Genomic DNA, 144,179 nt, shown 5'->3' with positions numbered 1-144,179 from the left:
ACAAATCTTGGGAAATTTCACAATAAACTTGCCGCAAAAATACTTAAATCAAGGGTAAATCAGACGGCAGGTTAAGTGTAAACCACAGTACTAAAAAGATACATACAAGAATGTGCATGATTCCCCCTTGAAACAGGATTAGCCATCACTACCTATGGCTCCCTGCCTCTCTGAGAGACTCTGCATTCTGGCTCAATTTATCCTGTGCTTCCTCCACCAAGGACGTAACATTTTCAGTCCCATCTCTTCATTTGTGAGTTTGTGAGCACAATAACTCAAAAATGTATTAACAAATTTCTGGGACATTTTGTAAATTTTTTGATCTTTGAAATATATTTTGTTTAGAATTGTGCAGCCTTGATCGCGTGTGCAGTCTTTGAGTGCTTTTCTGGTTATTATCGCTGTTATTTCTGCATTTCCAGGACACTCCTGGAGATCAGTATGTGTGTGCGTCTGCAACACTTCTTACCAGGCCCACTGCTTGTCAAAGTGCAATTCTTTGAAACAACAGCCAATTCAAGTAAGCAGACTGAAAAATTGGAAAAAGTTTTATGGAAACCTTTGTGATTTCTTCTTTTTCACCTCTAGACTGTGACTCATCCTTTTCATGTAATTCAACTGAAATCTGAGGCTAAATAACAGGGTTATATGTTGAAGACTTAACATACTGTACAGAATGAGGTATTGATTGTGATGAATGCCTCTGTCAAAACTTGAGGTAAGCTTTTATTTTTGCAGTAAATATTAGCGTGCATTGTTACTCTTGTCATGTTTGGAGGCGACAGTGTGACACTTTATTTGCTCAGCCTGAAGTAAATCACTCTGGAATGATGCGGCATGCAAGAGTTTGCCGTGAGTCAAGTTTGATTACTTGCAGCGTGATGCTGATGTGATTTCTGCTGGGGTCTGTACCAAACAGGCACGTTCCCTTATGTCTTGAGAACACGATTTGGGGCACTTCTATCGCGCCACAGTCTTCATTTATAATGATATGTTGTGACACATTTTACCTTCATCAAAAAATTGCAGCTCTTGAGATTTGGATATTGCACTTGGCCATATTGCAATTTCTAGAGTTATCAGGTCTGGGCAAGAAACAGCAACACAGGCGGCTCAGATTCCATTTGTTAGCAAAATGCTAGTAGAACCCAGTGGTTGGTTTGGTACGTCATCAAGCAAGTATGTAAAGTGACAGTATATAATACCTATGTTTGACCTGTAGACACTGTGAACATGTAGTATTTACGAAGTGGAACAGCTTTTTTTTTTTCTTTTTTTTTTAGGAAATGATGCCGTATCACTCACTACAACTGCATATTAAGCGAAATCATCATGCTACATGCTGACTCAGCATGTTTGGACTGAAATGAGCTGCGCATGTGTGATTGACAGGCAGTAAGCAGTTCTGTCCAAGGACGTGTGTGATCAGATATTCCAAATAAGTAGAATAGGCATTTCCAGAGTCCTTGCTGAAACTTCCAGTTTGTGCATTTTTGGGTTTATTTCCCACTGAAATGACCTTTTCAATAAACAGCAGTCTTGTAAATTGTAAATGAAATATGAGTAAGAGAGGTAATGAAATCTGTCAATAGAAAGCAGCTTTATACGGTTGACAGAAACAGTCATTATAGCAATTAACAAAATGAAATCCTCTCCTTTCTGACTTATGCTTAATTGAGAGTCAAACTAATATATCATAAAATGTAATCTGGTGATTGTCGCAGTTTGTTGGTATTTTTATTCGTTCTAACTGGAGCACTGCAGATCTTGGCTGTGCACCGCACACTCATGGTCAAAGTTGGTGATAAAATTTTTATATGGCTTGGAGAGATGTGCCAACTTGTCCTCGCTGTTCAAGAACCAGTTTATCGTTTGAAGTACGGCGGCACCATCAGCAAATACCTCACTGAAATTCAAATGTGGTGAAATGCAGTTATCTTTTTATGGGGATTTAGAGGGAGCTGTTTGGAGTTGGGGCTTCCTATTCATTTATTCTGTCACCATTGAGCCGCTCAGCTGTATTACTGAATTGATGCACTGTGACAGTCTTAAGCTATTTTTATCTCCTTTCTCCATCGTATTGAGAAATTACAGCTGATATACTGTAGAAAAGTCATGGATTTCCAACCGACACCACCTGAACTTGATATAGCTCATAGCACCATCTAAGCCTGCGTATTGAGTTTTGTTCCTCTGTGACCTGTAGATCAAAGTAATGGACTATTGGAGGCTGTGCACGCCAAACTAAAGAGGCTTGAGCTACTGAGCAGTTTAATGGGTTTTGGCAGGTTCTTAATTATGGGACAGTTCCCCCTGAGTGATTTCTCTCTTATGGAAGAGCAAGGCAATTGTACATTTTCACCTGATCAATACAATGAGGATGTTTGATAAAAGGTACATGAACAAGCTCCAACAAATCAATTAAGACACATTTATTCAACTGGCAGCAATGCAATACATTAGCCTAATATGATACAAAGAAAGTTCGAATAACACACAGTTGCATAGAAAACTATTCACTCCAGAATTTAACTTTTTCTAATTTGATTTTCCCCCGACACGAGTGCTATTGTTCGTACCTTTCCAGTGCAATTCCTTTCTAATTCAATATGTATTATCTATGCGAACACAATATAAAATGATTTCAAGAGGGCTACCTGTGACAATTCTTTACTATTGAGTGGATTCTGTGTGTCCTCAGAAGCTGTTCTTGAAGGTCTGTCCTTGTTCCCTCTGCTGGTGTGGTGTTCTTGCACAAATGCTCTGATAATGGTCTGATGACTTTTTGTTCCAACAAGTTCAGTGGGTCAGAGGTGTCATCCATTTACTTTGGTCAGAGCCGGTATTGATCTGTCCTAAGTGCAGCTTCTTTTTCTCTCTTAGCAGGGATTTCTGTAGCAGCGAGAGAAAAATACTCTTCTCCCTGCTTACCTTGGCCACACTCGCCACACGTCTTACATCCAGAGAAGCTGTAAACATTGATATGGTACAGCAGAGCGGAGAAAAGTTGAGGCATTGCAAGCCAATATGTTTGCAGCATGGTACCACAGTGAAGCAATATTGACTGTACTCACTGGTGAATAGCTGAAAAGTACCGTGTTTACTCTTTATCTGTGTATCCTCTATTTCTTGTTTACCCAAACTTTTTATTTTGACTTATCAGATCTTAAAAAGTAGCAGCAGTAGTAGTTGCAGTACACTTTTTTACATTACAGTAACACTAGGGCTGTCAATAATATTCGACATTTGAATATATGAAAAAAAAAATTCCAGACATTAGATTCTAAAAAGTAATATTCAATTGTGGAGCTGCACTTCATGATGGACAGGAGTCACAAAACCAGAGCTTCTGTTGATTTTTTTTTTTACCAGGAAAATGTGTGTGAGGCCGACGTATGTAAATCTTTCTGGGCATAATGAGTGAGATGTGAAAATATTCTGCCTGTCCATACTGTTTCTCCCTCTGCCTCCCCGATGTCCGCCCTCTCTGTCGCTTCTCTCCTGATTCCGTCACGGGGCTTTCAGCCTCTTACCTGCTGCCATTTCGTTGTCATCTTCACCTACTCAGCCAGTACTTTTCCACTCTCACTCGCCCGGCCAGCCACGCCCACCTGCCCATTCACCTGATCCTCATTCCCAGTCACCCCAGTATTTAAGCTGCTCTCCCACACTCACTCACAGCCAGATTGTTTCTTTGCATCGTGCAGCAAACGTTGATTATCCGACTGATCTCTCGTTACTGGACCCGCCTGCCACCAGAGTTGATTGTGGTTATTAGAACAGTAGAAAGATGAACCAAGTTGGTTGTGGTGAGGTTTATTTTGCTTCTGTCACATTTGAATGACTTTCTGTAAATGGAGTCTGGTGGCTTTGGCGAGTGTGATATAACGACTCTTTTTGGTTAAACAAAACAGATTTTGCTCTAGAACAAAAAGGTCTGTCTCTGCAGGGACCCTGTCCATAATGTCAGACATTTAGAATAACAGTCTGTCAGTGGCAAAAGCAAACACTTTTAGTGGACGTACATCGACAGTGCTCAAACGCCCAGAGGGATTACACTGGAGCCTGTTTCGAGGCTGCTCGCTCCAACGCTCTAGCTAAATACTGCAAAAACTTAAAAAAAAAAAAAAAGAATAATCAAGTGTCATTTTGACCCTAAAGAACACCTTTGTGTGACTTTCTTGATGAGCAATGTAGAAGTCGAAATATGTGCTACATGCTAGCCATGACAACTTTGACAGATACATGGATATCAAAGGGATGTTCTTGTGAGTGAGGTTAAGGCCTGCCTTTTGATGATTTTAATTGGTTTAAGACATTCAAATGATCCACAATCCTTTATTAACTTGTAAGGTGAAAATAGATTGCTTTGTCAGATCCTTTTCATGTACAGGCATACCTTAAATGTATCAGTATGTTACCATGTTTCAAGATGACAGAATGTAGACGTGAGTCGCCAAAAGAAGAAGATTTTAGTATAAGTAAAGTTATTCAGAAGTAAGACAATCAGAGATATACTCTTCTTTCATCTGAGACCAGGCAGTTCACTGTATGAGACGTGATACTGAGGCCTTTGTTTCAAACACTGCGCATGCAGTCTATTTGAGTCCTAATGTACTGTGAAAAGCACATCCCTGGATTTCTAGTTATGTAACACACATGGTGGATGTGGCTCACAGAGCACATCTTGTGTCTTTTCAAAATGGCACTAATTGCAGCGAACAGGGTTATTTTACTTTTTTTATAGCAGTAAGTGATCAAATTTATAAAGATGTACTGTTTCTGTTCTTTGTGAGGATGTTTTTATTTCTGAGTCAAAATGTATGACATTAAGATTTTACAAGCTAGGGGCTCTAAATCTGAACAACCGGGTTATTGTTTCATTGGATCAGCAGCTACATCATCTGCTACCTCTGCTTATTATTTTTGAAACTACACTCGATTTCATCCATCATGCCTTTCTATGTGGGGTGAGCAAATTCATGTTCTTTTAACCAAGCTTTAAGCGTCATGTACACCATGTTGTGTTGAATTCCCACTCCTTTCTTACACTTACGGTGCACATTTTTTCCAAAGCAGACTGAATAATTTAGATTGTAAGTTGGATTGCCCTGAAATCAAAGAGTGATCTCGTCTGGCGTGCTGAAGTGCCTTCTGTTTGGCCATGTTTGAACTGCTTTCTGTCAACTCAGTGTAGTGTGCTTTAAAATTTATTTTGCAAGCGTTTCATCAGTCATGCATAATTTTTCTCTGATGCGCAAGAATGTTAGCCTGATTTCAATGTGAGCCCACTGAGTGAGTGACAAGGTTTTTCATTGCCTGCAGATACCTCAGGTTGATCGCCCTGTAACATTTAAATTGCAATACTGTTATTGCACCACGTCTCCCACTTTGTCTTATTGAATCATATTTTTGACTGTTAAATGAGAAGAGACGCGAATATAAGATACGTAAGGGGAAAAATATGTTTCTACATGTAGATGCAGCATTGCTTGAATCCAATATTTGCTTCCTGAATGTGTTTGATATGCAAAATTCAAGCATATTGTTATGTTAAGCGGGAATGTCAAGCAATTTCAGTAACACGGGAAGAAAATGTATGTTTGGCAGTCGCCGTGCTCGGCGGCGATCTAGTCGAGACAGTCGGCTCACTCTGTGACTTTGGGAAGTTCTACAAGACCTCATCCAGTCATGCTCTGGACTAAGCTGGATGTGAACGATTCGAGGCAGACAGAGATATCATCCATCAGCCTCTTCACCTGGGACTAATGGCTTGCCGCAGACAGGCATGTTTGACTGTGTGTTTGATGTGCGCATACCACATATCCACCTACTCCTTTTTATGTCAGAATATCAGCAGGCAGCACAGTGTCAGGGCTCACAAATGGATTTTCTAATCCACTTGTTTGCTGGAAGTTCTTTCAACCCCTGGTTTTGAAGCCCAAGCCAAAAATGTACTTAAACACACGCATTCCCTTAGACTCCTGTCTGTCTCACCCCCCAGCTGTCACTGTGCGTTTTGACTGACTAAAACATTTCCGTGGCAGAGAGAAAGAGATGCAGGCAGGAAAGGCGAAGGACATCAGGAAAGCTCAAATAATGAGATGTCAAGCAGGGCAGACCATAATTGTTAATTACATTTATTCCAGTGCTTTTGGAATGCAGCCATGATGCTTTCAGGAATATAAAGTGGTGTCCTCAACATGTTCCAGGTTCAGCCTTTTAAATGGGTCTGAGTGATCAGCCCTGAAATTCAATAAGTAGTGCCCCCTTTCAATCTACAGACAGCCCACACATGGTCATATAAGGAACAAATACAGATGTTTAAAAGCAAGAGGGAGGCAGTCTCCACTGCATTAAACTAAATGAAACCGTGCCTTTGTTAAAATGGCTGCTGACCTGCCAATACGCTATTAGTGTACTCTGACACGCACAAATGTTTTTCCATTAGATAAGAGTTTGAGCTGCATGGGTCACCAGGACAGGGCTTAATAGTTTGACATGGTGTACATCAAACTGTTTAATGCCAGCTGGAAATCACTCCCAGGCCATGTTTGCTTGTTCCACTGTCTAATTGACAGATTAAGTGACTTTACCTCCACTTGAACTTTTGCTGCCAGGTCCTGCATTCCGCGATGGTCACTTCCCATCACATCTGAAGTCAATTAAAAATGTTGCGAGCAAGACCAGTTAGTGAAGTTGGAAGTTTGCGAGTGGCCGATCCTGTTGCCGCACTGTGATTCTGTCATGTTTGTTCTCTCATCTCCCATCCAATAAAATAGAGTTTCTTGTGAGCGCTGGCTGAACACCCTGCCAGCCCGGTGCCATAATTGAATTCTAAAGAGAAACTGTCATTCATTCTGCTTTTCTGTCACTCCAAATGCATTGTCACAATAAAGATATAGACTCGGGGAGAACTACAAATAAGTCTCTATTTGGAATCAGCAACTCTTATTTTTACATGCACATCCTCTGATGTACATATACCTTCCCATTTGCCACCCCCAAACCATCTGCTGTCAGACATTGGTAATTAGTTTTATGGTGTTCTTGGCAGCCAGAGTATGGCTTCACGATAATTACCCTTTTATTGTTTTGCATTCTATTGTTAATGTTGTTGTTGTTTCGTGGCTTGTCCTAATTAAAAGTTTGGAGCTTCGCAGAATTAGCACAGGCTGCCCTTTTTGTCCTTCTAAATGGCTTATCCTGCAAAGCTAACATTAAAGGATATGATGGATGGCGTGAGGGACAAGAGCAGATATGGTGTGGGACGGTAAAGTGCCTCAGTAATGAAATAGACTAAATCCTGTGGACTACAATGTGTAAGACTTTCCGTTAACACGAGCTGGAATGACTGAGGTTTCCGGGTTGCCCTCGGAGGGCAAACTACTGTATCAGTACTATTTCTTTCCAAAAGTCTCCACCAAAGTATTTCAGGTGGTGGAACCAACCTGTGTCTCCCCGCCTCAGATTTCTTTGACAGTCTTCTATTTCCCTCTGCGCTGCCATCCCTTGGGTAAAGTGCAAGTCAATACTCTCCCTGCATCTCTCACCGAGCTGTTTGTTTTAATGGCTTTTAAGTTGACAGGCAGTCGGAGCAGGCTCTCTCGGCCCTCAAATGTGTTGTCTGAGAGGTCCCTGGTGCCGTGCTTTGGTCATCGTCGCAGCCAAATCCACTTACACACAACCCAATAAGCTCCCACATTCAACAGCACACATTAACCTGAAGTAAAAGCTCTCTAGATTAAATGGGAGACTTCACCCAGAGAGGAGGAAAACTGACTCCACCTGGCATCGACAGACACAAACCCATCTTGATCCTTTGGGAATATGATTCTTCATTAATCATATAGCTTATGAGTAGTATTAGGGACTGTCAATGTTTGAGTTTACAAAGTGCAAATCTTACTCTCGCTGCAGGTGACAAATCATACCTTGTACACTTAAAGCAGTGATGATGACGTGCAATAATGCATCTCACTTACACTGACTACATCAACAAGAAAGATTCTTCTTTTCACAGAACCGCAGGAGAAATACAGAGCTGGTAAATTCTTCTAAGTGACACTTAGAAGAATTTACCAGCTCTGTATTTCTCCTTGATTATTATATAAATCATAGACCAGTGAAATGTTGCTTCCATTATACTTTCAGCCTCTCTTTTATGCACAATTGCATGCCATCAGCAGTATGCTGTGAAGCAGTGAGGGGTATGTGTGATACAGCCTGAATGACTGATAACTAGATCTTTAAATTCCAGTGTAACTAGAACTTTGGGAAAGCAATCAAAACTTTTTTTTTTTAAATTCATTTTTATCTGGCTCAGTCTCCTGCTGTCTCCCACTCTCTGTTCTGCAAATTTTCAAAACAGTGCAGTGCGTCTGGAAGAAAACACACTATTTTCTCTGATGTCGAAACCACACAATGACTTATGTCCATATGGTGCGCAGGATAGACCTGTCAAAACTGGCCAAAAATGACGTCGATTCATCCTTCTAAAAAACATATGTGATCAAACTATTCAAGTATCTATTTTGCAAGTTATTTCCATAAGAGGACCAACACAATGAGACATACTACTTGTGTATTATTACAACATAAAGATGTCTTTTAAAAGATCTACACAGACACAAAATAATATCTTTTACCGTATTGTTGAATATACACTCATTTCAGCTTGAACTTCATTTTATTTTCAATCAATGAAAGTGACTTTATGTGCGGAGTTTCCAATTGGTGCCACATGTCCTGGAAGATTTCAATATCCTGGACAAATGGGAGAACTTCTGGTCACATTATCTGATTATGGATCCTATTTTCCGAAGTTGTTGTGCCCAAGTGCCTATTAGAGATAAAGTTTTTCCACCATTTAGCGAAGGCGCTGCGGCCAACGGCCAGGAAATGGGCTGCAATGCAATCTCTATGGGCGTTTGCTCACCGCCAATGTAAGTACACTACTGCCAAGATCAGTCTACACAAACCTGGGCCGATTTTGAGATGATTTTGTCATGGCCGACGCATTACCAGTCTCATGGCCGATTATAAACCGCAATCAGGCTTCTATACCCGTGTACTTTGACATGCTAAACAACCTGTCATGCAGCATTTGGGACACCCCAAGACACCATGAAAGAAAGTCTGGCATGTCAGATTTTTCTTGCCTCGACACATCTAGTGTGACATCTCCAACGACGTGTTCCTTAGTGATGACCAATCAGGTGCTCTCTAAACAGCGCAGTCAGGTAAACATGGCAAAGAAGAAGAGGAGGAGGAGGGATTCTGAGGTTGCTGTTGTCAGGTGGGACATTGAAACAGGGGAAAGTTTTGCCCACACTGTCCTTTGTGCCACCCAGGTGTGAATCCACAGCCATTTTTTTTCTTCGCTGTACAAGACTACCAGCATCACACACAACGCTTCTGTTGGCATGATTGACAGTTGTTTACAGTGCCCTCCCGATGACCTCTGAACTTGCACATGATCATGAAATAAGACGTGCTGGCAAGAGGTTATGGCACTGTGATGGTGACCATTGTCAAAGACAGAAATACTGGCACAAAAGTGTTTGTTTGCCTCTGACTCAGACTGCTGTTCTAAGTGTTGGACAACATTCCGGAAAGCATCCATACATAGAGAAACCTTTTAATAAAGAGTAAAATCCTTTTTGTTTGCCACTATTTTGCTCTCGCCAAAGCTGCCAGATTCTAATTTTATCATCGTAAAACACGCTTCATTCAAGCCCCGTAGAAGCTAAATGAAACTCTCCAAAGCCAACTTGGTCTTTCCACTGTTCCAGCAATCGCCACCAACTCTGGTTTGGTTGAAATAAACCCTTAATTCACCAAATCGCGAGAGGAGCTAGAGAGAGGGCGGACAGCAGATGAGCAGCGGGGGAAATATTTTCACATCTAACACTGGAAAGACATGACCAGAGAGATTTGAATATGTTGGGCTTAAAAAGATTTCCCCATCTGTCATACAGTGTGTTTAGTGCATCTGCCGCAGCAGTGCTACTTTTTTTCCCTACAAACAAATATTCATTTTACAATGTCTGGATGTTTTTTACAATTTGATTTAGATTTTGAATTTTCGTTGACAGATCAAGCGCAGGATATATTCAAGTTATTTTTTCCACTTCTGCAGATAACACTGGAAGCCATTAGTACATTTTTCTTTAGGAATTGGTTGAGATCCACACTTTTTAACCATGTCATGATGATTGAGGCGGTCAGCTGTCACTTGTGCTCGCAGCTGAATGTAAGAACTTGGTGATCCTGTAGTCAGTAAAATATTTATCTTCTTAAAAAAGTACCACCATTTAAATCACTAAAATATTAAAATGAGCAGCGCACAGTGAAAGGAGCAAGAAGTGTCTTTGCCAGTGTATGATGAGCAACCACATACAACCCTCTTTTCTCCTTATTATTTCCCTCCAATTATCATTATTAAATTATGACAAATGATGAAAACACACAGTCAATGATGATAAATGATTGCCGGACCATAATCTGAGAAATGAAATGCTTAACATCCTACCTGGCCATCAGTGAATTTGATTATACATCCCAGATCTTAAACTCAAATTTATTAGAAAGGCAATTATGTTAAGGTTAATTAGGTTTGGTTCTTCTCTCTCTGTTGAGCAGGAAAATATGAATTTATTTGGTCATTTCCGCTTAATTTTCCCACATTTCTCTCTTTCGTAATTACCCATGTTTAAGTTAGTTTTTACATTGTGCCTAATCCCTCACTGTGAATGTCACAGCGTTACATACAGTATTTACACTGGCTAATGACCTGTGCTGACAAGAGAGAGGGGGCAATGCTATCTCTTTATTTAACACACAGAGTAAGTGTAATGATTTACACTCAGAGGGGGCTCTGGTGAGGGCTGGACATCTCAGTCTGTGTCCTTTAATAGGGCCTGTCTCCAGTGATTAGGGATTGCTGACAGAGGAAATTGTAGTGCCTTGCACCAGACGGAGCGCTCAGTTTCCTTTTCCCGTTTATTACCACCTTCCCAATCTGAGCAGACTAGAAAGTACGAGCCTTCACACACATGTACAAATGAACACACACACATACTTCTGCTCATTATGTCAAATATCAGATGGTGAAACAAACATTGTCAAATCATGGGGGGAGAGCTTGGCTTTCTTTCCTCCCACGCCTTCCGAAACTTCTGGGTCTCAGGGCCACACACTCCAGCTCTCTCATCATTACACCGTGGTTCACAGCGCAGCATCAGTACTTTCTATCCTGAACCAGGCTGGAACCAAACTAATTAGTCTGTCATTTCTATTCTCTTGTCTTCGAGGCTGCTGGATTTTCTGTGATTAGTTTCTTCCATGTCATTTCTAAAATGGTTCATAGGCCGCAAACTCTTTTCCGTCTAAATTAATCAACAGTGTCCTTTCTTCTCTTGTTTAAGAAAAAAAAAAAACTGCCAGACTTTGAGCTAATTGTAAAGAGATGGCTCAGTCTCAAAGTCTTTTCCATCGACTAGACAAAGAAGCCTAATTCTCTTTCTCGGATCATGACCCTGATTGTGACAGTCAGCTCTCCTCTTCCCGTCTTCCCTATGCCTCTAGAGATCAAACCCTGGTCCACCCAGATCTTTTAACAGTGGAGGATGTAATTGACCTACACATGTGACCCGCACTTGTACACATACTGTGCAGCCATAATGTAGCATGCAATGCATACTGAATAGCTATGTCTTCTTCAGGGTGCTGAAGGCTAAGTTAATTTGTATGAAAGTCAAGGATAACTAATGGGCAACCTGGACAAATAATACAATAAAAGCCCTCTTATTCTGCAGTAATTCAAACACACAAGGCGTATTTGATTACACATTCCTGCCAAATGCATACCCATCCCCATATGCAAAAGAAGACCTAATAGCATACTAATGCACAGTGTTAGCCATTATGCATGAACCGTTTCAGCCTAAGCTGCCATGAAAGCCAATCAAACCATAGCCTTCCAAATTCCACAGTGTGCCTTATTTTTCAGAACAGTTTATTCTTATGAAATCAGCAATTAATTACATAGAGTTAATTGCAGACTGAACTGCAGATGACCTGTACTGCTCTGTTGCGGCGGTGTGTGTATACCCTGAGAGGAGAGTGTGATAAATGTATGAGGGAGGAAGGATATGCTCAGATGATTAGTATAGGCTCTGTTGTGGCACCTAAAGCTTGCATGTGATTTTTTTTTTTTTTTGCAGATAACACCTTACCATGATAAAGAAAAGCTACCAAAAATATATTTTTAAGGTTGCATCCATCAGTTTGGACAGAAGTTAACAACACAAAGCCTCACTCCTCAGAAGAATGTTACTATCCATCATACATGATCATTAACCTGTGACAGATGTCATCCCTCATCATAAATCACTTTGTCCTGTGACACAATACCACTTCTGCACCTTACAATGCAATCCAACTTTTTGTTGTTGTTGATGTTGTGTATTTTTTATTCTGTGGCTTCCTAGTAGTGTTCCTTATGTATTCACATCCTAACATTCAAAGTACCTGTGGCCTTGGACCTTAGTGCATTACACTGTGCGTAAATTAACCAATAGATTGACGTGTGTAACAGGTCAAACATGCACTCAGTGATTATCCGATTAACAGTTCACCATTGACATTCCTAGTTATAACCCCCTTTGCCCGCCTAATGTACCTCTTTGTGACTGAGCCAAGCTGCATATTATCAGTGTTTGGGAAGTGGATGTGTAGCCCCCCCACCTAATTACAGCAGGCAGGTTGTGAGGTTAGGACTCTATAAAAATGTAGCAGCAAACCTGCCAAGCACAAGTACCCAACAGCATCATGCGGTTAACACAGAAAAGAAAAGTTAATACAATGTAAACAGAGCACAAAGTGAGATAATAGGGTGATGATGACTTTGATCAAACCACAGTTACCTGGTTAAGTAATGCACAGGCGCAGGATGGAGGAGGGCAGCACTTGGTATCCATCCTCTTCACTGCTGTTTGAAAAGAGTATAGTGAAAATCGCCTTCTTCAGTTCTGTCGCTTCTTGTTATTCTTCCTTCTACCACTGTGCTGTGTGAGGTGGTCAGACTGGATGCAACATGATACTCAAAAATACTGTTTTACCATTAAGATTTTACAGTAGCTTGTTGATATTTTGTTCCTCAGAGGCACATTTACAGTGTTCAGCTATATTTATGCAGAACAGTACATTACTGTACAAAATCTGCTGTATTATTATAGCAATTTGTTAGTTTAATTGTGATTTGAGGATTCACTGTGTACTCTTGTCTAAATGTAAGAGGTATGTGGAGAGTGGTAAGGTTGGTGGGACAGCCGAGGCCAGGACATCGGAAAAATACCCTTATTTTCAAATCCCAATGTTGATAGGTATCTGCGTGTTAGGCTTTTTACTCAGACTGCTTTCAATACCATCCTTAAACTTAGACCCTGTCAATTTTGCCATTTTTATGATGCTTTGCTGTTTATTTTGCTGGCTAGCCTGTTGAATTTGGCGTTAGCATGTTCCAAGGCTAATGTGGCTAGTAGCATCGTTTCTAGACCCATAACTATTAATGGTGTTTTTCCTGCATAGTATGACTTGAAATGAAAGTTTTAAATAATAAAGACATAGCACCACCTTCTATCTCCAAGCGCCGATCTTCCAGGCTAACACTTCACTCTCCATGGCTATGCTGTCAGTGAACTGTGTGCAGGGGGGTTCGGGGAGGGAAGGGCAGGGCGCAGTGCACTAACCTACATCCCTGCCTTTTGCTAACGCCTGATTGTGCATTTCCATTTGAAAAACCCAGAAAACAACGCAGATGGAGTCAACCTTATACATATATGCATTTCTTCTTTATATGTTTCTGGTTGCCATGGTGCTGCCATGTCACTCCATCCAATCCCTGCAATCAAAGAAAAAATATCAGAGGAAAAACATCTTAGCTTCCTTGGCTGAGCCTCATGAACTCTCAATTGTTATTATGCAGAAGTGACAGAACTATATCACCATGGTCATTGAACTGGAAGCTGGGAAGCATCTAAAAACAGATGCTGAAAGCGGCCAAGGAGCTGCTGCTCGTCACATGGTGACAATGGTTGAACAACCAGCTCTGGCGCATGAGCCCATGTTAGCTGATATGGGCTGGCCCGTGTGTGCATGCTAGTTCTGGTCTCAATCGGCTGTGATTAGAACTAATGGCTGTAATGATGTACATTTTCTCCCCAGCAGGACAGTGCAATTAGGATCAGGTGAATTTCGTTGTCCCTAAACCCTCTTTGTCTTGCAGACTTTTGGCCAATCCGGTGCATGTGTGTGTGCATGTACAGAATGTTGGTGTGAGTGAGCGTTAAAGGAGGGTCTGTAATGCTGTGTGTATAAAATAACATGCTTCATCGTTGTGTGTATGTTCGACTTGCCTTTTTGCTAATGAAAGAATAATTTCAGAATTTCTGATAAACTTTAGATAATGAACTAAGCTAATTAAAAAAAAATTGCCACAACCGACACCAATATCACACTATCACCTGACACCTATCACTCTAGGAACCTCATAAAATACAATTTTTTCCCAGCAGGTTTGCAAAAAAATCCTTCCTTTGTGACACTGATTATCAGTGTTTGCTGACACTGTCACAGAGGGCTTGGTCTATTTTAATTTTGGAAGCTGTGGATTTTTATGCTGGGTGATATGTAGTTTGATCTGGGCAGTGTGTGTGAATGACAGGTTTGCTGCATTTATTTATAGCTCCAATAAATAAATCAAATAAACTCACACAGTGTCAAGTAATGAAATATTCTTACACCTACTTTCCTTATTAAACAGCAACAGCAAGATACAACTGTTCACCTTCTGAATTCAACTTTTTCCGAAGTAAGACTGGCTTAATTGTCAATTTCATGCATTGCACTTCATTCATGCTCAACAGAAACACAAAAAAACCCCACCAAAACCATCTTCAAAACCGTCCGACAATCACCAACTCTGGTTTGGTCAAAATAAACCCTTGGCTCGCTGAGTTAGATATGAAACTGTTCTGGCTCTACACGCTGTTTTCCTCACTGCCTCCCTCTGCGGTTGCTGGCCTCTTTGTGCTTCTGCGCTCGCTGAAAAAGGCAATGAGTGACATACTGAACCAGTCGCCGATAGCCAGTGTATTTTTCCAATCATCCAACCCTAATAATGATGGTGTACTGGACTGATATGCTTAGCATTTTGTTTCCTTTGGACTTGACCCTGCACCTCAACAGCAAGTATGAGAAACATGTACAAACATGTGCTGTAAGGGCTTCTGCAATTTTGTTCATCATAGATGATTGCATTATTCATCAAACAAGACTTGCCTTGGGTAAAATTCTCCTCCCTGCAGCATTCTGAGTTGTTTTTTGTTTGTGTAGCACTGAAAACCTCTATCACTTAAAATCACATCTGGCTTTCCAGACACTGTATATTGCCTTGGGCCAGTTACACTTGTGTGGCTGATTCAGATTGTGTTTAGCTGCAGTCAATTAGAGTGTTTTCGGGAAATCGTGGAAAACAAACTTCTCTATTTTAATGTTGACATGCTGCCTTTTAGAATTAAAAGTGTATGGATTTGTTCCTTGTATGTATCTGGTTCTGCCATGGTCTTATGGTATGGAGGAAGTGCATTTTACACTAGAAAAAGGTTTTGGGGTTTACTTTCAGCTGCATCTCTTTCCTGCTTTAGTCTTTGGTGCAAATTAAAGAGCACGCACACACAAACACACACACCCTCTCTCTCTCTGTCTCTTACACACACAAACATATTCTCACAGACACACGCATACACACATTGTGCTAGTCAAATCAAGCCACGTCTCCATGGAAACTAGAGTCGAATAAAGAGATTGCCTTAATCACTTGATAAGTATTACAAACTCTGCTCTCGTCTGGCCAAAGACATTCACTTTCCAACATGATTTTAAATTCAGTGTGTGAAATATGTGAAGCCATTTCATTCTATTACCCAGAGTTATACACGGTGACATCTGGGACAGCTCTCCAATATGTTTTACTTGGGGTTAATTAAAAATGTAATGGTCAAGTCTGTATTTGTAATAGAGCTGACAGGAGCTCATAATTCATTCAGACTGATTAGATATTAAACCACTGGTCTGTATAAGCAGTAGTCAGAAATGACTATATTGAACAATTATCCTCGAATCAGTGCTGATGATGTCCATTGGTCTGATTGGGACGTGGATGGAAATCTAAGGAAGCAAGAGGAGCTTGTTGAAGCTCTTATTCACGAGCAATCCTTGAGAACGGTGACACAGATTTTTTCTTTTTGATCAGCGCAGCGCATGAGTCATTACTTGAAAATCTTGATTAAAGATTTAGAAATGCTAATAAAAAAAAAATGTAGAATTTGAAATAATAACAACACAATGCTCTGATTTATTCATATTGTTTTGAATTGACAGTATTGGATGAAGTTCATAATGAAATCTGTAGCTTCCTGTGCGTGTCAGACTTTCAGCTTTTGTGTGTGCTGCACGAAGAGGTTAAAGCTTTATCTTAAAATTAAAGCAGTGCCCTTGCAGTATAATTTTTATTCTATAATGTTCTATTAGATATTAATCTTTTACACCAGAATGTAGACTTTTCATGAGAGAGAATCAAAGAACCTGTATGCTGATGCTTATGATTTATCACACAGTAATACGTAGGGTTGAACCTTTTGAGGAAGGATGAAACAGTGATTTTTCTGACCGACATTATATGATTGTAGTTATTTTCTATTCACACTCAAGACCTGTATTTGTGTCATAGTAATAAACATTGTACCAAGCTTTTCTTGTTCCCACATGAATAGAATACAGACATCAAATCAGAAAAATCATGCATTTGCTTTGACTGTCACAAGAAATTAATGTTGCAATTGGTACTGATGAGTTCTAGTTTACAGTCCATGCCTTGGACGTTGGGACAAAATGCACTCTCCATCCCATCCCTGTTCCACTACCAGCCAACAATGCTTTTGTTGTTCTTTTCAGTGTTTTTGCAATTTTATTTCATCAGTCACCAATCCACATGAAGTAGTGTCTGAAAGCTTTTTGGATTTGATAGAAAGATGAAAAATTTGTAGATAATGGTCAGGCTATTTGCTTACTTTGCTTCAAAACAGTCAACAAATTTAGTTTTTTATTAGTGGTGTACTGGATATAATTTATTGATATTTAAATATGATCAAGGAGTTTAATAGGGCTAAGTTGTCCATTTATGGTTGTAATGACAAATGAAAACAAAATGCTAAGGCTAACATTAGCTTCACAGACAAACAAGACAGAGTTCTCCACAGTCCTGGATCACAGTTGCACTCTTTCTGTGTATGTTTTCAATATAAAAAAGATCATTAATGATTAAAGGATTATTGAGTTTATCTTGTACTCTTAACATGTTGTTCACTGAACGGAGATCTCTGCATTTAACTGACAAATGTTCCATACGATGTGAAATGCTGGTGACATTTTTACAAGTGTGAAGTCTGTCTCTCATGAGAAGCTAACAAATGCGATTTACTGCTTTATATTGGTGCACAAAAAACAAGCCATGATTGATGTGCCAGTTTCTGGTTTTCTCTATCCATCACTAAAAGAACTACACCGGCTCTGCCTTTGTTTCCCAACCCCGTCCCCTGAGGCATTGCTCTGATGTGGATGAAGTGAAGAATTATCACTGTGGGAAAAGATGGGCACCTGCCTGCTCTACCTGCATTTCATTGCATTTTTGTTCCCCATTCTGTGGGTATTTAGCTTCATTAAAAGAGGAAAAAGTAGAGAAAAGCCAAACAAACCAAATTTTCACAGCCTTTTCAAAGTTGGATAATGAATTAGATGTGAACATTGCGCTCGTCTAACAGATGAAAATAAGCTCCCGTAGGCTGAGATGATTCTGCCATTTTTCGCACCTGTTCACCATTTTAGAATTCTGACCTTTGAAACTAACCTTTGAAGCCAAGCAACTTCAATAGAAAGACAGTTTAGTGCGAACATCTGATGCTGTGGCTGCGTTTGGATGCATGTGCATCAACTGTCAACAAAAGGCAGCAAGCACCTATAGAAAGGGAGCCAATCAATTTGCCAGTCACAGCACAGCATGGGCCCAGGCTTTCAGTCTGTGACCTGCTGTGTAGGAAAAGCCTAAACTAAGCAACTACAGAGGAGGCGTAAACTGAAAACTGAAAAATACCTGCCAGTTGGAAAGCATGAGGTATTGGATGAAACAGAAATTTGTTCACAAGCTAGCTAACATTTTTAACTAACCTGTTAGATGCAGTAATGTTACCAGGTTGATTACTTGATAGCTAGATAACCAGGCGCTGTTTGCCAATGTCACCTAGATCAGTGGTTTTCAAAGTGGGGGCCGGGGCCGCCAGGGGGCGCTAGGGGGGACCTCAGAAAATTGGAGGGAAGTTAAGAAAAAAAAGCAGTACATCTTAGTTAATAATATTCTTATGCTAAACAAATGTAATAATTATTGAATAGTGAACACACACACAATTGAGAGAGGTTTGATTTCTTTTGTTCTGTTCTTGTCTGTCAACAGTTTGTTGAAAAGTTCATTATCCATCCATCCATTTTCTATACCACGTATCCCTTTCGGGGTTGCGGGGGTGCTGGAGCCTATCCCAGCCATCAACGGCCGAGAGGCGGGGTACACCCTGGACCGGTCGCCAGTCGATCGCAGGGCACAAACACACAACCATTCACACTTACACTCACACCTAGGGGTGGCATGGAAAAGTTTGAGAACCCCTGACCTAGATAATGGACCACATACTCACTCAGACTGACAGCTAGTCAGTCATCTTTACATGCGATTTCCATCTTAGTCTGTGGGCCAGACCTGGAAGTTTCACATATCTTTACATCCGAGGTGGCAAAGGTTTAATGTTGTTCTTCAGATTTCAGTGAACAAATTGATAATGTATAGGATAGACCCGTCAAAAGAGTAGCTAAAGGCTTGATGGGAGAGATGTAGGATTGGGGAGAAAAGGGTACACCTTCTAAAATTTAAAAGGTCAAATCCATAAAAATACTCAGTTTGATCTAATAATAAAGTGTTAATTTATCTTGACTATTGTTTGCTATTGTCCTTCAAGCAGTTTTTTTTCCTGTTTTCTTCTGCTGCTGGATAAGAGCTAGCTCATGCATGCATTTCACACATTCTTCTCACCTTTGTCACCAGTTTGCATGCCTGATGTAAATGTTGCTAAACACATTTTCCTCTCTGTCACGGTGGTGGAGGCTGTCGGTGACAAGCACATCTCCAGTCAAATCGGATTTTGATAAATGCTATCATTTCCCTCTGTCCAATCCCTGGAATCAACGAGAGAAAATATCAAAGGAAAAAACATCTGAGCTTCTGTAGCTGAGCCTCATGAACTCTCAATTGTAATTCTGCAGAAGTGACAGAACTTTATGGTCATTGGTCATTGAACTGAAAGCTTGGAAGCACGTAAAAACAGACACTGAAAGTGGTCGAGGAGCTGCCGCTCATCCCAAGGTGACGATGGTTGAACGACCAGCTCTGTCATATTTTGCATGATTTTTCGATCAGTAAAAATACAGATAGGAGTGGACAAGTGTGCTGACAGGCTGTCAGTTTGAGAGAAATTAAAATGAAAACCGTCAATCAAGGTGAAACACATCTGTAGCACTTGAGCTGTAAGTGCTGATCTCTGAAGAACACAGACGAGGAAACACTCCTTCCAATTTGCTGTATCCTATGAATAACAAATTAATATTGGAAATAAATTATGCAAATAAAGGAATCCATCTGTCTTCATCTGGAGTGAGATGAGAGCATCAGAAAAAAAATGAAGATCTAATTTTCAGCTGAAAATGCGTCACAGGTGAAACTTTTGGCTTCTGGAAAGTCTTAATGTAGTGAATTAATGAGCTGGCATTATAATGCCTTTTTCAACTATCTGCTTAGGATGGATTTTATGCTACCATGCACAACGTTTGGCCTGCTCATATGTCTGCGTTGTTTTGTTTTTTCTTTAAGCAATTTATTCAATGCATCTGGTGTTAATAGAACATACATTTTGAACACAGTTTTATGATGGATGACTTTTAACATCTATTAAGTCAACATATTGTGAGCTGCTCAACTCAAAAAAAGCAGTTTTATATATGTTGATGAAAGAAGGTGAATTTAAGTTTTGGCATTGTATAGAGGGCCTTGCTAATCTCTCCTGACCGTCTTAGGCTAAAGTAGATTAAACATTAACAATCCCTGCAGGGAAATTGGGAGCATGTTGCATAATACGGCCTAAATACTTGCATTTGAAAAAGGTGAATATGGGAACTGCTGGTGATTTAATGACGTAAGGAAACACACACAATTACTTTTTATGTTGAGATAGAGAGAAACTTAATTTGCAATCTTGAGAAAATGGATAAAAACCTGCTTGAACAACAACAGGCATTCAGGTTGTAAAGTCAAAAATGATGCTTTTACCTGTTAAAACTAAACCAGTAGACACACGTCTTCTGATACAGAGCTTTACTTTGACTTGTCAGTCAATACATTGAATATTATGTAAGTTGTGCTGAATTATATTTTGATCTGATGGAAACCGTTTTTATCACACCATAATATATAATTAATATCATTATTTCTAAATGACAATGAAATGTTAAGATAACAAGATGCTGTTAAGTAGCTCTTTTCACTTCACCGTCCTATTGTCCTGCCTCCAAGAGAAAGTTGTGTTACAGCAGGCAGCAACAAAACATCAATAACACAAAAGACACGCAGCACCAAAGTACATGGACAGACACTGCTGGTCACTTCAAGAGCAGCGGCCTCAGCATTGAGAGGCGAGGCCGGGATAACCACATGAAAAATACATGAGACAACCACTGCTCCTCTTCTTTGAAATCATTTACCTTGTGTTGCTCCTCAGAAAAAATGAAAACATATCTCATATTACTAAAAATATAATCTGGTCCCAGGGGCTTTTCATGGTCTGAAAGGCGTTCTGAAGATTTTAGGAATGTTTTTGGCTATTTTTGTCCATCTAAGGATATAGGCAAATGCAGTCAACTGACTGATGTTTTTCTCCACGGATGCAGCAAAACAACTTTATGTGTAGGTCAGCAGGCATGAGCTTTTTAGAACACATAAAAGGTAGTCTTATATATATATTTTATACATGTTAACTTATTCATTATGTCAATCATCTACAAGTTTGATGCTGCTCTGTAATAGTTATAGTAACATACCATACTGTAGTCATTGCTGAATGTTTGAATCTAGAGCATCTAGAGTTCTTGTTGCCATCAAACTACAAACCCATCTGCAATACAGGAGTTATAGTAGCAGAGGACGCATAAGTAGGGCTGAAGGTGCTATTATGCATCCGTATGGCCGGGATTTGCCTGTATCAAATGTGTCATAAACAGAAATGTATAGGGATTACATTGTACTGTCTCTTGTTTCTCGTGAGTGTGCGGTTGGTAGAATAAAGCTTATGAAACACAATTAACAGAATATTTCAAAAGAAATGGAAATTATGCAAGCCTCAAGGCACACATTAGGACCTTAATACCTCCCTTGTTTTACCCGTGTATGTTTTCATATCTACCATGTCAAGACAGTTACACTAATGAAAAATTAAAACATTTTACTGTTATTTGTGCAGTATGCACTGACATCCTTGTAATGAAGTGTATAACTTATCCTGTGTGTAGGTAGGCTTTTTCATCATCAGTCCGACTCTAAAATGTGTTCCAAAGAGACAATATCCTGTTTTCCATCCTCATAACTTGCCTGATGACTGTGCTTTTCTGATGCCTTCTGGTTACTTGTGTCTGTTTGCAATTTTGAAATGCATTTGTCTTGAGGTCCCTTCCCCAAAAACGCTTTTTAAATTGCCTCAAGCAGAGACAGGTCTGACATTTCTTTTAGCAAGTAAGACGGAGCATAAAATGATATGTTTTTCCTTTGGCTCATATTTCAGTGCATTGTAGACTTCTCAATATGCCAACCTGTGCACAGTGTGTTTAGTTCATCGACAAAAGACAAGCTACCAATGTGAATTGATGGGAAAATATTTTATTAACCTCCTTGACAAATATAATGATACACTGGCTACTATTTACCTGCACTCCCTGGCAGCAGCGTCTGAATGGCTTTATTCTGTTGAAATTCTGTCAAATTCAGTTTCCTTAGTGGGCCACGATATCGCCTGGAGAACCAAGTTTTCCGTCGACTCAACAATTGGTTGTTTTGATTGGTATTAGGCCAACAGCGCTGTCAGACTCTGGGATATAAAAGAGAATCAGAAATCATAATCCCACTTTTACAAGATTTTAAGTTGTTGAAAGTCCTGGTGATTCTCTAAACTTCTCTCACATGCAGACACCTCAGTGGATGTGGACTATGCTGGGCCTCTGGAGCGCTCACCACGGGGCTTTAACAGCCTGCGCTTTGATGTGTGGTTAGATGGGTAGACATAGAGAGGGGGAGAGACAGAGAGAGACAGCGAGCAGGCATTCAAGCAAGTTCAAGGCCAAGTTAGTTTGAATTTACACTTTCAAGCTTGAGAACGGCCTTTCAAAGTTGCAAACAGCACTGAGGAAATGTCACTGGAGATCGCATCAGTGCCGAAGAAATCTAATCACACCAAAGGTCGCTCTCATAAACCTTAAATTATTGATGTTCAGCAACTGACACTGAACACAATGAAAACAAGTGCAGCCTCACATTTTTGTGAATGTAAAGCGTGCAGGGAGGCAACAAACTAAACCAAAGTTTGGACCGTGATTCATGGGAGTTCGCAGAAAAACTTCAAAAAGGTGGTGTTTTCTTTAAAAAAACTCATGAACAGGACTCAATATTTATCTTATATATCTCCATAAAAACACATGAATGGTAATGATGAATGAGCAATCAGCAGTGCAAGATTTTCTCTGATGCTTCGGCCATCTTTCCAGAATGGGGGAAAAAAATGAATGTATCCACCTTCTATAAAATGTAGCCTGTAACAGAGATATGGTGGGATAACAACTTTATTGCATCACTTTAAACACTGAAAGTATAATCACTCAATATGCACTGACCATGGAAACCTTAAAAGATTATGTGTGAGCCGCTTAGACAACAGTCGTGCCGTCCATACGTTGCAAAAAAGTGAGACGTATTTTCCTCTCACTCACATTTGTAGCAATATGTCACTTTTGGCTGTAGGACAGGGCTTGCCAAGCTCCCCAGATAGGAAATACGAGGAGGGTGATTTTATTTAACAGCTCATTTAGCATTCATGTATAGTACCTTTAGCCCAGATTCCTAATGGCCTGTATCCCCCAGGATTTGTCAGAAGATATATGAAAATGCAAATACATCAGCAGGAAGTGCACCCAGCTCTCTCTGCATGGAGACAGATTTGTTGGACGTGCAGTAAAAAATCTGGCTCGGGTGCCTTTAGCTGAACTTTTCAGTGACACTTAATTTGAAGGGGCGTGCATAAAGCTGCCATAGCACTGTCATAACATTGACGCAGCGACAAGAACATAAATTAGACTTAATGAATTTTTATCACTGTTGTGATGAAGTGTCATTTGGTTTATAATGTCGCTTTCAATGCAAAGTTTGTTAAAAATCTGTTATGACATTCTGACGTTAGTTTAGAAGACATGATCTATGATGGCAGGCTTTACTAATAATGTGTTATTACACTGTCAAATGTTATTATGATAGAGTCAGTAATAGTTTCCCAGACTTGAAGTAAGGACAGATTGTGAAGGACAGATTTTGTGTGATGATGCTGTCAAATGTTTTCACTCTTGTGTAATGAGTGAATTAGGCTGAAATGTACTTCAGAAATACCTTAAATGACAACGCCTCAAACCTGGACACTCTTAACCCTCAAAATTTTCTATTCATATGCGATTGAACACATTTTTTCCTAAAGTCTGGTTTTTATTTTTTATTTCAGTTCACTAAAAAGCTTTTTCACACCTTGTATAGTTTTTAGTTCAGTTTTAACTGTAATAATCTTGTCACCCACACAGATCATTCAGTGGTTTTGCTGGTCACAGACCAGATCAACACTGCAGCAGCTCCGAAATGGCTGGTTCCTTCCTAATGCTTTGCATGTGACAGGAAGAGGAATCATGGTTAATTTCAGTGTAATTTCAAGACTAATTTAGCCTAGCTCCTGGTGAGCAACTAGCCGGAATGGAGTTAGTAGCTAGCGGAGCAGAGCGGTTTGATGAAGGATGATAGCGAGACGTTGTGGTGGCGTTCGTAAACAGGAAATTTTTTCCCTCTGCAGCAGCGAACAGACAGCCTAACACTGTAAGGCTGCACCCTGAGCTATGTGGACACTTTTACACTCACTATTATAGCTCACTCCCTGTAGCATGTACTGTACACAAGCTATACACACAAGATCTACACACAGCACCAGATGAACTGCATCACACCTACACAGCTTACAAACATATATCTATTCATTTTTTTTTTTATATTCTAAATACAAGTCGAAAATCATGACCCACCTGTCCTGCATGCTGACCTATTGTACTGTAGTTACACCTGCATGTAGTAAATATGGGTAAATACGAGTCTATGAAAAGACGGCTTCTAAACGTTTGGCTAGAATGTTTCTTCAACCACAGTCTGATGTGTATTTCAGTCTGCACCCAACACTTTTCAGTTGCATTTACATTGACTTTTTGATGTCATAACTACAGTATTTGTAAATGGAGTATGAAATTAATACACACTGACTATGCACTAAGTACATTTCTGTTGCCTTGTCCAGCCTGCCTGTGTTTCAACTGGCTCAATGTCCACTAAGGTGTAAGACTATTTCCTCAGTACAATTGTGCAAATGATGAGTGAGTTTTAGCTTCATTTTCTTAGGATTAAAGAATCTGTTTGTCCATATTTCCATGCAGAGGCACAAAGTAACTTTGAACTTTTAATCACAGATTATGTTACTGGATTGTATTATCCTTTCAGGGGCAACAAATCCCCACACGCACATGCATAGACACTCATGGACACACACTCCCCATTCAGGAACAGTCAATGAATCAGTGAACCTGAACATCCTTGGCTCCTCATCTTTTTGCATCCATTTAATTACATCTCTTTCTCCCTAACCTCCCTTCCTGTCAGTGGATTGTGTATTTGAGGGAGCAAAAGTCCAAGGCTGCTCTGTGCTGCACACATACAACTGCAAACACATGCACATGGGGTAGAGAACACTCAGCCAATACCATTAGGTGTGAACTCCTCCCGGGCATTGGCCCCCTATCAGACAATCAGTTACCAATGGCTCCTAATAGGTTTACCACAGTGTATGACCTGGCACCATCCTACTCTAATTACCCACCCCAGCTCTCACCAGAAATAATATAAACCACAATGGTTTCCTCTGGACAGCTTGGACTGACAGGGAAAAAACAGAAAACTCCTTTGCCTTTATCGTGTGCTATCGGTAAGTGTGATGTGTGGAAGTCCACTGTCAGCTCCAATCTCTGTCAGCAGATGTCAACTGGATCACAAGCAGACTTCCAACAAGTGTTTTTCCATTTAATTGAAACCACACTGGCCAGGGAGGTGCGCTCCTAGTTTTCTATATATAAAGACAGTACTTTTGACAGTCCTAGTAATGTCATCGCCTTCATTCCTTCGCTTTCCAATAGTTATTTTCCCCGATAGGATTATTTCAATGTAAGCTAACTTTCAGCACTGAAACAAAGCTGCAAAAATTGCAGCGCAATCATGGTGAGAATAACAAACCGACACAGCCAAGTAACTATATGTGATGCAGCGCACACTTCAGAGTGGACTTACGGTAAGTTAGCACGGTAAGAGGGGAAATGCACATTGGAGCCCAGTGCTTGACTCAATTGCAGGGGTTCCCACGGTTCTCACTAGCTGTCTGATAAATGAGAGCACACTGTGGGAGGTATATTAATCACTAAAGCTCAGTGTTGCTGTAGCAACACCGGGACACAAAATCCTCCTTTGCTTTTATACTGAGCCCACCTGGCTAGTTTTTATAGGACTATGGGTCAGGCTTTAGTAACACAAGGCAGAGTGTTTTTTTATTGATACAGTGCTCAAAGGATGAGCGTCGGTGTGTGTGTGTGTGTGTGTGTGTGTGTGTGTGTGTGTGTGTGTGTGTGTGTGTGTGTGTGTGTGTGTGTGTGTGTGTGTGTGTGTGTGTGTGTGTGTGTGTGTGTGTGTGTGTGTGTGTGTGTGTGTGTGTGTGTGTGTGTGTGTGTGTGTGTGTGTGTTTGCACGTCTTCGTGTGTGTAAAGTTCAGGCTGTGCCTCGGGTTTGTGTGTTTCAACCCGTTTTCCTCTTGTGCACCTAACTGGCAAAATCCCTTGTAAGATAAACACCTTTCCTTCCTGACAGATACCACACATTTCGTATTGCCCTTTCAGTTCGTAAAGCAAGAGATACAAAAGAGAGATGAGCGCTGCGATAATGTTTAGCAGCTCATTTAACATTCAGGTAAAGGACAGTTTACTCTGAAGTTTAGCTGCTCCAGGGACAGAGCAGAACCACCCATCCCTGGCCGTTACTCCTCTATTTGAACACGACTCTGCTGTAAGTACAGTGATGTCTGCAAGGGAATTTAACGCCTCCCCACAGAAACTCATCTATGCCCTGATCGTCTTTCATGATTCCTTATATGGTTATGAGTGCTCAGATGCTGATCCCAGTGCAGTCAAAACTGACAACTTTCTGTTGCGGTATAAAATATTCACAGCTGTAAAGGCTAGTCTAAAAATAACCCGTCTTCTGTTTCTTCTTTTTCCCCCCTCCACTTCTTTTGTCAAGTGGGAGGACCTTTACTTTTCTTTTTCGATGCCTGAGCATGGCCTCTGAGTTGGGAGCTTGCTCAACTTGATCCGCTTTTTTCATTCCCACTGCTTGCCAATTTTCCTGACAACTGAAGCAGAATGCAGACAGAGAGAGAGAAAGGGGGGTTCGAGGTTGACGCAAAAGCATGACAGTCCGTCTCTGCCCTTTGTAATGGCTGTGCTCACCCTCTAAGCATCCCCCGTAGACCCTCCCTCCTCCAGTTCTCCCCGCCAGCCTTACCAGAACAGGGTTTATCATCTGTGATAAAGTACCCGTGGTCTGGGAGGAATCAGCCCTGGATGTTTATTACGTTAGGTCAGCGCGTACTAATGGAGAAACTCCTACGGACCATGTCATCGCCACAGGGCAACAGGGTAGCAGATACAAAACAGTATTATTTCTTCCTCCTTGCTCTCCGTCTGTTCCTCTGTTCTTTTTCACGCAGACAAAAACACGCACTCACACGGGAAAGGTCATACTCGATTCGAAAGCTTATTACAGCCGATGCAATTATTTGAGTGTATGTAAATTAGGAAATAAATAAGCAATTACGTGTTTGGACTCCTGCTCAAATGCACAGCTCTGTCAGATTCCATTTGTTTGACAGCAACAGATGATTAGTTGATTAAAGGGTTTAAAATAGTGGTCAGCATATGTGTTTGCTACCATACGCTTTTGCCATGACAATCGTGCGTGCGGGTTGATTTTTGGCGGACTCATTTTACACCGTTTGCTGTCACACTTCTTAGTGTAATGTTATTCATAAGATCTGATTGTAAGATTTCAAAGTTGAAAAAATGAATGTGATGATGTGAGAGTTGACACGCTTTTCCCAACGATGCCGAAGACTCAAAAGGAGATAAAGTGATCTGTCAAAAGGAGTCCTATATAAAATCAATCTTCCACTCTGCTGCAGACTCATACAACCCTGATTCCAAAAAAGTGGAAATAAAAACAGAATGCAGTCATTAGCAAACAAACTGTGTTTACAGACAACGTTTTAAGTGTTCCTGAGCCATCCATCCATCCGTACAAGATGCCCCTTTCATACCCAATCACGACCCTATCACCTGTTACCAATGAACCTGTTTACCTGTGGAATGTTCCAAACAGGTGTTTTTGGAGCATTCCACATCTTTCCCAGTCTTTTGTTGCTCCTGTCCAAACTTGTTTGTAACATATTGCCGCATCAAATTCAGAATGGATGAAGTTGATGAGGTGAAACATTAAATATATTGTCTTTGTACTGTTTTGGGTTGAGAACATGTCAAAAAGGATTCATCACATTCTGTTTTATTTATGTTTTACACAGCGTCCCAGCTTCTTTATAATCATGTTTACATTTAGGGCTGCTTTAAATGGGTTCTACTTCAGTACTCTGATGATGACTTTAGTCTGACTTGCGCTGTTCAGGTGTCTGAGAAAGCATCAGCTGCCAACTCACCTGAGGCCCACAATTAGCGTCGAGCAGCTGCTAAGCTTTCTGTGCCATAACAATTCACACTCTGTGGACACAGACTGTCAGCCTTGCAAGATCAGCCACACAATAAGCCTGTCTCCTCTCCTTCTGACTCAGTCTGTCACACTTTGTCCTGGATTTGGTAATGCATGCAAAGAGGCAATACACCTTCTACCTTTATGCTGTATGCTAAGTGCCAACCGTTCTTTCTGGAGCAAGCCACATATCAAAGCTGCTCACATTCATTTTCATCAACGCACGGCTGCATGGAAACAATACCTCGGTCTCAACCGCTTGTTGACCCCCTGCAGTAAGCATGCAGGCACTGCAGGCAACACAGGTTAGGGCAACATCAATGACCGTGGTGGCACCATTAATGAGAGACGCTAGCTGTGTGCAATATGAATCACAGGGAGTTCTGCAGCGTTCCCATGCTGTGCAAGGCACACTGTTTTAATGATTATTAGGAAAGTCAGAGAAGGCCTGGACAGATGGTTTCTCTTGAGGCATTCTCTGTTAGGAGCAACTGTCACAAGTGAAACCAGTTACCTAAAATGATCTATCCTACTCTATCAGCCACGAAATCTTCATCGTTACAAAAATGCACAGAAGGTAGATAAATGTTCCTCTTGCTGAATTCAGCTTTAGCGTTTATAATAAGTGGCATTCTTCTGAGAAATGTGAATCCATTTAGAAAGCAGACAGACTGAGCTCGTACATGTTCTGTCATTATTTTCAGCCCATTATGTCCTACCTAAAGCTTGCATCTGTAAAGCCATTAATGTAATTAAATGCATACATTGTTAAAGTATCCATTTGTATGGTGAAAAAGCATTTATCGTGGTTATCTTTCATACTCTTCAGTTAAGAAATGTTATTGACTTGTTGAAATACTCCCGTCCTGGTTGACAATGCCAGTAAAGTCTATTCAAAAGCCGGCACACTGAAAATGACACCATTCAAACCACGTTCATACTTTCCGGCATCAAAATAAGATGCATTAGCACAGTAATATCATGTTCGCCTGCTACTGTGTGTTTTATTAATTTATTTTGTGCAATGGCTGACGTAAGTAAACAGCAGGCGTCCATGTAACCATCCACAGCGAATGAGGCAGATCAAACATTATTTTAATGACCGTTTGTCACTGGAGAAGGTGACAAGTTTTGACTGTGGATTCAAGAATTAACTGAGCATCCTGCATGACTCAGATGTGCATATAGTGAGCAAACTACTGTGTACACAATGATATACTGTGTAAATAACAAGGAGCATAAGGGAAAACAAGTACCTATACAGGCATACACTCACACACTAGCACAGAATATTCAGTCACAGCATGTATGCATATGAATACCCCGACGCACACTCTGACTCACACACACAAACGCACACTGACACATAACAGCATAATAACTTCCTGTACCACGGTCTTACCTGCGATCTTTCAGCAGGATATGTAGCTACGGTAGCATTTTGCGCTTGTGCTGTATAATCAGACAGCAGGTGTTACTGTGTGAATCAATGTTCACATAAATAAAGGTGTGGAAGTGCCTTCAAAGCAGAGCAGATAAAGGAACACCAAATGTGTTATGTACTGTCTGCCAGTGAAAAATCCTTCCTGGAAGCCAGGCGCAGGTTCCTGCCTCAGTGCCTCTCTTCTTCTCCTTCTGTGAAAATGTTTTTCTTTCGAGGGAGTGAAGGTGCATATCTGCTCAGAAAGAGAAACATGTTTGCTACTGTACCAAAACAAACAGGATAAATCTCACCAGCAGAGGCAGTGGTGCAGAGACGAGCCTGACAACAGCCGCGGGGCCCAGCGACGACTGCACTCTGCCTAATCAAGCAGCCTTTTGAAAACCTTGTCACTTTATTCCCGGCACAAAAAGGAGGGTGAGAGGAGGGTTTCAGGTGGCATCTGTAACACCAGCGAGACTAAAGGAGAGACAGATTTTCCTTCTTTCGTTTTATTTTTTGCAGTAGCCGTTCTTCAGGTGCAAAAGGATGTTGCAGAAGAACAAAATAAAGCAGGTAATGGACTCGATGCATTGCTGTGAGCATCTTTGCTCCCACTAAATGATTCCAGGCGAACATGAGCTGTTTTATTTGAGTATGGGCATGCGGGCAGGTAATTAACACTTCGCTTGGTTATGATGGACTGCAATGTACCAAATATATAAAATCTGAGTGATGAGACATCAGCAGCAAACTCAGGTAGCCAAATATCCTCTAAGATCGTGAACGTTTCTTTCCTTTTTTTTTTCCACCAAACAATAGCTTGTAATTATCTTTTAGATAGAGCAGAACCATTTATGATCACAGTCAGACATCCCTTTCTCTGAAGTGTCCTCTCTTTAAACGTGAGAAAATGATGAGCCTTTTGAGCAGGCGCCAGAGATATTCATCTCCAGCTAAAGAAAATATTTCACTGTTGCCTCCATTAAAAATGCAACAATAACATCCCACCTCGTTTGGATGTTATTGTTGCATTTTTAATGGAGGCCGATCACCAAACTCCTCTGCGTGCTTGAGTTCTACTTGAGGAGTGTCCATAATCCATTCCTTAAAAAAAAAAAAAAAAAAAAAAAAAAAGCCTCTGTTCAAACTGTATCCTGTTTTTAAAAATTGTCACACAAATATGAAACCATAATGTTTTTACATTACATCCAATTTACAGGCACCTGTAGCTTATGCCAGAAGTGTGCAAACTTAAAAAGACCAGCATGTTCCTGTTTGATGTTATATAAGACATAGAAGGCAACATGTACCATCATTTTTACTATTGTCTACTGTTTAAATTAATCAAGTCCTTTTGTTAGCCCTTCATTCGTACAAAGCTTTCTTTCCATCATTGTTCTCTGTGTTTTGTGGGGGGGCAGTGGTAGCGAGGCAGGGAGAGCGAATGACCTTCTACTATTTTTTTCCTTTTTTTCTCGTCTATCCAGTTAAGGGCCTCGTAATTACTCCCCTTAACTGCCAGTGCATTTCAATGACTCTCTTTCAAATCAAAATAACCCAGGGTTCAAGGTTAAGAATTTATTATAAATAATTACGTTAAAACCATTTCCATGGAAAGTGTTCGTCTTGATTATGAAAAGGAGGACATGCGCTGAAAAAATTTGAACAACCTGTTAATGAGTGGAAACTCTGGCAAAATGTTCAGTGCCAAACTGTCTGAAACTAAACAATATAACATGCTTTACAGTGAATCTGTTTTACGTTACGATTGAGTGTATTTGTCTGGGGGTATTTCCCTGTTTGCCTTCATTTTCCTGCCCAACATATAAAATAACAGCCTAACAAACAAGCTTGGTCTTTCCTTACCGGGTTGTGCCAGTTTTTCTTTCTAACAATATGGAAAATATTGAGGGCGACGTACCTCAAACCACATGTTCCTTCATTTCTAAGCAATCGCTGAAAATTTGGAATCAAGATGTCATTCCCCTCTTTATGACATTAGTAACCCAAGTTTTGCAGCATAATGTAAACAATCAACTCCGTGAAATGTTATTAAAAGAGAGCGTGCAGCACAAGTTGTACTCAAACACAAAGGCTCTTTGCTAAGGTATTCGCTGCACTAAATATGAGCTATTTTCAACAACTGAATTCTCATGGAAATAAATTATGATTTTAATGCCGATTGTACTCTCGGTTGAGTCAAGTGATCTATGTGTCATTGATACTGCGTATTTCTATTCATTTTCCACTTCCTTTTCACATGCGTCCTTGTGCTAAAGGAAAAGAAAATGACTTTAAATAGCTATTAGCAGTCATCAGCAATCAGGTGGTAAGTAATCCAAAGGAAACACTTCTGTTAGAATAACAGGGACTTTGAGAGAATGTCTGACATGTGCAGATGAGTTCGCCAAAGCTGAGGACTTAATGGAGGCCATGTTTATAGGTCCCAGCCTCTAGTCCCTGTGGTATCAACGTCTTCATCAGTACAGGCAGGCTGAAGGAGAGACCGGCGAACCTTGTCTGCCTCGCCACCCAAATCCTTCAATCTCAGCAAGCTTTCGAAGGCAAATGAAACAATGCTCAAATTGAGCCTCTCCTCCCTCCAGCACAAGAAAGTTGACTTTGCTTCTTTCTCATCAGTCCAAAATGTAGAGCAACAAACTTGCCTGTAAAAATAAAAATACGGTTCGTGTGAGGAGATGAAAGAAAAACTGTGGAACATCTGGCAAGCAGACGCTGGCAGGTTAAGGTAAACAGAGTGTCCTTTTATGGTAGTACTCCTACCCTCCACAGAATCAGAGGTATGATGTGGAACACCTTCAAAGGAGCGAGGGGCCAGCACATCTTGTTTCAATTTATCCTCTCACTGGCAGACATGCTCTTTGGCCATTATATACTCCCACATTGAGGATACTAGGCATATGCTTGTACAATCACGCATTAATAGTGAGCCATGCTTGGATATGGTGCGCTTTCTCAGACACAAAAGCTTTTGTTAAAGTGTGCATTTCATACCGTGCAGACTCATACATACACGTATTCAGACATTCAGATATTCACAAACTTGCATAATTTTAGTGTGACCTTCTGTGAAACCAGGGCGGGAGTAGATTAATTAGTTCACGGCCAGCCCTGAAAACTAGCCTCGTGCCAGACCTGCATGTCAGCCTGTACAACATCTGGCAGCGGGCATCTGGTGCCATACATCAAAACTCTCCTCCACGTTCCACGCCCCACACTCTGAATGTTGGCCTGATCAAACTAACTTCTAAAACTAACATTTGCTGTACAGAGAGGGGAGGGGGGGGGGGGGGGGTAAGGGGACTTTGAGGTCCAGAGGCAGAACAGGTTCTTGTACCTGTTTTTCAAAGGTCATGGTCAGTCCAAGAATCGCAACCATAATTAGTTTTGGTTTGAGGGGAAATATAGAAAGAGAAGAAAAGAGTGCGTAGGAATGCTTATCCACCCATTTGTGTGTGTGTTTGTGTGTGTGTGTATGTAACCAATCCCACCTTACACTCCCAACCCTCATACCCCCAGCTGCTCCATGCATCCCCTCTTTGCCAGAGCCTTTGATGTGACGAGCTGAAATGTCACGGACCTACAAGCGGTCCAATCGCTTAGAAAGCTCTAATGAACAGGATAAAAACACAACCCCTAAATCAATGAGCAGGCAGCAGCAACCCTGTAGCTGTCACACTGATATCAGCGCAGGCCTGCCCTCCATGCTGAAGCTGCAGGAGAAAAACAGGCTTCCCCTGTGATAATAGGTAACACGCTTTAGGCCGTTAAACTGGGTCACTTAGTGGTGCATGTATCTGTGGAGCTCTCTGGATTTTTCCTCCTCTCCTCACTTCTCTTACATCCTTTGTCTCTTTTTTCCCTCTCTCACTCCTCATCCCTTGGATTTTTTTTTTGATGCTTACCCTCCAACAGAGCACCAACCCTTGTGTACTCCTCTTTAGCGCCGCCACCCGCTATCCCCCACCCCTGATAACAGTAACTACATTCCTTTCCAGTGATACCACCAAGTGTTTCTGCTGCTGGTTATGTAGCACATTCATAGGACCGCCATGTTTTGATGGCCATAAAACAGCACGGCAGGCCTCTTTTGAATGACGCTGCCTAGCTGTCTGTTCGTGTGAGGTATTTCATTATCGTGTTCTGTTGAGTTCAGCTCTCTTGTTCTGTAATGAGAGAAAGAGATTGTTACCTTTACTGCCTCTTCCTCTGTGTATGCTGCCATACTCAGTGGTGGAGTATAATTGAATGATTTTGTGAGGGATCAATGAGATTAGGGATTGTGTTTATTCCTCTGTCGCTCTGGATTAGCAGTCCTTTTATATCTGCCTGAGGAATAGCACATACAGTACACACTCTCAACACACACGCACACCATGCCGGATACAGATAAATGTGCTGACAGGATGGTAAGAATATAACAGTGAGGTGTCAAGGCTCTAAATGTGCTTAACGAACACTGAGGTGTTTTCTGAATTGCTGTAAATTATGTGTCATCTTCATGTTCATGGAATAAAAATATACACACCTGTAATTTCTTTGTGCAGGCAATCTTATCATGCTTGTGTGCATCTTTGTACACGTGTTAGCCTCCGTTTAGGTAGCGCAGCAGCCTCAGAGGAGATTGCTGGGGGGATTTTTCTCATGGACCATTTTCCAAAAGTGGGGGTAGGCTCAGACGTTTGTAATGTAGGGAAAGCCTGCAGGCCTGCCTATCTGCTGTTATGCGGGTAAAAGGAGAGTTTGCTATTATTAACCTTGCTATGAATCCCATCCTTCTACCAATCCACCAGTAATCCTAATAATCCAAGCTTGTGCTCCCATCCCTCTATAATAAGTGCCAGATGCTGATGGTACAGATAAACAGCAAACCTGTGTTTTTATCCAAGAAAAATAAAGCAGAGAGGCCCACTGGAATCCACATGCTGTGATGAAAGAATGTGAAAACAGTGGTACACATAAGCAGGGAAAATCTCTCATCCAGGAGAGAGCCTCATGCAAAACCACTCATCCAAACAGATCTGTCTTTAACTGGCACATAAAAGTGCAGAATTTGTGGCATTCACAAGTTTTCTTCTACTTGGAATTTTTTCTTCGCTGAATTAAATTTACAAGTGGTCTACATCCGCACGTACAGAGACTCTGCCCCCCCTCCGCCTCCATCCCAGGAAAAAATAGCACTTGTTTGAATAAAGACATTTAAAGGGAAAATTGGCGTCCAGTTTACATTGTAATCACTTGCCAGTTTACTTTTATGATTATATTGGCGTATTTTGTTGAAGGATGGGCACTTCAAGCAAAAATAGTATTTAATATTTGCTTGGAACTGTTCAACCATTCATCTTGTGTTGTTATTATTCTCTCTTTATTCCTTTCACAGTAAGGTGCTGCTCCACTGACAAGTCGTTGACAGCTGTACTATTAGTGTTTTTTAATTGTTTTTCGAGTCCCCTAATGTGACTTCTGACAACGGTAAATTTGTTTGGCTTTTGTCCTGTGATTTCTGACAGCAGGACTTGAAGGTGGTGTGAAGATTTTCTTTTTACTTTTAGGTAGCTTTGTATGAATAAAAGTTGCCCACAAATGCCGTGATTAGCCTGACAAAGGAGGATGTTAGGTGGTGTCATTGGCAAACTTTTTGCACTGGAATCATTCTGAAAAACTATCTAACTAACTAACTGTCCCAAAGGGAAAGTAAACTGTCCCAAAATCATTTTTGTTATCAAAGTACAATTACCTCAGCAGGCTACCTCAGTACAGAATTGAAGTAAAACTGTCTAGTTACTTTCATCTCTAACAGAAGTTTAGTAAAACATAAGCACAGATGTAAAGTGTCTGTGACATTAACTCAACAACAACATTAGCTCAAAGTACTTTTCCGCCGTTAGCTGTAAGCTTTATTAACTCTGTTAGCTATTCGCTCTATTAGCTGTTCACTCTGTTAGTCAAACACACCGCAGGATGCCGAGCTGTTAACAGCTAACTAGCTCTGCTCAGCACAGATTTGTTGTTCACAATGTAGCATCATCAGGGGAAAAGAAAAGGGTGTGTCCTCTGTGGATGGGGAGGATACTGCGTCTGTTCAGAGTTTAACGTGTCAGAGACGCAAGAAACCTAAAGGACGTTAGTCTGGAGGCCCGGTCATTGACAAGCAACAAAGTCTGTGTAGGAGGGGGATGGGATTGGGATGGATGGGTCAGCAACTTTAACATGGGCTGTTCGTTTCATGTTTCAACATTGTTTTTGCAAAGCCTGACCAAGTGGTTTTGGTGCCTTAAGCTCATCAAAACTTATCCACAGCTTTGTCACATAATAAAACTGATTTGTTGTAATCGTTTTGGAAAGCAGGGTCTCAGGGACTCTCTGGGTCTCACAGAGAGCTTTGTTCAGGCCGATCATCTTCTGTCTTTTTAGACTGCACTGATGGTTCAATCAGGCCTCGGAGGCAGGGCAGTGGTGCTGGATGTCCAGAGGTGGACAGATCGTGAGCAGAGGGATTTATCTGTTCATATAACCCACCAACAGTCAGTGAAACATCATGCTAAGTGCCATTTGATGCAGAACTTCCAGTAGAAGATGAAGAGAGTTAGTGCTTAAATACAAAGGCAAAGAAATGCTTTTCAATCTTTTGTCTCCTCTTAGTCAGAGGTGAGAATTCTAGATAATGAGATTTTTTTCACCTATAGATGTCGTCGACATCTATAGACATTGTCAGTAGATGTTTCTGAATCTTTTGTCACCTGAAAAGAACTGAGTGAACGTGTGATAGTTCAGAGAATTATTTATAATTATCCTGGTGACTTGTGTAGCATCACCTGGTTGTAGGTACCTTACAAAAGCATCCAACATGACATTTCACTCTTAATTTCCTGCCACTAGCGTTCATTGTGTTGCCCCAATCAAAAGTGAAAGAATTACCTTGCCTTTGTATTTAAGCGCTACCTCACTTTACCAATGAAAATGAATCACTGTCAGAGCCTCTGACAGTGATTCATTTTCATTGGTGGGGTGAGTCTGCCTGACCCAGTTGTAGGAATGCTTTGTTTCCCTTTTCCCTTTCAGCTGAAGAATATGCTGGCCTTGACTAATGCTCCCGCACAATACCTTGCCTTGAAGGCTTTTTACATGGTCTTTGCTTGAGCACCGTTCATTGCTGTATTGTTATCTGTGAGACATACCAACGCTAAGTTGCAGCAGTTTTTTTATCCTTTTATGAAGTCAAGGTTCAGCTGTGCTTAAGTAGAAATGTGAATGTTTTTAATCTGTAGAAAGCACAGCACACTATGGAGAGATTAGCATATAAGCTAAATGTATTTCACTGGTGATATTTCAAAATGAGCTGACTTTTATGGGCATGATGAAGAGGGTAATAATGATCGTCATGACAGCAGTGATGTAGATGAAGATTAAATGGAAACATCGTAATTGTCCCGTTGTTGTCTTTATCTGTCTTTTACAGAACAAAGTGCTAATCAGCAGTCCTCAGCTGACAACCCGTTAAAGTAGCAACTGCATCTTCGTTTATCACCAAGGAGGAATCGACCATGCTAATGTTTTCCCCCGTGGAAAGTGAAGCCGGCGAAGGTGACGTATCCACCCTCATCATACACAGCACTGCATTCCATCACCTCTGTCAGCCTGAACCGCAGACTCCTCATTCTATAATCTAGTGGTCCTTTACCTTATCTCTCCAACCAATCCGTTAGCTCCTGATCCTATCCACTCAACCAATTTAAATTCTGGAGCCTCATTTTAACCAGACAGAGTCCTCTGCCCTTTTATCATCCCAACCGGTCAAATTAATAGCCACTACCTTTACATGTAACATCAGAGGGATCGGCAAGGCAAGAGGGACAAGGACGTGCTTCCTGCTGCTTTTCTTTGATACCCTTATGCAAACTACCTAGACTGCTTGACTTTGTGGCAGCTGCATTGACAAAAATGTGAAAAATCTTTTGGTAGACTGAGGCTCCACATTATGTTCATTAAAACTTAAACTCCCTGATGCTGCTCACTCAAGCCAACAAGCTGAAATGTACCACATTAGAATTGATAAGCAGCTGTACACTTCAGTCAAATTTGCACCTTTCCATCAAAAAGAAAGCTCAAAAATAGGCTAGATTTTTTACACTTTATGTCATTGTATGATTATAGATTTGTTACATGTTTTGATCACCCTAAACTTTGAATCAAAAGTCCACCTCCAACAAAAAGAGGTGTTGTTCAAAGCTTTCTGGCGAAACTGTGACTGAAAACTTAATCAAACATGTGCTTTGTTGAGAGGATGACCGTGTGGCTGACCTGTTCTCATGGTATCTCAAAAGCCAACACTGCTCCTTATGTCTCACCCCTCCTTTCATGCCAAATAATGGCGGCCCCCATTAGGCAGAGATGTGTAATTGCATGAGTCAGGCGTGCTGAACAGCCTTGTTTTATCTGTTTGTCAGTCTGCATGCCACAGTGTTGACTACACGACAGGACAGTCCACCAGCTGCACTTCCAAAGTCCTGATTCACTTTACCCAGTGTGTGTGTGTGTGTGTGTGTGTGTGTGTGTGTGTGTGTGTGTGTGTGTGTGTGTGTGTGTGTGTGTGTGTGTGTGTGTGTGTGTGTGTGTGTGTGTGTGTGTGTGTGCGTGTGTGTGAGCGCGTGCATGCATGCGTGTGCGCATCTATGTAATTATGTGTGTGTGCTCATTTCATGCCCATGTCTTATTTATTGATTTCTTTCTCATTATTTGTCTATTTGTCTTCAGTCCATTACACCATTATTGCCATGGTTGCCCTTTAGAATAAATCATGCAGAAGGCTGTTCAGCAGTCAGCCCACATCACTGTCCGATGAGGAATATCCCCGATAAATATTGACTAAATTGTGATGGTTTATTAACACAATAAATATAATTGCTATCGGTAATTGACCAAATAGATACAACTAAATAGGTTCAGATAGCTCCACGAAGACCAGAGAAATAGTAAGAATATTTCTGTGAGCAGCGGTTTGTGTGACTTTTCAATGGGAAAACAAATGAGCTCATTTGTACTTGAAAGCCTCTTTCCAATATTACAAATTACTGGAGTAAAAATAGCACTTATTCATGCGTTTATCTGTCATGGAGATGCAATATACTTTCACAAACCTTTCCCTAACAGCACACAAGTAGATGAGACTGTGTTGTGCAAAGTTTTTTTTCCAAATGAAATGATTTAGCATTTCATTTTAATAAAATGTAATCAGACACCATATAGTGGAAACAATTAGCATGAATATCATTAGCCACTCACATGCAGTCGTGATATGAAATTTTGCATTGCAAATCATATTATGCACCATTACGTGCAGATGTTTGCTATTTGCTCAACATCATTACAGCATATTTGTCAGTTTGTCAGACCAAAAGTTCTCTCTTCACTTTATCTCTAATGACAGTTTGAATAGCAATCAATGTCAGCTTAAGACAAAAACTTTTCGCATTTGTCTTGAGAACATTTTGTCTGCCACACTAATCACGAGTGAATTAAAGAAGTAGCCTGCACTCGTGACTCAGGGCTCCATATACTGATCCAACATTCACCAAAGTGGGATCAAACATGGTCAACATTAATCTCTTTCAAAATCGCTTGTTGTCTTTGGTATATCACATTACGTAATTGTCTGTCTGCTGCCAGCAGGTTATAAAATGCCTTTTTTTTTTTTTCTTTTTTTTTTGTGGGAACCCAGACACTCATTGGGAGACAGGGGTCATACTGTCTGCTAACCTGCCATGTGCAGCCATTAATACACCACCAATCACTTTCTCCTGTGATGTTCTGTCCCTCTCTCTCCAACTATTATGCCACCATTCCACCAAAACCCTCCACCAGTCAACGCTCACAGTAAAGACAGGTCTGACAGAACTCCCATGCATTTGGGAAATGACGGGTCCTCAGCTGAAATAGAAAAAAAAAAAAAAAATTTCTCTGTTGTTTCTTCTAAATTATTAATGTAACAGCATTTCTCACTTTTTTCTTGTTTCTCTCCTTTTTTGGGAGGCATAATTAAAATCTCAGGAGCCCTCTGACTGTGCTGGGGATTAATTTCCCATGGCACATCTCCATCTGCAGCCTGGATCATCAGCCATCCCTCTCTGCATTAGCCCCCAGCTGTGCAACTGTCTGCCCAGCCCAGGCCTAGCACACTGTATAGGGGGGACACTTGGGGAAAGGAGCGGGAGAAGAGGTGTGTGTGTGTGTGTGTGCAATAAATCCTAATATTTCACATCAATTTTATTTTGCAGAGCTGATTTGAGCCTCATTTTCTCTCAAGTGGTCTTCTCCACTGAGATCTGATTGATACTAATAGCTTCTACAGCGGTTACATTTAGGGAGGTTAGGACTCTTTTTTTATTGGTGCAGACAGTCGTTAGTGCATTACCAAGTAAGACTGTACATTTGGCTCAATTTCATTTAATGTGACTCTTGAGGGTGGTTAGGCTGAGATCTGTCCATCTCCTTCTGGCCTGTGGATGTCTGATTCTAACGACATGAGGAAGTTCTTAAATCTTATAAAAACACACAAAATGTAGCTTGTTTATTAATTTGTGCAACTATTCATTCAGAAATACTTTAATGTTGCGTTAAAGTAGAGTCATGTTATTCTCACAAATCAATATAAAATAAGAGTTTTTACAGCGAGTTTGATGACAGTCACAGTAATACACAATGACAGCAAGCTCAGTGTAGGTGTCGTGTATGTGTAAGTCTAGACTGAGTTCTCAAGTGTAATCTGCAAACAAACAGCATGGATGACATGAGCAACGCATAATGACAGCAGTCAGTCACAGAGACCTCTGGGTTTATAACTGTCCCAGGCTTTGGATTGGAAACCGTCCCGCCAACTAAATAGCTAAGTATTTGGCCACCTCATATTCCAAGCGATTTAACAGGGCCCTGGGTTCCAGCATGCAAGATATGGTTGATCCAATTTAGGCCATGCTCAATCAACCTAATTCTACAGAGGACACAGAGGCTGGGTACTGCAATGTGTGCAAGAATGCACTGCTCAACAAAGCAGCTTTTAAAGGTCATGTTTTTCGCTGCCTCCATGCCTACAACATCCGTATAGAGGGCACCGTTTGCAAACAGTGTATGCAAATTCATCACAGACCTCCAACTCAACAGTGATTTATGCGATGAACCTGAGAGGCCTCAGCTTTTACTCAAAACGGGAGTGTGAAATGCAGCGTGGCATCTTCGAGTCTTGCTTGTTGTATCTGCAGTCTGAGAAGGCGGGCGGACTGTTTAAATTACACTGACATTACAAGTCTCTGAAATGTTTTTGAGAAAATGAGTACATCCTGGAAACTCTTGTTTCACTGTTCTCTTGTGTTTCCTTTGGGTTGTAGACACACAGTAATTACTTGCGAACACTGTAACCTGTCACAAATGCATGTGCGCACGTCAGCACGGTTTTTCTACTCCTTTTCAGTTTCCTCATCTTTCTCACGGGGAAGCACGCCGTCATGGTTTTTGCTTCTGCCATACAAGGAGACAATTATATTATCAGCATGGGATCTCCGCTTGACATCGCATGTCCTGATGATATAATGAAATAAAAGAGGTTTCACACACATGCTCCCACTGTGTCCTTGACGTGTGGAAATGTCTACTTTGCAATTTTTGTAATTTAGGTGAGAGGTATATTTTCAAAGGCACCATGGTGTTGAACGTTCTCCACAGGGGAAGGGCAACCCCCTCTTCCAATTCAAGGGGTGAGACTGTGAAGAGGAGAGAATATTCCAGTGGGGTATTCCACGTTGCGAAAGATTTTTTTGGAGTACCACTTAAAGCTCCATTGGGACATATTTTTTTATTGACGTTGAATCCATTGAATTGCTGTAATGTGAGAGGAAAACAAGTACTGGTGATCCGGCGGACAATTTTTAAAGAGGATTATTACTTATTACAACATGGGTCTTACTATCAGAGTTTTAGTCATCGTTCCTGTCGGCAATAGTAACAATGCAGCCAGTGAGTGAAATCCTGAGATCTGGAAATGTCGATAAAAACGTAAAAAAAGTTTGCAGACGAAGACAGAATACAGATTCATAAGTGTCCCCTCAGGTCAAACTTGTTTGGAAGAGAGACTGAAGGTGGACATCAGAATTATAAATGGATGTTATAAACATCCATCAGTTCACAGACCAGCTTCCTGGTTCAAATTCATTTCACGCCAATGTATGTTGTGTGCACACAGTTTTCCACAACCACAAAGGATTGATCCCCAGATTTTAGGCATGTTTACAGCACTTCTGTTGACTTAACTGTAGTGACGCACTGTGTTCCCATATTGCAGCAATTACTTGAGTACAATAATATTTTAAATGATAGAAAAGCCAGAATTGCAGTGGACCTGAATTTTCCTTTAGCAGCTGTTGACTGTCGCATATGGCCGCACATGTAGCTGTCTTTGAAGAACCTCTGCACGTTTTCACGTGCACGAGATCTAAAAACAAGTTGCAGTTTATCACGTACCGGAATGCTAATGCATTGGTAGTTGTATTTTTATCCCCTGTTTAATGTGTGATGAAGTTTGATGAGAATTGTTTATTTTCGAGCTGAAATGATTGGTCGGGGTCAACAGAAGATTAATTTGCAGCAATTCTCATAATTGGTTAATTGTTTAGTCATTTATCAGGCAAAGCTGCCAAACACTTTTTGCTGCTTATCTCGGTCTTATATCCTTTTAAACTGAAGCAACGAGCAATTTGAAGACATGGCCCTGGGTATGGCAAATAGTGTAGTGAACAGAGCAATTGAAAATATGATTGATAATGAAATGCTGTGCTGCAGCCCTTGTTTATTTACAGATCCATTGTTGCTTTTCAGCCTCATCTTTTTTCACACAAATATTTTTTGAAATACAGTGTTTAGGAAAAAGAATCCTTTTTGAGGTTGAGTGATACAACATGGAGGGAAAGGTCGACATGGAAACTATCGACTAATCGGCTGTGATAACGAGAATTTTACAGAGTGTTGGAAGTCATCAAGTCTAGCATGCAAACTTTTACAGCAGTCAGGAATGTTTGTTGTAAATGCTCAACACACTGCAATAAAATGTGCCAAGCAGTGCTTGATGCTGGGTTTTAAAACAGCCTTGTTATAATGAGATCTCCCACCAACAAACAGATGTGGTGAACCAGCATTCTGTGAAGTTAACATCTGTAGATAATTGGATGGTGTAGCTATTGTGGAAAACACGTTGTGGGCCCCTGCTTCTCGGTGAGAAGTCATTATCAATGTTTATGTTAATAGCTTATACAAGGCTGCATGTGTTCCTGGACTGAAGGGGTTTTTGGCTGACTGCTTGTGCTTTCAACTTCTTGGTCACGGGTGTTTTGCTACTCAGATTTTCATAAGTATGGAATATCTGAACAATCTGTTGTGCCTTTCTAAACTTAGCACGGCAGTTTAAAGAGACCGGGGACATCACTCACTCAGTGATTTGGCACGTGACCTATGCCAACAGTGTCTTATTAGGAAAAAAAAAAACATGGCTAAACCTTTGCCACCACTGAAAAACAAAATCGGATAAGAAAACACAATGTTATCTGATTTGAGCCACTTCCTCAATACCTACGCTGCTATTGTTACTGCGCGACATGTTTGTTACTCTACCCACACATATGATGTTACTTTTTAAGTAAAAGTATGTAAGTATTATCAGGAAAATGCATTTGAAGTATTAAAAGTAAAAGTACTCAATGGACAAAAACGTCCCCTCTGACTGTCATTGTTATATATCATTAGAATATTATTACTCATGCATGCATGTCATGATTATTTTCATCATGGATTCATCTGCTGATCAGTTTCTCAGTTAATTAACTGATTTGCTCTCTGAAAATAGCGAGAAATGCACCTTCACAATGCTTGTTTATTTTTTTAAGTGATTGAAATTATGAAATGGAAAAGCAGCAAATCTTCACATTTGTGGAGCTGGAACCATGAAATGTTTTTGCAAGCTATTATCAAAAAAGTTTCCAATTAATTTAACATCAAACGATCGTTTCAGCTGTGTATACTGCGTGGCTTTAACTAGTTTAACAAAACATCATATTTGATAAGCTTCTGCTTGCTCCTGCCCCCCATTCCAAAGAAAACACTGAGTGTGCTGCTCCTACTCCTATTTAGTATTCGCCGAAAACTTGAATGATTTGAAGCCTATTTCGAATGAAGATGGTCTTTGTGTGTGTGTGTGTGTGTGTGTGTGTGTGTGTGTGTGTGTGTGTGTGTGTGTGTGTGTGTGTGTGTGTGTGTGTGTGTGTGTGTGTCCCTGGCAAGGGTTGTTCTTGATTGCAATTTGATCACATTAGATATTCACATTCAGTCTCAAGGCAAATTCACTACATTATTTATACATTTCATAAAATAAGCATATCCAAGGACAAGACACGGGATGGTCAATGCATCCTGATCGGCAATTGAAAATGTTTGTGTTGACTGAGCCTTGAATAGAGGTAATTTAACATCTCAAGCAACGAAATGATGAACGTTGCAGCACTCCACCATTTGTTTTAGTGTCCCTCTCAACACAAACAGCTCACTCCTGCAGTCAGTCAGCTCCTCATAAATGAATTACAAGTATAAAGCATGCAGACAGGTTTGGCGGGTTCATTTGCCACTTGACTAAACGTTAAAATGGGTAAGATGTGATCTACTGTAAGTGATTCGAACTTGGTATGTTGACAGGTGGCTGATATGCCTCCAGCATCTCACAAACCCTATGACCACAAGCACTCCTGGGATTTTCATGCATTATGCTTCTAGCACTTACAGAGAAAGAGACATTAAAAAACATCCAGTCGGTAGCAGCCCTGCTTTGTTGTAAGAGAAGTCAGAGGAGAACAGTTCAAGCTAAATGCAGGCCGCAAGTAAATAGCGGACAGCAGCTTAATGCGAGTGAGTGATGTTCAGAGGAGCATTCCTCTGAACATAATCTTCATGCTCACCACAGTGGAAATTGTAGCCTGATAACGCATTTCACTTCATTCCCTCAGCCCTAATTTGTATACATGTTAGCCAGTTTCTTGTCAGTAAAGGAAGGGGGGGTTGTTTTGTTTTGCCTTTAGCTATCAGTGGCAAGTGACTGGATGTGTGAACATCATTTTCTATTCATTCTGACTAATGCTGTAGCGTTAGCGGTTAACCAAATATTTTTTTTCCAATGATTAAAAACAAAAATGCCAATTTAAGAGATGATATTTCTGTAAATCAATTTACAACAATCTGTTCCCTCAAACATATGTTCGTGGCCATTTTTGTCGCCATTTTTCTGTCACTATTCTATATGGATGTAGCTAGCTAGCTAGCTAGCTAGTATCCCCGTTCTTTATCCCACCTGCAAAGCTCTGATTGTTTGATTGCCCCTCCATTTGGGTGAAACAGCTGTCAGTGGGCACATCACCACACCCATTGTCCATATCAGAGATGTAGTTGGTGATTTGCAGGTGTTTAATCCAGGCTAGACCAACGTGGCTCTTTCCATAGATAATGTGTCAATGCTGCCACTTGGTGACATCATTAGAGAGCATAATGTATTTTTCCATAGTTCTGCAGATGACACACAGCTGTACATCTCTGCTGAACCAAATGATGCAGCAGCTGTAGACTTTTTTACAAACTGTATTTGGCAATAAATAAATAGATGAGCAATAATTTCTTGAAGTTAAATGAGGACAAAACCGAAATCCCACTAGTCAGCCCTAAAACAAAAAGAGGTATGCTGTTTGATAATCTGGGGAAATTAATAAATCTGAGGTAGGTAACAAGTCATGATGTTATCCTGGATTCAGATCTAAGATTCACAGTTCCACATCAACAAGGTGACGAAACATTTGTTTTTCCACCATAGAAACAAGGTAAAGTACGACCACTTATAAATCAGCAAGATGCAGAAAAACTGATTCATGCTTTTATTTTACGGCGGCTCAATTAATGTAACACACTATTTACTGGCCTCCTGACAAATTAACACTGAGACTTCAGCTCATTCAAAACTCTGCAGCTCGGCTATTAAACGAAACCAAGAGGAGAAAGCACATTAGTCCAGTTTTAGCTGCTCTACACTGCCTTACTGTGACATTCAGGATTGATTTTAATGTCCTCCTTCTTGTGTACAAAGCCCATAATGGACTTGGACCAAAATTGGGGACGCAGCCTTTGTCCATTACACCCCAAAGCTCTGAACACACTACCTACAGACATCAGGGAAGCAGCTCACCAATTATTTTCAAAAGAAAGCCAAAAACGTATCTTTACTTTAGCCTTTAACTAGCTATGACTTTCTGACACAGGTCTGATACTTTAGTGCTTTGCCTCTATATTTTATTATTTATTCTGTGGTTTTATGCATTGTCTTTATTTTTATTTTCATCCTTATTATATGTATTATATCATCGGTCCCAAACCATGTCACCAAAATCTGTCGTTGACAGGTTCAGGTGATAAGAATGTGTTTTTGACCTGGTTTCATCTAACTTTTTACTGCATTAACATCCCTTTTATTATGTTTTGAGTAAACGTGATATTCTGTTGCCTTGGCAGGTTCAAACAGACTCCAAGATAACAAATTGATCATGAATTAATAAGGTCACTACTAATCAGAAAGTCCGATGCTTAAGTGTGAACGTATTAGCGGGATCAGACAGCATGTGTTCAGCATTAGAAGAGTTAGTGAAGCAGAGGCACAGGAACCAATACCAGAAAGACAGCAAGTCAGAAGGTCAAAGGTTAAGTCAGAGAAAGATCAGTTATGTCTGGATTCTGGATATGTTTCAATAGATTCAATTCTTTTCTTTTGTTTACTCAACAGCAAACATTCTCATTGATATCTGTCTACATGGATATTCATGGATTTATATGTATGTATACATAGAGAGGAGAGTCTTATTTAATATAGTCTGTCTGGGTACTTGAAAGACCCCTACTAACTAGTTTGAAATTGATATTAGTGACATACCGCTGCCTTTTCATTAACAGTCTGGAATGAATTAAGTTTCCACCTGCCATGACACCCATGAAGCTTTTCCGATTTTCTAAACAGGCAAAATTGTTTATCCATCTCAACATAACTGATATTGATTGAAGTAGCTGAAAAAGTGTTTTATAGGGGCAATGGAGTGCTATGGCATGTATTTATCTCCGACTGTCTAATGCTGATAAGGGGGAAAAAATGCAGCGTCTAAAAAAAATGTTAATCTGGGTATTAGACAAGAGGGAAGATGCATGTCTCAGTGCAAGCTGGGAATTAGTTTCCAAGCGCTTTCATTAGAGCCCTGTGATTGAAATAACTTCTTTGGCAGAAAAAGTTTTCCAAGGCTTTCTCTTTGCTTTAATAGCAAATGACTGGGCAGTGTTTGTACTCTAACTGCATAGTGGCTGAAAATTGTTCAGACTGCAAATGGAGAGTGTGTCTTTTTTCCCATAAGCAGGGCCTTGGTAATTGCTAACATTGGAATATCTGAGAAAATATGCTGTTATCTATGAAAGCTTTTAAACTATTGTCTAAGGGCAGAATTTAATGGTCAAATGGAACTGGATGCACTAATCCACAGATTTTAATTTTTCAAAATAAGGCCATTACATCGCTTTCGTGCTCAACTATCACTGCTCATCATTTTACAGTAATTTGAAGAATCTTAATGAAGCTACACAAAGTGCTGCTCCTCACAGAAGCTGACGGACGTGAACGCTCACCAAGAACTTAATTGTATTCGACCCAAAACTTTTTAATTCCCTCTGTGCACAGTTTGTATCATCATCGCTTTGGACTGTTCCTGTGCGGAAAAAGGTGAATGTAATTGTGTTGATTTTCACTAAATTAACATTTTTCATCTTGTCGTAGCAGTGAAACACAGGTACAGATAAGAAAATGAATGGCGGCTGAATTCCATTTAGCTGCTTCAGTGTCCGGGTCCTGGTATTGGTCATGCTGGCTCACTGTCTTACTGGAACACTTCAATTGAGTGGAACCATCAGCGATTTCTAATGAACCAGTAACACCTGTGTTATAAAGTTAACAAGTCAAACACTCTGCTGTGAAAATGCTGATTTTTTAATATTCAACAAAAATCAAGCCATAGCTAAGACAGCCAAACTAAAATGAAGATGTCTTCCTTAAGGTGTTGTTTGGCACTGAGATTACAGCATGCATGGGAATACGTGACAGTAAAATATCTTTGTGTATATTCCTCATTTTCCCTCTGATCACCTGGAAGCGTGCTGCTTCATGGTGCTGCTGTTGCGTTGTGCTGCTTACTTGTCTGTCCATGCGCTGTCAGCGTCCTCTTTTCATGACACGACGTTATCAGTGGTGAATTTATTTTCTGCTGCGTGAGAAAATAGACGTGTGGTGTGAGAGCGTGTGAAAAGCATCGGTTGTGTCAGTCTCACAGTCAATGCTTGAGAGTTGGCAGCTCTGTTTTTTCCCTCTTTACGAAGTCATCAGCACTGTCGAGACAGCGTGCTGTTAGTCAGTGGAAGGAAATGCGTATCATCAAAGTTAAATGCAAAATGTTGCAGACTTACACAAAAATTCATTATTTTGCTGATGTGAGAGGCAATGTTTTTAGCCGTCCCTGTTTTAATCCCATTATCGATTCTAAGGTGGCTCTGTCAGTGTTTCACATCGAGCTGACCCCGTGCACGAGCAAATACCAGTCTACATGGTCAGGGGTTGACCCACTAACCCAGCAGTGAAGCTTTGACCCTTAACTCCCCCTCTGGACAGCACCTTGTGCCCCTCTTGAACATGTTAACAGCCTTCCCATGTCTCTGAGCTGGGCAGCAGTGATTTATTCTCTGTGCCCTCACAACAAGGAGCACTGCAGGGTTGAAAGATGATTGTCCTCCTGAACAAGGGAATAACCCGTGGTATGATGGTGTCAGGCACCTCAGCTGGAGCCAACAGCAAACTCTCACAGACACAAAGGAGGGAGTTGACCTTTAATCAAAGCAAAGCTATACACAGTAGTACAGCTCTCATATGAGCGCCGTCCAGTTTTGTTTATTTTTATTTTTTAGGTTTAGACAACAAAACGACTTTGGCAGCAAAACGACTTGGTTAGATTTAAGAAAATATCTTTTTTAAAAATTAAAATATGTACACTAGTAATGTAAGTTCAGTTACGCATGTAACATACTGTACGTCATATACATGATAAGTTAACCTACGTGACTTAAGCTGAGTATGTTGCGTAAGTTAGGCTGTGTATGTAATTTAAAACAAGTCAATGTCGTCATGGTTTCACACAGGGCACTGACAGCAGTCTCCTTGATGAAAGTCCTGTGTTTGACCCATCCATCCCCTCCATCCTCCTTGCTACTCGGACTTTGTTGCTCTTTAAACTGCATCATTATTCCTTTCCTGGTCACAGAAAAGCTGCCCTTTCCATGAAAACTAGTATCAATCTGTGTAACAGCCAACACAGGAAAAAAGAATATTTTGGGCATTATTAGGAATCAGTTTCATTCAGCAACCATAAAACCATCTTAACCAGAACAGGTTTATAAAGTAAAGGAGGAACAATGGTGCAATAAAAAAAAAAAGTCCAAGAACTCATGAAGGGCTGCAAGGTACAAAATGACAGTGCAGCAAAAGCAAAAAGAACGACTAGTTGAGGATGAAGAGCTATAATTTTTCGCTGACTTTAACTAGACGACGACACTTTTGTACCACCGGCAGTGCCATCATGTCTCACTGCAGTAAGCTTCAGTGTCTACTAAATCATGTCCACCCACACACACTACATCAACTCACCCACACCCACCACCCACTGACGAATCTGTCACGGCTGCTATCAATGGTGGTCCCTTTGCTCTGGTGGAGCAGCAGTGTGTGTGTGTGTGTGTGCGTGTATTTATGTGTGTGTGTGTGTGTTTGTGTGTGAAAGAGGCAATAAGCATGTGCGTGTGTTTATCTGTCTACAGTATGTATGCATAAGAGAGACAAAGCGAGGAATAAATCTGTGTTAGCATGACATGATGAATCCTCTTTGCTATTTTGATTGCTTGAATTTAATCTCATTTTCTAAATACAGGCTATTTGATCAAATGAAAGGAGTATAAGGAGGAGCTTAAAGAAGCATGTGTTTGCCACTAAAAACTATCATACTTCAATGTACAGTCTTCTCTTTTTTTCCCCCCGTTGTCTTCTTTTGAAGAATCTGAACAGCCCGTTGGGGTACCACAAACCGCTGCACACTTACTGAAGATGAAGGGAGATGAAGTCATTATCTATTGATGTCTCTTAAATGCTTCTGTCCCACTGATGTGTACTCAGCTCACACTGTCTCACCCCAACCCTCCACTTCCTCCACTTCTCTCTCTATCTCCTCCTTATTTGACTTAATGCTGATAAATTAGGCCGTTCTTACCCATAGCGTTTCTCATTCTGAGTGGCCCGGCTGGATTTACTGGTGCTTACTTCACAGCATCTGTCTCCTTTCATTGTGGAGTTGGTCACAAGGACAAAAAAGGTTCTGCTGGTGCAGTTTTAGTGAAGGTCATTCACCCTAGCACTAACTTGACAACAATAACTCAGCAAGAGAGGGTCATTCAAGTTCACAGACCCAAAGGTGGTACTTTCCCTCGCTCACACCCAAAGGTGCATTTTTCAGTCTATTTATATTTATATATATATAAACTGTGCGCTGTCTGCAGAAAACGCTGTTAAAAGGAAAAACACTGCAGCTGTTTCCTGTATTTATAGAGGAACAGTAGAGCTGCTAATTTTTACCTAGGAGACTTAAACTCTTTTAAAGCATTGCCATTGATGTAAATGAACACTATTATTCTCCCGATGGTTTTCCAGAACATTACCATAATTATCATAATTATATACTGTAAAAAACAAATTTGCTGAACAACTGGAGCAATATCTCCACCGCCTCACTGTTTAGTGTGCGCATGCACATTTTTCTTGAGACGCACTAACTCTTTTAGCAAACTTCTCCTTCTTATTCCCCGGAGAGCTTTTTCTGTGGCTCTACGCTTTTTTTAAAGAAGGAAAAAGGGGGCTGGGAGGGTGGAAAGGAGAGACAGGAAAAGAAAGAACTGTGTGCGAGAGAGAGAGAGAGAGATGTCGAGCTTTGCTGATATTGCCGGCTGCTGCGTGCGATGCGGGGATGCCATATCTGGGTCAGGCCTCCCAGCCTGGTTCAAGCATCATGTGAGATTCTACAGGGAGTACTCTTTAACATCATCACGGGCCAGAAGGAGATGGATTTTAAGAATTTCTGGTTCCGCAGGTGTGGCATCGTAGATAAAACACTCCATAAGACAGCTGAGCAGAGATTCATCATCAGCACAGTGGGTCTAAAACATTCACAGACCAGCTGGTACGCTCTCACAGCTCTGACGCCACGGAATTACACTTGAGATCTTACAATTTGTGCCTGCCTGTGTCTGTATTTTTTTTCTGACAGAAACCTGCAGTGAAAAGTAATGGTAAAAGGCAGAAGTGTACAACCTTTACCCACTCCATCGAGCCATGCCCTTCTGTTACACGCGGCCTCTGGGGTGCAGGCCTGTTGATGTACATGGTTTAATCAAACTGGCAGGGCAGCCTGCACTGACAGGGGGTGTTATTTGAGCACATTGCTCTCTGTGGCTGGCCGTCCCACTCTCTGCTTTCCTTAACATGGGAGTCAGTGATCAGCGCTACAGAGAGTGACCATGTTTCTTGTTTTCCGGTGCATTAATCTCAGCTAGCACGCAACTCCTACTCTTGGCACACTCCAAGAAGACTGATGCTCTTGGATTGACTGACGATCTGCTCATTACTAGATTATTTAAAGTGTGGCTTCTTCACTGTGTCATACTTGTAGTTGTTGGTAATTTTGTGTGATTATATTTAATATTTATTTATATTTACGTGATTTCTGCTACTGGTGGAAGCTCTGGCCTCTTGTGCGTTCGATGGAAACATTCAGTGGTGTTTGTGGGTGGGCATCCTTGTTGCTACTTGGTTCAACTGCTTGCATAGTGGGGAGTGGAACCGTGGGAACCTCTCATGTGTTATACCCCCCTGGTGAAGCTCATCACTGGCAGGTGAACGGAGGAGGCTGGCAACGCCGTGTGTCACGGAGGTGGCACATGTCTGCCTGCAGCTCTGCCCAGCAGCAGTGGCAACTACTGCAGCACATACAGGATTGGATGCGCCAAAGTGTGAGAAAACTGGGATTGAAAAAAAATCTCAAATAGAAAGAATTTTTAAACAATTATTTTCTTCACCAGCCATTTCAGTCAATGCTGTAGCCTTTCGTGCCTTGCCCACTAATTTCAGAACTCTATGCTTGATCATGCCAAACATGAAATAAAGAAGAAGAAAAATATCGGAGAATATGAAACAATATCGTTCATCGCCTTTTGAAGCAAGGAATGTGTGTGGGAATCATTTTCTTTTAAACTGTGTAGCCTTGATATTTATCAGAATTTTTCAAACTGCTGCTATTCACTATTGTAAACTGGCCAGAAAGGCTGGAACTTGGCTCAGTGTCGCCATGCTGGTTTGTTTGTGGATGTGGATGTAGACAGTTTCCCCTCCTCCTAAACAATAAATGCTGCTGTCCCTCAGTTAATGCTACAAATGTATGTTTTTAATAGGGCTCTGTTTCGAGATCCACAATAACAAATCATTTAAAAATGACACATGGTAATAGAAAATGTAATAAACACTAATGCTGTTGATGAAAATAATTCTGCTTTGGGAAGCGGGTTGATCATACACTGGATGTCAGGCCAGAGGAGTTTGTGTTGTTGTCATGCTGCAAAAACTTCTAGTAGTTGCATAAAGATAAGCTTCCACAGTGTTCAGTGCCTCAAAAAAAACAATGTAGATTCAAACATTAATATTAACATTTCTTTTAATCTCTTCTCAGAAAACAATACAGAAACATTATCTGTTTGATTTTTCTGTATGTGCATGCACAGTGACCAAATTGATATATTTTCATATATTCTACCCGTGTTGGCTGCTCCGCAGAGGTGCCCTCTTTTTTGGGCTCACACTGGTCGCAGTTTTAAAGCTCTGCAGATGAGCTTATGCAGATATTTCTATTTTAAGCAAACCCTTTACTGTTGAGCAGATTGGCGGTCTCTGATGAACAATTTTCTTTGGTCAGAATGTCAGATCTGTTTATGAGCTTTAAGCTAGTTTTTAACTTGTTTCTTCCTGTTTAGTTCATGAGTCACAAGGCCTAATCAGTCAAACCCCATACAGAGTCCAGCACAATCACTCCAATCAGTGTCATGGCCGATGGGCTGAGTACAAAGAAGAAAGTCAGATCACCACCACCCACTATGGTCACCCTGCCTTGATAGCCTCTGGATAATGGTAAATGGGCATGAGCGTGGTCATCCACATGGTGAGTCAATCTAATAAGCTTTGTAAGTGAGTAGGCAGCAGTCAGGTCATCTCAGCAGGATCTCTCTTCTTTGACTCTACAATCCAGCACAATTTATCTGTGTGTGTCTGTGAGGACCCTGGCAGCACAGCATCACCTGTTTTGTTAGTGTTAACTGTGCAAGATTAGAAATGGCGAACATCAAAGGCAGGTGAGCAATACAGAGCCACACGCATGGAGGATAAACCTGAGAAAGAGAGGAGAACATATACTTTAGTGTTGTTTCGTTCATTTGGTCAGCTAAATAAAATTCTTTGAATAAAACAGGCTGCATCCATCATTAGCAGATTTTGTCTGGTATTTTCAAAGATGAAACACTGCGATTGCTAACTCAAACTCATCACCAAATAATGAATGCCTCCTTATGCTTTCTCTCCTGCTCTTTTCCTTCTTTTTTTCTCTCCCTACTTGCCCACATGTACAAAAATGCACACATGCGTGCATGCTTGCTCATCCCTGTTCTCCAGGACTAATTACTTCAAATGAAAAAAGCCCTCCTTTGGGGCACCAATTTCACCCAGTGTCTGATGAGCAGAAATTACATGTCTAATGGAATGGAATAGTTGTGCAAATTGAAGAAATGAAACACATTTTTTTTTTTTTTTATCTTGATGCAACCTTAAATTAGATTTTAATTTGGACCACACTCGCACATAATGGAGTGCAGTAAGCCTTCGCTGGCACCTCTCCTAATTGCCTGTGGCTTTCTTATTCTGCAGGTCACCTGCTGTATCCATTATCAATTCCACTGACCACCATTTTAAGTAAGATTCCTTGTGAGGCAGGAATGTGGTGTCAAGACAGCTACAGTTAATATGACGGCTGAACCGCGTTTTGTGTCCAAACGTTATGAAGAAATGGAACCATAAAAGAATCAGTCCTCATGTCCTGTTGCTCTGGAAGAACGACATGCTGACCAGGCACTTACCTTGCAACCTTCCCTGTTTCTAGAAAAGAAAAACTGCCAACCACACACAATCCCCCAGCATGGTAGAGATATGGTCCTGCTTCTGGTTGACAAACCTGCCTATTTGGTAGCATCGCCCTTCACACCATAAGTATCACCCTGCCTTCTTTTGAAATGACCTGCCACCAGAGCCATATTGCCCTGCCTTTGGCTAAACCAACAGCCAAATGATTCTCACTCTGTCCTCTGTGGCAATTCGGCAAACTGATTGACCACAGGCAGGGTGAGATCTCCACCATGCAGGTAGTGTAGCAGCATACCAATACTAGAGAGATATTGTGATGCCATGCAGTGAGTGTGCAGGGCCTGCACACCACAGTAGTGCACTGAAGTAGACTGAACATAAATGACTCGATACTCCTCCTTGGCAGAGGTCCACGCTCTACTGAGCCCATTTTGTAGTTTTCTATTTAGTCAAATTACATTTAAAAATGCCGATTAATGAGAGCAGGCTCTCTCAACACATACCTGCGCACACACACACACACACACACACACACACACACACACACACACCCCACACGATACACAAACAGATGCCAGCCGAATCAGCAACCTCCCAGTTGAGGGAGTCTTCCCTTCCAGCTATGTTTGAAAACCAAAGAAAATATGATAAAGACTCAAAAGATGCAAAAAGATTGAACAAAGCAGTAGCTGAGTTTATCTGTCTTGATCGGGTGCCAATACATACATTTGAGAAAAGTGGATTCTGGATTCATGTGCAGCTGTGAGCCAGAAAATATGAAATGCCTGTGAGAAATTATTTCATGTATAATGAAATCCCAAAGCCATTGAAACCAGGAATGTTATTCAGGCACAGCTCACACGCCAGCCTTTCTACGTTTGTACCGCTGATGCCTGGACCAGCAGGGCAGTTGATGCTTACATGGCGGTCACAGTCCAGTATATAACTGAATCCTGGGAAACACAGCCCTGGTGTTTAGGGTGTTCAGCTTTATATTCCCGATCGTACAGCAAACAGTCTCCATGAAGCCCAGGAGGAGATGGTGTTCGAGAAATGGGGACTGGATCATTTAACCAGGAAAAGCTACACTTGGGATACAATGTTATAGCCATATCCAAGGCTATAGGCCTGGACCATGTCTCAACATGCTTTTCCAGGCTCTTGACAACTTTGTCCTCCTTTTCCAGGTGATGAGGAGCTTGAAGGAGAAACAGAAGACCTTGAAGCTACCTGAGCAAAAGCAAAACAAACTGTCTGTACTGTTTAGGCAGAAATTGGAAGAAGTGACACCAGATGCCTAAAGACTCAGACATAGCAACACTGGAAACTGTTACAGAGGCCCTGGGTCCACTGAGAAGCTTCACAGATGCACTAAGTGAAGAGAAGGACTCCACATTGTTTTCCATGATGCCCCTAAAATGGAAATTATTTTCCTGTCTGACTGTGGAGGATGGAGAAAACACTGTTTCTGAAGGACATACTTTTGCAGAAAGCTGATGAAGCTCCATAACAGCCAAAGAAGCAGGTCCAAGCAGCAGCAACGAGAAGATCAAAAAGAGGCAAAGAAAAGGAAAAACTTGAAAAGCCAACTGTCCAACAAAAAGCTTAAAAGATGAGTCAGGAGGGGGTCTTTCCACATCCCCTGCTGACCAACATACATGTGAATTCTTGCTGAACAAACAAATGAAAGTAATACGTGCTTCTGAAGACCCCCTCACTGGGAGAGGAACCTTGCGGCCGCCCTGCCATCTCTTAAACATTTTTTCCAGAGGGTACCTGTGCATTCCAGCCTCAAGCTGCGCACATCAGGCATTGTCTACGGTCTTATATGTATTAAGGTGCCCATGCATGATCAGGCGTAAAACCACTCTGCGCTGGCTGCGCCGGTGTTTAACTATGGTGAGAGCTTGTCTTTATGTGGCACACAGCTCGAAATTACCACTTAGCACTGCACTGAAAGTTAAAGTGATTTCAACTTTGACCTTGATTGTGACCTCTGTATCGACGTACAGAGTGGTGAGAGTAATGTCTCATTTATTCTTTGCTGTTCAGGCTGTATACCTTTCATGAATGAATCTTCCCCTGTGCTCAACTCATGACTCCACGCTGTTCATGCTACGTTACCTGCAGTCCACAGGAGCCACATGTTACCTGCAGTAACTCATGAGTCAGCAGTTGAGCAGAAAACAGTGCCCGTACTGTGTCGAAATAACTCATAGTCACATAGGATCTCGTGCTTTTATTGTGAGTAACTATCTGCAGCACCACCCGTGCAGCACACAAACACAAGGCTGCTTTCCCTTTTGGGGGAGGATTGTGTTCAGCTGAGGAATGTTATCTTTGCCTCCTCCATCTGAGCCCATCTGAACATACACAGAAGTCTGAGTTTCAACCAAGAGTGAAAGAAAAAGACAAGATTCAGCTGCTGGAGTTAAAAATAAACAGAAACTGTACTTTCGGGAAGAGAGTTGATGAGAGCTGTAGAGGCAGCTTCAAGAGGCCGACCTAATGGTCCAGAGGTCACTACTTTCTGTGTGTGTGCACATGTGTGTGTGTGATTGAGTGAGAGAGAAACAGGAAGAAAGAGACAGGCAGAGTTGATTTGGAAACTCTCAGAGAACTGTGTTGTTTTGGACAAATGTTTACGATATAAAACACGACCAGAGTGAGAGGGAGAATGAAATAGAAAATATATATTTGGCCCAAAAATCTGCTGGTTTCATTGAAATACGCACTCTCCACCATTTAATACATTAGATTAATCACATTCACACAATGTTGTATGTGTTTCTCAAAAACAGTGAAAGCAGGGATATTAAACATTCATTCATTCATCTCATCTGCTTATCACTATTCATGATGATGGAGGGCCAGTCCCAGCATACCAACTAAGATTCAATGATAAATGAAAAATGTCTTTATCTCGTCTTATTAGGATTCTGTTGCAGCCCACTATGTGCTGATGTAAAACTGAAAAAAAAGCTTTCATATAATACATGAGGGTATTCTGGCAGCTGTCAAGATATTCCTCTGATAATGTAAGCCAGAGAGACAAGGCAGATGTGTTGAAAGAATTGCAGCAAGAATAGTAACTTTTTACCAGCCCCTGCTCTTTGACTACAGCCAAGGCTTTCACAGCAGCTGAGTCACTGTCCCAACGTCCCTGTGCTCTCCTCTTCCAGCTTAAGAAAGCTGAACTTATCCAGTACCCTGCGTGTGTGGGTGCGAGCACAGTATGTCATGAATAACTTAAAGTGCAGTCCTCAATGATGAAGACAGTCTTGTGCTTTTCATTGTGCATGCTGCTCAGTACGCTGGATTTTAAAGGAAACCGTAATTGTGAGGTTAATGTGTTGCCTTCCGGCAGCTTTAAGGCAGGTCAGAGGTGGTCACGTCCTTAGTGGGCAGCCATTGTAGGACCCCTTTTTATTATAGTGGGTAGAAAAAATGGGATAAAATGTCTTGGACGTGGATGTAAAAATTCTTAAATTTAAGATTAAATTCATTATTTCAACATCATTTTTATGTAATCGCAACAATGTTTCTACTACTTTTGGACAGCGCTGTAAACATAAAGTGACTAGACAAGGTTGCATTTTGTCAGATCTTTGCATCAATTGTAACTTTGTCACTGAAAAGATAACATTAAACACTTGGTGTTAGACCCATAAGTGGCTTTTTAAGTAAAGTAGAGGAAAGGCTAATGTTTCGTATTATGTACAGTACTATTCATCTCTGTTTGTTATTCATATTTCACAGTAAATTACATAACTGTCTGCATACAATATTACCTCTTCATCCCACAACAAATGACTGTGTGAGATAATATTCAAAGCTTAACCCTCAAAATAATTCACCATCACAGAAGGATTTCTCCTGTAATAAGGGATTATACCACAGCTTCCTCCACAGGATTTTTAAAGCCATAAGCTGAAATGGCACAAAGTTCTTCTGAAAAGAAGAATTACTCTGGTGTAATATAAGCATTGGTAGATAGATATTTTACTAGTCCACTACCAGCAATCATCTCATTGTGATTGTAGCTTAGACAGGCAAAGAGAGGCATTAATATATCACTTTGTTTCAGTTTTACATAAGCGTTCCCAACAGAGTTGGGATGTTAAAATTGAGTTTTTCTTTGGTTGCTGAAGATTATTCTATGTGGGTTTAAACATGAAAGTTTTATTTCATGATTTACTAACATCACCTGTTAGGCTAATTAACATGTAGCCCCTCTGCCTGCATCTGCAATTTTCCCAGCACATTGAGGAACTGCTGGCTTTTTCAGAGATACAGCGTTTGCTGAATGAATGCTGCTCTAAACTAGGTGGTCAAGGGACAAAAGAAGAAATGCATTACATTTACAGATATAGCGTGGAGTGTGTTGCATGGAGAATTACCTGCAACAAATGAAAGCGCAGGCAGGAGAGGGAGAGATAAAGTGAGTGGGTAAAAATAGAGGAATGTGCCCGCCGTTTGCAGATTTGTTGTGTGAAATAGCTGGCCATTATCTGGACAGCCAGGAAGGTGTAGCACAGTGTGAGGAATGCTAAGGTGTGTGTCGTGGTGCGTAATTAACAGATAAAACTCTTGGTTCATTAAATGCATATGCAGTGTCATGCATTCACTATGCTAGTATTGATCGTCCAGACATCTCTACGCACATCCCTGCTCACCGGACTTCTGACACACTACATCCATCACAGCACCTACCTCCACCATATTTATAGAATTTTAATTAGCTCTGAGCTCAAGCCAACATCATTAGCTTTTCTCTCTTTTTTTTCTCTCAGCAAACAGCCATGCATGGTAATAATGGTGTTCTCAGACAGAAGCAGTGGGTACTTATATCAAGGACACGGCATGAGGGAGAGAGAGAGAGAGCGCAGGACAAAAGGTTGACAGTTTAAAATCACAATGAAAAATGGAAGCAACGGAAGAAAAAACAGCATAACATGTGGAATGCAGGCAGTAATGTCACCTTGGAATAATTTCAGTGTGAATAAATGAGTTGCTCGAACCATTCTTCTGTGATGACAGTATCTGAAAAGAGTCAATACCATTGAATCCCAAGCAGTTGGTTGTGAAGTAACTTTAAGCCCTCAAACACGACCAGGCCTGTCTAAAAACATCATGTTGGAAATAATATTGATTAATAATTTTCCAGAATACTTTTTATGAATAGCCTGGAGCACTGGCTGACGGTTGTATATGCCTCCACCATCCAGCCAAGTTGTGTTTACGTCCATATCCGTCCAGACTCATGTGTCGTGAGGACTTTGAAGGAATTTAATAAAAGGTATTAAGTGTCCTTTTTGGCTAAATGGACATAATCACTATGTTGACGTGTTCAATTCTGGTGAGAAAGTGCTGTCTTTGAGACTATTTTCACAGAGGACTGATAGAGAATTTCGCCACATGGTGCAGCGACACTCACGTTGCTGCAAAAGACAGAAGAACAGCAGCACAGACGATCTGTACAATCACCACAGTTTCAAGCTGGGCAACCAAGATTAGTGTCCCCAATTCAGTGTCCAACCAGATGCCCCGTGTTGCAGCTTCAGAAATGACGCCAATTCAAAAACACTCTGAAAAGTCCAATACAAATACTACATAAATGCACGACAAATGAACACATGTACTGCAGAAACGTGCTGCAGAAAGCCCAAACAAATAAATTAGCACCAAACACATTGCAAACAAATGCAGCAGAAAAATTCCACATGCAGTGAACACAACAGAAGTCCTCCTCATCTCAAGGGGGAGCTCTAAGTGAACAGCTTGATTTTTGACCCAAGAGTCACCAGGCAAGGAGAATTTTTGTTTTGAAGCGGGAAGAAAGACTAAGCCAAATGTAAACAAGAGCACGTACCTTTTCATGTCATGTCACATCTTTACTTCAAAAAAAACCAAACACTCTCTCATGTGGTCTCTCATTATCTATGGTGGAAAATCAAGCTCCCCCTAGAGGCCTGGAGAACCTCTATTGCATTGACTAGATGTGCAGCATTTTTCTGATGCATTTGTCTGTGTGTTTTAGACTTTGTTTCTGTATTTGCAGCCTGTTTGCTTTTAATGTATCTGTTTAGGATTTCTGCAGCACATTTTTTTTTTCATTTGCAGTATGTTTCTGTTGCTGTATTTGTTTTGAATTGTCAGATGTGTTTTTGAATTTGCAAAATAATAGAGCCTGACTGTGACGTCCATCGGTCAAAGACTCACCTGCACAGACAACAAACAATCACAAACGTGGACACCTGCACGTATTAATAACTGCTATGTTCCATGTAAACATCACATCCCCAAAACAGATGAAAAACTGGATTTGAGTCATGAAAACACCCTCATTGCATAAGTATGTTTTGCCAGATTTGCTCTCAGCTGGGCAAAGAGGCCCTTTTTTAAAAGCCTCCCGTACATTCATCCTGATCTTGTGACTCACAAACCTCTGGTCTGTTTGGGGATAGCATTCACACATGCCTCCACTCACGGACAAACACACGGGCACACTATCACACAACACTCACTTAAGGGTGACCTAATTAAGCCTGAGGGTAGGTGTAATTACATGCAACCTTCATCTGCCCTATTCTCTATTGTTATGGCTACTTGCTGCCTATGGACTGAGTCAGTGTGTGCCTATGCTGCTGTCGCCCAGGGACTTTCCAATGCATTAGCTGTCTGAATCCACAGAGACACAAATATCACGTGTAAAGCTCTAAAGGGATACATGTAGGCTTTCATGCTGCCTTAATATTCCATTTACTATTTCATGGAATTGTATATGAGATCACATTAGAGTCTCTTTGCTTGGTTTGATAATGGCATGTTCTAAAATAAATATTCAGATGAATAATTAAGGTTATGCTGTGTTTTTAGATGACCGACATTTTCAAGTGTGATTATGTAGAAAATGAGATGTGCTCTTCTAATTAAATACTCTGGATTATTGTATTCGGGTATCTATGAATCATCTGTTAATTATCAGTATGATTTTTAAAACACGCTTGTGTGCTATCGGAGGGCTGAAAACAACAAGCAAGGCCTCACCTATTTTCTGCCAAGAATAATGTCGGCCATTAGTCTCCAAACTATTAATGGAAAAAGGTTTTGCAACGGGTATGTATGTTGTAATGTTAATGGCATGTAATGTTTTCCTCCATATAACCCCCATTAGAGGCAGTTTCCAATCTAATGTTGACAATAAACAAGCTTTTCTGGTAACTTTTCAAAATGGTTTTGTAGATATTTTGAGTTTATAAATTTTTCTGCTAGATTCTATGTACATAATGTACAATGTGAGCCACGTTTAGTTTCAGTTACATTGCAGTTAACGTGTACACAGCCATAGTTTTTGCACTTTAAATTAGCCTCAAAGTGATTTTGTTTTATGGATGTCGGCAAGTACGTAAGTAAAGCTTTATACAGCACTTTTTCAAATACGCAGTTGCAAAAGTTATTCTCACACACGAAAAGATAAAAATGAGTGAGTAAATAAAGTAAAAATACAGCACAATATAAAACACAGCACAGACACAGAGAGACGCCAGACAACAAAAACAACAAAAAACAAAGCCCAGAATGGAGATCTATAAAAAGGCTTGCCTATAAAAATCTGTTTTTAGATGCTGCTTGAAACAGATTCAGCAAATCTGATAGGTGGGGGGAGATGATTCCAGAGGGTTGGGGCTAAAACAGCAACGGCGCCATCGCCTTTTGTTCTGCAGTTGGAGTCGGGGATGGAAAAAGTTCTGTCGCTGTTATGCTGATGATACACAGATCTATTTTTCTGCTAAACCTCATAACCTGAATCAACTGTGATCATGATTGCTTAGCTGCCATGGAATGGATGGGTGTCTCTTAATTTCCTCCACCTAAATTCTGACAAAAAGAAACTATTTCAATTGGCCTTGATAACTTTTCCTCTGAACTCTAATATCAAATCTACCGCTAAGAATCTTGGTATCGTCTTTGATCAGTATGTGACTTTTGACCAACATGTGTTTTCTTCAGATAAGAAATATTGCAAAAACCAGAAGCATGTTGTCTCCTACAGATCTTGAACTATTGATTCACACTTTGATTTTCTCCCGCCTTGTTTATTATAATTCCCTCTACACGTGTCTCAGCCGACCTGCTCTAAACCGTTTACAGTTAGTTCAGAATACAGACTGTTAACTAGAACTAGCTGACTACCCTCCATTCCCGTAAAAATCAGAATAAACTGCAAGATCCTATTGATTACTTCAAGGCTCTGCATGACCTTGCCCCCAGTCACATTTCTGATCTCCTCATCCCGTATTCTACTTCTTGACCACTCCAATTCTCTAATCTCTGCCCTTTATCCGTCCTCTGCTCCAACTGCAAAACAAAAGGCGATGGTGCATTAGCTGTTTTAGCCCCAACCCTCTGGAATCATCTCCCACCATCTATCAGATTTGCTGCATCTTTGGGTTTGTTGTCTGGTCTGTCTCTCATTTTTACCTTACTTATTTATTCATTTTTATCTTTTCATGTGTGAGGAGTGCTTTAAAAAGTGGCATGTAAATAAAGCTTTACTTACCTTTCATGAAAGAAGGTATAAATCGGGGCCATGTCATTTATGTCAGTTATGGAGGTCACTGATAAGAAATGTTATCACAGGAGTTGTCATCTGTGGCAGCAATTTGCTGTAGGTGCTGTTAGTAATTAATCAGAGGCACCTGGTAATACATTCATTTGATCTTAAAGGGATTCATTGTGCTGGACACTGACCCCTGAAAGGTCAAGTTCCCCTGGTGTTGGTCATGCTTTGAGACATTTTTGCAGGATGTATGGAGGGGCTCCTCCAGTCAATACCAGTTAATCACTATGCACATATTAAATCAGTCAGAGCCAAGACTGAATTTAAATTTGTTTCAGATAGAAATAAGGAATAGTTTAAACGAGGCAATTCATTGTGTGACAGGAAATGCATCACATTTGATGAGATGACATGGTATGTTAATGTTAAGTTAAATATTTTAATGGCATTTCAGTTTTGCCACAGTTGCAGAAAGAATCCCAGCGCTAGACAGCTGGAAGTGCTGGAAGACTTCCTCAAATTCTGTAAAAACACTGCATGCGGATGGTCCTGAATGGTGACATATGTCACACAAATGCGTGGAATTTAAAAAAGCACATGCAACAATTCATTCCACATCCTTGGAATTGCTGATGATGGGGCTTTGATTTGACCCCTTGGTGGAGAGGATGAAAGGTTAGACGAAAGGAATGACTGCCAAATGTACTTGCATTGATTTATCCTCCTCAGTGATTCCTTTGCCTGCCACTCACAAGAGATGGAGTGATTCCTGGGATGTTGGGGTGGCAATCGATGAGAGCAGAAGAAGAAGAAGAGGCGTTTTGGTGGGTAAAAGAACATGGGAAACATAGGAGCTTCATCCTCATTTAGGCTGACTTTCACACACGGAAAGCGGGGGAACAGGCGATCGTGCGCGTGAAGCAAATAGGTCAAGGTTGCCTGCTTGCTGAATGAGGTGTGTGTTGTGAGCAGATGTTAAAAATGAAACACTACAGGAACATTGTGACAGTGCATAAACACTGAGGCCATGTTCAGACTGACAGACTAACTAACACTGCGACAAACCCACAGCCTTCTCATTCATTTCAATAGGGGATGGATGACCAGGTTATATAGGACCAAACAAGAGTTTACTAGTGCTGTCATGCGGACCTTTATTTCTAAAATTCAACTTGGATCCTTTTTTATTAGTTGCTTTCTCTGTCATTGTTACTGATTGCTAAAATTTGTGAGGTGGGAGAGCATGACCCTTTTTTGGCTTCTGAAGGGGGACATGCAAGAAAAACCACTGGTCATCCCATGTTTTTTAAAGGATTAGTTGGTCATTTGGGGTAATATGCATATTCCCTTTCTGGTGGAGACTTAGATGAGAAGATCGATACATTCTCAGTGTAGAAATGACCACGTGCAGTTTCACGTGCATTAATGTCGTAGACTACTTCTTGGCTCTGAGCATGCATCCCCTGAAGACTCCTAAAAACTGAAAGCTTTCCAAAACCCTCCAATGACAACTCTGACAAGGAGATGAAAAAGGTGAAGAGATTTAAATGTTTCCCTGCTGTATTGACATTTCAGTGTGAATGGAGAGCTTCATAAAAACAGCCTGAAAACAAGAGTGGAGACACAACTTTTTCACATCTGAACAGTGTTTTCAGACTCAGTTAACATAGTTTAAATCCTCGTGTGGGAGTTATACTTGATCTCCATTTTAAAATTGTATGAGATGTTTACCAAATGCTAACCAATGGATTTTGTAGGCGGATGCTACACTTCAATATGGAACACAAGATAAATCTATTATAGTACAGTGTGCTACTGTGATTCATTTTTTGTATTGATTATCTGATTTGCAAACTCAGTTAAATCAGGTCTACAGTGATATCTATCACTCGGCTGCCAATTGTCTGGGACTGCAAGCCAAGTGAACTCAACAGAGCACAGCAGATTTGTGTGATGCTACTTGTTTCGAGCCAGCTGCATGAGATACGGAGTCAACCTCTGTGTTTTCCACAGTACACATCATCATTTGCTGGCCTATTTGTGCTCTGTTCGCCATCCACCACCAGTGTTGTTGTGCACCGAGCCTCCTGGAAGGACCATGTTGATCCAAGCCTGACAGCAAATCAATAAAATGTATTCCCTTAGCATCAGTGTTGGTGGATATAAAAAAAATGTCTTTTGAGCTCAGTCTTAGAACATGAAAGGGATTGACATGTAAGGGGTGTCGGTGTGGTTTAACTTCCCCAGACTTTGGTATAAATAAACAACAAAGTGGTCACAGGGTTTAGTAGGAGATTTGCTGCTGTGCAGTATTGGATTCTTGGCTTCCTCTCTGGATATATTTATTCAAAGATAATGAAGTTCAGTTCTTAAATGCCCTCTTATACATTCAGTCTGTACATTTTTTACAAATTTTGTAGCACTTGCTGATACAGATCCATGGTGACTTATATACAGCTGGGCTTTACCGTGTGACTTGCAGAATATATGGAGGAAAATAGCAGATATATAAATATATAGCAGAAATTAGCGTTTCCCCAAAAATGGTGGTGTTTACATATAGCCCAATAATCCTCGTTTATCGTTTTGAATTTGAATGTTTACTTAAAAACTTTCCAAATATCCTCATCAATATGCAAATTTTTCGTTATGGCCATTGAGCTCAGGGGACTGAGGGGGCCGAGACTTTGGTTGCACGCTTTGCATCTCCAGTTTCAACCTTTAGCTCATCTTGTTTTGACACCTACAGTGTCAAAACATTCCCTGAAGTCAAATGTGCAGCGGGCCAATTAAATTCCTCGCTAAGACTGTGTGGTTATCAGGGCATAACCCCTGCGTGAGACTGCGTTTTGTAGTCTGCTGAAGTCTCTCTCTGCCAAGAGACTGGCAGTGAGGCAAAAGCAGCAGCCCACACAGAAGGTGGTCTGATCAGCCTTATAGATCTTCACTACAGGGGTTTTGCACCGAGAGCCAGAATGAGCCTCCGTCTTTGTGCCGACTTAATGCCTGACATCACTCCCCAAAATCAGCTCACAAACACCCACGTGAAAATTGTCTCACCTCTTTGTGTGTGTGTCAGGCACTGTCTCTCTTCTTTAGGCTCTTAATCTACCTGTTTACCCCCTCCCCGCCACCAGCCTGTCTAACCCCGTCGTCTTTTTCTTTCTACTCAGGCAACTTGCTCTCTGCTGATCCTTGCATGTTCAGCTGTTAAATCCTGGCAGTTCGACTGTTAAATTGTAGCAGCTGGTGAAACATGACAGTAAGATTTTGCAGGGGGCTCACTTTGATTATGATAACTACAGAGGAAAACACTTTGTCAGGTCCCATTTTTTTCTCTCTCTGTCAGATAAATGTAACGGGGCCACCACTGTGCTAATATGTGGCGCTTCTGACGAGCAACGTCACACTGAGGCTCTTAGTCAGACAGAAACTCTTGTAACAAATGTTCTTTATTCTCTGAAGGCTCTCTGGCAACACAACACCCTTTTGAGACTGCAGGTATTCTCTGTAATCTTTCTGCTTGCATCTGTTTTTTTTTTTTTTTTGCTTTATACTGTAAGAGTGTGTTCGTTAAACAGATTATGCAGCGCTCTGCTTTGCCATACAGTTGTTGCAGAAGTGATTTCAGCCTCACGCCAGCTAGACCAAGACAAGCTGTGAATTTCTCTCAGAACATTGTTAAAAGCCTAACCACCTAACCCAGAGTTTGATCTGTAGTGTGAGCCTCAACTGGATGATCACTAATGAACGGGAGCCGTACTTTGTGATTTCTGTGCGTACTTCGTCTGCTGCTGCACCCTGACCTCGAGTTTATTGCACTTCAGTACTTCTGTTCAGTCGAGACAAACAAATCTTGACCACATTCCTAAACAGCCTGTTGATGCAGTTCAGAGGTGGGACTATGGAGATGAATGGCCCCGGCAGTGGTCAACCTCAGCCATTTATTCCATACAGTAATGAGTCTGAGGCTTTTGCTTCGCCTGGCTGTTACTGCGGTGGACGCTAGATGGTGAAAAACAAGCTTGACGAGTGCAGCAGCGTGCTCCAATATTACATTCTCATTAGAATGAAAATGAAAGTTAAGCTTTCATCGTGCCATGTTGCTGCCTTCATATATGTTTTGCCATTAGCTGTTTGAAGGGATAAAGGAGTCAGTGCAGTAATATTAACTGCAATTTCAACAATTTAGTAAGTTTATCCTCTCATTTGTGTGCACGTTGTGTGCTCCTAAATTCAGTAATCACGTTACAGTTACTTATCAAGCAGTTATTGTCCATGAAATTCAACAGCTACGCCATCTGATGTGCCCATGGAGCGTCAGCCTGGGCGGTCTTATGCTGACTCCTCCACTTTCCTTTAGTGACAAACATGTATTGATATGTTGTTTTGAGGGAATTAATATTTGTACTAGCCAGTATTAGGAAGGACAATCTCCTTTATAGTGTTTTATATATTGATATAGCTTCATTCTGAGGGAGTTCTAGTCTACTGCCAGCGGCAGCTCACTTCTCCTCTGCATGCACTTGAGCCTTGTTCTCTCCGCGCTCTGGGCTGGTTTTACGCAACTTTGCGAAATCACTTTATCAAAGAGCTGCTTAACTGGCAATTACATGACAGTGCATCTCAGGTGATGCTGTGGAATAACGCAAATGTAATATAATGGGTAGTGTAACGAATGACTTTCCACAGAATGTAAGTGAGTATAGTAATGCATTGCTTTTTTTTTTTTAACAGAAAAGTAATGAGTAATGTGTAATACGTTGGTTTTTCTGAGTAATGACACCAGCACTGCTCATGTCCTTGTGCCCACTGACTGATAAAAAAGCCTCATCATTTAAATCCAGGAGGAATAATGGCATATTTATACAGACACTGTTTGCTAGGGTCAGTCCACTCATGAACCTTTTGGAGATATCACTGATCTATGAGATGATGTTAAGATGTCAGTACATAAAAACTAAAAACCACAAAATCCTGATTTTAGAAAGCAGTTAATCAGATGAGAAATCACAAAAATCCAAACTGTATCTGCATCCCACAAAGCAATTATCAGGAAAACAGGACATAAATGACAAATTGATATTTAGATCACAGGCGGGTTTTCTACAGTTAATAATTATTGATTTAATTGAATGGGTTAATTTAGTGTTTACACACATTTTCTTTCTTTTGTTTATCACTTGAATCCTTTCCACTAATTAAGACCCAGATGTCTCACTGAGGCTTTCCGCTGCTAAACAGATTTATCTAATTAATCTGTAAGCTGCACATTTCAATCGGGTGTGAAAGATGTGGACAGCAACTCGAGGAAGAAAAAATACCTCAAACGAACAAAAGTAATTTAAGCTCCTGTGTACGTAGTGTAGGTGCAATACATTCTGCCAGATGGTGAGGAGTAGGTGTTATGATGACAGTACAACCACAGATATCATATGAATTTGTAAAATCTGTCACACTTTTTCTCCTAATTACATTCTATCTGTAATCCCATGTAATGTTCCTGGAAAATAACTTTGAAATTAAATTCTGCTCCTTGTTACCTAGTGTTTGGTTAGTGTAAATAAAACAGCAACAGAAGCACAACATATTCCTTTGAACTGGGATTTTATTTTGGTGAAAGTGTAAGTAAAAAGTCCCTTTTAAAAGGAAACTACCATTACTATTGGCAGTTCCACCCTCCACATCAGAACACCATCCTAAAGAGGTGGTGGCCACTTCCTGTCTCATTTTAGTCATGAGCACGGAGGTCCAGTGAGAACCTTGATCCTGTTGGATCAGTGACACCAAATATCAGTTAAGGTGACTTGAGAGCATGTGATAACTGCACAGCCTGGCATGTGCCACATCAAAGAACGACGAGGCTCCCGCCACAGATTGTCACATCGCTTTAACGAGGCTGTCGTGACTTCACAGCTTAATTGAAGTGATTTCAGGTGTTTGGTTACACATGTGACGGACAGGGAAAGTGTCTTGACTGAAATCAGCCGCCTTCCATTAAAATCCGCCCCCCCCCCCCACCACCACCCAGGCCCAGGCACCTCCACAGCCTGTGTTCAACTCAGATAAGAGGTAAGTGTGACACCTAGTGTCACTGGCGGTAATGACATCTTGTATTTTTAGAATCCTTTCATGAGGAAAACGCAGATGAATCATACATGATTAGTAACATGAGAATCATTTTAAACAATGCATAATTGCTGTTGCTTTCATGAATACATCACAGTAATTTGAACGGGGCCTGTTGCATGCAGATACACTCGCATTCACTGATTAAATTATTCACAAACCAGCCTCACTTCCATATATACATGACCTGGTTTGTGCTTTCCCAAGACACTCTGAAGAAATTACTTTGTCATGTGCATTCATAGCAACTAAAATATCTCACACATGCAGTTTGAAAACTATAAATCCCGGGGCCAGAGTCAACAGGGGGTTAAGAAGTTTCTGCGCTCCACGTTCTTGGCAGCTGAAGACAACACTCCATATTGAACTCAGATGGAGCCAAGTGTCCTCAGACTCTCCGGTGGAGGGTGAAAACGCCCTATCTGGAGAGATTGTTTTCACAGTATGCCGAAAACTAATTACAAGCAATAAATTAATTTCACGCCACTGCAGTAGAATTAATTGCATCTTTACAGAAGTGACTGGAAGTGATGGCTCAAGCAGCTCTGATAAGGGTGGACACACAAAGTGGTCTATTGAATTATGTGGCTTATCAGTGCCATTACTTTGCATAAGGATGCACTTGATTATCCTTAAAGAAGTTATCTAAAACTCTCGTATGTTGTCGTTTTAATTGCTGCTAAGGTATTTTTGTCATTCAGCTCCCATGGCGAGCACACGCCATATGTTAGGACAGCTGAGTGTGCTGTTTTGCGCAGTGCGCCTTCACAGGAATGCTTCTTTTGCACGATGCAACTTGGTTTTTGAATGAAAATGTCGGATGACAGAGCGAGGCCAAACAAAGCATATTATCATATGAGATCTGCTTCCGTCAAAGCCTTTTCCTCCCCGGCCCTCAGTTTGGATTTCCATGATACATTTCACACCCGTTGGATTGTAAGCGTCTATAAATGAACTGTGAGTCAAGAGATTTTTGCTGCTCAAGCGTTTTTCACTCCTAGGTCTCAATGCTGTGTCATCACTGTGACCAGTTTGTTAGTCAGAGCTCCCTGACAGCACAACAGAGAGCTTGAACCCTCATAACCACAACATGCTAAATATCTGGCCCGTGGTAATGCGGTGCATGAAATTATTCAGAAAAACTGTTTTCCCAAAGAATTGGAATCATGAAATGTGCATCTTTTCACTGCACATTTCTAGAATACCCATAATTAATAAAAGATTTTATTTCTGCAGAGAATAGTAATTAAAAAAGAAAAAAGGACTTTGTTGGTAAAATAGGGGTAATGGAGGGGCTGTGTGCTTGGAGTGCCTTCTTTAGATATTTGGGTTAACTGCTTATTTTCATTATTTTGAGTTAAGTGACTTTTCAAGATTGTCCTAATTGGCCCCAGTGGGATTTCGAGCAAAAACCTTTGATGTTCACATCTCGTTCACATCCTCCCGTAATTGTGATAGCGTTATTGTAATCTGTGCAGATAATGTTGTTGTATTTTTAACAAGATTGCGCCGTTTGATCGTAGCGAGAGACCAATTTCATTCCAAGATTTAATTTCCCCCTTTTTTCCCTGCTCTCTGCTGTCATCTTTGATACTCATCAGCACAATCACATGACAGATGGTCCTTTCTAGATCCTGTAATTATATTTCCAGCTTCCACATTTGTAATTCATCACACTGACGCATGATCCGCATGTCATCTAAACAAAAAATGGGGAATTGTTTATGGGCACCAGTGCTTTTTTTATATTATCTATAAATTAATAATCCATAGTGGGCCTGAGGGTAATGAGATCACCAACTCATGGCGGATTTCAATTTGGGTTTCAATATATTTGTTATACTGGTTTATTTATTTATGGAGGTCTGTGCATAATGTAGCTAAGCTTGTTATCTACAGAATCTCTCCATTGTAAATATCTTAGCAATAATTAATGTAAAGTGACGCTGATTGGACCCTGCAGTGGAATTCACTGGGAAATCTGTTCCAGTGATGACGGCTACTGAAGTGCTTTACTGTTCAGAAAATAAACAGGTTCAAAAATTGTGCTGTCGCTAAACTTTGGGGCAACTGTTGGCATGGAGAAAATTGGATAATTACAGGAAAGGCACAGTGGTACTTTGTGGTAATGTGCACCAACTTGATCTGAAAAACGCTGCAGGTAAACATTAGCTACACCAGGAGATGTAACACTGTGTCCTTCCTATTGTGCAAGCTCAAAGTGCCACACCCAGTAAATCATTCACCACAGCACACACTGAGCACAGTGAGCAACTGTTCTCTGCACCAATGTTCTGTTTTATCGCTCTGCCAAAGTCAAAAGAGTATGAGAAGTTTTTTAATGTGTATAAAAATCACACTGTAGTATGAGATCTGAGCTGTAAGCAAAGCTTTTGTTGATGTGGTGTGATGAGTTACACTCAGCTTCACAACGCGTAGAATCTGTTCAACAACACATTTATTTCAGAAATCTTATTTCCATTAAATTAAGCTCAGACTTGTATAAAACTACATCTGCTTACTTTAGCACATGTTCATCAAGACAAACATCTTTGAACAACCAGGCAAATTTACAACTCGAACAACTTTAATATACACACGTGAGAAGTCAGATTCCCTTTCATGAGCAAGCACAGGGTCATTTCGCTGATCTGCTAAGCTCTTCTTTTGTCTGGTCACTGTCGTTGTATTCAGACGGTTGCAGGCGGTGGTGGTAACAACTCACTCCTCCCTTTCACACCCTTGTGCTGACTTTGACAGGATTACTTTAAGAATGTTGTATCAACCTCTGTCACACAGAGGGCTGAAACTACACCCAGTCAACGGTCAAGAGCTGCGCTGTGCTTTGTTTGCACAGATGAGTTGAAAAACTTGTGGAAGACGCTCAACATTATTGTTAAAAAGCGATAAATAATTATCAACATGTAATTTGAAATTAAGTATTTACACCTGAAATACTGAAAAAGGCAGTATTAGTATTCTTATTTAGAGATTTTGTTTTATTTTTCTTTAAAAATATATAAAAACTAAACAAACATTTTAAATTGAGCCACACAAAACTGTCATTTCCTGTGAATAGTAGAAAATTACCAACAATGATCAAAGCACCCGAAGTTGTTACTAATTGATAGAAAGCCCCACAGCCCTTTACTGCACATTTCAATACAACTACCATTATGAACCTGCAAAACCAACCCTCCCCCCCGCCACCCTCCAAAAGGATGAATGGGTCTCGCTGATGGGTGGATAAATGGAAAACCAAGACTCTGAATGCAAACAACATGCAATACACAACATAAAGTATGTACAACTAAATGCATTTGCATAGTTTTCAGTGCAAAAGACTTTTTACCAAAATGCAGCAAAGAAAAAAAAAACTAACAACAAAAAGCAAAAGCAGAGCTGTGTGCACACACTGTGGCCACCTGCTTGTATTTTCTCTCATTCATGTTCAGGGGCATGCCAAGCGTTCAGATCCCAGGCCTCTATACATCCTGGACAGTGAAAAGTAAACAGCATTCTTTTACAGTTTCATTGTTCATGTCTTTCTGCAGACGTGTGCCAGATTTTTGAACTTTGGTCCCAGTGTGTTTAGGAAGCTGAGGTCATTGTTGTCGCCATAGTCACTGCAGCATCCGATGGAGCCTGCGACAGAGCCCGCCCCCTCAAACCCGTAGGCGTGGATGATGTCGTCGGCGTAGCGCCCGTCCTCCTCTGTTCCCATGAAGGCCAGCTTCTGCGAGACAAAATGGAAGGGAGAGGAAGCGGGTTATTACTCAGGGCGGAGTACGTCTGAGCTGCAGGAGGCGAGATACTACCGATAGCACGAGGCTGCTCAGGATATGACTGGCAGTCTGATATTACACAGCGAACAAACAACTCAACAAAGTTAGAGACATAATATTTCCCACCAAGAAGCTGAGAAATATTAAAGTTTACAGAGGATACCATCACGGCTTAGAGGACGAGATTATATTGCACATGAGAGTTACCCAAGTTTTTACAGATAACAAAGAAGTTATTAAACCTCCGAGAATGAAAGGTGTACACATCTGGACATCTTTCACTCTGCCACACTTTCCCTCCACTTGGACACATTTTGGTTCTTCTATATACATTCAAAAATCTTCTCATACTTTTAACTTTAAAACAACATTACCTGCTGTAGATAGCGGCCATTTGTTTGCCAGTTGTGAAGAAGAGCGGAGTCCTGGGCAAGGTACCTGTTGTCAAAGTCCATGCCGCTACCAACAAGTTGACCATTGAACTGTTGAGCGCCATACTGGCTTTCATACTGGCCAGAATAGTACTCTTGCATATCGCTGGTGACAACGCCGGACTTGTATATCCCATTCTCATGTGCGCTTTGGACTCCAATCGTGCTGCCGCTCTTGTTCCCCGTCCACCCTGGATTCATCATGGAACCCTTCACTGAGCCCTTCACTGCTTGTTCAGTCCCAGAAATGGGAAGAGTGATGAGACTTGAATCCTGTCGAGGAAGACGACAAAACAAAAAAATCAGACATTAATTAAATAAATGAAGCAAAACTGGAGGTAAAAAAAAAAAAAAAGATGAAAACAAAGTTTCTCTACAAGGGTTATTATAAGCCCAGCAATGCTTTCATCATTATGTCCTTACCACTTCTTCCCCGGGGGCCTCAGTGTTTGATTTGAGCAGGATTCCACCACTATCTCCCGCATCAATTTCCACCTTCTCTCTCTTTGTCACACAGAAAAAGGCGAGCAGTAGGCCTGCAATAACACAGCAAGCATGTTAGAAATGAGCGGCAAGAAGTGCATTTTATAACAAACAGCGCTTCATGTGCGGTAGGCGTCACAAGATGAGCATAATGACATGACACTTTATAATACGACCACGTATCATTGCTCAGTACCAGATAAACAATGCATAATTCAGTGACAGAACCTCTAACTTTCTACCACTCCTCTCGCGCTTTCACACATGCATGAGCACAAAATTCCTGTTTCATTATCTACACAGTGTAGCCTACACAATTCTGCTGGCAAGAGTATAGCAGTGGGGGACTCACAGAGCAGTAGGAGGAGGGCCAGAGGCAACAGCATAGCCAGTAAAGCCAGTGCCCCCAATGACACAGAGCTCTGCTTGGCCAAGCAGGCTCCGTTCCTGCACTGGCAGATCCTCACTTTCACCGTCTGTTTTCTACCAAAGCCCTGCAGATCTGTAACTTCGATGGGAACATTGTGTATCCCCGTAGGAAGCACTTTGATCTGCTTCAACGTAGCTGCTGTGTCTGAGGAGGAAACACATGTGGAAAGAGTATGAAGAGATGTGCAGTTCACAGCAAAACAGCTAGAAACGTGTGAATTTGTGAATTTCTCAGGACAGAGATTTCATTTTGACGCTTTTAACAAATGCTTCATACAAAAATCAAAAGGCACAGTATGCAAAAATCTTGCCCCTGCAGCAAAATCTGTGTCAAAAATCAACTCCAATATCAGCTTCTAACTGATTCTATGAGCACATATGTCACAGCAAAAGTAACGTGCAGCATAGAAGATATGTTTGCAGCTCTTTAGAAACAGTGTCAGCATTGCATAGTTTTTCCACCAGGGAGCACAAGTTTATGTTTCATCCCAAAGTGCTACAGCATTTAACTGATCAAATGATCCAGTAATGTCGCATATATAACTGACAGGCATCATTCTGCAAGTGCTTTTACTTTTGAAAGTCAAACCTCACTTTGCCTGCAACACTTCTGCTCTTTTCACTGACGTCAGAGTTTGAATGCAGGATTTTGATCTACGATTTTGACAGTGTGGTTTTGCTATTATTACTTGAATAAATGATCTGGATTCTTCTTCCACCACAGTTGGTTTCAGCCTCAGAAAATCATTATCAGTCGAGCTGTAAACAATCTTATGTCTGCCTCTGGCTCGCTCGCTGGCCAGGAATGTTTCTCTTGGATTTTGCAACAGGGGTTTGTTTTTATAGCTTTCACACACACAAACACACAAAAAAGCATTGAATTGTGCTGTGTGAGTAGTTTGAACATTTCAAACAGAGCTTTTACAGTCTCAGTAATGTTTTGCTGTCGTTAAATGCGTCTTCAGTCAACTATAGTCACCAATCCAGGCTACATGGTGTGAGTAACTGATATAGAAAAAAAGTATTTATCCAAACATATTCCCCATCAACATTCTAGCAGTTTTTGCATTTAAAAAAAATACAACCACCTACCATTATATCTTGTCACAGACCATTTGCCATCGTGATCACGTGGCAAACTAAAGCTGAAGGGGGCAGAAAAGGGAGCCTCGTCGTTGTCTTCAGCCACGACCAGCACAGAGCCGAGCTCTCCCTCCTTCTCACACAGCACCAGCTCGCTGGTGGGGACCGTTGGCACGTTGTCGTTCACATCCTCCACCATAATGAGGACTGTTCCCGTGCCTGTCTTGGAGCCTGAAATACATTTGTATTTCATTAGTACTGGTGTAAGGCAAATGAGGGCATGTCAGCAGTGAGGAAAAACAAGGCAGACATAGTTGCGTTCTGACATCAGTTAACTGGAAAATGCTGACATGTATCTGGGATAAGAGGTTTCAAGTGATGTGTCTGTGCCTGGATCGCAGTTGTTTTGGAGCAATCGGCTTTCTAGAGGGAACTACAGGTGTGGTTTAGGTGTGATGACAGCGAGGGAAGCAACTGTTGGTCCAAGAACAACAACAGCGGCTCATGAAGAGGTTAGCGTCGATGCTGCAACAGCATCAGTTACACCAGAACTCTCTCGGCTGGCTGCGCCAAGAGTCTTACTGCGTCATGAGGATCGCTGATCTGATTGGCTGAAGTTAGCTGGTGACAGACAGATCGTTATCGTTATGCCAAGTAGGGCAGCACCGAATACCATTTGAAGTTTCTATTGAGGTTTTCAAGGAAGCTTTTTAAGGAAGCTTAAGTAAAAATCCTTGAACAAAATCCTCAATTTGAATAAAGTGACTGGATCATCTCATTAAATTAGTCGTTTTTACTTTTTAATTACACTTGTGTCATCAACATAAACGCATGTAGGCATTAGGCTAATGCAATAAAGGCATAAAATAATGATGAAATAATAATCACGGGCTTAGATTCATTGCAGCTAGACCGCCCCGTAAACAGAAGTGGGCGCGTGCGTCCCTTTGTGTGCAGCAACCAGAGAAAATGCTTTCGAAAGGCCGAACAGTCACAAATATGAAAGGAGGCAGAATATTCCGTGAGATAAAAGCACGCTGTGAATGTTTTTCCAATAAATTTTGAACTTTACAACACTCTAGAATTACTGGAAAATGGATCACACCAGTTGGAGACACGCAGCCACCGCTGGAATCCAACTGGACAAAAAGCAGAATACTAATAATATTAGTGTTGTCTAATGTTTAACTGTGCAGAAGTACCAGGTTTTTTTCAAAGTTCCTGCACTTTTCCAAACAGTTTCCAAGGACAACCTCCCAGATGCTTGTGCATAACAAATCATCAGAGGCGCCACATTACCGGATAACTATGAGTCATTGCACACGACATGTCACATCACATCATGTCAACAGGTGAGACAGAGCCAGAACATAGCTGGCTGTTTTGTTCGGGCAGATACTGGTGAGGGTGGAGCAGGGGAATTTAATAACCTAACAATACCACAGAGACGTGACCGTGACAAACGTGCTGTGTGTGGTGATTTGATACGAAGACTAGAAGCCTCTAAAACCAGTTTTCTTGGTGACAGCGTGATGGACATTTGCCAAATGGGACAGAGACAGTGAGTTTTTAAAACAGGTAACAGATATTGAGCATTAGCGCAGCAGCACAGTGTCAAAGCCTGTGATTGCTTTATCACTCAAGTGGTTGAGTAAGGTTCAGCAGAACTGAAGCACAGGAGATGTACTTGACCAAATGTTATTACCTGAGCAATATGAAGAAGAAGTCATGGAAAGGGGAACGTACAGCATTTACAAACAACTTACTCGCATCAACAGCCTTCACGGTGATGTTGTAAATTCCATCCTGGACAAACTCTGACTCTCTGTCAATTGTGTTGGCAACCTTCAGCTCTCCGGTATTCCTGTCGACATTAATCCAGGAGGCTGGGTCTGTGACCTTGTAATAACTGAGAGACAGAGGAGGAAAAGTACTTGTGTGTTAGCAGCACATTCTTTCATTCAGCAGTGAAAGTCTGCCCTCCAGTGTTTAAGAGAAGCAACAGTGACTTGAATTGGGGTCTTAGGGACCGGCTTCGGTTGTGTCTGCCATACTGCACCACATGAGAGTTTGTTTCTTGAAGACAAATATCAAAGGAAGATGGCTCACTTGATGCCTTCGCTGCTGTCGGTCTCTGGATCTACTGCTGTGTAAGCTCCTATCAGGGTGCCATTTGGTACGTTCTCTTTGACAGTGAAGCGGACGGTCTGAGCTGTGAACTGTGGACCCTCGTCGACATTGGTGACAGCGACATCCACAGGGATGGACACATACTGGGCCTGCGTGCCTTTCAGGTCAGCTTCATTACGCGCCACAATCTCAAGCTTTACGTTCTTGGTCTTCTCATAATCTATGGGCTGGAGAAACAAACCTGTTGTCAGCGCTGTCGGCCTTGATTTTTCATAATATGTAAGTCTGTCGTGTTAAAAAGGTGTACTACTAATAATTTCATCATAATCCAATGAAATATTACCTTTGTGACATACAGAAGCCCCTCGTTTGTTTTGGGGTCCGTTTCGATTCTGAAATTCCCGTTTTCGTTCCCCTTGGCGATGACGAATTTGGAAACCCAGTTCGGCGTGTTTACCAAATCCTTATCCTCGACAGGGATTCGAAGGAGAAGTTTGTCCTTTTCATTCTCGGTGACGGAGACTTTGTACTTAAATAAACAAAAGAGAGAAAACTTTAACCAGGTCGAACTCACACACTGCTTTTACAGCCTGAGCAGTGATCACAAAGGCTTCGCATAAAAACACAGATGTGTCGGTGCGGGTCACCTACAGCTGTTTTTGTGAAAGTCGGGGGGTTGTCGTTGATGTCAGTCAGAGAAATGGTTGCTGTTCCGGTGTTGAAAAGACCATTATTTGCACCATCTATATCCTTGATTTGTACGACGATCATGTACTTGTCTTTTACCTAAAGGAAATAAATGAGAGAAGAAAAAGGTAAGTGTTAAGCTCATTTTCATTGGGACTTCAGAGTAAATTATTAATGCAATGGTGCCGGTGCCCACCTCTCTGTCCAGCGAGCTACTTGCGCCTACTGTGGTGAGGACACCCGTTTCTGGGTTGATGGCAAACAGGTCTGATCCAGTCAGGAGACTGTACTTGATCTTGACGTGGAGGGTTCCTTCCTCGTCTCTGTCTGTAGCGTTCACCTTCCCCACCACTGTACCTATGGCATGAACGAGATCACAGACTTTATCATCGCCCACACAGGAGGCCAAACACCGCAGGATTTCTGGCGTATATTTCACCGTCCTCACCTGGATTGGACTGCTCGGGCACAGAGAACTGCAGCGACCCCGTGAACGTCGGCGCGTTGTCGTTCACGTCGTCTATGATGACTTTGAACGGCAGAGGTTGGTCCGTCGGCTGATTTGTATTAACGTCGAATACACTTGTCGTTAACTGTGAGGGGGGAAAAAAAGGCAGTTTTAGGTTAACACACTCAAAAATACAGGAGGAGGGCAAAGCATATCATGTGGTTTCATCTATCTTCAATGTCAGACTAGTACTCTAAAGGTTATTCAAATAGTAACCACTAGGGTTACTGAACTTTTCTACTGCTTTATGGCATCTTATTGATCAAACAATATACCGCTTCTGCGAGAAACAATCGTCAGATTAATCGATGCAGCCCTATTTCACCCTCACCTGAAATACTGGGAACTCCTCACGATCAACAGGCCCATGCACAGTCAACATCCCAGTGTCCCGGTTGAGAGAGAACAATCCCACCGGATACTGATCATAGCCTGGTCCACTCAGGGTGTAGTACACTTTGTACAAGGCTTCTGAGTCTGATACAATCTACAAAAGAAACCGAATACTTCAAACATTTACACGTAATAATAATACTACATAAAACAGGGAGACAATTAATGTAAAATTCAATGGAGATAAACCCATTTGATGAAAATAAGGATCAGAATAAAGAGAACGCATCACATATATACGAGTAAACACAGTTCAGCACAGATTCATTCATTCATTCATAAACCATCTTTCAAAGTAAACTTACAATATTTTAAAATGGTTATAGAAAATTCTCTAAATGCAGGTGTAAACACACCAAAGGGTTTAATCACTGCTTAAAAATAGCCAAAAGTCATATCATGAATGGGTGTGTCTGAGCGTGAGAATAAGATAATCTGGAAAGAGACATGAAAAGAAAGGCAGGAGGAAAATGAGCACGCAAAGACCTTAAACACACCGCAATGCTAAAGTTTCGAGCCTGAGATTACCGTTTCGATGTCTTTTGGATAAGGTCCTGAATCATTCTCTAGTATGTGGAAGTCTGGGGGGCTCCAGCGTCTCTTGGTGCGCTTCAGGACTTCTTGGCCTGTGTGCTGTGACATGCAGGCGGGTCAGGAGTGTTTCACACAGAGGTGCATTTACATTCCCATTTATTTCCGGACAAAACCAGGCACCAGCTTACCTGTCTTCCCTGCGTTGCACGGTGGACGAGGTGGACTTCCATCTCACCTTCCACGCCGCTTTCTCCCACAGCCCGCACAGAAAATGTCCGCCCGTCCGCCCCCACCTGCACCGGCGTCAGAGGCGCCACTTCTCCGGTCCTCCTGACCTCGAAGAGCGGGTCCGACACGACCAAGCGAACTGATTTACAGCCGATAACTTCAGCGGAGAGGCACAGGTGAAGTGAGGTTACAAAAAAATTAAACAAGCAAACAAACAAAAAATGGAAATCATGGAGAGGAGTGGGAAAAGAAAAAGAGGACAGGAATAAAGAGGGAAATACCTTTAATGACCTGGCGTCCAGCCGGAATAGTTTGCGGCACATTCACGGACAAAGTGTTCGCTTGGAAACAGGAATCCACCCGGGACAGGACCTGAAGCAGAGGGTCGAGTTTCACACGAGCGTCTCACACAACACACAGGTAACACTCATGAAAAGTGAACCTTTAATTACATTATAACAACGCTCCTCTTCAGTATCGACAAACGTTAGCGGGAGAAATCTTTAACAAGACTTTTTCAGGGGACTGGAATAAAAGCGGAGGCACTCACCGACAACAGGTAGATGCTGATTATTAAAACATTCGCCATTTTTCACACACTTTGTGACCAGACGTCGTTCTGGTCGGCTGGAGGAAGTTGATCACCACCGACGGTGAATCGACCACAGGCTGATTGAGGAGCGTGAAAAAGCGCTGAAGCTCGTCTACTCCCACACTTGCGCCTTCTACGGAGACAGGTCGACTTTATTCTGCTATCTGCCGCTGTCGACGCTGAATCAATAGGCTGACACACCTTGACAGCCCGCCCCACCCAGCCTGTGGGAGCCTGCCTGGTCGGATTCAGCAGGAGAGGCACCTCGGGGCTTTACGTCCTGTTGCTGACTCCCTTAAACTTTGCAAACACATATGCACTTTTCCTCCAGCAGGGGGAACCATTGCTTGAATATTCTTGCAGCCAAATCAACTGTGGGCCGTTGCAAAGCATCAAAACAAAGCTACACACCATATAATTTAGTAGAGTTGTTGCGCCACATGAGATGCAAATGCCCCTAAATGCACTGCAATGTCTTCCATGTGTGTTATATTGGTTTGCATTCATGGCGAGCAGGTGTGTGAGCGACGGGGGAAAAGTTAAAGTGTGTATGTGTTAGAAAGATTTTGGCAATATCCTTTTGATAATGACTGTTTGTCCACTTGTTTTTTTAAGAGTATCTGGTCTGAGAAACCTCTCCCAGGTCTTCACAGGAAACTGACCCCTGCATGCCCCTCCTCTGTCCTCTTGCAGCTCCACTCAAGCATTCTGGTAAGAGGAACAGAATTGGGCTCCTCAGTCAACACCGCAGGAATGTGTGCTGAGTGGAGCCTGGTGTGGGGGAGGCTCTGTTCCCACAGGGAAGCGCTGACTATCTCTATAAACTGCTGATAAAAAGTGAGGGCTGGCAGGGCCAGCAGCAACAGGCCAGCGTCCTTTAAAACATGTCCCGCTCAGATCTGCAGTAATGGGGGCAGACCATGTTTAAAAGTGCACTTGGGAAGTGAGACTATGTGGGGCTGCGACAGGAAAGGTGAGAGAAATGTCAGGAAGGCTGTGTGAGTCATGGGCGTGGACATAATGAAAGGGCTCGAGGCTTACAGTCTTACGAGTAAATGTAAAACAGACTGAGTGAAATACCCTGCTGTCACTCCCAAGCTAAAATGAAAGTGAATTATCTCTGGCTTCATTGTGTGCACAGACCACACAATAAAAGTATGAACAGATAAGTCCGTTATGTCTGTGCTTGCTCCATTGGTGACACGCTGTCTGACCTCTGTCTCTCACACTGGCCACTCACTGCGAGGCTTCTGCAAAATGAGCCACAACGACGTGCTTTAGGTTCTGTAAATAAAGCCTGACTTAATGACTTTTTCTGAGGCTGGAAGAAAAGAAAGCCTACGGTGACTCAGGATGACTCTTGAGCCGTAACTTTACAGGAATTATACACAAAATGCCTTTACGTCTTTATACGACTTCATCCAATTAATCTCGAACTGCATTGTGGTGCTGTCACAGGGTGTGCTGTCTGGTATTGTTACCGTCTTCCCAGGTGTTACACCAGGTGAATCAATACACTGTTGCGAAAATCTGATTTGGAACAAGTGGCCTGCGTGATGACACCAAACACTGTGTGATGCCAGGGCGCAGCGTGAATGCCAGAAGGCTCATAACAGTTGTTTACAGGTGGCACATTTCCTAGGTGCAGCAGACAGCGAGCTGGCATCGCTCTGTTTGGAACAGCTGCACGTGTTTCCCTGAGGTAAGAAAGTTTTCTGAGCGCGCATGATGTGACTCCTCCACCCTCCTCTCCACTCCCGTTGGGTGGGTGCCAGCTGACGCCAGGGTGGAGCAGCCACACCATGTGCGATGCTTCGTATTTGGGTGAGACAAAATGCCGAGTGGTGTTTTTTTTTCCTACGTAGAATGACGTCACTGATAACTACGTGATTATTAGTGTCTTACTACTTGCAGTAGTGATCATATCGAAATGAATGACATCAAATATTACGAAATATACAGTTGTCAGTAAAGCTACCTGTTCATTAGAAACAGGCACACCTATCTGAGACAGTTTACCACAACAGCGGAAATAAATCCTACCTTAATATGTGTATTTGAAACAGTTTGAGCCGGTGTTGACAGCTTCGTGGTCATTTTTGCTATTGGATTGTGCTGTGATATACTGAGAGGTGTTTCTATGTGTTTACCCTCAGAGATGGAAATGCACTGGATGAGATAAAGCCTCCAGAACGACCAGAAAGTTGAACCAGCACCTCTCAGCAAGGGTCCTGACAAAAACTTAGAAACCTCATGAAGCTAGGATTTATTACAGAGCTGTCATATTGGACTGCTTTAGTTTCAGGGAGATGGATTTAACAAACTTGCAAGTAGAAACAAAGCCAGAAATACCTACAAATACACAATTTATTTTAATACATTAGTTTTTAATTCAGCTCTCAAATCTACCTTAACTTATACCATTGCAACTAATACCTGAGAAATTATTCTTCCTAATCTACTGCACCAAATCCAAATTTATAGGTCTGTCTAAACAGCCATTACGGCGACAGTAAGGTGCTTTGTGAGCCAATGTTGACACTGAAATGCTGCATCCCCCAAAAGCTGTTCAGTAATTCAAACCGGACGGACACATGACACCCGGCTCATGTGACAGGCTTTGTGACAGACTCACTCTGCTGCATTTTCAGCATGGACAACACACACATTAAAGCGGCCATTCACCTGTTAAATCGGTGTTGAATTTCCAAATGACTGAGAGAGTTGGTAGCTTCGAGCTCACACGGCTCGAGTGTGTGTTTCTGTCCTCCCTTTTTCTGATATGCAACTCTTGAATGTGTCTTATGGTACCACAGAAACCGCCCAGTCACCTTTGTGCTGTTGTTACACACTGAGTGAGAATAAATAATAAACAGCTGACGCCGACACTTTCATCGTGGAAAAAAAGTGCGTTCCATTTCTTCTTCGTGTCATTTCACTTCGAGTGAAATATCAGCTCAAAGCATCATGACTCAGTTGTAGAAACTGATGTTCTTATCAAGATAAAAGCAGCCCTCTCCCACACACCTTTGGACATGGGAAGCTACAGTTTCATGTAACTTGGCAACAAACTCTCACTGTGCCAATATTTACCTTTTCCTTTTTTTTTTTTTCTGCCAATGCCTGCACAGGCGCACACACACACACACACACACACACACACACACACACGGTTGTACTTCTATCCTTATGAGAACACTCACTCAATTAAAGCATCTCTAGCCCCTTTAAACCCTCTAACCTAAACCTAATTCTAACACTAAAAACCAAGTCCAAGTCAAGGCTATGAGGAGCCAACATGTCCTCCCTTTCCAAAAAATGTCCTCGCCTCGGTTTAAAAAACTTGTTCTGGTCCTCAAACTGTGGCACTCAGCGGGATGACAGCCTGCAGCTGAATGCTGGAGTGGTGAACTCAGAAACAGAGGTGCACTCTTTGGGAATGTCACAGGCACAGGTGAAGTTTTGCAGATGAGTGAGAAAGTGTCTCTAAAAGGACTCTAAGACATTAAAAAAACTGAATGTCAAAATCATAAATAGATAATAGGCTGGACTTAATCCCATGGTGAAAAGTCAAGATGGGTTTTTTTTTGTTTGTTTGTTTTTTATTGTTATGCATACTTACTTTTATTTAATTTTATTGTTGTTGCATTCTTTTACACATTGTCTCTCCAGATTGCTATTAAAAGCTTGTCTGTCTGCGTTTGGACACCTTTAGTTTCCAGTTTTGGGGTCATTTCCTCTCAGTCCAGTCTGCCTTTTCTTCTCTCGCAGTCAGAAACAATAGGCTGCGCACAAATATTACAGCTATGCACAAAGTGGCCACCCCACCTCCTTTCTCCGCCTGTTATCAGCAGGAGCTGGTGCGCAATCAAACTGAGAGAGGACCCGCCTATCGCTGGAGGAGTCAGTACCCTGACGGAGGGTCAAAGTCTGCAGGAAACAGACGAGAGACCGCACTCAGACTCGAGCTGACACCATTTCACTTCGGCAGGAGGATTTTAAACTTTGTTTCTCAAGCCGATGGCTCCGCTGCTGAAATGTTGTGTTTTTATTCTACTGACCTTCCTCCTAACGGTGAGTAAAAGCGCTCAATATGTTCATAATGTCGGATTCATTACCGTGCGGGGAGTAACTGTTCCTCATCAGGTGTGGCTCTCTTGTTATGGCGCATCATTTGCATTCGTGTGTGCGGACAAAGTTAAACCACTGGGTATTTGCAGTAAATGATCAGAAGGAGTAAAAGAAGTGTTTGCATGGAGACTGGTCGCGGAGCAGCGCTTTTCTTTAATTATTTCCTCTCCAGCAGAGCAGCTTTCCAGAACCACTCCCCCCCCCCCCCCCCAAAAAAACTTCAGAGGCTCGCTCAAATCCAGCTATGGAGGAGCTTTGACACCACTGAGGTGTAGATTGTAATATGGATGATGATATTAAAGTGCTCCAGTTGTGCATTTCTAAATGCAAAGTAAAAGAGAGGATGGATCAACTGTGCTTTTCTTTGTGTATTTGCTGTGAGGACACATTTATGACATGTATGGCCTTCAGATGAATGGTGTAAACGAGTTCCATTGTGGCAGGAGAAACTATGTGCCATATGATTTTGTGATTATTCCACAGGTTTAATGATTCAGTTTTTCCTCCCTCTCTGTGTACCTGCAGCTTGTTCCTGTGAGGGCAGGAGGAAATGGCCCTCAGTTACAGAGACACAAGAGAGAATGGATCACGGCTCCCAGAAAGCTAAAGGAGAACCACGATTACACCGGCTTGCAGAGTATTGCCAGAGTGTGTACTTGTTTTTGTTCTATTTCTGTCTGAACAATTTGATTAAAGCTGAACAGCCTGATCAGTATTTAGTGAAGGTATAGCAGCACACCTTAAAAATAATTACATCCTCGTCAAGCAAATTGAATGTATTTTCCGACTCACAGGTTTTATCCTCAGGCCAACTTTGTGTTTTTTTTGTTGTTTTTTTCAAAGCCTAGCTTAGACTATGTGTGAGATCAGCTCCACAGACACGGGCAAACTTCCAAATTCATAATGAGTCAGTTTAAGAAGCAGTACGTGTCGCTGAATACGTCTTTGTTCCGACACTGAGACACTCACGTCTTATCTAGTTTTGTCTCATCTGTTTTGTTTGAGCCCTTGGGCTCTGAGCCATGCTGTAATTGCTGTCAGCCAGGTTGCCAACAAATGAGTTAGGTTGCTAACAAACAATTATTAAGATCTGTGCGTGGTTGTTCTCATCAGCGTCAGCAAAAGCAGTTCGGATGTGACACTTTCGGCTTTGTGTACATTTGCGTTCAGGAAATGATTATTTTCTATGAAAAACTTCCCACGTGTAAGACGTGATTAAACCTCTCCTTGTATTTGTGATATGTTTCCTGATCAGGTGGATTCATTTTGTCTTTGTGGATCTGTTTTCCAGATTCGCTCTGATAAGGAGAACTTTACAAGGATAACTTACTCTCTGTCGGGGCCTGGTGCTGACGAGCCCCCTTTAAACATATTTCGTGTCGACCCTCAAACCGGCTTCGTGAAAATCTACTCCATTCTGGACAGAGAGAAGATCCCTGTGTATAACGTAAGATACCTTGCACACTCTCTGTTTGTAAAATCTAAAACGTTCAGCCGTGCCCTCAAGTTGTACAGTGAGGAAATGTCAAAATAGTTGTAATGTCTCTTTTTGTAGTTGAAAGGTGTGGCAAGATACGCCGACGGAACTTACGCTGAAAGGGATATTGACCTCAGAATTGTTGTTCTGGATGAGAATGACTGCCCACCGGTCATTAAAATACAGCAAGTTGGATATGTCAATGAATCAAGTGCAGCAGGTATTTTAAGACATCTGCAGTATATCTGCGACATGGCAAAGTATTTTTACCTGGACTCAATGAAGGGATGTATTATTTCATTCATGTTGGTGATTTCTAGGTACTGTTGTGATGAAAGTGATAGCCACTGATGCTGACGAAGAGAACACGCCCCACTCCGCCATCTCCTACTCCATTGTGGAGGGCAGTAACGTCGGTGGGATGTTCTTCATCAACTCTCAGACTGGAGAGATCCTTGTTCGACAGAGCACTCTAGATAGAGAGGTGAGTCTCTTGACTGGCCTGAAATTCTTTACTTGCTTATATGAATTAGAACAGCCTTCAACACAGTAGTCTGATCATTATCGCGCAGTAGATCTCACTGTCACATCACGTGCATCTTCCATTAGCTGTTACTTTTGTAAGTAGGTCATATCTCATGTATAACCTTTATTTGTATCGGTAAGTCAAGTCAGTGTCATGATACTGTGCGAGTTGTTGAATCACAGTCACCAAGAAAGAAGTTTTTTGTACATTTTTAACAAATATTAAGATGGAATCATACTCATGTTAGTCAACAATGTTTACTGGAAACCAACAATCAAAAACTACTTATCAGCTGCCGCAGCAGGGCTGGTTTCCACCTTGTGACCTTGTCACCTAGTGAATCTATGAGTGTCTCATCACAGAAAAATGTCGTCCTGGAGACACCTATTGGGACAGAAAGTAGTACAGATGTGGTTTTGGGTTCTTTGCCAGGTTTATATGTGTGTCTGTAGACAAAGGTTGCCACTGCGTCTGTGCAAGACGTCATCATGAAACCTCACAGGGGTGAAGGTCAAAATGAAGGTCAAGTTCGAAGACCCATTTGTACTGAGTACTCGGCTGGTGGGATTCCATCATGATGGTCTCTAGTAATCACTGTACTGTGTCTCTGATCTATTTGTTAGAAAAAAGATACATATAAGCTGACTATAAGAGCCTCAGACATGAATGGACAGCTGGGAGGAAACACAGGAACCGGAGAAATCGAGATCAAAATTCAGGACATAAATGACAACATTCCCACCCTGGAAAAAGAGTCGGTAGGTTTTCACACAATCAGAAATCCTTTATTAATCCCAGAGGGGAAATTGTTTAAATCACCACAACCAAAACTTCCATTCTCATTTTTACTGGCCTGTGTAATAATGCTGTACAGTCGCTCTGACGCAACTATTGGGGTGTGTTTAACTTGCAGTATGAGGGGAGTGTGGAGGAGAACACCATCAATGTGGAAGTAATGAGGATCAAAGCCCTTGACATGGATCTGATTCACACTGACAACTGGCTGGCTGTTTTTGAGATAGTTTCAGGGAATGAGGCAGGCTATTTCAGTATCACTACTGACTCGAAGACCAATGAGGGGATCATCATGATTAACAAGGTAAGTGAGTCTCATCTCATATTGATGGGCTGAAATTCTGTGAAATGAATGAGTTTGATTCAATGAGCACTGCGATGACTAATGTGAACTCCACTTGCTCTGAATCTGCAGGCGTTGGACTATGAGGAACTAAAGACGCTCAACTTAGAAGTGGCTGTTTCCAACAAAGCGAAGTACAGTTTTGGCAGTGAGCTCATGTCAGTGCCCCAAAAATCCTACCCCGTTAAAATCAATGTGGTCAATCAGAAGGAAGGCCCCCGTTTCCAACCAGGTGTCAAAGTGGTGACGCTCTCTGAGGACCAGTCTTCATTTTCCCTCAGCAAAATCATCACTACCTACGCTGCAATTGACAGTGACACGCTACAGACAGCCACCGGCGTAAGGTACAGCGACAAAGTGAAAGAAACTGCAGATGTATAAATACCTCTCCTTATGTGACTGAATTGATGGATTTTGCATGAATAGCTTATTTTTGTCCTCACATTTGTTCATTTTCATATTCATAGGTATGCCAAAATCCTTGATACTGACAACTGGTTGACCATTGACTCAAAGACAGCAGATATCAGGCTGAATAAACAGCCTGACAGAGAATCCAAGTTCTTGGTCAATGGAACTTATTATGCCAAAATTATATGCATCAGCAATGGTGAGTTCTGTTAATATGACAGTTATCGTTCTTCTCCAGTGGACTAATAAGGTGGACAACAGTTAACGTTAATCTGTCTTTCGACTGGTTTCCAGACGTTCCCTCAAAAACTGCCACAGGGACCATAGCCATTCAGGTGGAGGACTTTAATGATCACTGTCCTGTACTGACCACTACCGCTCACACCATGTGCCTGGAGGACAACGTCATCTACGTCACAGCTGTAGACGCAGATGCGTTCCCCAATTCAGCACCGTTTGAGTTCAGTGTGATTGAGGGGAGCAGCAAGGGGAAATGGACAGTGGAGCCATTCAATGGTAAGAATGCCTTTGTTTTTCACTCCAAGATATGAAATTTCTGGAAAGCTGTTTATAATAGGTATTCAATTTAAGTGTTCAGGGCACTGCTGTTGTGCATGTTTAATCACCGGTATGAATTACTGAGAGACTTTAATTAAATGGATCCACCATTCATTTTATTAGTCTCATCTGTTCTTTTTCTGCCATGACCAAGTAAACATCTGTCATGAAAAATGTCCATCTTGGTTTTATTGCTTCTGCTTAAAGAAAGGATGCATTACTGTATATATTACAAGGTGCAAAAACTCCTTTACGGCCTGCGCAGCATGCTTTAAAATGTAGGTCTCCTCTTTCTTCAGCAACCACAGCCATACTGCGCGACCACGCCAACTTGTGGCCGGGCCATTACAAAGTGGCAGTGGAAGTCAGAGACCAGCAGGGAAAGTCATGTGATGATATTCAGATGATGGATGTAGTTGTGTGCACTTGCAATAAGGACACTAAAAGCTGTGTGTCACGCAGTACAAAGACCACAGGCTTTGGAGCGTCAGGTATCCTGCTGCTACTCCTGGGACTGCTGCTTCTGCTGCGTGAGTAGAGTATTACGTTTTTGTTTTTTTTTTCTTCCTAGATCCTGGTTATTTTGATTAGAACTGTTAACTTCACGCAACAAAGTTACTTCACATGGTAGAACATGTTGTAGCGTGCTTGGAGAAAGTGAGTAAAGAAAACGGGTCGGTCGCGGACAGTTTCTGAAAGTGACAGCTCATGACTCTTACATGTATTGCACAATTCTTTGGCATTTTTTCCCCATAAGTGAAAGGTGTACTGTGCAGGATATGTCGGTTGCTGTTTGAAGTCAAACATTAAAAGTTAGCCCCTCCTCCCCAGCTCGACATGACTGAGAGAGCTTTGGAGGCCAACTGAGCTACAGTGAGGAAGAGAGGGAACAAAGTCATACAAATAGATATGAATTAGGTTCTAAAGCACAAATAAATATGCCCACCTCTCTGCACAACCCTGCAAGGAGGTGCGGCATTGCCGGATTTTGTGTAAATTCAGCCCTGTGTGTGTGTGTGTGTGTGTGTGTGTGTGTGTGCATGCGTGCGTGCGTGCGTGCGTGTGTGCGTGTGTGTACACCTCAGCCCCACCCTTGGTCAAACAGACACACAGACCTGCAGCTCTTGACACAGACAGAGCAGGGAGGAGAAGAGAAGCGGAGACAGCCATGTAATCTGTTCTGTTTTTATAGAGTCTTAAGCTTGCGCTGCTATTGGATGGGGGGCTACATGCCACTACCCTAAGGCTGACGCCCAGAAACGCCCCAGGCATCGCAAAATGCGAAGAAAAGTTAGAAAAATGCAGGCAGAGGGCAGGCCCCTACATGTACAGACACCACCACACAATTCAAATGGGTCAGAAGCGATGATTGATGTATGAGTCTGTACATTGTTTCCTGTATGGTATATGTTTAAATCCCCTGGATGAATGTAAGTAATTCATTGATTGATGATTTGACTTAATTTGTGTGTACTTTTATCAGAATTTCTGTTGACACAGTGTCAAACTTGTGTTTCAGTGGTGCCCCTTTTGCTGCTGTTCTGCTTGTGTGGAGATGCAGCCGCTATTGGAAATTTCAAACCCTTGCCGTTTGATGCCAAACAACAGCTGATCTCATATCACACTGAGGGACAGGGAGAAGACAAGGTACTTTGATTAGTGTAGCCTTGTTATGAATGGAACTTGTAGAATATTTAGATAGTTTTAGTTTTTAAAATGTTAATCAAATTTGTCAAAAACACTGCATCTCGTGACGGGTTCTCGTATTTTTCTCACAGCAAGTTCCTCTTCTACACGTCCCAGTAGAAGTTGATGGCAACACAGTCAATGCCAAGGACACAAACAACTTTGGAGGAAAGGGGTACCTTGACGCACTGGCTGATGTAGGAGGACCAGCAGGTGGCGGGGCAGCCCTAGGTGGTGCTGTAAACACTTCAGTCTGGACATCTGCGAACGGACATATGTCCAACCAGTATCACCATACCAGTGGGCAAGTGGAGATGGACTACATGGGTGCTGGGATGATGGCAGGACAAGAACATCTCTTCTCCCAATACAGGACTGACATCTTTGATGGGATAGCGCTGTCTGACCAGTTCCTGGAGGAGTATTATTCGAGTGTGAGTACATAAAATGTCATACCAGTCTCATCCAAGTCTAATGGTTTTTAACCCAAATTTGGAACTTTAAGCCAGTTTTCGTTACATCTCACTGATGAGTCAGTATTTTAGAAGTAGCTTACACTGCTGGAAATAAAATCAAGCTTAAAAAAGACTGACCTCAGAATATATATACCAGAATGTAACTTTAGCCAGTTTTCATTATCCAGTATGTTAGAACAAGTAAAAGCTGTATCATACTATCACAATTGAAATGTTAAGTGTGGCTGACTTTGGACTCAATATATTCTGGTTCTGTTTTTTTGCAGAAATCCAGCCATGCTGCTCAGCAATCCCAGCAGAAGGATGCTCTTCTGGTCTACGACTATGAGGGTCAGGAATCTCTGGCAGGTTCTGTAGGTTGCTGCAGCCTTCTTGAGAATGATGATGACCTTGCGTTCCTCAATGACCTTGGACCAAAATTCAAAACCCTGGCTGAGATCTGTCAAGGGTCAGCCTTGGTGACTGAGTCTGTGGGCGCAGGGGTTTCTGTCTCTCCACCTAGACCAGTGTCTCCTGTCATGCCCTCCACCCACACACATGTCCATACTCACAGGGAAACAATCAGGGACAGGGACCATATAAACATCAACACCTCCAATGTAGCGTCTTCCACCATTGTCAAGGAGGAGCGAATTCCCAAGGTACAAGACAAGATTGCGATTCCCAATCAGACGCTGCTCATACAGCAACCTGCAATGTACTATGCTGCTACGCCCATGTACGTAGTTGAGTCCAAGCCCCAAATGGTGCTTGTGGCAGGGGGCACCCAGCAGGCAGTGGGTCAATTAGGCCAAACTGGGCTCAGTCAAGGGCTGGTGCAGGTTGGTGGCCTCCAAGGTTCTCCTGGTGTGGTCCTTGTAGACAGGCAAGTAGGAATGGGAGGGGTGTCAGGGCAGATAGTACAAGGCCTTCCACGTGGAACCATCTCCAGGTCTAGACAATTGTTGGTGGAGAATGGGTCTTCAGGTGGAGAGAAAGTTGCACACTTAACACAGGGCTTTGTTCAGGCAGGACATGCGTCTACAGAGCAGGGTTTGGAGTTCAGAGGTCCGGGTGTGCAGGTGAAAACTTTTTCACATGGTTCTACAGGGTCAAATGAGAACTCTGGCTTGACAGCCACACCCAAGTTGCAAGGAAGCCAGAGAGTGGTTGTGCAGCATAAGAAGGTCTCAGTGACAGAGAGGAATGTTGAATCTAGTACAAGAGCGTGAGGCAACCATTTTATTCAGCAAATGTACTAATGTCACACTTGTTTTTATATGTACCAAAATATGTTTTGGTATGCTAAAATGTACATGTAGTAAATGAATATATGCTGTATATGTTGATATAAGATAGATTGTGATAAATTGTGGTAAAACTGGTAAAAGGATAGTTTTAGCCTGCTTGACCAAAAGTGCAATACTGTATGTCCTTGTCTGATGATAACACTACTGCTTATAGTAGCTAAAACGTGTATCGTGGCTATAAAAGGCACTGGATTTCCATACATTAGTTGAAAGTGTATACTTTACAGTATTAGTGTAAAGTATAGAATTGGGACAAAGCAACTTCCTCATTACATTCCAGCAGAGGGAAGGCTTAGCAAAAAATGAAGTGTGATTTCCAGCTTCCTCCAGTCCCAAGATCAACCTGTTAGGCGCCAAATGACAGCCCTAAAAGCACTGTGTTTATTTCAGGTACACAGCTAGTATGGCTCAGGGCGGTAACAGCCAAAGTAAGCAGAACAGAACTAAACAAAGAGAAACTGGAAAAAGCAGAATAAAAAGAAAAAGGTTAACGCCCCTATAATCCCCAAAGCAGCTATAAATGTCAGCTTGATTATTTACAGTTAGTTGATGCGGGTCCATATCAGATCAAGGACAAGGAAGGAAACCACCGCACTGGTTGCAGCTGGCCTTATATTAGTGGCGGCTGCAATTAGAAACCAATCAGGAGCAATGACTCACTTGCACAATGAAACTTACTGTCTGATCATAGCTTCCCAAATGCAACTCAAACAAATCCACACACACCAATAAGAACAGGAGGAGAGAGAAACACAGAACGTGTAATTCACCAGTGCAAGAACAACAACAAAAAAAAGATTATAGGTTGGAACATGAGGTGGCTAGTGGGAACACTGGGTCTTTAGGTCAGTGATGGAACTTAAGCGCTTTTAAAATCTCACAAGATTATTATAATGCACCTGGCAAGTAGTCATGTCATTGGTATAGATCAATACTCCCATTAAATCTATAGTCATACGATTATATATCAGTATTTATGTTAGAACAACACAAATTAACAGATTTGTTAATGAAATTATGTGAGTTCATAGAACCTTCAGTCACTCACCAAACGTCCTGTTCGAACGTACATTTATAGGATGAATATATTTATACCACAAGCCGTTAGTAGAGAGGTAGAGCAAGATTTTTATAGCGACTGTAATGTTTTAATCAATATAGACTTTGAACATTAGATTCTTTAGAGTATTTTTGAGTGGAGTGTGATTTTTAAGATGATTGGGTTGCATTTTGTAATATTTTAGCCGTGCCATAAACTGTTCTGCTGACCGTTAGATTTTTTTAATTTAGTTATACTGTAACTAATCTGGTGTTGTTAAATGGGTGGACACAGCATAGAACACAGATAAACACTGTTTGTACTGTAAACCTTCAGAAAGCACCCTCTGCAGAGCAGCCAACACCAGAGTGTTTGAATAATTTAGTGCACCATCAAGGGATTAGATCCTTTTATCAGCAGACAACAAAGTGATTACAGACCATAAACCGCAGTAGAGAATATTAAGGAAATTCTCTGTTTTACTGTTGCACTCATTTTATTATTTCTGCAGAACATGTGTGGGTCTCTAAATTGTGCATTAACAAGATACCGAGTGTTAACTCCAAGAGATCTAATTGCCAAAGTTGTATAAATTGTGTACAATAGCATGATGGTTCTATTTTTACAAATGTATATTGTGCCATAATTAACAGGCTTTTATTCTGTTGTTTTTTTTATTGTGTGTTTGTGTGTGTGTGGCTGGAAAGGTAACGTAATTTTGAGGCGTGGATAGGGAAAGAGAGGGACGGAGAAATCAAGGATGAGGTTGCCAAGCACTGGAGACATTTAGTGGAATGACACTGTTTGATATTGCTGTTCTTGACATTGACAGGTATTTTCATCTCCAGGTTCTAATATGCTGTATTGCTCGCCGCTGTATGCTGTGCTACAGCATGTGTCGCTTTAGGACAGTGCAGCAATACAACAGCAGCATTGTCCATGATAATGAGGATGTTATATTTTTTTCATTCTTTCATGTTTTCCATTTTGCACCTCCTCTCATAATAAAATCAAATAGAAAATGAAACTGTTATATTGACCTTATTGTCCACCACTCTAGTATTAATAGATAATATAGGAACATGCTCATGCACTACATTACAATACAGGTAATGTTAAATATTGCAAATCAGAAATCACATACCCGCATATGACCCACATGGTCAATACTTGAGTGCAATGCACATAACTGCAGATTTTAACTGTTAACACGTGTTAAATTGGCATTGCTGTGGACACCTGTAATAGGTGCATTGGTAGGGTAGAGGCCCAAGTGTCAAGATGGCACTCCACCCAGTGTCTCATTTCAAAGAGACAATCTTTGCTGATAAAATGATTCGGTCGTGTAGTTCGAAGAAACGGTATTTGTAAATAAAGTGGAAACAAAAACATCCTTCCACTGGAGCAGAAAGTACTTCCTCGAAGGCTCTGATAAATGAATGTGGTGTTTTACCATACTATTAAAAGAGTAGTCCAGCATTGCTCTCCTGTAACATTGCTGGAATGAGTGTTATAGCCTGGAGTGGCTACAGATAAAGATCGGACCTCTCCCATGTTCTGCACCTCCAGATTTTTTTCATTTTTTAACCTGCAATCTTCAGCCCCAGCTAAGTTGAGCTGGGCCAAGTTGACTCAAGGGATATTAGCTGAGGCATGCAGCTTCCAGGGGAGCCACAAACGGCTTTTTTAGAACTTCTGTCACATACATAGCATTGTGCAAGACCTGTGAACAGATTTTGATATGTAAAATCAGTTGAGTTTAACTGAAAATCTGAGAAATGCTAATTGTCAAATGCACATATGGAAAACATTCAGGCACACAGAATGTGGCACTTGCCTGGTTAAAAACAAACAATCCGTTCCTGACCTATGAAAATACAGCATATTTCTTTAGAGGTTAAAACATGGTTCATTCAGTGAGGAAGTGGCAAGAGGAGTGGCATGGCTATGGAGGGAAATGGATGCAACAGGGTTTTTTTTTTTTTTTTTTTCTAGCTGAAGGTAAAATTCAGTCATGCTTTATGTAAACAAAGACCAGAGTGTAGAAAACAAAGTTTCCCTGAGAGATTAGGTTACAAGTCATTTACTGTGCAGGTAATGCAAAAAAAAAAAAAAAAAAAAAAAGCCAGAGAGTAGTTTTCAATGAGTTTGTAGCTTTAGCTCTTAGGCATACATATTTTGCATTTAAGAATGAAATCAATAGCACGGGCTCAGCAGTGTTGTGAAGTTACTTGAATGAAGATACACATAAGCCAAAGAACATGTTCTACCACTATGTCGTATGTCAGACAGCCAGTCATGCAGTCAACAGATGGGTATGGTGTGAGTTTGACAGTGTGCAGGTGGAGCAGGTGGAGCAGGTGGATGTCTTTTGTATGTCAAAAAAGAAAGAAAAAAAGCTAGAACTTGTATGTCTTCTGCACTTTTTACTGCAGTGTTCTCATGCATCTTCTAATTTCCACAGTAAGAAAAATGCCACAGCTCTAATAATAAACATGTGAGTACAGAAGAGTGAATCTGTCATAGAAGCTGCCAAAGAAGGTAGTTCATTGTCTCACTTTCACTAAGGTATGTGCCCGTCTCAGTTTCAGCAAGACTGAGTTCCCCATTGTGTTGGGTAAAGTTAGCAATGAGTCTGGAAGCGTCAAGCACTGACTGGTTCTCACGGCACTTGTAAGAGTGAGAGGAGATCCAAAAGAGGGAGTCGTAGACAGTTTCTCCTTGTCATGTCTTCTTTATCTTACTCAGACTTACTGTTTTGGTGGTGCATACTTGAGTCTGACCAAAGCAAAGCTGTCCTCCAGATAATATGTCACCCTACAAACATATATATATATTTTCCATTTCCAGACAGAGTTGTCAGTAAGTGCAGCATTTAAAATAGTTTGTTAATGAACCCCTCATCAATTCTGACCTGGAATTCAAAAGACTTTTTTGAGACTTTGAGGCGGTCTGACAGCTTGGATAAAACCTGTAACTCTCAGTTCAGCCTCGCAAAGATCATGTCCTTTTTTTTTTTTTTTTTCTTTTTCTTTTTTTTTTGCATCTCCTGTTCTTGTCTTCTGACATTATTTTTTGAGTGAGAGAAGAGGATAACTGTTAATATGATTGACATCTGATTTACTTGTAAAGACACTGAAAAGCCTTTTGTGATGAGCATTTTTCCCTCTCAGGGCAAAAATTCCTGCTCCACTACTCTCTCTGGGTTACATTTCATTCTAGGATTTGCTTGTCTGGCCATCAGTCATGTCATAGCAGATGTTTTCTATCATTCATCAAATGGAAAATTCTTGCTTTGACAGCCTTGACTGGGGTGTGTCCAGAAGTGAAACATATTTCAACTCTATAACCCTTAGAGAGTAGCTGAACAGCCAGTTTCTGCTTGAGCTATCTGGCAATGTGTGCTCAAGGCTCTTGCAGCAAATCACAGGCATCATATCAACATGTTTCATCATGTCACTGCCATGGCGTGCACTGCATTCTTCAGTTGTCACTGGTTAATGTGCGTTTAGAAATCCCTCCGTTACTTTACTGTTGCATTTTCTGTGCAGATTTATTTACTTTATTCATTGCCGGACTCCTCCCTGGTTGTTTGGACGTGTGTCACTCTGCAGAATGACAGAGCAGATAGAGATTTCACAATGGCTGCCATACTTCTACAAAACTTAAACCAAACAAGAATCTTGTAAGTCGAGTTTTAAGTCTTGCTTGGCTTCATATATTGGAAAACGCATCTAATGAGAGGTTGCTATAGTTGCCATCTTAGAGGGACTCTACATTTTCAATACTGTCATTAAACCCCGTGAAAAGACAGTTGTCTGCCCTTCAGTACATCCTGACTTGCCTGAACTGTCTGGGGCACTAAGTCCTAAGCTCATTCTTTCCTACTTAAGGCATAAATCTTTCAAAACTGGTCACAAATATGTTCCTCAATCTTTAGAAAAGGTTAAATAAGTTCCTAAAGAAGCTGAATCAGTATCACACTTTGGACACACATACAGTAGTACGGGTATCATCAGATTTTTAAGGTTTGGGTTTTTATGGAATTTGTTGAGAATTTAAAAAATGTAGACCTATACCTTAACCAAAGCATGACTCATGCTTACTATATAAAATTCTGGGGTAAATATATCATACATTACAGCTAAAACACGGACCTATATTGTGATAAATGCAAAGCAATTTCACCTCACTCACCTTTACACCTGTGTAATTATCAAATAAAAACATGACAGGAAGTATTGACAGGACTGTATCTTTAATTGGAGACTTGGGACAGTGAATGAACTTTGAAGTAAATGTTACAAAACTGTATTTAGGACAAGACTACTTATTTTGATACTGGCAAAGCGTGACTTGGAAAACCGATTACTATGGCACTTGCGTATTTTTAACACCGCTCACTTACTCTTTGTCAGAACAAGCCATGTCTATATGCAATCTAATTTTGGCTAAACAGCTATTTTCATGTGCACACTGCAATATTTAGTTGAACATCTGCATCTGTAGCGTACTTCTTATGATCTCATTGTATTTGTCCAACAACAATTAAGATTTTGAGGGACTGGCTCACTCAGAGTGTCATGTAAGTGGTTTGCAATCAGTGGCGAACATCATGGCGGACTTCATCCTCATCCTCTATTTCATCTTCCTCGTATTCACCCATCTCATCGGCAGTGGCATCCTGGTACTGCTGATACTCAGACACCAGGTCATTCATGTTGCTCTCGGCCTCAGTGAACTCCATCTCATCCATTCCCTCTCCAGTGTACCAGTGGAGGAAGGCCTTGCGGCGGAACATGGCAGTGAACTGCTCAGAGATCCTCCTGAACAGCTCCTGGATGGCCGTGCTGTTACCGATGAAGGTGGCGGACATCTTGAGGCCACGGGGAGGGATGTCGCAAACGGCCGTCTTGACATTGTTGGGAATCCACTCAACGAAGTAGCTGCTGTTCTTGTTCTGCACACTCAACATCTGCTCATCCACTTCCTTCATTGACATACGGCCGCGGAAGATGGCTGCCACAGTGAGGTAGCGTCCGTGACGTGGGTCACAGGCTGCCATCATGTTCTTGGCGTCGAACATTTGCTGTGTGAGCTCCGGCACAGAGAGGGCACGGTACTGCTGGCTGCCCCTGCTTGTGAGGGGCGCAAAGCCCGGCATGAAGAAATGCAAGCGGGGGAAGGGCACCATGTTGACAGCCAGCTTACGCAGGTCAGCGTTGAGTTGGCCAGGGAAGCGGAGGCAGGTGGTCACCCCACTCATGGTAGCTGACACCAGGTGGTTGAGGTCTCCGTAGGTAGGTGTGGTCAGCTTCAGAGTGCGGAAGCAAATATCATACAGGGCCTCATTGTCAATGCTGAAGGTCTCGTCTGTGTTTTCCACTAGCTGGTGAACGGAGAGAGTGGCGTTGTAGGGCTCCACCACAGTGTCAGACACCTTCGGGGAAGGCATGACGCTGAAGGTGTTCATGATACGGTCAGGGTACTCCTCGCGGATCTTGCTGATGAGCAGCGTACCCATTCCGGAACCTGTGCCTCCACCCAGTGAGTGGGTGAGCTGAAAGCCCTGGAGACAGTCGCAGTTCTCAGACTCCTTCCTCACTACGTCCAGCACCGAGTCCACCAGCTCAGCTCCCTCGGTGTAGTGACCCTTGGCCCAGTTATTTCCCGCTCCACTTTGACCTGCGTGATGCATGTAATGTTAATAGACAAATCATGTTGGACAAATATTGGTATAGCTTTCTGCTAAGGTGTACTTTGTAACAGGTTTATAAGCTGTAACTATTGTCTGTATTGATGGATTCATATGAAACTTTGTACAGACATTCATTGTCACAGAGGATGGATCCTAATGGAATTTGATGATCCCCTGAACTTTCATCTAGTGCCATCCTAAGGTTGACATTTTTGGCATTTAGAGACATGTCTCCACAACTATTGGATGGATTGCTATAAAATTTGCTACAGACATTTATGATCCACAGAGGATGGATCCTAATTAATTTGGTGGTCTGCTGATTTTGTCTCTAGTGCCACATGAGATTGACATTCATGTCCCCTTCAAAATCAATCGCAATAACTTTAGTGATCCCCTGATTTCATCTAGCACCAACATTAGGTCACATTCTCAATTTGCCTAATGCTTTGGTTTATGACTGACTGACTGACTGACTGACTGACTGACTGAAGTGCCAATTAGGAAATGTTCCAGTGCTAATAAGTGAAAGTAAATGGTAATAAACATTACATTTATTAAACATCAACATGTTAACATTGTCATTGTTAGCATGTTACCATGCTGACATTAGCATAAAGCTCAACGCACCACTGTTCCTAAGTACAGCCTCAGTGCTGCTAGCATGACTGCAAACTCTGTTTTTACAAACTAGCAATCGTAATGTTGTTCTGAATGTCTTACTATGGATCTATAAAGCATTAATAAATCAGGTATTAAGCATACGTAGTATAACATATTAATTACAACTTAGGCACCGGATTATTTATTATAAGTGATAAAAATCTGAAAATCAATCATGTGGAATCATGTAAATGTGCATTTGTTCTTTAGCTTATTTAAGGTCTAGACATGGTAAATTATATTTCTGGTGAGCTTCAGAATATAGGCATATTATCATAAAGCTTATAGACAGTGCTTTTGTTTGTGTATTTTCTGGTCAGGAGAAATGAAAAGTCATCCTGCGATGGAGCTTATAGGCTCCTGTATCCTCACTTGTGCTCAGCACTGCAGCATCCTCTCCAAGCAGACTTCATTTTCGCTGAGTCACCACAAGAGCTGTCTCAGTCTGACACAGCTGCACATGGACAATGCATCACACTCCTGGCTCATCGCTGAGTGGCTGCAGAAGCTTTGTGCTTATAATATACAATACTGTACAGTGCTTTCAGGTGAAACTAAGCACAGCTTTACAGGATATGACAGCAGCTGCTGACATTTATGCTTATTCTATGTGCAGTTGGGTCTGGAGGAGTGGTGACGCTGTTATTTATTGTCTGCTCACCAAAAACAAAGTTGTCAGGCCTGAATAGCTGTCCAAATGGGCCGGAGCGAACTGAATCCATGGTTCCTGGCTCCAGGTCAACCAGAATGGCACGGGGGACAAATTTGCTGCCTTTGGACAAAAAAAAGAGCAGAGGATAGAGGGATAGAGAGAGGTAATGGGTGGAGGGGTGGAGTAAGATATCGACAGTCTCAGTGTGCATGATGTCAGAACATTTATAGTGAGCCATGGAAGACTCTTTTTTCCCTATTCAGTGTAGTGATCTAAAAGTCATTAACACAGCAGTGTTGTTTGCTAATGCCATCTTTTAGGTAAACATATTTTGTCTAAAGGATATTACAGCCTGCTCACGAGGCTGTATTTCAAAGACCGCATTGTGCTTTCGGTTGCTCGCTTCTTGCACTTTTTGTTGCTCCACCCTCTTCATCTGTAACCCCTCTTGCAAGCAAACTGCCTCAGCGTGCTGCACTGCTTGTTCTAGACCGGTGGGGCTTTCAAAGTGCTGATCTCTGCAGAGTCCATTCAAACAAAATCTTCCCCTACCCGAACCTGTTTTTTCCTCTCATGGTCTTGCCTGTATAATTCTTAATGTTACTTGTCAACATCTGCCAGTCTGTTCCATAAAATCCATTTATGGGATGCTCAGTCAATACACAGTCAGTAGTGACCCAGTATAGGTGACACTGACACCAGCATGCAACATGGAAACAAAGAATCAATAATGCCTGCTGCTAAAAAACAGGGTAAGGGTAGACAGTAACAGTGCTGTTCAGGCCTGCAGTGCTCCCTGTGCATTTATCCAAAGCAGATGAGTGGGAACTGTTTGATCTCAATCCTGGCTACACGTGGATTGAGATCTGCACTGACTTGCCCGTCTATGACAGCATCAGTCCAGAGGCTGATTACTTAACCTCATTGTTTGACTGTTCAATGCACAGCAGCTGTGTGGAATGACATGCAATGCATTTGGAATGACCTTCAACATGCCACACCAATAAAATCAGATGCTGAGATGAGACCATGGCACAGTGAGCTCAGGGTGAGCTATACAGAGACTGCGGATACCTGTTCTCCCTACAGAGACAGAGAGAGGGAGAGAGACAGGGGGAGACAGAGAGAGAGAGAGAGATTTTAGCAGATTCACTGTCCTATTTTTTTCCTGCACTCATGGTGGGACCTACTTTCCCTTTGCAGCTAAATTTGTGACATGAGCGTTCAAATGAGGTCTGTATAGCATAAGGTCAAGCAAGGTTAATGAGCAATGGAGACAAAGGACTGTTTAGTGGTAACATATTCAGATGCAAACATGTGGTTTATTTAAAACAAAGTTGTTGTTGTTTTTTTTCTTTTTTTGTTTTACCTGATGCCTCATTGTAGTAGACATTTATCCTCTCCAGCTGCAGGTCACTGTCACCTTGGTAACTACCAGTTGGATCGATGCCATGCTCATCACTTATCACCTCCCAGAACTAAGATGGGACAAACAACATCGTATGAACTTCAGTTGTTTGGGGTCATCGAGCAACAAAACATAGCGTGAAAACGAGTAAAAGCGTGTGCGTCAGGCCTTATTTTAGTATTTGCGCATCTGCTCGGTGAGAAAATGACACGCAGCAAAGGGCCACATCACTGCAGCTGACTGGGAGCAAAGCCCAGACCGACTGAACCGCACCCTGCACATGTGTAAACAATTCATAATCCATATCAAACTTTTTGTAAAGAGACATTCATCTATGAGACGCGGAAAAGATTATTTAAATGACTCGAATCTGTGTTGTTCAACATAAATATCCCTGGCAAATAAACACGTGTGACGTCCCGCATTAAAATTAAATTCACTCCATCATCATCCCCCCCTCCCTAAATGAAATGATTATATTTGTACCTTCGCCCCAATCTGATTTCCACACTGTCCAGCCTGGATGTGAACGATTTCCCTCATGGTGCGCTGCGGATGCGGGCAGAGAGCGTCCTGTCTCGACTTCACCGGCGTCCAGTCGTCAGTCTCTTGCCGCTGTGTTTCTCAAAATCAGCACTTGCCTCATTTCTAGGACGAGTGTTGAGCCGGCGAGATAAACGTGCTGCTGGTCAGATGACGTTACACGCAACGCAGCATCCCTGTATCCCAGACAGCCAATAGGAGCGGCCCGGTTTGATGCAGTGGACCAGCCGATCATGCCGCATCATCCCCCTGACATCACCCTGTCCCATGCAGGGAAAAGGTTGCCTTTTTTCGCTGGACTGAGGCTTCTCTATGAAGCTCAGGCAACTGTTTTCCCTGCCAGAAAATGTCAAAGTGTGTCAGTGTCATCCTAAAGGCAGCAGTTCTATATGTGCTGATTCAATCAGGACTGAGCTGTGTGAGTATCATGTTCAGGAGCAACATAAGCTGCCTGTGCAAGAGTTGAGTAAAACTCCAGCTTGAAAAATAGAATCTGATACTTTGATAAGGCATTTTAACCCTGGCTATTAACTAAAAATGTCTTAGTTTGAATAGTGCAGATGCTCCTATGATTTGAGAAAATGCTTCAAGCAGGGCTGGACTAACTCGCTCAGGGACCCTGAGAGTAAAAATGATCATTGGGCCAAATCCCACAAACCAACTGTTAGCCTATTTCTATACTGCTTCTCTCTCCCAGATTTGCCACATTTCAGTCGTGATAATTTGTTAAAGGACCTGTATATCTTAAAACAGGGCCTCTCCATAAAAAAAAGGTCTCCGGGATTGGCTAAAAAGCTGCTTTAGCAAAGACCATTGGTTTTCAATTTTTAGCTATGTTAGCTTTGATCCAGACTGAAATATCTCAAAAACTACTGGATGGATTTCCACAACTTTTTATGGACATTCATGGTCCCCAGAAAACGAGTCCTTATGACTTTGGTAGTGACATTCGTGTTCCCCTTAGGATGAATTGCAATACCTTTTATAGTCCCACCATCAGGTCAAGAATTGAATTAGACCGCAAAACCAACGAAATTCACCTCATGTTTAGAATTAATTAGCAAATGTTAGCATGCTAACACCTTAAACTAGATGGTGAACATGGTTCATGTTTAACCTGCTAAACATCTGCATAGCGTTGTCATTACGAGCATGTTAGCATGCAGAGTTTAGCATTTAGCTCAAAACATGTCTGTGCCCAAGTAGCTAAGTAATTAATTATATCACCACAAAGTAATTCCCACACAGACAACAACTCTCATGAATTCTGAAAGCCTACTGGATTACTAAAACAAATGTGGAGTAAAAAACAGCCATGTACTCCCTTTTTATTTTTGTTGTTACTCTTACTCTCAGATACAAGGCCTCAAACTAGCAGTGGGAATATTTGACTTCTATTTCCTGAGATCCAACTTTTAATAAAATCCATGAAATGAAATGAAGGACTCACAGATATCCACGGTTGATCAATAAATAGTGGTTTATTTTAACAACAGGTATGGCTTATATACAAGTGCATTATGTTTGTTAAAATAAAAACAAAATGAAACCAAACAATCAGAAATTGTAAATGGTACAATCCATGGTTTTTACATTCATTCAAATCTCTCCTTAAAGAGATTCTGAGTTGCAGAGAAGCAAAACCTGAAATGTGTACACTGGGGACTTGTCTCTGAGACTTTTATCTACCAAGTTCAGAACTATTCATCAGTCCATCTTATGATCTATGATCCTTCATCTTATGGAAGCTGAGTGTCTCCACACATTTACTATATACAAAGGCATGTTTTGTTTTTTTTCTTTTTGCACTTTTCACAGATCACCTTTTTCTAGTCTACCCTATCGCTGGTGCTAACATTGCTTTGGATTGCTTTTACTGATTTTTCTTTTCTTTCTTTTTTTAACCTTAATTTTACTTCAAATAAAGTCAAACTGAATGCTGTAATAGCTCCGATCAGCACCGTGAAATAGCTGCATGGGAGTTGTGAAAATGGAAGTAACAGATCTCAGAGAAGACACTGGATGTATTGTGCTGTTTTACTGTCTTTACACTGGTGTTGCATGGGGTTTTGGCGGTACACAGTTCAATTTCTGCAATATGCACACTGAGACAGAGACCAACACTCACAGATAACAAGTACTCCGAGTAATGTGAAGATACTGACCACTGCAGTCAACCCACTCTCTACTGCAGATGCCAAGAATTCCTTATTAAATCCAGTGTCAACACCCTGTTCCACAAAGTAGATTACATGTGGGTCTATTGCAAAAGCTAACATGTGTTTCTGTATTGTATTCAAAATCCCACTCCATTTTCCCTTTTTTATTCTTTTCTTTTTACTCTCAAGACGCCAAGCTCCACCAACTTTGACATCACATGATTGCAGGGCATTGTGCTTTGAGGCTTAGCAGCATGGTTTGTTAGACATTAAATGAATCTTTCACTAAATGGAAGTTTGTTGTTTCGATGATCTATTAAGAGATCATCCTGAATCGATCGAAAAATAGAGCTTTCATGCTTTGAGTCAAGCTGCATTTGAGGAAAACAACCACAGCCGGGTTTGCTCTTTCATTCACATACCAAAAGATATGTAGCTTTTGTCAGTGCACACTCGACTTGGATAAAAGCAAGAGACAATTTTGGTGAGTGAAGTACCACAAGAAGGTGTGAAGACCAGAAAGTCTGGAGTTGCCTTTGACTCCTGATTGACACCTTAATAGATCACCAATACTTCCTGGATAAATGTAATATGCTGAGTGAGAGAGAGTTTTATCACATTTGAAATGACAAGACATCATTCAGTTGGCTCGTACGTTTTACAGTAACGTGTAATTATTATTATTATTATCATCATTATTGTAAACAGTGGTCTATCCATAATCATACATCTTTCTCTGACAAATATTACAACCTCCAATGCATGAAGTATGTAACTACAACTGTTACACACAGTATTAAGTCAAGTACAACGCTGTCCACAGGTGGACACAAGCTTTGGAAGAGAAAGTGCCTCCTTAAGAAAGAGTCTGTCAATTCAAGATTATGAATAGATTAATTTATGTAGAATCAAGGATTTGACCTGTATTCTAAAATGTCAATTTGACAAATATATGAAATATTGCATTTTTTAAGGTAAACATAGTTCTGCGTGTGAACGTACGGACACATTGACATACACAGACTATGTCAATGCCAGACCATGATTTGGAAAACACAGCGAAGGTTAGCGACGCTGCGACAGTTGGCAGTCGCATGGAACGTTTTGCCATCCGTTCGTTTCATCTCAAAAATAGCTTTTGTGTCTTTTTAAGGTTTGCTCGTCTCACAATTATTTTCATGCTTTGTCCCAACTGCACAGAATAAGGTGCCACCACACTGAGGTGCCACAAATACTGTAAGAAGAAAGTATAGATTTGTACAATAAGGGCACGCCATGGGAGATTATTCAAAATAATACTTTGAAATTATTAATTAAAAAAAAGGCTGAATCAAGCTCAACAACTAATTATGCATTTACTTACAATATCGCATTTACAAATCAAAGCATTTGCATACCATAAATTTCATTGACTAAAACGATTGGAAAAATAAAAGTTTCTTCAGACCGACAAAATATGGGTCATTTTTTTTCTCTTCATATCGCTGTTCACACAACGAACCATGAACAATGATCTCATTTCTCCTAATTTATCAAATGGTGACATAGCATTTCAGTCTTTTGTTAATTTGATAATATTTTTGATCTTCTTTTGTATTTTTTTAAGTTTGTGATGGGGTTCATCTGATTCACTTTAATCCTCACACAGTCTATGGCAGGGGACTGCACTAAACAGTATTTCCCCGAACAGGCAAATACTGCATTTATACTAATTTTTGGCACTATGTCTACATTTAATTTTGGTCAGAGTAGTTTTTGGCGTTGTGTTTAGAAAAATCACTCCAATTTGGATTGTAATGGCAAAAAATACTTTGTAACATTCAGATTTTTTTTGTCCATACAGGAAAGGCGCTATCTTTATACAAACATGTTAGACGGACACTTCGTTTGAGCAAAAGTACCAATGATTAGATTTTTTTTTGTTTGTTTTTAGCATCATTGCATTTTTCACCAGTCCTCTCAGTGATTGTGGGTATAGTTGTAAGTCTCTTTAAAATGACAGACAGTGATTTCCCATTCATTAACATCAAAGTATTTTATAGGCTGGTGATTTCCAGTGACATTCAAAAAGAGCTGAAGATACTGTCACATTGTCACAAACCAGCCTCTGGCACTCTCACTTGCGTGGTCTCATTTATTGGCTAAATGCAGGAAGGGGGGGTTGGGGGGGGTCATTGAGAAACGTACAGCAGCTCTGTAAGACATGCCTACTCAACTCGAGGTGGGGACAGTCTTCGTTGAGTGCCTGAAGTCTGAGCAGGACAGTTTGCGCCCCCTGCTCGTTTATTCATGTGGCGTGGGCTGCTTCCTCGGCAACCGTAAAGCTTCTTTTCCTGGCTGCCAACACTGGATCATGATGACGCCACACCATTGACAGTGTTGTTTTCCGTGCTGGCACTGTCCCTGATGGAAAGGACACCAGAGTCTATGGGGGAGGAGACAGTGCAGTCCACTAGAGAGGGGGGAGTTGCTTCTGTAGAGCCTGAATCCGTGACGGAAGTTGGTGCTGAATGTATGGCAAGGGAAGCAGCTGAATCCTGTGTGGGCTGAACAATGTTTGTGAGAGTCAGAGTGGTTGATTCTGGAGTGGAGGTGTGGACAATGTCTGTGACGGGGAGGATGGTAGGAATCGGTGCAGTAGTAGTGACACTATCTATGACAGGGAGAGTGGAGGAGTCCCCAGGGGGCATATGGCCTGAGTCAATGGGTTGAGGGGGAGAGGATGAAGGGGAAACAGTTATTGGACTAAGGGGAGCAGGGGAACAAGGGGATATATCATTAACACAGGGAGAGGTAGAGTCTAACTGTGGTGGTGGGGAGTCTCTAGTGGAAGGAGTGGATGTAGATTCGTCTACTATTTCTAAGTGGATGGGAATGTCAGAGTGTGCGCTAATGGTGGGTGGAGGGTCTGTGGAAATGTTGCAGTCTGTCATTGGAACAGGAGAGGGAGTAAGGGATGGAGGGAGACTGTCATGCACAGATGGAGTTGGGGAGTCTGCTAAAGTGGCAAGAGCGCCCTCAAGCAAAGGTGGGTCAAATTTCGGGGTGATACCTTCGATCTCATTAGCCAGAGAGTCGGGGGATTCTAACGTGAAGCTAGGCGGGGGTTCGATGATGGGTGTGGTGCAGATCAATAAGGGAGCAGGCACAGTTTGAGGGACGGGGGGAGTGGAAGAGTCCACTGACGGGGCAGGGGTGGCGGCTGACTCTTTTGTAGGGGAAGAACCAATGTCATTCATTTCAGGAATGGCAGAATTTGACAGTGGCTCAACAGAGTCAAGAACTATTGCTGGCGGTTCTTCTGTATCAGATAAAAGAGGGTCTGTGACACACGGAGCTTTGTGTAAAGGAGTGGAAGACAGCAGATGCTCTTTACTGGCATGTATGATCCCATCTTTACCCACGGCTGTGATGGGGGTGGTGGCTAAAGGTGAAACTGAATGACCGTTGGGGTCTTTAGGCTCCGGCTTGCCAGGGTGCACCTCCATGATTATGGGAGGGGACATATCGCCGACCGATTGAGCAGTCAAATCAACAGCTGAAGACGCGGTGGAGTCCATGGTGGACGCGACGATGGTGGCTGCTTCGTGGAGTGGCGTGTCGTGCACCCTGGTGTAGTCTCTGCTGCTCTCAGACTGGGCCAGCAAGAGGCGCTGTTCTCCAGGTTTCCTCGGGGGAAGAAGAGGTTGACGAGTGTAGCTCTCGCCGTCAGCCAGGGTCTCAGGGAGGGGCTGGTAGCGTGTCTCGGGCAGCAGAAGAATGCAGATGATGCAGATTAGAGTGCAACAGGCAAAGATAATGTGGTGAAGGAAATAGCCCTTCTGGTTGTGGAGCTCCATGATGGGAGCAGTCAGCATGCCGAAACCGGCGCTGGCCAGGACCAGGCCCAGCCCACCACCCCTACGATGAGATGGAAAATGTTATCACATGGTAGGATTTAGGATTTGTGATCACACATACCTAAAAATTTCGGAAACCTCCTGTAAACCAGCCAAACAAGAAGACGGTTCAGTTCATTTATAGTAAATCATGAACTTCAGGCTGTCCTGAAGAATTTTCACATAAATCACTGACAGGAAGGGAAGCCCTGATTTTTGCTGAACGCTGCTGTCGACTAGTCACTGCCATTTAATCAAACAGCAGCAGAGAGTGCTGCAGTACCACCAACACCCTTTTCCTCATGCAATGCCATTCCTCTCACGTAATTGCCTCAGTTCACCAGAGGAGGCCGCCCTTTGAGAACTGTCAGCAGAACAACACCTTTTACATAAGCCTAGATAATGAACATCCAGTGCCGTGTCATATATTCTCAGAGGGTATGGCTAATTTGTACAAGATGTGGATTACATTTGACACTGAACTGTGAGAGTCTTGTTTCCAGCAGTTCAATAATTTCATACCCCTCTTTAACAGGAGGTGGAGCAGCTAATCCATCTGCAGGAGCATGTGATGTGATGGAAACCAACCACAGTATTAACTGAATTATAAACTAATCAGGACAACAAAACAAGCCTACAAAGAAAACTTCAAATTTTCTACAATGCTTGTCAACCCAGCGTTGGCTGGGTTTTTTTGTTTTTGTTTTTTTGGTTTTCCATTAAGAGAATGTGCTATACATAACATGGCTGATTCACTCCTTTTGAGAGCAAAACGACATTTTCCACACGTTGTCGTCATCCTCTGATGGTAAAGTCCCAGTGTTTCAGTGGTCTTACCTGATCACAGTGGGTGTGATCTCAGCACAGAAGAAGATGCTCAAGTTGCTGACCGCATGGGAGGAAAACATGCCGATGATGGAGAAGGCGATGGAGAAGTTCTTATTCAGTGTACCTGAGCTATCTGCAGACGAAGCAGGAGACGCACAGATATGGAAATTACACTTTGCAATCTGTAAAAGGACAAGAGCAGTGCACGATTTGAGGAAATAGTTTTCAGTTTCAGAAACTAAGAACATTCCAGTGTACGACGTTTTCAGTCACTCATCCCACTTTCTTGGATCATGTGACTGATAGGAAGTAACCTTAAAGGATAAAGGTCTGATTGATTCCTTCAGACTTGGTTTATCATCATTGGTAGCCCACATGTTTAGTCTTTAATCTTGAAATCTATTTCAATCTAATTGAAAGAAACATAATATTTTGACCAGAAATTGACTGAAATTGAAGAACTTTTTCTTTATTTTGTTTTCTTAATTGAAAACCCTCAAATTTACTCGAAATTGTAAAACTTAAAAGATAGATTTCAAAGTAAAACATTTAAATCATGCAAATTCAGTGGTACATAAATTTCAACGTCAAATATTCAGGAGCGGTGAAATATCAAAATTAGGTACTGAGTTGCTTAATAACCTCTTATTGTGGTATTTCTTTGCTTCAACGGGATACCACAAACAGCTCAGTTAAAAAGAAAATCTAAAATATATAGAGTACACAATCTGCTTCTGCAAACATAGAATAAGTGTGTGTTCCTAAAACTAGCAGGTACTTTTTAGCATTTTAGAACATATATTACAACTCATGTTTTAAAACCCTACACATAAAGTCCCAATATAGTTTCCCAGCCTTAAGTTTATTTTGATGAGTTGTTGAGGAATTGCCTTGCATAAGAATAATCCATTTAGGCCAAAGATGGTTTGAATATGTTTTCTATGCTGAATATGGCATAAAGACAATCAGAGGAGACTGCTCTGTGATCAGCTCTTGCCTCTCAGCGCGAGGTAAGAGCAAGGAAAGAATAAAGAGCTTGATAAACAGAGGAGAACAGTGAAGGAGGACTGGTTGTGAGATTCACAGCTCTCCAACAAAGACGCTCACCCTCTTCAACACAAAGGAGATAAATAAGTGAAAAGCTAGCCATAATTACATCTAGGACTTCATTATGTGTCTCTGCAGGGCTTGTCTACACCCAATGAAATACTGCAGGATGTCCGCATGCAGCACATTTTCTAAAACCTCATCAAGATTGCAGCAAGCTTGACAATTCAATTTACACACTGAAAGAATGTGACGCTGATATAAATGATAGTGGAATAACATCCAAGCAGGAGTAGCCAATTATTGATCTGTTTATTTCCCCAGCTCAAACACAAGACTTACGAAGAACAGAAGTAAATAGGTGATCCTACCTATGTTCAGATGGCCACTGTACTTCCCCAGCACTAGAGGAGAATGAGCAGATATGTATCAGTGACAAACACAAATCATCACATGCGCTATAAACACTACAAGTACGATAAGTAATTCAATCCAGGGTCAAACATGAGAAACGAAAAACATGCGCACATGTTCAGCAAAGCTTGTCAACACAGTTACAACATAAAAACAACCTCAAATGGAACCGTGAAACATGAGCATAACCTTGATGTGTTGACTCAGGTTAAACATTAAGTTTCGCTCATTTGTCACTGAATAAACTAACTTGTGTACCGTTTTGATGTGGAGCACTCCGTGGGTACACATTGACTGAAACAGCAGTTTGTAATCATGTTCGCCTACTCCATCAGAAACAACGGAAGGTAACAAAGCCCTTGCTTGCAGTAGTACACTCATCACGGTTTGCATTTACTGTATGTGCGTAGGAGACACCGGACTTGGACTCTTAAGTTCCTCTTTGACGACAGCTTCTTAAAGGATTGTGCAAAACCTGCAACAAGAGGTTTTTCATTTCCATATTTTATGTATTCATTAATGGTTAATAGCCGTTTCAAGCATACTTCTGTTTTTAGGCAACGTTACTTCAACAGGAGTACAAGGGGCATGTGTCAGGGACTATTTTCTGCCATGGATGGATACATATTTGCTGCTACTGAGTATTTCCAGCAGCAGGACGTGTCTGTGGAAAACATCAGTGCCCATGTTTTAATAGCTTTTGGTCAACAATGGAGCTCTATGGCACAGAGGAATAAGATATATGAGTCTTTGGATACACAAACAATACTTAAATTCATGGGATTTGTTGACAAATAGAAAAATATAGAAATAAACAAAATAAATCCTATTATAGAGTCTCACGGACATTCAAAACCAATAAACATCGTCCTTCAGGAGCACAATGTCACGTATAAGTGGACATGTGTCTTTCATAAAGTACTCACAGTTAAGCAGGCCCAGCTGCAGCAGTGAAGCTAAGGCAGTGATGATCATGAACATGAGAAGGCCACCGCGCCGGCCCATCAGGCCTACTGCAGGGCACAGCGCCATGCAGGACGCCACCGCAATGCCCGCCATGGTGTAATAGTCTGCATAGAAGTTATGGAACATGGTTGTCTCCTGAGCCTCGGGGTCCATCATGCTGCGGGCAAAGCAGTGGTGGATCCCATAGCCTGTTAGCCTGGGTAAAGAACATGCACAGGGCAAAGCGGTGAGGTGGGACAGAAAGTATCAGAGGATACAGTGGCTCAGTTAGAGGATACTCAGAGTATGTATGTACCGTAGAAGAGATATAAGAGAATGTTGAAAAGAATAAAAAGAAGGAAGTGTAAAACACAAAGAGAGAAGACACAGAGACAGGAGTTCAAATGAAATCTAAAACATGAGGATGGAAAAGGAACAATTGAAGGTTTGTGACATTTTCTCTCGTCTCAACTTATGCACACGTGAAGACTGACTTACTGACACACAAGCATTCACAAAAAGGCGAGCAAACACTCGCACCGTCTCCCGCGGTCGTCTAATGTTTCATAAGGACACAGCTCATGTAAAATTTATGCTGACTTGAGGAGTCAGGGACACCATGCGCCGAGGCAGAGCTAAAGCTGGACCTGCCGAGCTAGACAGGAGGTCTCAGATGGAGAGCAGAGGAGAGATCCCACCAGAGGAGCACAAAACATTGAAGGGCAAAAGCACGGAGAGCTACTGATCAAAGCTGTACAAGCCTCCAGGTTAATGTGACATCTCAACTGCACAAAATGGCGCATCTCGCTGGTGTTGCCTTGCCCCATGCATGACATGCAAGCACGCACAAGTGTTTCCCTTTTGTCTCTCTTGGTTTTCAGATCCTCCCACAAACAGCCTGACACGAAAACGTCTTGACGGTTTTCTGAGTACTGATACATGAGACAAGCACTTACGAGTTGACGCAGAGCACAACAATATTCTTCCACAGGTTCCTCGTCCCGACCATTTTCACAATGCACGTCTTTTTGGGTTTCTTCTGAAGAGCTCTCTGCAGTTCTGGAAACGAGCAAACAAGTTAATATTAGAGCCTGGACAATATCTGACTTTCTGCATGCAAAGGACGGTCATGCTGAATTGACTAAAGTACAAGAGTGTCTAAGTTTCTGATTATGTTAACTACGTTGAAAAAAGTCAATAAATGAATTTGGCTCATATTCCCTTTTTTTAAATTAAAACCTGTATTACTTGTACCTCATTCTCTCTGTCTGCCAGCATAAACACTGATTCTATAATTAGGTGATATTAGTCTTTTCCATCAGGCTCTTGTTATTATCATCATGTCAAATGGAGTTTTCAGGTTAAAGGAACATTCAACAGCAGTCTTGGTCCTTCAAAAAGTCAAACAAGGACGACCCTGATTTATTGCAACCACAGAAAATTCCACATGTATTTTTAATGAGCGCATTTCAAGCCACGTGACTCGTCTCCCGCAGCTTTGTGGGACAGGTATGGCTATGCTCGCAGAAGAACAGGAACAGTGCCTTAGAGGGCAACACTCCTGTGCCGCAAGTGATATGAGACATGGCATGAGGGTGGATGTTTTGGTGTCAGGCTGCGGGTTTCCACAGAAACACACCTCTGCTTTGTGGTACTGTATGTTCATGTTGACTCACACGTGTGGCAGCATTCCACACCACCGCCTCAAGGTTATCTCCTGCTGTATCACTCAGACTTTCCAGCGATCCCATGGTTGAGCTACAAACCTCTGAGTAAGACTGCCCCCACTGTGATCTACTGTTTGCAAATCATTCAGCTCATTTTCCAAAGATGACCTAAGCAGTGGCTGCACATGCATCTGTCATGTCTTGAAAAACTGCTCTACTAATGCGTCAGGAGGAACATTCAGTGCCCATATGCAGCATTTAGTGCCGAGCAGTTAAAAGTAAGAAATATTACTGTGAGGGTCGGGGACAGCCAGTTACTATAAAAACAAGTGTGGACAAATTAACGTCTCTGGCAATGTACTTTTCTCAATGCTGCATCAGCACGCGCGCTCTGAGCTCTGAAGAAGTGCAGTCAATTTCACACCAAGTGGTTCCTCTTTGAGCCTTTTCTCAGCAGTGGCACTCGTTTCCTTAATGCATTGATAACTACAGTAAGCAACGGCAAGACAAAGCACAGCATAGTACAACCGCTGATCCCAGAAAAGTTGTGACGCTGTATTAATGCTTAATAAAAACATGGTGCAATCGTCTGCAAACAACTATGTTAAAGCTTAACATGAACGCCATCCCCTCTGACCTTTGGCAACAACACTGTTCACTCTGCTCTTAGCGTCTGGCAGGTCTGAGTGCAGACGCAGTTAACCCCGAGGTCAAAGTGCGTGACCTGCGTCCATCTGCTGTTTGTACACCAGCGTGTCAGCTCATGTCCACCCACCCAGGCTGTAATGAAATTAATGAATGTTCTGGAGTGTCATAATGTAATGTTCAACACCCACTGCAACCTGGAGTGGTCTGTTACTATGGTAACCAGACAGGAAACTGATATAACCTTGTCAATCTGGCTTATTTAGGAAAGCACAGTTGAGGGATACTATAACAAAGAGAAAAAAAAACACCGCAGCAAATCTCTAAATGACAAACATAACAACATGCAGAAATACTTACATATGGAAATCATCGTTTTAAAATGCAAAAGCAGCCTTTTAATGCAGATTTCGTTCAAATTAGCATCAATATATTTGTTACCTGTGAGGATATTATCAGCGTCAAGCTCCATGTTCACCCGGTTTTTCTTTGCTATGCGTCCCATGATCCACTTGGAGCGGCAGTACTGCTGAGTGGCCAGCAGCCAACGCAGTGACTCAGGGAAGATCCTGTCAGAAAGAAAGGGGATGTCCTTGTTAATAAGGCAAGAAAAAGGAGTCAAAATGAATCGAATGTTCCTTTACACAGGCTGACTGAAATCTCTCTTACTGGGGCTTAGCAGTATTGAATTTTGTTTTTGTGCCCATTTCAGCACATTTCAAATAAAATGCAGAAAAGAAAGCTGTAATGGTAAGCTAAGATTAGAAACTGTATCCTGAACAGTCCATTCCAGCTTCACTCAGACACACTCGCATACCACTTACAGGTCTCACGTTAGCCTGACCAGATGTCTTAACAGTGGGAACGATAAACAAGCGCGACTGCCAGCCACAGCCCATATTCACACGGCGGCCATTTTCAGTCTGACGTCACACTCCGGGAGTGAAACACAAATGTTGTTATCGAAACGATCACGTCTCACGGCTGCGTACATATGGGAATTTGATAAATCGTTATCATTTCACCGCTTCCTGATTCATCAGCAACTGAAAAGACGATGGACAGTGAAAATGCGGAGGGCCACATTTAAGGGCAAAACAGCAGCTCTATTATCTTATTTCCCCTCTTCATGTTGATTTGAAGGCAGTCAGCAAAAACAATTTCCTCTGAAACAGATGTCCATGCAAGCAAAAGTGCATGATTCATGATCTTGCGCTGGTGGTGTTTAAGTTGTTTTCCCAAATCAGCAAAACTTAGATCACCTGCAGTGTTGAACTCTTCAGCCCAATCAGCTGTATTTCTATAGCTGCAGCGTCGGCTGCTTTGTCACTGATGAATCCAATTTGTGCCCATAAACGCTGTCTGGCTTCATCACAAAGGTCAACATGGGTCCGTGCTTTTGAAATCCCCAGAATCCTCTTGTGAGGGCTGACTCAAGCTTGCTCATGTATTTGTATCTCAGTGGTGGGTGCTGTGTGAAGAGCTCTATTACATTCCTGCACAGAGTTTACAGTGTTGGCTAGTTTGAGTTCACCATCCAATGTCCAGTAATATGTGTGTTTCACAACCCACTTCATGTCCTTGAGTTCTGCAATCTTTTTCTCTCAGTGACTGCCCTGATGTATGTTTAAAGTTTCTGACTCCTGCACTGAATCACTGTGGAAATCCTCCTCAATCCCCCATTCATTCTGTCTCCTACACTGTTTGAAGTGCATTATGTCACTACCATGGCCGCCGTTTCATCAGATTAGTGAGTAGTTTTAACTGCATCTGAGTGGAAACCCCCTTTGTTCTTCAGGTACACCGCTGAAGAAAGCCAAGGCCTCTGATACTGATAAAATCTAGATTACTCAATTTTCTTCTGCTGACTTTGTACACACCAGCACTGCTCCGTGCATCACGGTAGAATAAATAGAAGTAATACACAAGTATTTATTGCCTGAGCTTTAGCGAACAGGACTGCAGTCATGGTAGAGGTCACTGCAAATGAGTTAACGGAAAGACATCGCTTTTAATTCAGCTGGGAATTCACTGCTGAAAAATGTCCTTGGAGGCAAGACCTCCTTCACTTTGTTCAAAGCAAGTAAACCTGCGAAAATGTTTAACAAGGTTTGATTTAGACTATAAAAAAACACTGGTTGCTTAGAATCTAACACGTGCAATTTTGCTGCAGATGGCACCGCATATTCCTGCAGCAGAAGAGTCTCGTGCAGAATTTGAAGTGGAAAAACACCTTTTTGAACTTCAACAGAATAACAAAAACAAAAGACGGTTGGTGCCAGAGTGCAGCAGATGCTCGGGTCGTTTGCTCACCAGATGTAGGACAGCATCAGCACAAGGGGGCAGATGATGACAGCCTGGAGGACCTGCCAGTCACGACAGAGGTATGCCACCCCGGGCATCAGCAGCTGACCACCCAACACCACAAAACTGGCCACCATGGTCATGGAAAAACGCCACCCTGGCAGGCACAGCTCAATCCCTGGCAGAGACAACAAAGAGGCAAAGAAAGACAGAGCGTGCGTTATTAGATTTACTGCGACAGTCAAAAGACACAAAATGAGCAACAAGGCAAATAAACCATTTTCAAGACTTCTCGTCAATATGACACCGGCTGGTTTATTATTCGTATTGACAGTGAAGTTTCATGTCCCCCTCACTTTTTTGGATGCTTTAGGTTGTGATGCCACAGTGACTTCCAGTGTACAAAACTAGTCTAAGAGAGATTTTACAAACAAACAGAAGCATTTATGTGAATAGAACGTGGGATCCGAAAGTTAGCTGAGAGTAGTATGGAGTTGACAGGCCAGAACGCGGATCCTGACGGTGATGATGATACTCGCGTAGAGAGGTGTACGTCGCTCTGATACAACACAGACATAATTTGCAGGCCACCGCATGTTATGAACACTATTGTATTAATACTATGACTTTTAAGACAAGGAGACACCTCAAATTAGTTTTCATTTGTTTAACAAGAATACACAGGAAATATGCATCAGTTAGACAACTTCAATAGAAAATCATACCCATATTTTTATCACATTTAAAAATGTTTACATCAGCTAATCTGCTAAACATTTGCCTTTCTGTTTTCTGTTGGTTAGAAATAAGAAGCGATTTAAAGACGTCACCTTAGCGAAATTATAATAGAAATGTTCCACAATGTTTGTTATTATATATAACTGATTAATCATAAAATCATCAATATATCCTTGTGTCGAAAACAAAGTCACTAGAGTGCATGTTTTGTGACATTAAATGAAAGCAATGTACAGTTGTTGTTCAGAGACAGTAGACAGACCAAGACAGTGGGCTGCTGTGAGAGTGAACTAACTAGAAAGAGGTTCCTTGTACTCAATTCTCCTCTATCAGAATGGCACTGATTCATTCACTCAGACATTAGCATGCACACCACACTGGCAGCCAGCAACCACAGACAGTCCAGCCCTTCAGTTACTGCAGTGTAGAGGATGGCTTAACATCAAACCATGGAAAGTGAACAGCACTGTAATGCTGCTATTCTCACACCGCTGCGATCTTTTGTCCTGCTTCATTCAGCCCTTTTTGTCATGCATCACTTTTTTTTCCCTAATGGGTTTTTTCTGCTGCCCAGGAATGTGAACAGTCTCCAGATGGGCCTTTCAAGGTGACAAGGCCAGCATAATACAGTGGGTGTCGGCGGCCCCGCTTCATTCCAGTGGAAAAGACCAGAATTTCAATTAGGACTTGCCCCCTTCTGAGGACATGAATAATGCTCTCTGTTCACAGACACTATCGCAGCTGGAATGACAAAGCCAATGAGCTGAGAGCAGGGCGATGGGTGCAAGACCTGCTGAGTTTGAACCAACTAACCTCGAGACCCCTTCTCCGTGTGGGAGAAAAGGTTCACTGGTTATGGACTGCATGGGATTTTAATTCTTCGGTTATGTATAAGGCGTCATGTGCACTGAACACGCCACTGCATTGTGACCGGAAAAAAAGTACATCCTGTGCTGAGCTATGTAAAAGCACACACTGACACACCCACACGCGCACACATACGAACTGCATGAATGATATAAAGATGATAAAATACATGTGAATGTATAGAAAATTCTGCACATGTTCTGGAGAGTGAGCTGCAGAATGAGCACCAGAGTTTGTGGAAAGGAAAGGAGGCCTGAGCTCCTTACTCCTGCTGACCCTAATCCTGCACAACCCACTAGATCAGCACTCCCACAATGCCCTGCTGCAACCTGTGTTCTACTGACATGAATCTAATACAAGCAACTCTGATGTCACATACAGGAAATACACCAAAGATGCAAACATGGGGATCTCTGAGGTGACGAATATATCCAATCTATTACAAGCATTTTAATATATGTGCATGCATACTGTATGCAGTGGAAGTGACGTCATCAACGATCAAGCCAATTAATAATGACGATAATCCTCAAAGAAGCTTTGGCTGGTTTGCTGACTTTGGCAAAACAAGAACATGAATCAGACTCTGGTACATGCTGTAGTAGATCACTAGCCTTCTGTCGAGTACGCAGCTCAGTCAAGGAGGCCCATTGTTTTACTAGTGAAAGAAATTGGTGGACCACAAAAGGCACTCAGTGCAGCCACTCCTTGCACTCACAGGCTAATGTCATGACCTTTCACTGGTCATATGAGGTCTATATGGCCCCATGCTATGATGTCACTGCTTAATCGTGGCCACACGATCTGTTAAGTACAAGTTACTGGTAAGGAGACTCAGTGGTATTTCTCTATACTGACATATAATAGAGGTATGTTTGCTGTGACTAATTTTTAAGGCATAATTATGATTTATTTTTAGCAGCAGCTGCAGTGGGTATACACTCCAAGAGCTACAGGCCTTCTCGCAGATGTCACAGGTCAAAGCAAAGTGCAGCTGTATTGCGGTTGCCATCTTGAAGCTGTGTTCCCTCTTCTCCTCCCACATTTTTCACCTCTACTGCTGTGAATTCTGATGCCTCAGCATCAATGGTACTTTGGTTCCAGACCACTGAATCACTGGTACATATCTCAAATATCTGAAATAAATCAGAAATTAAAATAGGTCTAGTTTTGTGCTTATTGAGCTGCTCCAGCTGGAGAAATATTAGACCTATCAAAGCTTTGTGGCTGAGACTGAAAAATGAGACATCAGCCTCTTACACAGCTAGCTACCCGGTGACAGAAAAAAACAAAACAAAATGGCAACAAGCATGGATGATATCAACATAGCTGCAAAGGTTGTTGGAACTCCGAAATCAGCATATTTTTTCTATGGTTGTGCAAACGTTTGTAGCAAACGGCAGTTGGAAATGGTGTCAGCAGGACAGACACGTCACTTGCTGCTGACTGGGTATGGCAAAACAAAACAAAATAACCTCCTGTCTTAAAGGAATTGGCTAACATGAACACAATGTCAGGCTGCATGAAGGAAGTAAATTGAAATGGCAATTCAGTTTGATTATCATATGAAGTGCAGGGTGTGTCGGGATTGGCTTAGTGTTGAATTTATGTCAGTCCTGACCAACCCTGTGCATCAAGGACATCTGCGAGCTGCAAAGAGTCTCTGAAGCTCTGCTTGAAGGGATGAACAATCCCAAAAGGAATTCCCTCATTTTCTGTTTTGATCAATGTGGTGAGAGCTCTCTCTGAAGTTCGGGTTATGCTTGAATCGAAGTAGTTTGTACTCTTGGTGTTTATAGCTGTTCTGAATGACCACGCTCAAGCATTTTTGGTGGTGCACTCCGTTTTACACACTAAAACTGAACAAAGTAGTCGGAGAATGAAAGGAGAAAGGCTGAGATCAAAGTTCGAATCCTGCCATAAGTTCACAGGTGCACACCTGGGCAACTGCTTCATGGAGTGCTTAGCAGATTGCTTAGTTAGAAAATTTGTTGGATGAAGCCTTCCCAAGTTCAGATGTCTGAAACGGTGCAGGGTTTCAGTCCCTGTTCGACCATCTACCAAGCACTTCAGCTGAAGCACAACATGTCACTCAACATGAAACCTCCCATGGGTGTTTAATTGGCTTGAGACCTGGTGATTGTAAAAGCCACAGGATATGACTCACATTTTCATCATTTTCAGACTCAAGACCTCTTTCCATCCATTTGCATTGGTTATGTTTCTCCACAAATGTATTCAAGCCTTTAATTTGTCACCCATTTCATGATGGATGCTCACAGTGCTCCATAATAATACACTCAGTGAGCTCACAGACCTGGTCCACTTTCATGTGTGTGGTCTACATGTGGCTCATCCAGACCTAACTGTGTAGGTGTTCCACCAGCTGTTTCTTTATCAAAACATTGCTAAAGCTCTGCACTTTAAGCTGCGCTCACAGATGGAAATGCTCGGTGAGACCAAACTCAATTCAGGCATGTACAAAGCTGCTGATGAGGTTCTGGAGTGCTTCCTCTGAGTGACAGGCCAGTGCAGCATTGTCAGCAAACAGCACTTCCCTGATAAGGACCCAGTGAACCTTGGGCTGGAGTTACTGTGCTGCAGACCAAATAGATATTTGTCTGAAGGCTAATTGCACTCTCAGTTGGACATAGTGACCACATAGGAGAACAAATCAAACAGTGTGGGGTCGAGTACACAGTTCTGTTTCACCCAGAGTTGATCAGGAGAGCATCTGAGAACTGGACACATTGCTCTTAAGGTACCCTTCACATACAGAACCCAATCATCCAAAAAGCTATGGCAGAAAGCCAATGCCATGATGGAGCGTGAATAGACTTCTTCTGCTGACGAGGTTAACAGCCTTTGTCAGGTCAATTAAAGGCGCAAGAAGAGTGGTCTTCCCTGCTCATGGCATTTATTTTGGAGTCGGTGCATTTAAAAGGTAGATCATCAAGATTCTGGGTACATACGGGCGAGCACAAGCTGCAGTTTATTTACACATACTGTGGCAAATAACGGTACAAAGGGAGATTCCATGCTATTTTCTCTCTTATCTTTGTTTATATATAGGATGATTCTGTTAGCAAGCAAATATCCTAAGGAATCCTCTCTTCTAAGCGCTGAAAAGGGGCTATTAACTACAAATAAGGTCAAACTCATTGATTAGTCCCTTTTCTAGAGCTGCAAAGAATGCCAACTAGCCTCAACAACCCACAGGCCCCTTCCTTTGATCAAAGTGTGCTGTAATTCTCAGCAATCAAACACATGTGAGTAAAACACCACTAGGATCATATTTTCCTTTGATGATGTTTGCGTGTGAGTGTGTCTGTATGTTCTTTCTACCCCACAGCTCCGACGTTCCCACTCCCTTTCTCCCACACACATGAAGCACAAAGCCAAGCTAGTGGCTCTCCGGAAGATTCCAAATGAGAACAGGGTGGCTCATACACAGATTACCTTCTGACACAAATATAAGACTTAGTTCCGGGCAGAACAGCCTGAAACACCACTCATTCGCTTTCGCACTAAACAAAAGAGAGTGCAAAGGTTACCCAAGCTGCCAATCCCTGGACTTGACTCAGGAATTTGTGGCCTGAGATATCTTGAGATTATGTCAAGCAATGTCTCTCACAAACAAAGATTTAAACATGATTTCCACTCTGGGCCAGTCAGCCATTAGGTCAAGAAAGGAACAGATGTAGGATATAGATGCAACCTAATGTGTTAGAGGAGGAAGTCTGCTTAGCAACCAAAATCGCAAACTCTGCACAAAAGGGAACTTTAACCCTGCTAAGAGGAAAGAAACTCAGCCTGGACCTTAACCCATTTATCAGGAGACGGCTAGAGCGGATTGTGGGAGAGGACGGGTCAACCTGTGTGTCATGGAAAATACCTTTCTATGGCTAAAAAGCATTTGCTCTCTGTGCACAGTCCATAGTCTGTGTCCCACCCCGGCGCTTTATATACTTCATCATTCTCAACACTCAGAATGATTAAGAAGTCCCTTTGGTAAGGTTCAATCTGATGGCAGCACAATAGCTCTGCAGCGGTGTGACGCGGCCCTGTCTGCCGTCCTCAGGGAGGCACAGCCATATGATGGGAAATGAAAAGCTTCTCTCTTCAGAGTCCAGATCTGGCACGCACTACTTAGGCCAGGCCAAATTGAGCGCTATCCATCAATGGCGTACACACAGACAGTTTCAACACAGAGAGTGAGACAGGTAGGGAGAGGAGACAAGTGAACAAGGCATGCTGCCTGTCAGCCAAACCGGAATCTGACAGTGACACAAAGGAAGCCTTTTACACAGATAAACATAGGGCTTCCATCGTTCTGTGATGCCCCTTGCGCCTCATCAGTGTACAGAGAGATTAATGCCTGTGGTTTCAAGAGGGCACCACAGAGAGAAAGCACCTCATTACAGAATAACACAGGAACAGTGTAGAGGTTGTCCTCCACGACTGGCCTGGCCTGGTCTGGCCTGGTCTGGCCTGGTCTGGCCTGGTCTGGCCTGGCTAACCTGAGGAAATGCAGCACAGCGCTGCAGCAGGAAGCATACATCACAGTCCATCCTGTCTGGATCGAGGAGCATTAGGGATTATAAATTCAAGATGAAATCATGCCTAACATCAAACCACTCCTGCAACCATCATGCATAAATGTAAAAATTTTGATGCGTCTTAATGTTGTAACATCTGGTTGTTATTGAGTTGTTGTTGTACAGTGAATATGTACTATCCTGTTATTGGGTTTTTATATTACAGTGTTCATTTTTTTCTGTCTCCTGCCCATGCAGGGACTACAGATTACATATAATCTTATAGCTAACTCCAGCACAGCTAGTTTATCCCTGCTAAATAAACCAATAAATGAAAATAAATAAATGAAAAAAGAGGAAGTGCTCTCAAAGGCCCTTTCTGTGGTAAGAAAATAAAAACTGAGTATTGCTGAGTATGGCACAGAGGTCACATGCTTTATACACTCATATATGATCACCTATAACTACACAGTCCATGCACACACATAATGTATGGCACTCATTCCAACTGTGTACACCAGAACCATCCCCTCCTACTACACCTGCATACATTTTTACAATTTTACTTCTCAGCCTCCTTCTGTATTATCATTTATATTTATAGGAATTCAAATTATTTTTTCCTATGTGTTCATGCGTTGTATATCTCAGGCTGAGCCAGGGGTTGTATAAAAAAGGGAGAGTCTGTATCAAGCTTGAGCCATCACACGAGCAGAGCAGCACCGGCAAACTGAAATGCATGTTACTGGTGAAATAAATGTTTAAACCCTTGAGGACAGTGACCCGACTGATCAAAGGTAATAACTTACACAGCTTCACTGAGGGAAGTCAAATTACAACTTTAACACTCTTCACACAATACTGTTACAGAAAGGTGCAACAGAGTGCCATAATGCCATTTACCATCAGATAATATGCACTTCCCTTCCCAGTAAAATGCAGTCTTCTGTATGCGTGTGTGTACTTGATCATTACCCATACGTATCCAGAACATGTACAGAGGGACTGACACACAATCAACACAGTCTGAGCTGGCGTGTCGGCAGCAAAATTACTGCATTGACTCAAACACAAGAAAGCTTTTTTTCATTTAACGTTCGTGTAACGTTTCTCTCATGGCTATTTTCTCCATTTCTCTCTCATCTTGTCTCCCGATGTGACAAGTTTCCACAAGCAGCGACTAGAATCATTATCTTAACAAAATCAAACTTCTTGGCACAGCAAAAATAATGTACGCATTTAAGCAAGATAGAAACAACTGTACAACATCAGCATCAAAAACAAGGTTATTTTAGCGCAGGGAGTGGTTCCATTACTGGCATTACTGTATGTGGCACACAGCAACGGGTGAGGTTTTCCAAATTCATTTTGATCTGGTAAATATTAAATTAGGTGCATGACCACTGTGTGCCAGCCGCAGTCATTGAACAAAGTGTGTTTACTTTTGTGTGACTCATGGAGGTCATTGCATTTATTTATGTCGCCATGATCGGTCATTGGCACAAAAAAAGGCGTTTTACTGATATTTTTAAGTGCACATGCTTAGTACATGTACTGATGACTTGATTTACAAGTTTCCTATAGCTGCAAATGTATTATTCATGACATTTTAAAACCAAATGTGGAGGAAAACTACCAGAAAAAAATCCCTCGTCTTGTTTGTTTAGGTTGCACCTCAGAAATCGTGAATGTGTAAATATCAAGAAAAAAGGGAATCGGACAGCAAAAGAATACACTATCCCTTATTAAAATACAGGAGGTGACAACGATTTGAGTCAGCCATTAGTGTGAGGTTGTCTCAGAACATCCCCCCATTAGATTGCGTTGAAGAGCACCACACGCAGCCCTCATGAGTATGTATGTCAAAGGTTACGGTTAGAAAAGTCACAAAGCTCATTGTGATGCACAAGACAAGACTATGACAGAATCATGTGGTCTGTCTGTCTGTCTGTCTGTCTGTCTGTCTGTCTGTCTGTCTGTCTGTCTGTCTGTCTGTCTGTCTGTCTGTCTGTCTGTCTGTCTGTCTGTCTGTCGTCTTTCTGCATCTCTCAGCTTGTTTCTCTCTCTCTCTCTGTGTCTACTGCATCACTCTCTGCCACACACCCATGACATGTGTAGGCTTGCCACCTCTGAGTCAGCGAACGAGAACTCCGCTCCAGATGTGTGTCGAGACATTTGGGCCGTTTCTCAATATGCGTTCTTCTCTGTACTTGTGTTCTTGTGTACTTGAGAAACGTCATCACTCTGAGTCCAAGTACTGTTCCAATTCTCAAGTCCGCATCTCGACAAGTACACTCAAATACCCGGATGTGTTCTTGCCCCTCCCACTTTATCGAGGATGCATCAGATGGTGACTTGTGCGGACTTGGGGCAACCACGTATCCCAGAATGCATTTCGTCGCAACGATGCCAGAGGAGAGGACTCACAACTATAAGTTACAAGTTTGGAAATACTGCTGTTTTAGTAGTACGGAATGTGGTTTTAAGATTATTTTATGTGAGAAAGTGGATGTTAAAACTTAAAATCTGTGGTCGATTCATCACGATAGCGCGTAGTTTAAAATTTGCTCCAAAGTTTTCGGAGATGTGTCGTCCTGCTAACGTCATCAAGTACGCTGCTGTCCCAATTGCAGAATGACGGTCCTGCGTCCTCCCGTCCTGGAGAGACTGTACTCCCAAGTCGAACTTGCTAAGTCCGAACTGCCAAGTTCGTAAGTCCAAACTTGGCGTACTTGGTATTGAGAAACGGCCCTAATCTTTACTGTCAGGCAAAATTATACTGACCTCTCCGAGTAAACATCCTGCACTTCAAAACATTTAAAAACTGCTTTCAGGGAATTAAAAGGTGTGAGATGAAACATTAAGCTTGTGCAAATGTACATACGCACATGCACATGAAACTTCACTTTGACCTGCAATTCCTTCACCAAGTTATACAGTGTATGTATATTTGTTAGTGAATAATACTGTAAAACTGATACCTGCCATAAATAAATACCTCAGGGGGAAAAAGCAATTTATGTCTTAGAAAAAGTGTCTGATTTTTAGGCCCAAACAGCTGATGTGGATGCGTAACATAACCTGTGTAAACAAAAAGCGAGCTCTGACCCACTGCCCCAGAACACAATCAGCTCATCTCAAGCTGATCACAAAATTCTCACACAAACACCCAGCGCAGCCAGTTAGCATGACTCAGCAAGCTGGACTGCAGTGTGTGTTTGTATGTGGGGGGACAGTAGGTGAGTGTTGGGGGTGGGGTGGTGGTGGTGGTGGTGGTGGTGGGGGGGGGGGGTTATGTTTACCGTAAAAACGCAATAGTGAGCATCACAATGATGCTGAGCTGGAGGCACTATGTGCCTGCCCTGCCTAGTGTTGTGATGCTAAAAAGGCTAGCACACACTGGATGGAGCTGTGGGGTATAAATAGCAGTAGTGCTGCATCAGATGACTTTCTATAGCTAACGGCTTTGCTATTCTGCTGTCATATGTTGAAGCCAACATAGGTCAATGTGATAGAAAGGTGCATTAGCATGGTTTATACAAGAAAGGGCTTAATGTTGACATACAGAAACACTTCACTATCACTCGGTGGTGGTGGTGGTGGTGGTGATGGTGGTGGTGTAGCTGTATCACACTGCCTCTTAGTCTGGCACTCTTCACAATCAGAGATGAAACAACTTGCTTTTCATATCCCCTGTTCAGTTTCAACATTCCTCTTGGTCTTTAAGTTTGCCTTTTTTCTACTCGTACATAAGTCGCTAGTCCCCATTCTCTGCCTTTGACTGAAACAAACCCACCAACAGTTCTCTTTTCCAGTGTTCTCTGCATCTCTGTGGCAGTTAGCGTATAAGTGTCACCTCATATCAGCCATGTTGGGCCCAGCAGTGGGCCTGACTTCGACAGGCCATTCTGGCGGAACAGATTGTAGCTGTGCGCAAATTGCTCTGCACTCTTAAATGAGGCTCACCCATGTCCTGAAATCTCGATGGATTTCCTGATTGATGCCGTCTCCTCATTGAGGTAACATACAGAGGGTTCAGGAAGCTGCTGTCTTCTAATTACTGCATTACGGTATTCACAAGGATGTATGAAAGTGCCAAACCAAACACCTCGTAATATCTCATATAGCTATTTCCTAGATTGAAAAATTATGGCACACCATGGCACCCAACCTTCAAGATCCACAACTAAGATTTAATTGCATATGGATTGATGGAAAAGGGGGGATTAGAGTAAATTCTCCAGTGCAAACATAGTCAAGGCTGGGATTTGGCTCTGACTTTCCTTTGTAAGCAGAGTCATACAAAACAAGCCACAAAAGAAGGTCATGCGGTTCATAACATTACATGCAGAAATGTCATATGACGGACACAGTGTCAGTATTATGTCAGCTTTTGCTAAACTGTTAGCATGTAGCCAACGTTCACACAAATGCAATAAATACCCGAAACAGAACGTCTTGAAATAAAAACGATTGATTCCCTCCAGTAATGTGTTATTGAACGATTGTGTTGTGGCTCTTGCCGCTGCTCTCGTGGAGTTTTGTCAATACAGAGCGGCTGCAGGGTAAATAGCATGTGACAGAGGCCACACATGATCAGAAATAAGGGTGGTAGTACAGCAACACCAAACCTATATACGCATGCAGAGCTTGTCCGTCCAGCTGAGCCCTGCTCAAGATGACTTTGCTAGTGGACTACAACAAGCTGCTTATAGGTCTAGACTGTCATTTCTAAAGAATCATGGCTGATTAGTAAAAACAGCATATGTGAGGAAATTAGTTGATAATTTCTCGAAAAAGTGCCTCACTGAAATACAAAACCTTGCAACAACTGCAAGGAGAAAGTACATGTGACTGATTAGATGACGCTTTACGTGGCCGGCTGCTTGTTTAATGCTTGTAAAATGAGGAACCGTAGCCTGAATTATTATTTCCTGTTTCAGGCTGAAGCAAGAAAAGGTGAAAAGCTTGCTGTTGATGCAAATGGAACAACAAGGGTTGTCTAACCAGACTCCACAATCATGGTGTCATTGTTAGTATTGTTGTTATTATTATGGTGCCAAATGCCGGGATTTCACAAGTCAGGACGAACAAGGTTAATACCTCTTGAGTTACTTTCCTATAAAGCTAAAGAAATTCTAAACCTAATAGTTGAGATATTCTTGGCAATGTGTAGCTCACTAATCCCATTGTTCAAACGCAGAGGTATTTGAGTTTGACTGAATAAACTGAATAAACTGAATAAAGAAAAGAACACCTAGAAACTTACAACAGATTGTTCGTGACTACTTCCTTTGCACTGTACTGTGGTTTTGTAGATTGTGTTTGCCGTTCTACCATACAGTCTGCAAAGAATTGAAAAAATGGAGTGGAAAATGGCAGAGCAAAAGTAGGAGACAGGTAGGGTGAGAAAGGAAGCTGTATAACAAAAAAGTTGAAACTACAGACCGAATAGGAAGACACAAACGGGGGGGGGGACAAATCTCTACTCTGACTCACAATAATTGGACTCTAGACGCGAATGTAATCTATTTGGAATGCAGCCGTGTTACATCATGGCGCTGCTGCTGATGAAACCAGTGGATACATTCAAATATTGTTTCCTTGTTATCAGTCAGAAAGGTCAAATACTGTGGAGCTGCTCCGGCATTCCACCGTTACAGAGGCGAATGATTTATGCTTTGAAATGCTCGTTTAACTCCACCGTCATATAACAACAAGTTGCATCAAGCTGATCAGATCAATCTCATCTTTTACGACGGCTAGCACATTAAACTGACACATATTTGTATAAGTCAAGATAAAACAAGACAGATATATAAGAACTGCAGTATCTGCAGTAAGTCTTAATTGTAATAATTCAACCAACGAATGATTTTTCTCTTATCTTATTCTTTCATTTAATTCTTTAAATTTCAGAATAAGCTTACAGGCTGGATACTATTCTAAACTTCACAGGATAAAAGCAGAAATAGACCTGTTATATAAGCTTGTATTGTAGAGATGTAGAGACACCTCCTATCGGGTTCCAACCACCAGGTTGAGAACCGCTGATGTACTGAACCATAAACTGCAGGACTAATGTGAAAACAATGGATGCAGATGTCAAGTTCATTTAAATTTGATATGGCGCCGCACTGTACAGCTTGACTCCACCCTTTTTGCCCCCTTCTGTCCCACCCTCTTTCCTTTGTCCTGGGCGCAGATTAAACGGTCCTTCTATTTTGGGAGCGCGGCAAAGCTTTTCAAGGTATACAGTGTGGAGTAAATTAGAATGACAAGGACACTGAGGGCCCCTTCCTTCATCATCTCACCCTTGCTCCCTCCCTCTCATCTTCACTTCCTCCCTTTCCTCCACTTTTGCAAACCTCTCTCTGCACTGGTCAAGCAAAGCAGCCAAACAGGCTTTTAAGGATCCATCGCTAAGGCCAAAATATACATCAACTGCACGTCCAATTATCAGGATGCCATCAAAAAGTCCCCTCCTTCCCATTCTTTAGAAACTAACAACATTCCCACAGAACTAATTATTGAAGGTCACATCAGCAGCGAGGATTCATCTCTGAGAGCATTACAGTCTCTACCCCCCCACCCCCTCTGCCGTTATCACATTATTGATTTGCAGTAACGAGGATTAAAATCTCAGGAAAAGACACATGCTGGTACACATAAATAAAAATTAAAGAGTTCAGTTCAAGGGTAAGGAGGCCGTAATGAGAATTTATCCCGACAATGGCATCCAGCTTAATAAATGTTAGGAGGCCACTGCAACACAATTACTCTTCTTTTCGCTGAATGCTTCCCTCAGCTAGAGACAAAAATTGAAGTAGAACAGCCTTTTGATTAGGTGTGTCTGGTCGTAATGAGAACAGCGTCAGAGGGAGGATACCAAGGACTAAAACTGGGCGGGAGGTTACAGCACTTCAGCATTCAAACACATGCGATAAAAATGTATGTTCATTATATTGATTAAAATGGTTATGTTGCCTTTTAGTGGGCGACATCTTAAATTAAAAAGAAAAAAAAAATTTTTTTGCAATTATGTAAGATCTAAAGATTTAGATTAAATAAAAAGTGTATCTTCTTTCCTTTAAGGATGAGATGTGTGAGGGATTGTATTTTGACATGACAGGGGATAATGTTTATGTAATGCTTAAATATTTACGCAAGCCGAACAAAGAAAACTGTCCCTTCAACCTGCAGTGCAACAACAGCTGCTCCTACATCCAAGACATGGAGCCAAACCCGAACAAACCAGTTTGTCCAGCAGGTGGATCATCAGTGGAACAAGCCTGCATTTTGTACAGTATACTGCTGCATTAACGCTGAGCCGCTTCTCATCGGCACTTCTGCCTCAAGCCTCAAGCAAAATGACTCTGCTCTGCGAAGGGCCAACTTTGACGTCAGTACCAAAGACAAGACAAACACTGGGAAAAAAAATATTCAACGTTTAGAGTCAGTACAGATACTAAGAAGTATTCACATGCCATCTGATTGCTTGCCAAACCTCTGAGGAACAGCAATTATCTAGTCACAGCTTATAACCACAAATGGTGACGTCATTTCTCAACATGCTAAATTGGTGTGCGTGGGACGCCAGTAAGTGCGATCTTCTGTTATAAATGAGTTTGGGACAAACAAATGAGCAAAGTTTAATGGATTAAACAGTCTGTCTGTTTGCTGCAAGGTAGGCTGCAAATGTTAGCATGCCGGGCTAACTTATCTATACCTACAGCAGTAACCTAATGCTACTTCTAAAGTTGTCGTTTCAGCTATCAAAATCAACGCTCACTGGCTAGAAACATGAATCCTGCTTTTATACACCTCTATGTGAAGTCTATGATCCATTGTTTCAAACATTACTTCAAATTTTGAGTGGTTAATCTGTCAACATTATAGTCGGAAAGTTGCATATGTGCTGTGCGAAGCAACAATAACGATGAGGGGCAAGGCCTAGCTAAGGGTCTATTAGCACAAAACCCTTAAAAGACTTACTGAGGACGTAGAGAGAAAGGGTGATCCCTGCCAGGCAGAAGCCCTCAAAGAAGCGCAGGGTGCTGAACATGGGGACGTTGACGGAGAAGGCCACAGTCAGACCAAACACCAGCATGAACAGCACCGATATGATCAGCACTGGGTGGCGGCCAAACCTAGGGGGTACGGTCAGAATGATTTTTTGACTCAGTGTGTATTCAATGTGGGAAAAAAAAGGCTTTGGTGAAAATCTTACCAGTCAGCAAGGATTCCAAACACCAAATATCCAAAGATGGATCCCACCAGCAGAGAAAATTTTGCAATGTGGACTTTCCATGCTGAGTCACACACCAGACTCCACTGTAGAGACAAATAAACACAGGCATTAGTTCAGAAATATATGCTCGGTAACAAATGTGGAAGTGAGAGATAAATACATGTTTTTGTTTTTTTTTTGAGGATGAGATATTTTTATCTATTGACTCTCACTCTTCACTAGGTCTGTTTGACTATTACCACTCTGAACACACAACACTGAAATGTGAGACGTGCACAGCCTGGAACAGAAGGGCTTCCTGTTATTTTGTCTAATATGAACACTGACATGATATTCCTTCTTAACTATTCCAGACATTATTTTACACCGAATACACTGCAAGCACCCTTTTTTATGTTAGTTGTTTGGCTCTTTAGGCTCAATGGTCCCCCAAAATAACACATCTCTAAACATACTTGATGTTACAGAATTTCTCTGATAGAGTACCTGATTACTAATTAATATGTGATTAGCTATTTTAGCCCAAAAAATAAATTAGACAAAGTATCAAAAAGCAGTAGAAATTGTCAAAATGATGCATTGGTGTTTTCCTCCACTTGTAAATGTATGCATGTTTATGCAAAGCCCACATCATGCCTGTGCCTTACAGTGCCACCAGAAAGGTTGGAGAAGCTCATTTGTCCTTGCAAACCAAGATCAGGGATTCAAACATCTGTACTTACACCAACAATTTCCTCAGTCAAAAATGAGTGTACATTAGATGACATTTCTTAGTTAATGATTTATCTAGCTTCCCCTGCTGTGGTACACGGCATTACAGTACACACTGCCTCTCTTTATTTTCTTCTTTGCCTACTGCAGCAGCAGAAGGATTCCTAGAACGCAAACAATGCAGCGTGTGCTTGCTTTTGCATGAATCAAGCACTCCCTGATTTTTTTGCCCCCACAGTTGCGACAAGTCGTGACAAATAGACCTGACAGAAAGAGAGAGAGAGAGAGAGAGAGAGAGAGAGAGGTGCAGCAGCAAATGTAAAGCCCAGTGGAGTGCACTTCTCATGCACATGAACTGCTTGTAGGGAGAAACTCAATACCCTAAGAAATCTACCCGAACCTGCAACTTCAACTACCTCTAGCATTATCGCATAATGATCCCAGATGGGCAGTTGATCCTGGTTTGAACAGAAGATGAATTTCGGCGAGGAGGAGGATATTTGGATCTTTTTTGGCACCATATGCCTCCCAGCTGTCTGTGCTGACACAAGCAGCAGGAAGGAGCAGACAGCCATAGCAGGTGCATAGCGTATGGGAGGCTGATCAATGTTGACCTCGACTGCGCCTCGTCTATAAACCAAACATGGTATGAATTCATATCATTTATCATTGTCAATATATTGCAACATATATTGCCATGTCACAAAAATGAATTTCATGCAGCAGCTCAACCTTGTCTTAAAACACAGCGTGCATTTAACTCTTACATTTTTCTCTGAGAGGGTCTAACCTCCCATAACCTCTACCATAGTGACCTGTTCAGAATGGAACGCTCCAGGATTACCCAGAGCCACCCAGTCATCACATGATCCAGGCATGCCACTCATTCATGGTTTCAGTATCAATGTCAGCAGAGAAAAAGACAGAGGGAGGCAAACAAGTTCCTGTTGCACAATCACTGCACAAGCAAGGGTGTTCAAAAAAACTCCCCCATGACTGTGACAAACCAGCATATGCACTGGATTTAAACTCTGAGTCCGCGATTATAGAGGGGTCGGCACTGCATGGCTGGATGACAGTCTGGTGACTGTGCCGAACACACATCTGCGGGTGACCACAGATGAAGATACCAACATAAGAGCATTCCCAAGTCACATGCCAGAGACAACACGGCGATGTCGCACAAGTGCTACGTGCTGTTGAAATCTGTAGCCAAATGGTTAGAGCATGACAGATTCTGATAGCCAAAGTATCATTAATGTGTTTTATTTAAAAGTATCAATTGGCATGTATTATTAACCAGGTTTTTTTCCTCCAGGCCGACGCGCTGACCGAGCTCATACAGCATCATTGATGGGCATCCACACTGCTATTAGCAAGTGCAGAACATATGGACGGACTTTCAGCTACAGCAGAGCAAAGAAATCCCAGCAAACTGCGATTCAGCCTAAGCATGAGTCAAATCCACGCAGCTTGTCTGCTATGCCCCTGTTATTTCTGTCAGTTGCTCCCTCGCTATTGTCTTGCTCATTTGGGAGTAATGAATAGAAGTCAGTGTGTGGAGTTGGGTTTCTACGCATATGAATCTGTTAGCTGACAGAAAATGCAGAACAACGAGGGGCCAAAAGCAAATCAGTTGAAACCCACGGGGGGTCTGCCGACCTCTCTCAAATGACTGGCCACCGATGATCGGCGTGCACCAAAGAGTCTCATTAGCTCCGATGAAGACGCTCTCTACTACAGCTGCACATTTCTGCACTCGTTGAACTACAGAGTGGTGGGTGGGGGGTTTCAAAAGGGTGGGGGAGAGAGGGAGGGAAGTAGAGGAAAGCACAGGAGGGAGGAATACAGATTATACAATGCAGAAGCAGAACACCAAATGATATGGAGAGAAATGCAAAGAATAAAGAAGAGTATGGGAAAGGATGACGGGCTAAAGAGAGAGGGATCGAGATGCTTAAAAGCAGTTGTGAGGGGAAGGCAGAAAACACATGGAGAGACTGCTGCATAGTTACTGCCTAGCAACAGACCGTCGCTGTGGTTATCAGACTCTTTCTGCTTCCAAGTGCAAGTTTTAGCATCGCTGCCTCGCCAAAGGGTTGAAATCCCACAATGTGCTGGGAGCTTTGGTGAGAGTGAAAGAGGGGATTCAAAGGGAGAGCAGCAAAAAGATAAATCTGCACAAAAGCAAACAAAAGAGTTCAGACACTGTAAAACAGAATGTGATCATTTGCTAATCCATTTCGACTTAAGCTCAGATGAATATATTTTGTATTTTACTTCATCGGCTTCATTGATTTTTGTAAATGTATGTTTCAAAGAAGATGGGACAGGAGCAACAAAAGACTGTGAAATTTGTGAAATGCTCCAAAAACACCTGGAACATTCCACAGGTGAACAGGTGATAGTATCATGATTGGGTATGAAAGGACCATCCTTGAAAGGCTCAGTCATTCACAAGCAAGGATGGAGCGAGGTTCACCACTTTGTGGACTGTACACAGGATATTACTACATGGGCTTGGGAACATTCGTAAAACTGTTGTGGGTGAACGCAGTTTGTCTGTAGTCACTTTCCATTGCAGTTGTGGTAAAAAGCAGCCAAGAAACAAACAGTACAGATATCTGATATTGCAGATGTAGCCTGAGGGACTCACTGCCTGGGAGCATGTTTATATTATCTGGGTGTGACCATGTATGAAGTAACTGTCATACAACTGTATCATCCTGACTATACAACACATGAAATGAAAAATGCTAACATGTTTGACAAGTTGGCTGATGGCAGTCATATTTTCCAGAGTGACAGATGGTGAAACAACAAACCTTTGTCTGAGTCTTTTATTCAATGCCTCTTTTGTTGACAGTTGTGAACCAAAACTACACATCTGTCACCAAAGAGACCCGGCATGTATGTATGTATGTACGTGGAACACTCCCACGGCAAGAATTCCATCACGCAATCCTAAAAACAAACTTATCAGAGACCCCATAATGTTCCCCCCTCCCTGTTGCAAAACGGCACCTATCAGAAACAAGCCAGCAGCACACAGACACGGACACATAGAGCCTCAACGGTGTTTAATCTTTTGGTCTCAAGCGTCTTAGAGTGGCTGTCATTGTGTGCTGACTGGGTATCTGCAGCGGGGTCATCGCCTTGCGACAGCTGAGACTGTTTCACAGTGTCCCACACTGATCCTGGGTCTGTGGAAGGAGCCAACCAGCTGGGTAAACAGTATGAAGGGACACAGAGCAGAGAGGCCTGCATGGGTGTTCAACTACAGTATCATCTTTCAGATCTATGGGTGTGCAACCTCCAGCACAGTGATACTGGGTCTGGGTGTACCCACTAACATGCTTTTACAACATATCTTCCTTATCACTGCCATACAATACTCTAACCATCAGCATAAGAAAAATAACATGAGCATGACAGACTGTCATGTTTAACTGTAGCACTGAAACTAATTAACAGGGCTGCAAATAAATTGCCCGAGGAGAATTATTTTTCTCAACTATTTAATTAAACTGAAAATAGAAAATAGTTGAAAATGTATATCACAGTTTACCAAAGCCCCAAAAACACACAGAAAGTTTTTAGATTTTTTTGCTTCAAAAACTGCTGTTGCTTAGAACGAGTCAACAGTAAATTAATCAGCAACAATTCATTTATTAAGCACGAATGCACAGAACTGGAGGCATAGAACTTGCTGCTTTTCATAGATTTAAAATGGTCATTTTAAACTAAAAACAAACAAAATGAGCATTATGAGGAACTTCAACTTGGACTGTAGTAACCTGTGACCTTTTCTGACATCACATAGACTAAACATTAGTCATTATTCTACATTAAAAATAGCTCAAATGTATAATTTGCAGGATTTTCCTAAAAAAAACAAGTATAGACTCATACAAAAGTAACCTCTCAGTCCTCACTTATGACCCAGTGTGTGTGTGGCAGTGTACTCATCTGCCCTCTGCCTGTATTTTCTTATTGTTTTCTTATTTTGCTGTGTCCAGGACATTTCTGGGCTGCAACCTTTGGGCAGTGGGTGTTTAGCCGACAGCCAATAACAGCTCTCAGGTGAGGTCGTGACTCTATTAAGAAGGTAACAACCTGTGCCCGACCGTAAGCAGCATGCAATCAGGAGGAGGCAGATGCGGCACTGAAAACTGTGTACAAAGAGTAACTGACAATTCCTTATAATACAACTTTACATGCAGGATGGTTTTGTAGTTACGGACCAATCAAAGGCTATTATACGGCGAAGTTTTACAAAAGGGGAATCCTACATTCACTTTCACGTGTTAAAATGATCGTCAATCCCTGCACGACAAGTGTCTCTCCACACTTTCACAGGGATCAGCGTGGAGGTTAATCTCTGCTTTGAAGAGGTTCTCAGGCCACTATCTTAGTCGGTGTGCAGCTGCTACCCATCTGAACAGGAGCTGAAAAGGGTACGTTGCAGAGAGACTATCTGTTCCTGAGTAATGATACATTCTCATTTCTAAGGCTCAGTCCAATTTAGATGGGCCCTGAGGAGAGTTTAGACTCAATTAGGATGGGTGTCCACATTAACCACTTTGGATCCTTCACCACCACCTCAACCTCCAACCGCCTCCATCAAAGCCTCCTTTCTGACCCCGGGAAAAAGGAGTGAGCAGCAATGTGCTCCTGCGCTGCTGATTCTGGAGGCAAACCCTATGTAAAAACATAGATTTATATGTTTATCTCATTTGTTATGAAAGGCTAGCAGAGGCATGTGTGGCACATTTTGACAGAGGCACTACCACACTTCCACAGTGTTGGCACTCCGCTCTGCCTTTTAGGGATGTCACAGATAGCTGAGCCCCGTCGTGTGCAGTTATGCCTATGCAATCCAAACACAGGGCGAAATGCCAAGTCATCACTTCCTGCTGTAGTGTCACATCTTAGTTTCTGTGCTGCGGTGGAGAAACGAGGTCTTGAAAGACTGAGGGGCAGCTTGTCAAAAGAGACGAGTTGGAGGTTCAATTCTGATACACTTTTGGCTCCACTTCGCCATCTGATTCAGGTGACCTTGTCAGAATGTGAACCGCATGGGTCAGGGAAGACGAGCACAGCCGGAGACGCTTTCACCAACTGCTCGGGCCTGTCACCGATCTGCAGTGGTGGTAGTGTCAACATGACATTCTCTGTATGCGTGCAAAGGCAACACAAACATTAGCATGTACTGGTTACGATGCCGGCGTGACCGGAGGGCCAGCGGTGTTTCTTCATATGAGAAACTTCTCATTGTTTCACTACCCATGAGAGAACAGACATTTTTTGATTCTTGGTAATACAGATCCACCCAATTGATTCCCCTCGCATATATGACTTCACATTCAGCTGCAGGTTTTGAGTGTTTTGAAGGCCTCTTTCCATAAAACTGTTTATCAGCCTGGCCTTAGCTCATGCAACCCCACCCCCAAAAATTACCCTGCAGCCAGTAAATGAAATCAGAACTTAAACCATTCCCCCCTCTCGGGCTCACGACTGAATTAAAAGGCCAGAACAGCATTTTATCAGCGCCATTTAAAGGGGGACATCATCGGCGATAAGCAGATGGGCTGTTGGCATCACAGTGGACGCAAGCTCAAGGTGCCACAACCCCTCCAGCCGCACAGAGAAGCTTCAAAGCCCGGCTTCAGATCGAACTCTCCCCAATAAGCCTTTTGATTATAGCATGCATGCAAAACTCTTCAGTGGTGGAGATGCTGCAGATTAAAATGCAACTCATAATGAGGTTATCACAGTGTGAAACATTTTAGACTTTTTATGAGCAAAACTGAATGCTGTCTATTGATTCTGATCCCGAGGTCTTAATTGAACTCTGTGATAAGAATATCTTTTCTCCAAAGGTTCAGTCACATTACCGCATCAATACTAACGGCAAGCTCAAAGTTTCATGCCTTACCGCACAAATAGAAATAAAACTTGATATCTTGACATAAGCATGCAGCCTCCTCAAGAGAGGGAAAAGAGCTGAGAGGTGTAATTTGACATAAAAAGCCTTCCTCCTCCAGCCCAACTCTGCAGGCCAGGCCTGTGCTGTCTCCTCAGCCTGGCCTGTGCAGGTAGGGAATATCACAACATTACAGTGACACGAAAAATGCCCAGACTGCAAGCTGTAAGAATATCTCTCTGGTGTTCGTTCAGGGCAGTTTATTGGCCTGGTGGTGTTTGGCCAGGGATGGGGCTGCATTATTCTAGACAGTGCACTAATGACCTTTGCCCCAAATCTAAGGCTCCAAGTCTATTATGTCCGATATGACAACGGCAAATTCCACCAGCCCTGGCAATTTTGTGCCAAGGATGGGGGCTCTGCCATAGGTCACACTTTGTGTCAGCTGTCGCGATGATGCATGATGCAGCCTCTCACCTACACATGCCTACTACTTTCAACCCAAGCGCGAGCTTATTGTGGATCTCTACAGAATGGAAGCGCTCGTGTGGAGAAATGCACGCCTCGGATGCAATAATGGAGGCATAACCACAGCCACTATGCAGAAGCTGTCAAGGAAAGAGATTTGGGCGTAATTTTAGTCCTATTTTTTTTAGCGATGGGTGTAGAGTTGATAAGTGCCAGTGTGTCTCCCCCTCACTAACGTAAATCGATCCTAAGAGGCTTAGAGCGGACAGGGCATCACATATGCATAACACAATATGATGGAGAGGATGCCCGCTCTTAAGATGGACAGCTTACCTTGGTAACCACATTCTGCACAAGTCCCGTGTGCAGCTCGAACGTCCACTCGCTGCACCTACACTGCATGTTGTTCGTGTCATTGTGGCTGCCGTAACTTCCATTGGCGTAAAGAGAAGCCGGCCGCGCGCTGATGTTTTTTGGACTGTCTAACAACGAGGAATGACCTGCAGTCTGATTCGTCAGGTTCGCCAAAGGCTGCACACATGTGTTGTTTGGCTGGGCGAGGAGGAAATTATCAGAGTACTGGCTGAATCCAATGAATAACGCCGGAATCCATGTCAGCACGATCAGCTGTTTCTGGTACTTCCCAAATCCCCCGAGAAACGGCAGAACAGAACTGTCAATGCGTGTTAGCAGCTCCGGCGACGTGGTTTCGGGGGACACGAAGCCGTTCTCCGGTTGATGGTCCTCCGTGTCGAGCTGCACCACGGCCATCGCGGTTTCGCCGATAGATGCCTCCGTTGTGAAGCGAAGCCGGGGTTGCAGTGCTACCCCCTGTCGACTCCACAATGCGTCAATGCCCCCAGCTCCGCCGGTGAAAGCCGTGCGCAGTCAGTCACTGGAATAGAAATAAGACGCACCTCTTTATTATCAGGAAGCACTTCCCTCCGTCTGCTACCAAAGAGCCGTGCGGGACTCAAGCTCCGTCCAAAAAAAAAAAGCGGATTGCTGTGAATGATGAGCGGACAGGAGAAGAGCTATTTCATGATTAGTCCCGTCGTCTGACTCATTGGTTCCTGTGTCCGTCAGCTGTGGCAGCAGAGCCCAGGGAAGTGCTTCCTGAGGGAGCCACAGGTAACACACCTGCCCATATAGGCCGTGCTGTTGACTCAAGCCCAATATGGCCACCTGTAACCACTGGTAACCAGTTTAAAGGAAAATGCTCGTTCCCTGTGCAGGAGAACAGCAAGCCAGCCACTGAAAAAGAGCATTATTGTTATTATGCCTTCAACAGTCAGTATATTTTTAATTAAACACAAAGTTCTTGTAGCGTTTATTTTTCCATCATGTGTGTATTATTTAATGACAGAATGAAGTCAAACCACATCACCAGCACACACACACACACACACACACACACACACACACACACACACACACACACACACACACACACACACACACACACACACACAGAGTTTTTGAGGAAATGCAAGAAAGTCACAAGATCCTGTATTTGGGATTCTGTAAAATGAGGAATAAGTATACAAACATACTTAATACAGAGAGTGTCAGTGCAGAGTGCAGATCATCAGGGCGTAGGAGGAGGAACTTGTTCTGTCTCCACCCATCCCTCTGGCAAACCATAAAGAGTCTGCAGTTCTGCTTTACTAGTGCAATAAACCAGTGAGAACCAACTGGGATTTCAACATTGATTTTTGCCTGAAAGCTGGTTGGTCTTCGGTCTAAACGTCTAAGGCCTCAACATCAGCGTGTCCCAAATCACAAATCTGGTCAAACATTTTCAGAATTTGTTCAGTTGTAAGTTGAAAGACAGAAGATATTGATAAGTGTGAAGGCGATTCTCCAAAGTCATACTGCATTGGTAGATGAAATGTGGCCTACACAAAGACGTAATTTCAATAGATTTAATGTTTCATATAAAATGTCATTAATATGGGACTATCTAGACTCTGTGCTGCCGATAAGAAGCTTCCAGAACATCACAATGGGAGTAGTTGTACATACATGTAAAATAATGTGCTTACAGCTGTAACACACAGGTGCAAGTGCTTGCACCAGTACTTGCTAGCCAGGTGAACACGAAGCTTCATGCTAGCTACATACTTCTGAGTACGTGTGCTACTGAATTTCAATAAAATAAACGAGAAATTAGCCCCATTAGTTCATTTTTATGCCGCTCACGTGGCAGGCTAGGTGGCTCGTTCTCACATGCTAACACTTTAAGCTAGCAGCCAGTGAGCATTTTTACATTCAATAGATGTTTAAAATATGACAATGTCACTGAAAGATGTTCAAAACCTGTTTAAAAGTGATGATTTTTGACACATTTAGACTTTATTCCACCAGGATTTGCAATAGTGAAAAGATGTGCAAAGAAAAGCTTATCAGCATTTTGGAGCCTAACTAAGAAACCACATTCAAATTTGTCAGTTTAAAGCCAGAATTGCAAATCTGGGTGAAATATGGTCTAAATGTGAATGTTTAATCAACGTCGTCATGTAGTCGATGGAATATGTTTTTATTGTTAACTGCTGCCATTTTTTAAACGTCTTTTCAACTGGAAAATGTGAGCAAAAATCTGTAACACAGCAGAAAATGACCATGTCTGTTGTATATGGACAACAGTGTATGCACAGTGTGTGAAGGAAGCTTTCAAACGCTGTACTATCATTATATTTTGAAGGTTGAGTCTGAGTGATTAACAAATCAAGAGTCTGTGTTTGTGTAAAAAAGAACTTTTAAGTTGGCCGGTGGTGAAAAATCAGATCAATTTCTCACTTTAAAAGAAGCCAAGAGGTCTGCAGTTATAAGTGTTAGTAAGACATTAATAATAATTTCTTCTACTATGTAACTGATCGAATCAGGAGTTGTAAATCTTAATTAGTAGTTATTAAACCAATTTTGTTTCACACCATCTTCAGCTCTTTGCAGCAGGTGACACAGGGCCTTGCTAATGAGATGCAGAGGGAGGATAAACACTAGCCAACTGATATTTCACAACCTGGCAACCCTAAACCTTTCCTCATTAATGGCTTATTGCTAATCTATAAAGAAATAATAAATTATTTACTACCCATCAATAAATCCACAACTTTTAAACCCCTTATTAAGTATGTCCTATTATAGCATGCCGGGTCCATTCTTTATTGCAGCACATCACATTTCCATCACATGCTGTGTTGAACATTTTAATAAACAAAATCAGTCTGAGCAGTATCAGATGATTAAGTCTATTAATATTTTGCAATCTCTTGCCCACACTTTACTGAAATTCCACCACTGGTTTTGTAAGAGACATAATGATAGTTACACATAGTCACCAAACTGAGCTGAACATAGATGAATTAGAACCATGATTATTCTGTGTTGCGACACTCATTGTGAGGGATTTAAGGAAGCCTAATGGGAACTGGATGACCAGAACAATATTTATGACAGCAAAGAGATCAATATTGGTCAAGTCTGATTTACACCCACTGGCTCCATCACCTATATTTATCTGATCATGTGATGGTAAAGTCCTCGTCATCTACAGAACATTAAGTTTAGCAATGCCTCACCCTTCTGGCCATAATGTGCTAATACGCACTTTTTTCTTCACTGAAGGTGTTGTATCATGCAGATTTTTTTATTTTTTATTTAGTTTTTTTTTTTTTTTTTTTTGCTCCTACAAGTTAAAACATTTTATTTTAGTTATTTATTTATTTGGACTATTTGAACTGTTATCCTTCTATTTTTCAATTATATTGTGTAAATGTAAATAATAGCCCACAATTGTGACATATTACATTGGAGTAGACCTTACTGTGACCCCAGCTTATTTCACGTTTGACATGCATTTTAAGAATTAACACAGAGCTATCAGGCATTAGTGCATGTATAGCAAGCATCACAGATCCGGAGCGGCCCCTGGGTTGACGACTAAGGGCCCCCACCGCACACTAAGGGCGTGCAGTGTCTTGTTGTGTCTTGTTACACACTGATGACCCCTGCTGTCAAACTGGAGAAACAACACTTCTCTCCTCTCGCTGCCTTTTATCTTTCAGCAATAATGCAACATGAACAGCTTCATATGTTTTGTGTTTTGCAGATTGTTGACATTGCAGCAGGTGTTGGTGAGATATAGATGCGGTGGGCATTTCCTTTGACCGTTTAGCAGGTTTGAAATTCTAATAAATGACAGCTTGTCTCTAAAATTAAGCTGTTAGATACAAATGATTTACCTGTCAGTGTGCTGTGCAACAGCTAGTGAACAGATTATAAATAGCTTTTTATGAAATAAGGTGGTTCACTTTCTTTTGCCTGCAGCTCTACTGTCTTAATGACAAAAATAAAAACACATTACAACTCAGCAGACACCCAGACAATGCTTTCTGTTGCACTGTGTGCAGAATTTATCACATGGCTGTGTGCCAACAGAAACCAGTCGACCGTTGTGCCGTCTATCTGTGCTGTTTATCATTCATTCAAACCTGCTTGTTACCCTCCCTAGCAACTAATTCAGGTGTGTCCAGGATCCGCCCTTAGGCGTTGCTATGAGTCAGTGTGTGTGTGTGTGTGTGTGTGTGTCGTGCTATCTGTCTGTCTGTCTGTGTGTCATAAACCGGCTGGTTTCACATGAAGTGTAAGGCAGAATCCAAATCCAAAGGTGTGCCTGAGCTTCCACACTGCAGTGAGTAATTTGAAAGCATTCTGCAGTGAAAACACACGTACTTTTCCTTTTCACAATCAGATTACAGTATGTGTATCTGTATGTGTGCAACGCTGCTAGTCATTATTTAATAGATTTACAGAATGAGATTGAATGATCAAGTATGGTGATACTCCTTCCTCAGGAGAACAATGTGAACATAAAAAGACAGTTTTTATGCACTTTAGGTCCAAAGTCCAAGAGACAGACTAATGCAAGTTTGTAAGATTTATTCCTTAATGTTACTTTACAGTAGATAATGAAAAGCAATCAGTTCCTGAGAATTGTAAACACTCTTTGCAAGACTATACACACACTAATGAACAAAGACTTTAATAAGCCTTGAGTCATTCTTGCAGACAAGCAAATACTGTTAAAGGAAAGGCGGTTAACACCAAAGGGGTTTTTTTCTCTTCTTTTTTTTCAGCCTTTGTTGTCGGTCATGTAATATTCAGTGACCTGAAGAGTTTACATTCTACACTGACACACCTCTTCCTCCATAATGGCCATTTTAAGGTGGATTCTCATAGTTCTATGGTAATTATTGCACTCTATGTTACTCTATACACTCTTGAAATAATTGGGTTTAGCAATGGGGAGGCACAGTGGGGTAGCAGGTAGTGTGCGTGCCTCACAGCAAGAAGGTCGTCGGTTCGATCTCTGGGTCGGGCAGGGCCTTTCTGTGTGAAGCACCCTGGCACCCACCTCCTCCCGGCTTCCTCCCATAGACCAAAAACATGCTCATTAGGTTAATTGGTGACTTAAAATTGTCCTTAGGCGTGAGTGGTTGTTTGTCTATATATGCTGCCCTGCAGTCAGCTGGCTCAGATAGGGATAGGCTCCAGCCCCCCCCCACCCCCCCCCACCCCAAAAGGGATAGTGGGATAGTCCATAGAAGATGGATGGATGGATGGATGGATGGATGGATGGGTTTAGCAATCCCAAACAAGATTACAAAGAGATAAAATGTGAAACAGTTATTAGAAACTTTTACATGTGCTGAAGGTAATGACAGAACCAGTGACGGTCCTGTGAAGCATTGTTGTGTGAAGCAGTGGAAAGTCTGAGGAGCCGTCTGTATGTTAACAGGCTGCTGGAGAAACTCAGATCAGGACACTACATTAATAACCGAGACAATGTTAATTGTCCCTGCAAGCTAATAAACCAGCTGTCAGGCTTTTTTTTCCCCTGTTTACTCAGTGAATGATGTCACCGCTGGTGTCTGGAAATGATTTCACACGTGTGTTACAAGTGTCAGCAAGTCTCACAGTCATTGTGAATCACCAGACATAAGCTGTGAGAGTTAACCTGCCGTTGCACTTGCATTGTTTCTGATTAATCTTCCATTAAGTCAGGTGTCTTAGTGTGCGTCGCTTTGAGATTAATATTGCAGATGTCAGTTTGGTGTGGGTAACACATGCATGAGTGACACATTCACCATTGCAACAAATCTCCTCTTTGCAACCATGAAAAGTAGCCGTGAGTGAGCTGCACTGGAGAACGCAAACACTAAGTTAAATATTTACACCCTCTGCTGAAGAGACAGTCAGTAAAATGTATGCTTTGTCCTCACAAGGCTCTGTGCACATCTGAATGTCAAACAGAAAATATGGCTTAAAGAGAGGCATTAAGGATAAAGGAGGATAAGCCAGAGGGTGGCTCCAGTCAACGACAAGTGAATATCGCTAAATCTGACAAAAATGAGCCATCCCTGCAGCATTAGCCACGCCTTGAGGTGACTGCCCTGAAACTCCCATCTCCCAGAAAGATTAGTATCTTGCAAAAAAAAAAAAAAAATTAAAAACATGTACATGCAAAGCCCAGCAGACCATGGGAAAAAACACTCCTTACAACAATCTCAGAAAATGACTTTGAGGATTTCCTAAAATAAGGCTAAACTCTCTCTGACAGCTTTTAATGACCTGGTTTCTCCACTATCTCGTTACGCAGCACAGCGAGGTTCACTGTCCTGCTGTTCAGTCCGGTTCCTTTGGCATAAGAGCTGTTATTAGATTGAAGTTCGGAAACTTTTTGCACGTTCGGTCTTGCAGTGTCTTTTGTTTGGTGGGGGGTAAAACAAAGCAAATGCTTGAAGCAAACCCACCTGAGCCTTGTTGGAAAGAGGGCGTTGTCTTTAGGGTGGGTGTGTTCAGCATGTGAGGCCGGCCTTTCAACAAATTGTCATTATAACAGATGATAGCACAGGCAAGTCACACCAAGTTATTCACATATGTG

The 144,179-nt window shown here is 41.9% G+C and overlaps 4 protein-coding genes across 4 annotated transcripts; 1 reads left to right on the top strand and 3 right to left on the bottom strand.

The window, feature by feature from the left end:
• Nucleotides 1-71,311: 71,311 nt before the first annotated feature.
• Nucleotides 71,312-80,427, bottom strand: dsc2l (desmocollin 2 like). Its single transcript, XM_070975180.1, has 16 exons — nucleotides 80,111-80,427; nucleotides 79,842-79,932; nucleotides 79,521-79,717; nucleotides 79,327-79,431; nucleotides 78,737-78,892; nucleotides 78,346-78,490; nucleotides 78,094-78,254; nucleotides 77,862-77,996; nucleotides 77,554-77,739; nucleotides 77,190-77,437; nucleotides 76,847-76,989; nucleotides 75,090-75,311; nucleotides 73,921-74,142; nucleotides 73,509-73,621; nucleotides 73,029-73,358; nucleotides 71,312-72,605 (listed from the first exon to the last, which is right to left on the bottom strand). The coding sequence occupies exons 1-16, from the start codon at nucleotides 80,147-80,149 to the stop codon at nucleotides 72,408-72,410; spliced, it is 2,691 nt and encodes an 896-aa protein (XP_070831281.1). The 5' UTR covers nucleotides 80,150-80,427; the 3' UTR covers nucleotides 71,312-72,407.
• Nucleotides 80,428-84,039: 3,612 nt separating this feature from the next.
• On the top strand, nucleotides 84,040-93,886 carry LOC139339515 (desmoglein-2-like protein). Its single transcript, XM_070975178.1, has 14 exons — nucleotides 84,040-84,226; nucleotides 84,809-84,931; nucleotides 85,575-85,730; nucleotides 85,839-85,980; nucleotides 86,081-86,244; nucleotides 86,910-87,044; nucleotides 87,200-87,385; nucleotides 87,497-87,768; nucleotides 87,892-88,034; nucleotides 88,130-88,351; nucleotides 88,693-88,923; nucleotides 89,913-90,040; nucleotides 90,172-90,513; nucleotides 90,822-93,886. Exons 1-14 carry the CDS (start codon nucleotides 84,173-84,175, stop codon nucleotides 91,764-91,766), a joined length of 3,243 nt encoding a protein of 1,080 aa, XP_070831279.1. The 5' UTR covers nucleotides 84,040-84,172; the 3' UTR covers nucleotides 91,767-93,886.
• A 3,236-nt stretch (nucleotides 93,887-97,122) lies between these two features.
• On the bottom strand, nucleotides 97,123-102,019 carry LOC139338771 (tubulin beta-2A chain). The gene is made up of 4 exons (XM_070974032.1): nucleotides 101,791-102,019; nucleotides 101,266-101,374; nucleotides 99,906-100,016; nucleotides 97,123-98,568 (listed from the first exon to the last, which is right to left on the bottom strand). The coding sequence occupies exons 1-4, from the start codon at nucleotides 101,845-101,847 to the stop codon at nucleotides 97,484-97,486; spliced, it is 1,362 nt and encodes a 453-aa protein (XP_070830133.1). The 5' UTR covers nucleotides 101,848-102,019; the 3' UTR covers nucleotides 97,123-97,483.
• Nucleotides 102,020-103,304: 1,285 nt separating this feature from the next.
• LOC139338769 (solute carrier family 22 member 23-like) lies at nucleotides 103,305-138,333 on the bottom strand. The gene is made up of 10 exons (XM_070974031.1): nucleotides 137,567-138,333; nucleotides 130,108-130,211; nucleotides 129,873-130,027; nucleotides 115,744-115,912; nucleotides 113,872-113,999; nucleotides 112,075-112,177; nucleotides 111,100-111,335; nucleotides 110,131-110,163; nucleotides 108,722-108,845; nucleotides 103,305-107,906 (listed from the first exon to the last, which is right to left on the bottom strand). Exons 1-10 carry the CDS (start codon nucleotides 138,002-138,004, stop codon nucleotides 106,358-106,360), a joined length of 3,039 nt encoding a protein of 1,012 aa, XP_070830132.1. The 5' UTR covers nucleotides 138,005-138,333; the 3' UTR covers nucleotides 103,305-106,357.
• Between the last annotated feature and the right edge of the window lie 5,846 nt (nucleotides 138,334-144,179).

This window comes from Chaetodon trifascialis, chromosome 11, assembly GCF_039877785.1.
Source record: "Chaetodon trifascialis isolate fChaTrf1 chromosome 11, fChaTrf1.hap1, whole genome shotgun sequence".
NCBI lineage: Eukaryota > Metazoa > Chordata > Actinopteri > Chaetodontiformes > Chaetodontidae > Chaetodon > Chaetodon trifascialis.
Note: the sequence above shows the minus strand (reverse complement) of the source record. Positions and strands in the feature narration are given on the sequence as shown.

What these genes read in the sequence shown, in the direction of transcription:
- dsc2l (XM_070975180.1), bottom strand. Translation starts at nt 80,149, where the DNA reads ATGGCGAATGTTTTAATAATCAGCATCTACCTGTTGTCG. An exon ending in AGGAGTTCCCAGTATTTCAG is followed by an intron (nt 78,491 to 78,736) that starts GTGAGGGTGAAA and finishes CCCCCCTCACAG; the next exon opens with TTAACGACAAGTGTATTCGA. An exon ending in GTCTGTGACAAGATATAATG is followed by an intron (nt 74,143 to 75,089) that starts GTAGGTGGTTGT and finishes TTTCCTCCTCAG; the next exon opens with ACACAGCAGCTACGTTGAAG.
- LOC139339515 (XM_070975178.1), top strand. Translation starts at nt 84,173, where the DNA reads ATGGCTCCGCTGCTGAAATGTTGTGTTTTTATTCTACTGACCTTCCTC. An exon ending in TACTGACCTTCCTCCTAACG is followed by an intron (nt 84,227 to 84,808) that starts GTGAGTAAAAGC and finishes GTGTACCTGCAG; the next exon opens with CTTGTTCCTGTGAGGGCAGG. An exon ending in AGAAGATCCCTGTGTATAAC is followed by an intron (nt 85,731 to 85,838) that starts GTAAGATACCTT and finishes CTCTTTTTGTAG; the next exon opens with TTGAAAGGTGTGGCAAGATA.
- LOC139338771 (XM_070974032.1), bottom strand. Translation starts at nt 101,847, where the DNA reads ATGAGGGAAATCGTTCACATCCAGGCTGGACAGTGTGGAAATCAGATT. An exon ending in GAAATCAGATTGGGGCGAAG is followed by an intron (nt 101,375 to 101,790) that starts GTACAAATATAA and finishes GTCCCATCTTAG; the next exon opens with TTCTGGGAGGTGATAAGTGA. An exon ending in CTACTACAATGAGGCATCAG is followed by an intron (nt 100,017 to 101,265) that starts GTAAAACAAAAA and finishes TTTTGTCCAAAG; the next exon opens with GCAGCAAATTTGTCCCCCGT.
- LOC139338769 (XM_070974031.1), bottom strand. Translation starts at nt 138,004, where the DNA reads ATGGCCGTGGTGCAGCTCGACACGGAGGACCATCAACCGGAGAACGGC. An exon ending in CGCTGATAATATCCTCACAG is followed by an intron (nt 112,178 to 113,871) that starts GTAACAAATATA and finishes GCTCGTTTCCAG; the next exon opens with AACTGCAGAGAGCTCTTCAG. An exon ending in CAGTGGCCATCTGAACATAG is followed by an intron (nt 108,846 to 110,130) that starts GTAGGATCACCT and finishes CTTCGTCTGCAG; the next exon opens with ATAGCTCAGGTACACTGAAT.